The following is a 144,179-nucleotide window of genomic DNA, read 5'->3' as shown; positions in this document are numbered from 1 at the left end:
ATACCTCCTCATTAGTTACGTGATCAACCTATCTACTCTTCAGCATTCTTCTGTAGCTCCACATTTCGAAAGCTTCTATTCTCTTCTTGTCCAAACTATTTATCGCCCATGTTTCACTTCCATACATGGCTACACTCCATACAAATACTTTCAGAAACGACTTCGTAACACTGAAGTCTATACACGATGTTAACAAATTTCTCTTCTTCAGAAACGCTTTCCTTGCCGTTGCTAGTCTACATTTTATATCCTCTCTACTTCGACCATCATCAGTTATCTTGCTCCTCAAATAGCAAAACTCCTTTACTACTTTAAGTATCTCATTTCCTAATCTAATGCCCCCAGCATCACCCGACTTAATTCGACTGCTTTACATATCCTTGTTTTGCTTTTGTTGATGTTCGTCTTATATCCTCCTTTCAAAACACTGTCCATTCCGTTCAACTGCTCTTCCAAGACCTTTGCTGTCTCTGACAGAATTACAATGTCATCGGCGAACCTCAAAGTTTTTATTTCTCCACGGATTTTAATACCTACTCCGAATTTTTCTTTTGTTTCCCTTACTGCTTGCCCAATATACAGATTGAATAACATCGGGGACAGGCCTTAACAACCTTGTCTCACTCCCTTCCCAACCGCTGCTTCCCCTTCATGCCCCTTGACCCTTATAACTGCTATCTGGTTTCTGTACAAATTGTAAGTAGCCTTTGGCTCCCTGTATTTTACCTCTGCCACCTTCTGAATTTGAAAGAGAGTATTCCAGGCAACATTGTCGAAAGCTTTCTCTAAGTCCACAAATGCTATTAACGAAGGTTTCCCTGTCCTTAATCTATTTTCTAAAATACATCGTAGGGTCAGTATTGCCTCACGTGTTCCAACATTTCTGCGGAATCCGAACTGATCTTCCCCGAGGGCGGCTTCTACCAGTTTTTCCATTCGTCTGTAAAGAATTCGCGTTAGTATTTTGCAGCTGTGATTTATTAAACTGATAGTTCGGTAATTTTCACATCTGTCAGCACCTGCTTTCTTTGGGTTTGGAATTATTATATTCATCTTGAAGGCTGAGGGTATTTCACCTGTCTCATACATGTTGCTCACCAGATTGTAGATTTTTCTCAGGACTGGCTCTCCCAAGGCCGTCGGTAGCTCCAATGGAATGTTGTCTATTCCCGGGGCCTTGTTTCGACTCAGTTTTTTCAGTGCTCTGTTAAAGTCTTCACGCAGTATCGTGTCTCCCATTTCATCTTCATCTACATCTTCTTCAATTTCCAGTGTCATGCAAAACAACAAGGGGTGCAAGAACCCTCCATGATAAACACTACCATAGCATAACGCCACCGCCTCCGAATTTTACTGTTGGCACTACACACGCTGGCAGATGACGTTTACCGGGTATTCGCATACCCACACCCTGCCATTGGATCGCCACATCGTGTACTGTGATTCGTCACTCCACACAACCTATTTCTACTGTTCAGTCGTCCAATGTTTACGCTCCTTACACCAAGCGAGGCCTCGTATGACATTTACCGGCGTGATGTGTGGCTTATGAGGAGCCGTTCGACCATGAAACCAAGTTTTCTCTCCTCCCGCCTAACTGTCGTAGTACTTGCAGTGGATCCTGATTCACTTTGGACTCCCTGTGTGATTGTCTGTATAGATGTCTCCGCATTACACATTAGGATCCTCTTCAATTGTCGGCGGTCTCTGTCAGTCATCAGACGAGGTCAGCCTGTACGCTTTTGTGCTGTACGTGTCCCTTCACGTTTCCACTTGACTATCACAATGGAAACAGTGGACCTAGGGAGTGTAGAAATCTCGCATATAGACGTATGACACAAGTGACGCCCCGTCACCTGACAACGTTCGAAGTCCGTGAGTTCTGCGGAAAGCCCCATTCTGCTCTCTCACGATGTCTGACCATTACAGAGGTGGCTGGTATGGAGTACCTGGTAGTAGGTGGCAGTACAACGCAACTAATGAGAAAAACATAAGGTTTTATGGGGATGTCCGGATACTTTTGATCACATAGTGTATGTCCACAACATCTCTGTTCTTTTCATACTTCCAGTGGCTAACTAATCTTACTCGTGAATGTCATTTAGTGTAGCTATTGATACATCTGTGCATTCATCTGACCAGAAATGTTTGTTTCCTTTCCTTTATCTAAATATAATCGAATGTGTCGCGGTTGAGCCATTGTCACTCAGCAATTATCAATTACATTCATGGCAGTGCACATGTGATACGTAGTGAGTCTGAGGTTGCTTAGTTCTTCATTTCTTTTCAGTTCAAAATCAGCCTATCATCAAGATATGGTGAAAATATGGGGAAAATATTGGGATAGGTTTCGACGTCAGTCTTACACGAAGACTTACGAACTGATTTTGATTGGTTCGAATGAGGTTGTAACAGCCTGAAAAAAGTAGTCTGAAATTGAATTTTTAGTCATGTTCTTCAGTCCGGAACCACGCTGCTACTCCGGTCGCAGCTTCGAATCCTGCCTCGGGCATGGGTGTGTGTGATGTTCTTAGGTTAGTTAGGTTTAAGTATCTCTAAGTCTAGAGGACCGATAACCTCAGATGTTGAGTCCAACAGCGCTCAGAGCCACTTTTTTTTTTAGGTGTGTCCAATGTAATACGTCTTTATGCATATTACTTGTTGCTCCAGAGAGAAAACTGGAACTCCTGTCTGAATTATGACTAAGTCGGCATGACATGTTACGATTTTCAACTTACGTTTGCAAAAAGTACAGACTTATGACAGAATCATTAATAAAACCTAAATTCGTTTCAGATTTGATTTACAGAAACTAACGGTTAAATACCAAACGTAAACCACTAGCTTCAGATCTTTCTTTCTTGTTGTGTGTGTCTGAAACAAAATTTTCTACGAATGTGTGGTTTGCCCAGCCGCTGATCCAATTTTACCTTCCGAGGACTAAGCCACGAGGAAATTTGCCAGTACCCCTATCCTTCTTGTACTCTCACCAGGCAAGGTCCTGTACACATCGATGAAATCCAATAAGCACTCATATGTACACTGTGGCAAATCGAAATACCGTTGCGTACGGGGATATTGATTACTACATCCGCAAGATAAGGCCACACAATTCGTTACTAACGCCTGCTGATGGAAAGTGACGAACGACTTACTGTGAACATAAGCAAAAGATTCCTCTTGAAAGTACACTCTGTAAAATTGATATACGTATGCGAATCTTTATCACTTTAACAATTGCCCTAAAATAAATTGGCGTGCTCTGTATGTATACATCTGTGTACACATGTATGCATATAAATAAATCTTTGCTTATCTCACTATCGATCTTTGAGGTAGGATTGTCCTGGTCCTCGGTCCGACCTGGAACATTCTAGTTTCCGTTTGCCGAAAATAGCGGTTAGCGTCGTGACGTCAACTTCCACTCAGCACGAAGCACTCCGTCTTCAGGCCCTAAGTGGCCCAATGGGGCTATCCGACCGCCGTATCATCCTCAGCTGAGTATGCGGATAGGAGGGGCGTGTTGTCAGCACACCGCTCTCCCAGTCGCTATGATAGTTTTCTTTGACCGAAGCCGCTTCTGTTTGGTCGAGTAGTTCCTCAATTGGCATCACGAGGCTGAGTACACTCACAAAAATGGCAACAGCGCATGGCGGCCCAGATGGTTACGCATCCAAGTGGCGGCCACGCCCGACAGCGCTTAAATTCATCTGTGATCTGACGGCAAGCGCAGTATCCAATGCAGAAAGGCCGTTGCCTTCCGCTCAGCTCAGGGTAGGTAAATGCTTTGTTTTGAGACATAAGCGTCAACTGCCAAATTTGTAGGAGAGAAATGTGCTTCACTTGGACGTTTGGAGTCGTATTCTGCAGACTGTGCCATATGGGTGGGAATCTGATAAAAGTTTCGTATCCTTAGCATTGCCGTTGAATGGCATTTATCCTGTTTTTTATTTTTAATTTTGCCGTACGACAGTGTTATTACCTCGGTTACTCTTTATGCTTCCTTGTGACCAATGGTTTTCTGTCCGCACTCCTTCCTGACGAGCGCGTGGGCTTTGTTGAACAGATATATCCGTGTATTATGGAGCAACTACATTTCTTATTCCTACGCAAATTACTGCGAGGAATTAAACGGATAACATGGCAAAATTACTGCTGTGGTTTTTGTGGTGAGGTAGCGATCACTTGCCAAGCTCGTATTGTGAATATTTACGTAACGGTCGATAGAAGGTTCAATTTGTTTACAGGCCTACGTGCACATTCTACAGTCTCCCATTTTTTCTACACTGTCCAATATTTTCTTGTTGCTCCCAGTAATGACCTGATTTTCTTAAGCAATACTTACGTTGTCGTGAGCCCTCGTCTGTTAACCTAGCGTGCTGGAGGTAATGATGTACGTTAGATTAATCTTTTGTACTCAAGCGCCGGACGCTGTGGTCGAGTGGTTGTAGGCGCTTCTGTCCGGAAGCGCGCTGCTGCTACGGTCGCAGGTTCGAATCCTGCCCCGGGCATGGATGTGTGTGATGTCCTTAGTTTAGATAGTTTTAAGTAGTTCTAACTCTAGGGGACTGATGACCTCAGATGTTAAGTCACATAGTGCTTAGAGCCATTCGAACCATTTTTTGTACTCAAGTATCTGTGTTTGATTACACAAAACTGTAAATGATAAAGTGATACGATCTGCCAGTCCTAAAGTAGTAGATCCTCCTTTTTTAGCATATTTTGCCGAATCTATTCTATGCTCAAGATACCTGCTTCTATGCTGAGTTACGACGCCGACAATGCTTACGAGTCACGTAGGAGAAATACAGAGTTTTCATTGCACTAACATTTATAATTATTGCGGTTAGCTGGATGGCGTTAATTGGGTTCGAAGTCTGATGCATTAATACTCATTTTTCGTTGCAATAATAGTGGAGTAGGCATTTCTAGGTAACCATCTAGCATTCATTTTCGCTCATGCTGTTCTTTGATAATTTACAGTCAAGTTTAGTGTGAACAATGGCTTCACTTGTTGATCAAAATTGTGTCTATTTTGAAGGCCATCATTATTTTCAGGTTGCAACTGTTATTCATGAACTATAAGGATCTGTAATTCAGAGCACACGTCTAGAATCCACTATCATGGTGATCATATCGAGTGCACACATGCTCTTGCGCAAACCCAAGGAAATAGACAGACACAGACATCAAAGGCAGCGTTTGTTGTGAAGGGAGAAGTTTCGACTGAAGTTTTGTGTAGGGACTCCGCGCTTGTCAGTAAAATCATAACGGAAAATTTTAGTTCATTGATGAAGACCGCATTTACACGTGCCTGGAATGAACTAGATATTAGTGAAAATCATTGCGGGCCGAAAGCATACTGCAGGACTCCTCAGATATTTCAATTTGTAATACGATTTAGTGATGCTGTGAGGGGAAATAGAAAGAAATACTGCACTGTGCTTAATTTAAATAACGCACGAACCGACAAAGTTATCGGGAAATCAGATTTCAACACCATTATCGATGCCAACTGTGGACTGTTCCTACTGGAGCACTCTGCGACACGCAAACGAACTTTCTACGAGTAAAATTACGTCAAAAGTTACTATGCTTATTACATTAAAGAATTGTAGGTCGTGCTGCCTGTTTTACAATTTATCGCGTTTCAGGAGTAAAACAGACAGACATTCCATGTATAAGATGTGTAATTTCGCACTTGACTATGCTGTGCATTCGTATATTAACCTACAATTCTCTGTTAACTACAATGCACAAATCGTTTCTAGAATGGTGAACATCCCAAGGCAGGTACGTAAAATATAGTTTTATTAGAGACGCCATCGCATGTCGGTCACCAACACGGATGTAAAGAATAGATCATGCTATAAAATTAATAGTTTTTACTGTCATTTAAGTAACAATGAACTAGGGCTGTTCAGAAAGCAACTTCCGATCGGTCGCGAAATGCAAACCACTTTTAAAATCCAATGACGTTTTGCGCAGATGTGTTGGATAGTGTCTCTAGAATGCCCGTGGATCGATGCACGTCTTTACTTTCAATTCTGATCAAGATTCCTAGGAAACAGTGTCTCCCGTCAAGTATGACAGCCTCGTGAGAGATTACGGCTGATGTGTAGCCCATATAATATAACTGTCATGCTTTCGTTCTTCATGAGAATTCTCGGGTGCACTCTGCAGAGGCATTGAAGATACTGCTGCAGCGTTTGTCACCCGAAACACTGCCCTCAATTAGCTCGTTCTGAGTTTCGTCTCTGCTCACGTGAACTGCTGGCTATGAAGACTACATTTTGGCACAGACAGGACAACAAGCTATAGACGAGCGTAGAGAATTGGAGGAAAGCACAGACCGCTGGCTTCTACGATGAGGGCATTGGGAAGTTGGACCAACGCTACGACGAATGTCTAAGTGGGAGCAGCGACTGTATGGAGAAGTAACTGTAGGGCGCGGCTAAACATTGCAAATACAATATTCTTAATTTTCACAATGGTTTCCATGTCGCGACCGATCGGAACTTACTTTGCGAATAGCCCTCGTGTTTCATATTTGCAATTGAACATGATAACAATATTAACCAGTGGACAGTTTCCTTATGTTCTGTATAATATTTGGGAAATGTTTCCCATTCAGTATTGTTTCTACTTTCCGTGTCCGATTCATTGTTGAAACTGGTATAACTTTTGTTGCTGTGTTCATCATCAGACGGACCGATGGGGCAGAAGGGATCGAAATTAGCTAACTGCTAAATTGTGAAATACAGCGATTACGGCAAAATAAAACAATAGCAAACGCAGGAAAATTACTTCCTTCAGGAAACAGCTATGTGACGTTTTCAACTTAAGCGACAGATCGCAGAATTAGATCTGTACCGAGGCGGTTTTACGGCAGCAGCAGGTACATGAAAAAGTTACACATGTGGCGTATTGAATGTACCAAAATATAATAAATTTCAGAAAAGAAAATTTAATCTCTTAATCACTTACGAATTTTTGTCGTAGTATGCATGTTGACGCCTCTGTCAAAGGTTTTAATTACGCCAGACTGTTTCGATGAGCATTGCTAGGGAGACATTTGTTTGTTAATTTTCAATTACAATGTTCTCTCCTTCGTGTAATTTTGTAAATATAACGTATGCTTCTTTTTTCCAATTAGTTAGAGATTTCGCGTAAAGGAAGGCTTGTCAGGAACCCATTGAGTGCGAGGTCGCTAAAGACGAATGATGTTCATGACATTCAACGCACCACGTATTGTCTACCATGCAGCCAAAATATTGGCTGCTAATGGCAACAGGGGGCGGGACTAAAGTTATCCGGAAGTGAACTTAGCATGAAGCGACGGAGCATAGTTTAACTGCTTAGTCGGCGAATAAGTCACAACAGTACTAGTGGTGTTGATACAAAGCAGTGGAATGGCATCGATAAACAAAAGAAACATCACATTATATCTACAACTACAGTTACCGAAGTTGAGATTTTGTCAGAAAGGAACTCAATCAATTTCGTAGAATGGCAAAGAAGTGGGAGATTACGTATTAGCGCTTCTGCAAGAAGAGTCAGTGGAATCCGTGGTGTTGTGTAACTCGACTGTGCGGATAATGTCCATGAGAAGTACAATGATGACAATACGTGCTTAACAAGTGAAAGGGATATTGAAACAGGTGCATCATCCTTGTAAGACGTGGAGTCAAATATCCTGCCTCAAGTGCTACGTAGTAAAGGACAAATGTAGTGCAAGGAACGGTTACTAAACATAATTAGGTTCATGGAAGATCATCTGCGGCATAGCAGATGGTGACCTACTAAGCTATGCACAGCAGAGACGGCGACATCGATTGTAGTGGTTTCAAGGGAAGCAGTTGATGTTTGTACAACTTCAAACAGTGTTACAGAACTGGAAGACGTAATGTAACGGAATTTAAAAAAAAAAGGTAAACTTGACGATGCACAGCGAACAGCGGAATTTGTAGACGAGATAAACTTATCCCCTCGTTCAGTAAGGAATTTGTTTTCAACTCCGACCAATCGGGTTTTGAAAAGGAACCCTGAAAGTTAGAGGTAACAATAGAATTGTACCTTCATAAACTAACAACAATGCCTTAACGCATTTGTGTACAATTATGCCAAGTGTTACTCTGGATGGTGAATTGACTGGAAAGTTATTTATTCTGCAGCGAGAAGTCGCAGGCTCTCCCTTCTACGATTCCTGCTTCCGTCACAGTTAGCAAGAGAGGGATAAAGCTCGTAAGACCACTACAACTATGGTATGAGCACTGCTTATAGCAAATAGCTGGTGAAAAAACTTGATTTTTCTTGATTCCTCGTTTGCGTATAAAAATTGTACTGCTTTAGAGCAAACTATCTCTCCTGAAACGTTTATGACAATGCTATTCATACCGCCTAGAACTACTGCACAAATTCAGCCTCTGGGTACTAATTTTTCTCCTTGGGTATAAAACATGCTATGTCACTATCTGCAGCTACGCCTTAAAGGATACAAAGTTTTCACAGTAACCTCCATGACAGACAGTATCGCATTTGGTTGCATGCCGTCTCATTTCATCAGTTCTCTTCATTCCGTTATACCAATGTGGGTCTCAGAGCATTCTTTAAGATTGGCTAACTGTACGTCTTGCACAATTTGTAACTCCTAAGGAACTTGCCTTCGATCTTTATGGTGCGAACCTTTATGATCCCTTTGGCGCATTATCCTTCATTCGTTGTCCATGATGGAAGTTAATGATTTCTTTTGAATATTTATTGAATGTTGATTACGTCCATTTTGTAAAATACTATACATACAGCGAATAGAAGGTTGATCTGTGGACCTCCCAGACACTGATCTTCTGTCATCCTCCTGATGCACACGGTGAGTCATTAGCCGCTATTATTTTTCCTGTCATAACTCTTAGCACAAAACCTTCAAATGAGCCTCAATAGAGACTGATCTTACGACCTCGAACTGAAGAGGTTCCTTGTTATTTCTGTGTCCTAATGAAAGGTAAGATTCTGGTGTAAGTCAAGATCTGACGTAAATTTATATCCTGAAACAAGATGCTCCATTTTACTATGTTAGGCTTTCACAGCACCCACCACTTTGCAGGCAGTCGACAGCGCAGTAAGTACTGATTACCCGTAACGTTAGGTAATTCCGGTTCCTGTTAACGACAACGAGAACACAATCGTTAAAGCAGCAACAATGCAAGGTAACATCCTCACCGACTGCTTTTGTTGTAAAAAGTATGTAATATGTAGCTCATTACTTATACTTACTTACATCCTACGAATATTTACATATTAGTCGCTTCGAATACAGTAAAAATCTGCCATACTAAAATCTTAGAACACAGTCTCCGTATAATTCTTACTATTGTTATATCAGAAGTTTTCTGCCAAGTAACATTAAACTGAAAACACCTGGTCTTTTGTATTGAGCTTTTTTCCAACCACAATAAAATTTAATGGAATGCTATTACTGGTACCATGAAAGCAACATAACGGAATTCGAATTCGAAACAGTTTCAATATGATGTTCTGCGCCATCTGTTTAGCACTGAAACAAACGCACTGCCACACAGTTACCGCGCAGTCATATTAATTTATGTCTCCTTCTCAGCTCGACGATGAGAGCCCACATCAAAAGTTGTTACATGCTTTTGTTTTGGTAATTTACGAGAGGTGTTCAATAAATAACGCAACACAATTTTTCTCTAGCCAAATTTGGGTTGAAACAATGTAGAAATTTTTTGTGGGGGATACCGGAATACTCTCGCTTTAGCCTCTATAGTTTCATGATATTCCGATAAGTGGCAGCGCTATACATATGCTTAAAAATTATGTCTGAAATGGAGGCACTTTCCAAGCAGAGAGCTGTAATTGGGTCTCTTTTGGAAGGAAACTAGAATACTTCAGATACTCATAACCGCTTGTGGGTCACCTACAGTGACCTAGAAGCGAAGAAACGAATGGTGACCCTTTGGGCGACGCGTCTCTCATCGTAGAAACGCCGCACAAACCTCTGCTGTTTCCCGCGTGCCAATGTACCGCACAGAGCTGAGACTCCTGCGGCGTTGGACCGTGCAAAGACTCTCATTCGAAGTGATAGACGGATAACAGGCGCCTCGCCGTTCAAGTGGACATCTCCGTCGGTAGAGCTGACGCAATCGTCGGCCGCTTTAGGTACTCAAAGGTACGAGGGCAGTTCAATAGGTAATGCAACACATTATTTTTCTGAAACAGGGGTTGTTTTATTCAGCATTGAAATACACCAGGTTATTCCCCAATCTTTTAGCTACACAACACTATTTTTCAACGTAATCTTCATTCAATGCTACGGCCTTACGCCACCTTGAAATGAGGTCTGTATGCCTGCACGGTACCACTCCACTGGTCGATGTCGGAGCCAACGTCGTACTGCATCAATAACTTCTTCATCATCCGCGTAGTGCCTCCCTCGGATTGCGTCCTTCATTGGGCCAAACATATGGAAATCCGACGGTGCGAGATCGGGTTTGTAGGGTGCATGAGGAACAACAGTCCACTGAAGTTTTGTGAACTCCTCTCGGGTGCGAAGACTTGTGTGAGGTCTTGCGTTGTCATGAAGAAGCAGAAGTTCGTTCAGATTTTTGTGCCTACGAACACGCTGAAGTCGTGTCTTCAATTTCTGAAGAGTAGCACAATACACTTCAGAGTTGATCGTTTGACCATGGGGAAGGACATCGAACAGAATAACCCCTTCAGCGTCCCAGAAGACTGTAACCATGACTTTACCGGCTCAGGGTATGGCTTTAAACTTTTTCTTGGTAGGGGAGTGGGTGTGGCGCCACTCCATTGATTGCCGTTTTGTTTCAGGTTCGGAGTGATGAACCCATGTTTCATCGCCTGTAACAATCTTTGACAAGAAATTGTCACCCTCAGCCACATGACGAGCAAGCAATTCCGCACAGATGGTTCACCTTTGCTCTTTATGGTGTTCGGTTAGACAACGAGGGACCCAGCGGGAACAAACCTTTGAATATCCCAACTCGTGAACAATTGTGACAGCACTACCAACAGAGATGTCAAGTTAAGCACTGAGTTGTTTGATGGTGATCCGTCGATCATCTCGAACGAGTGTGTTCGCACGCTCCGCCATTGCAGGAGTCACAGCTGTGCACGGCCGGCCCGCACGCGGGAGATCAGACAGTCTTGCTTGACCTTGCGGCGATGATGACACACGCTTTGCCCAACGACTCACCGTGCTTTTGTCCACTGCCAGATCACCGTAGACATTCTGCAAGCGCCTATGAATATCTGAGATGCCTGGTTTTCCGCCAAAAGAAACTCGATCACTGCCCGTTGTTTGCAACGCACATCCGTTACAGACGCCATTTTAACAGCTCTGTACAGCGCTGCCACCTGTCGGAAGTCAATGAAACTATACGAGACGAAGCGGGAATGTTTGAAAATATTCCACAAGAAATTTCCGGTTTTTTCAACCAAAATTGGCCGAGAAAAAAAAAGTGTTGCATTACTTATTGAACTGCCCTCGTATGTGCCCACAGCGTTCCTCGTCACCTCACTGAAGACCAACAAGAGCAACAAAGCACGATCGGTGCGGAATTGCTTGATCGTTTCGAGGCTCATCGTAATAATTTTTGTCGAACACAGTCACAGGTGATGAAACATGCATTTATTTCTTCCAGTCTGAAACAAAACGGCAATCCAGGGAGTGGCGCCAGACCACCAATCCTCTGATGAATGAGTTCAAGCCGCACCCTCCGCCAGCAAAGTCGTGGAGGCGGTCCTCTGGGACTCCAAGGGAGTATACAGTTTGATCTCCTCCATCATGATGGAACGATCAACTTTGAATCGTAGTTTGCCATCCTCAGGAAACTGAAGATTCAACTTCAGCGTGTTCGTCCCCAAAAAACTCAGACGAAATTCTCTTTCTCCATGACAACGCAAGGCCTCAGACAAGCCTGCTCAACCGAGAGGAGCTCACAAAACTTGTAGGTAGGCTGTTTAGGTTTTTATATTGGTAACGCCACTAGCGCTCTGTGTGAAATTCACTGGCTGTGCTGTGTGCAGACTGTGGCTGGTTAGCATTGTTGTAATATTCGCTGTTGTAGTGTTGGGCAGTTGGCTGTTAACAGCGCGTAGCGTTGCGCAGTTGGAGGTGAGCCGCCAGCAGTGGTGGATGTGGGGAGAGAAATGGCGAAGTTTTGAGAGCGGATGATCTGGACGTGTGTCCATCATTGACAGTAAATTTGTAAGAATGGATGCAATGAACTGCTATACATACTATGGCTTTTGAACACTATTAAGGTAAATACATTATTTTTTCTCTATCAAAATCTTTCATTTGCTAACTATGCCTATCAGTAGTTAGTGCCTTCAGTAGTTTGAATCTTTTATTTAGCTGGCAGTAGTGGCGCTCGCTGTATTGCAGTTGTTCGAGTAACGAAGATTTTTGTGAGGTAAGTGATTCATGAAAGGTATAGTTTAATGTTAGTCAGGGCCATTCTTTTGTAGGGATTATTGAAAGTCAGATTGCATTGCGCTAAAAATATTGTGTGTCAGTTTAGTGATGATCAGAATAAGTAAAGACAGAAATGTCTGAGTACATTCCGTTTTGCTCAGCTGTTTGAAAATCAAATAATGTAAGAGATTTATCAGCACAGTAATTCATTAATTTTTCTAAGGGGATGTTTCAAACTTAACTGGACTGTTCTTTCTAACTTAACCCTACAACCTGTGTACGCATTCTCCGACTTCCATATGTTTGCCCAATAAATGATGCATCGTTTGGGAAGCAGGAGGTGCATGATGGGAAAGTTGCTGATGCAGCAAGACCATCGGTCCGACGACGGCCAGAAGAGTAATACCATGTCGGCATAAAGGCTGTAAGGAAACTTTACTTTTTTTGTGATGAAGGTATAGGATAATTATTCGACTCTCATACCTAAGATTCATTTGAAAAGTATTTAACACTAATGGACGAAAGATGATTTATGTTCTTCGTTTATTAGTTTTATTAATAGTTACCTTTCGTTGCTCTCATGTCCAGGTGATAAGACGTAAAACCAAGTCCTCTGTAATGTCAAGTAAAATTGTGCTAAATAATGAAAGCAACTTCTGAATCGATACGATTTTCTCATTTACGATACCATGAATCCCAGCCCTGTAACTCTGGAAGGTTATTATTATTTTAATTTTATATAGAGGATTTAGAGGGTAGTGATGATCTTCAGGAACGCGCTGCTCAACTTTAGAGGTACGTGAATGTGTTCATCTCTTTCCCTTCGTCGCCGTCAATGTCAATTTCTAATTTTAGGGCATATACGCCGCGACATTCAGAACCTACGATCTTTCTTTTCGTTTAATTACGGAGTCCGATTATTTTCTTTCTCAGATGAATAAATGCATTTCAACCACAATTTTTTTATATATATGAAGACTGAATCTGCTCTTTCGGACATGTCCGAAAGGACAGATGCCATCGGTGACCATGCAGCTTGTTAGAATGAGATTGCAATGAAATGAATACCCCTACCTGCATACAGGCGTTGATATAATAAGTCAACGGGGACACTTGAAAACGTTTGCCCCGACCAGGAGTGGAACCCGTGATCTCCTGCTTACATGGCAGACACACTATCCAACTCAGGCACCGAGGACACAGAGGATGGTGCGACTGCACGGATTTACCTCTGGCACGCCTCCCGTGAGACCCACATCCTCAACTTATTGTACCGCACTCTATTCATAATGCCCCTGCCCATTATACTCATTACTCGCGGCTTTTTTGCCGATTCCCCTAAGAGTTCGGGAACTGTTTGTACATCCGCACAGAAGATGGTATATATATATATATATATATATATATATATATATATATATATATATATATATATATAGTATCTGTTCTTTCGGACATGTCTATAAGAACAGATACCTTCGGTGACCATGCAGCTTGTTAGAATGAAATTACAATGAAATGAATAACCCTAGCTGCAGGAGCACTATGAACACAGTGCGGGACAGTAAGTTGAGAATGTGGGTCTCACGGGAGGCGTGCCAGAGACAAATCCCTGCAGTCGCACTGTGCTCTGTGTCCTCGCAGGCTGACATGGATGGCCCGTCTGCCATGTAAGCAGGAGATCCCGGGTTCGAGTCCCGGTCGGGCACACATTTTCAACTGTCCCTGACCTGATTCGCATGCAACCAGCATAGAGCAGCTGTCTAGCAGGTCCTCTAATTGCTCCGTGGTACAGTCGTTTGACTATTGAAAATGGTTCCAGCAAGTTTCCACTGGAAAACACTGCTCTGTATGGAGTTAACTCAAGATGTAAACTTATACCACGATACAAGAAAAATCAGGGACCACCTTACCGTAGATAAAACTGTCCTTAAGGCTTGTAAGCTCACATTTATTGCAGTTAATGACATACCTGAAATGTTACCACTTCCACTATTACGTCAAATAGGTAACGCACGCAGTAAGTTCGTCGTATTCAAGATTTCCTCTTCAAAGTAACATATCGTACTAGTTATTTAACACAAAATTAGATTAAAGATTTAAGTTATTCACGAGAAGGTAGGTAGGAATATGTATGAACTTCAAATGACGCGACGAACCGTCTCATTTTGCATATGCATTCAAACCCAGGTCATGCAGACTAAGCAAAGATTTCCTGACTGACGGAAACTAACAGTCATTCCTGACTAGATTTACAGAGAGTACAGAGAGTGATATACCTCGATTTTAGAGAGTATCAGTTAGCAAATATCAATTTTAAATTACATATCGTAAACAATTTTAACCAACGCGAGTTCCTACCCAGCATCTATTGTCCCTGTTAACGAACTACGAGAGATGTTAAATATTGCTTATTCACAAGTAGCTTACTTGAAATGCCTTGAGGTAAAGCTTTGTCTTGGATAGGGATTCGAACCCAGAACCTAATTGTATTGTTATCGAAGCACAATCAACCGTGACATATCCGATTTTCTCGACAGTACCTAGATGATTTAACTGAAATGACAAGACGAAACATTAATGTTTTTCTTCCCAGGACTCCAACCCGGCACCTATCGCTGTTATATTCTAGAGAAAACGAACGTTAAATATGGGTTTGTTACACGAGCAGCGACATAAGAGAATGTTTCAACTAGAAATAATATGAAAAAGTGTTGAGTGCTGACTGGGAATCGAACCCCACACATGTTGCTGTTGGCTACACACACAGAGACGTCGACCACCGAATTTTTCTCCGCCAGCAGCTCGGAATAACATCCTTGAACTTACAGTTATCTCTCAAACAGTTTTGTGTCTCACTGGGAGTCAAAAACGTCAGATTTCGTTAGTGTTGACAGGGAATGAAAATGCATTAGAAAAGAAAATTATTATTCACCAGCAGATAAATGTTCTCAAGCTGGAGCTTGATAATACATAACGAAAACAGAAGTGCCGGGCCAGGATTCGAACCCATCACGCGCAATATGTGGAGATGTTGAGGAATCAGCAGATTTGAACAAATAACAAATAATAGTCGAGCTGCATTGTCACGAAGGGATCAAATTCCTCGTTAAGGGCGGTCAGAGCTGCATTCCAAGTTCACAACCAATTTCATCTACATACAGATGCCCAAATAAATGATGGTATAAGTGTCCTGCGACCCTACATAGCGTTTGTTTCGTCACTAGAAATAAATAACTAGTATAAGAAAGGTTACTGGTGACAGAGTTCCCACATTTCGCCACTCCTGACTTTATTGTGGTTCAACCTAACGTCCACTTGTTAGAGAAGGAATATCATGTTTAATGTGAATATCAGACCTCAATGCCATTATGTCTTCTTCACTTGGTGAAGCCAGAAGAGATTAGAATCTATCTCTTCCTATTAAAAGTCATCGGCAGAAGTTCGTATCGAACCCAGACCATATCATCAATCTTTTTTTTTCTCTCTTTGCATTTTGTTCGTTAATGATCGATGTGTTTGGTCGTTGCGGACGTCGCAAGACATCCTGTTCAAGTTCGGTGGTGGAGCCTTCCACTCAGTTTTTTTTATTACAGAGGCCAACCGGCTCTCTGACGGAACACGCTAAGCTACCGTGCCGGCGTCAATCCAACAGAAAACCAACGCCCTACAGTGAGACAAATTTTTCTATCATAACACCGTTGCGGCACACCCGATGAGAAATCCTGATGCAGAGGCTACCTGTAGTGGTTTGCAGCATGTTCCGCACATTCATTTACTTGGTTGACCGAATCACCATGAAGTAGCTGTCTCGGCTACCCAGTGCGACTCAATTTTGTAATCACCGAAATAAAATCACGTAACTGCCACCTACACAGAACTGCCAACAGTGGAAGATCCAGAAATTTAAATAGGAACTGTTCCTTTCCATTTGAGCTACTCTATTGCGCTATCTGTTTGTTGAAAACATCGTGCAGTGCAAAAGAATAGCTGTAACTGCCTGTCTCTCAGAAGTCTAGATTCGGCCATACGAATTATCTTACAGCACAATGGAATGCCTAACTTCTAGACGAACTGTTGTTGACTTCTGGAGCTCATACACGTACGTGATAGGTTGTAGCGTAATGGTAAGAGTCGCGCACCGTGGATAAGACGTCTCGAGTTCTATTAAATTCGCTGCTACATTTTTAAAATGCAATTCTGCTGTCTGTTGAAGTTACCAATTTAATGGAACTTTGAACATAATTACCTTCGTTTCTCAACCCAAAATAGCCCCATGGGGAAAAAGGGCTAACTTTTGCGACATTTTGTTCTTTTCAGGTTTAATAAACGACCAGGCAGCAGATGCACCTCGAAACTTTTGTATTATCTATGGGGTGAGCTCATCATGCCAAAATAGAAAAGTATTTTCTACATTAGCTGTCGTCTGGTAGTGGCATTTTATTCTTCTTCAAACCCTGTTTGACAGCTTTACCGCAGAATAAGTTTTCTACATGGATGTAATCAATGAACTGCATGTGCATCGTCAGACTATTATAGATAACATCAGAGAATTCTCGTATATCATTGATGATTAATATCTCTCTCACGTTTAGTATGGGTTTAACAACACCAAAAGAAACCTTACGAAAATGGTGCACTGTATTATAAGAAATGAAATAAAACTACCCACGATAACCTTACGACGAAAGTCTGTTTTTATAAAACTGAGTATCTGTACACAAGCGTGCCTCAATCAGCACGAATTAGTAAAATACTACTCACTTAGATTTCTATTGGGTCTGTGTTTAATTGGTATGATGTGTCATACTCAACATGTATGCAAATGTGACATTTCATACATAACCGAGCGACCGCTCCGGACGCAGGATCGAATCCTGCCTCGGGCATGGATGTGTGTGATGTCCTTAGGTTAGTTAGGTTTAATTAGCTCCTAGTTCTAGGCCACTGATGACCTCAGAAGTTAAGTCGCATAGTACTCAGAGCCATTTCAACCATTTCATACATAAAGTTATGTATTCCTAGAAACAAAAAATTTGCTAGTCAGCGGCGGAATGAGGCGTCACCAGTTGTGCAGCATTGTAAATTTATCACCATTACATTATGAGCTGGAAGTATTTTCTTGAGATTTCCTCATCGATGTTTGATCTGACTTCTTGTAGCTCTTTCACAGAAGGGATGAAAACGTTACAGTCTCCGAGACTGGAACCTTGAACCATAACAGACGCTTCTTCACAACTCAACACGTCACCACACAGCTCGTAAAAAGGTATGTGTTGTGCTTTCCTCTTACGAGGGCAATGGCGACTAGAGCTCGTAAACCGCTATTTAAAGGACGAGATTAGTTGCAATTTCTACGTGCAACGGCTTTCCTGGGCTGGAAACCGTAAATTTACAATCTTTTGTTACGCCTCAAGCGATAATAAGTCTTATTATTCAATGGAAATGACAGGAAATACAAAGTGGACGTTGAGGCTTAATTCCGTGCACACCAGGAAGTAACTCGTCGATCACAGAGTTGCCAAACATTCCTTGCCCTGTTGCCAGATCTCAGTTACAGTACCTGCAGGAAGAAGACGAACCGAGGTGACCCTACAGCGGTCTGGGAAGTGGCCATAGCTGGCGTCTCAAAGACGCGGCTGTTACAGCGAGGAATACGTAATGCGTCTGATTCGCATTTCTGTAACTGGGTTTAGGGACTGGAACGTAGTTACTATAATGCTCAGAACTGTCTGCAAACTAAGCATCATAAATCAGGAAATCTCATAGTTGTTTTTATACTTCTTTTGTAACTGTATTCAAAACTAAGAAACTCATTCACGGACGTTTTCGTGCCTCGCCGATAGTCGAGCACATCAAACAAATAAAAATAAAAAAAGAATGTGTGTGTGTGTTTGTGTGTAAGAGAGAGAGAGAGAGAAGACGGACAGAGAGAGAGACAGAGACAGAGAGAGACAGAGAGATAAAATTGAAAAAAATTAGAGAGAGAGGGTAAATAATTGTTGTAAAGAAATTGAATACCGGTATGAAAAGAAATCTTTCGTTAAGATGACACGTTCCACATCATTACGAAATGTCGTATTCATGTTCTATGGAGCAAGTATTAATCTAACCTAATCTAATCATATCATATTGCTGTCTAGCCGTGAACAGTCATGAATTACCTAAATTTTCGCCTGCATCAGTAACCAAATCCAAACCTCAAAATAAAAGACGACAGTTTCTGTAATAAACCGGGACTCCTATCAAGACCTTTCCCTCCCTGTTAACTAACCACGAAAGATGTCTGATATGCCTCCATTCAGAAGTAACTAAGAGTGTATGCATTTGAAGATGAATCACATTATGTGAAGTCCTGTGACGGAGATACGAACCCAACAGGTAATCGAATTGTAAACTATGGAAATCAAATGTTATGTATCGGTTTTTCTTAGCAGCTGCTAGGTGTTTGAATCTAAAATAAGGATACAAATTGTTGTGCCTGAGCGACAATCGAAGCGCACTCCAATCGTTCTTCTTCATCGTCTCCAATATAGCTTAAGTATCAATTGCTTACTCACCAACAGTAAGATATGTGAGTGTTTGACCAGAAATTGTTGGCAACACATGAATAGACATTAAAAATGTACGTTAATTTTCACTATCAGGCCGGTGTGCACGTGATAGGACTTGAAATGAAATAATGAAGATTTTTGTACTGGACCCACATACTTACCTTTGCAGGAGACCTAGAGAAGATTGCAGTCTTGGAGAAAAGAACGAAATGATTAAACCATATTATTTCGAGAGATTCAGATCCTCGAAAGACGAGATACGAATTCGAATCATAGCCCAGAACCAAATTTTTTCAACGCCTATAGTTCAATGAAGTACAAGTACAATAAGAGCTCTTATCCTTTAAATGGCAATCGGTTCATGAAATAAAATAAAATTTTCTATTGTAACTAAGTTCTCTGGCGACAGTATTTCTGTTTACCATGACTTACACCTATGTCATTTCCCAAAGCAAAGCGGCTCTGTCCAGTTGGGAATGAAGGAACGTGATGTTTAATGCGGATTCTGGATTATAATGTCTCCGTCTTGAGGTTATCATGGGTAAAGTAAATCTGTTGGTGCCTCTTAAAAGTAAGTGCCTGATCCCAGGAATTGCACTTGTGATAGTTCTTTCCACCAGACTATTGTGGCCACATTTTACAGTCCCAGGAGTGTGCTGTAACGGATGATGTGCTTAGCTTACGAAATTAGTCACGGTGTAAAAATATGCGAGCCTGTGAAACGGTTAAGTAGAAGCAAGCTTCTGGCGCGGAGATTATGCTATTCTCACGTCATCAGGATGTAAATACTCTTCTAGTCATCATAGCCTCGATGTGAAGCCATTTTGAAATTTTCACTAATTATGGAAACTCCTTAGTCCGAGAAATTCCACTATGAAGTCTGAAGATACAGGATAATTCGATTATTTCTGTCATTGTTACTATCAATTGCTTCATACCACTGCTGGAATACAAGTTCTTGAAGATAAATTAAGGCCTTTTTATAGAAGCAGTTGCCCAATAGCAGGTCCTATCCCAGTCTACGGAATCCTTTTATTGTTAATATCAAACATCAGCAATTACTTGTAGATGGCACTAAAACTAAAGTAATTGATGAAGACGTTACTTGATAACAAAAACGCGTTGCCTTTTTTCATTTACTTGCTCCTAGAAATGGCTGTCGAATACTGCCAAACCAAAAGCCAACGGATCTTACTGCCTTCCGATATACGTCGCTGTCAGTTCTCCCATATGATTTGGTCCACGTGACTTGTTTCAAATTGTGTATGACAGGGAATGATTTATGAAATCAATTGATTTCCTTTTCGATAAACAGAGAGGTTTTCGTTCTAAGCTATCCAAGTTGAGAATTTTCGCGACATTAGTTCAAATTTGATATTCGCTTCTATAATGTAGAAAAGTATTTCACAGTTGCAAAACCCGCCTCCGACTCATGGTCCTTACACTTAGTCGTTGACGATAATTTCTAGCTTAGAGTGACAACGGTTTAAGTAACCTATGGTAGCGAAGACAGCTGGCAAGTGCTCTTTCTAACCGGAAAATATACAATTCAATCATATTGCTCCATAAGTACACTGTAACAGTAATTTCTGTGTGTATGGATACGGATTGTAGAATTTAGTGGTGCTCTCTCTTCCACGTCTGTATGCTATATGCCTGATCTAAACGGACCATTTATCATTACAAGTCCTGGGCGGTGCAATATCATACTGACAACAGTAATGAGCTTATACTGACAACCTTACTGTTCGTGCTAATTGATTTAGTAATCATTCAAATAAAACAACATGACTTTCCAGTGGGTGACATTTCGTCCCCCTTTTCCTTCTGTGAAATTTGTCAGTAAGCTTTTTGCCCGTATTTGAAGCTACCCAGAGAAAAAGTAAGTTGTTAGAGCCGCTGTTAGCAAATGTCTGCAGAGAGTTCCTAATTGCTACTGTGGAAATTTAGCATAGAGGCCCTGTTGTAACCAAGAGGTTCCTTTCCTTCATACTTATCACCCTGGCATGTGAGTCTTAACTGAAGAACAATATCGAATTTCGTATCGCTGACGGTCGATTAATATTTCTTCAGAGACGCTTGTATTGTGAAGCAGCTTGGCAGTCAGAAAGCCGAGATCTATGACCATTAACACAACTCACTGTGTTGAGCTACCAAGAGGATTTGATGTGTAAAAGTTATCTCCTGATTTCGTTACAGAATTTTTTCTGGAAATTCACAGCCCCATAAAATAAATCAGAGAAAAAGCTTGCACGTGCTGGCCCCTACCACAATTAGAACTGACGACTCATTGAGCTGTTGCGACACGAGACATGGGAGGTATCACGGGGCTATGGACACACTGCTGCCAGCACGCCACTCTCATCATGGTGTTGGTCGCTCAGCCTCATAATGCATCGTGAAAGGTAATAAAAGTTGTCACTTATGTGAAAAACAGCATTTCTTTAGCCAAAGAATTGAATTTTATGTCTCACAAGGAAACCTCTCCATCGCACCCCCCTCAGATTTAGTTATAAGTTGGCACAGTGGATAGGCCTTGATAAACTGAACACAGACCAATTGAGAAAACAGGAAGAAGTTGTGTGGAACTGTGAAAAGATAAGCAAAAATATACAAACTGAGTAGTCCATGGGCCACATAGGCAACATCATGGACTATATAAGCTCAGGAGCACCGTGATCCTGTGGTAGCGTGAGCAGCTGCAGACTGAGGGGTCCTCGGTTCAAGTCTTCCCTCGAGTGAAAATTTTACTTTCTTTATTTTTGCATAGTTATTATCTGTCCGTTCGTTCATTGACGTCTCTGTTCACTGTAATAAGTTTAGTGTCTGTTTTTTGCGACCGCATCGCAAAACCGTGCGATTATTAGACAAAAGGACGTGCCTCTCCAATGGGAACCGAAAACATTTGATCGCAAGGTCATAGGTCAACCGATTCCTCCACAGGATAACACATGTGATATATTCTATACGACACTGGTGACGGCATGTGCGTCACATGACAGGAATATGTTGTCGACCCACCTAACTTGTACATTTGCCGAATGGGTAAGAAGATTCTTCTACCTTGCCCGATTTAGGTTCTCTTGTGGATGTGATAATCACTCCCAAAAAAGTGTGAAAACATAAGAGTTTGTCACATAAAATGAAATATCAAACTTTTCACTCGATGGAAGATTTGAACCAAGGACCCTTCGTTCCGCAGCTGCTCACGTTACCACGAGACCACGGCGCTCCTGCGTTCCCAGTGTCCTTGACGTTGCTTATCTTCCCATTAACTACTCAGTTTGTATATTTTGCTTATTTTTTCACAGTCCCACACAACTTCTTCCTGTTTTCTCAATTGATCTGTGTTCAGTTTTTCAAGGCCTATCCACTGTGCCAACTTATAACTAAATCTGAGGGGGATGCGATGGGGAGGTTCCCTTGTCAGTGTCTTAGATTACATGAGGATTATATAGCATGAATCATTCAAATGGAAACGGAATATCAAGTAAATTTAGCGAGTCAATTAAGTACCATACGCGGAAGTGATTGCACTGTCACAGTGTTGCCAAATGTTTGTGACGATGTTGCCAATTCTCGGCTGTGCTAGGAACAGCTCTGTAGCGTTATGGGACGAGAATCCCATGCTCGTGTCATAGGAGAATACGGAGAGGAGGAGCGGGGTTCGGTTAATATGCAGCGTTTTCTCCTACCAGTAGCGTCAAACATTCAGGTCTGTAATCTTCCATCACGGTTACAGTTTCCCAGAAAATATATACGAATAAGACATTTACCTTGTTACTATGTGACAAAAGTTTATTTCAGTACAATAGAAAGTCTTTGGAAACCATCTTCGTCCACCTGTCACGAAAAGTAAGATAACAAACACTTTGCACCTCGAAATCGATTGCATCTATGTGCAGTCTTGTCATCTTACAAGTAGAATTTCATGAATTGCACGAGAATGCAGAAAAATGTTCACCGAATGGAAGCTGTAAGAAACACAGTTAACAAATTATTCTGTACCACATAATAATCAATTCATTTGAAAATTCAGAAGAGAAGAAACTAAAAAGACAAAAAATAAAGTGCAGATGAGGGCCCTGTACAGACCAGCGCTTTTTCGTCTTCAGATCTATACAAATAATATATACTAACCAGCGTATTCATTGCTTTCGTAATGTTTCCCTGTTGTTTAGTCTTCTAGTGATGAACTGGATCCACACCCATGAGTCTGACTGTTTCTTTGTATCTTTCCATCTACTATCTTTGTGTGTTATTGCTCGGTGTTCAAAGAGCAGAATATTATGCCTGGTCCCACGGGGTATTAAAACGATGTCGCAAGAAGGCTAACGAACTACACTCCTGGAAATGGAAAAAAGAACACATTGACACCGGTGTGTCAGACCCACCATACTTGCTCCGGACACTGCGAGAGGGCTGTGCAAGCAATGATCACACGCACGGCACAGCGGACACACCAGGAATCGCGGTGTTGGCCGTCGAATGGCGCTAGCTGCGCAGCATTTGTGCACCACCGCCGTCAGTGTCAGCCAGTTTGCCGTGGCATACGGAGCTCCATCGCAGTCTTTAACACTGGTAGCATGCCGCGACAGCGTGGACGTGAACCGTATGTGCAGTTGACGGACTTTGAGCGAGGGCGTATAGTGGGCATGCGGGAGGCCGGGTGGACGTACCGCCGAATTGCTCAACACGTGGGGCGTGAGGTCTCCACAGTACATCGATGTTGTCGCCAGTGGTCGGTGGAAGGTGCACGTGCCCGTCGACCTGGGACCGGACCGCAGCGACGCACGGATGCACGCCAAGACCGTAGGATCCTACGCAGTGCCGTAGGGGACCGCACCGCCACTTCCCAGGGACACTGTTGCTCCTGGGGTATCGGCGAGGACCATTCGCAACCGTCTCCATAAAGCTGGGCTACGGTCCCGCACACCGTTAGGTCGTCTTCCGCTCACGCCCCAACATCGTGCAGCCCGTCTCCAGTGGTGTCGCGACAGGCGTGAATGGGTGGACGAATGGAGACGTGTCGTCTTCAGCGATGAGAGTCGCTTCTGCCTTGGTGCCAATGATGGTCGTATGCGTGTTTGGCGCCGTGCAGGTGAGCGCCACAATCAGGACTGCATACGACCGAGGCACACAGGGCCAACACCCGGCATCATGGTGTGGGGAGCGATCTCCTACACTGGTCGTACACCACTGGTGATCGTCGAGGGGACACTGAATAGCGCACGGTACATCCAAACCGTCATCGAACCCATCGTTCTACCATTCCTAGACCGGCAAGGGAACTTGCTGTTCCAACAGGACAATGCACATCCGCATGTATCCCGTGCCGCACAACGTGCTCTAGAAGGTGTAAGTCAACTACCCTGGCCAGCAAGATCTCCGGATCTGTCCCCCATTGAGCATGTTTGGGACTGGAAGAAGCGTCGTCTCACGCGGTCTGCACGTCCAGCACGAACGCTGGTCCAACTGAGGCGCCAGGTGGAAATGGCATGGCAAGCCGTTCCACAGGACTTCATCCAGCATCTCTACGATCGTCTCCATGGGAGAATAGCAGCCTGCATTGCTGCGAAAGGTGGATATACACTGTACTAGTGCCGACATTGTGCATGCTCTGTTGCCTGTGTCTATGTGCCTGTGGTTCTGTCAGTGTGATCATGTGATGTATCTGACCCCAGGAATGTGTCTATAAAGTTTCCCCTTCCTGGGACAATGAATTCACGGTGTTCTTATTTCAATTTCCAGGAGTGTATAATCAAAATACAGTAAGAGGCCAGTTTGTTTGTCGTCATGGTGTTAAGTCGACAGATATGGTTGGGTCTTATATCCAGCAACACCGGCATCCCGTTGTCGTCTTCTCTTATTGAGGTTTTCATATTACCCTGAACATAAGACGCCGAGATAAATGTGTATAACTCCGTGACGAAACATCCCACACTCCATTCAGCCTGATCCACTCTTTGCGTGCATCGCCAGCAATGGGTGATAGGGAAGCTATTGTGAGACGAATAACAGTGAAAATGGTAGTAATAACAAATCAGTAATCAAGGATGTTTACTGCAGTACAGACGATTAACCAAATAACCAAGAAAGGCTGAGTCTTTAATCGGCTCACTGCATGGGTGTTCTTACCACTTTGTTACTGAATTCTGTTCTGGTTGTTTGCAGAGAGAAAAGAAAGAATTCTGTAGCAATACATGTCGCTAGTACAACGAGATACTAGCTATCAACTATCGTTGCTTTGCATCACGAGACGAACATGGCGTCACCGAGCTGATATTTGAAATACATTTCTGTTTTCTCTCTCTGTCTCTCTCTCTATTTTTCTTTTTGAGGAAAGCATCGAAAAGCGCAAATAATAGGCATGTAGGCATATAACCCGTTTGCAATTATTTTCATTGGGATGTTGTTGGTGTTGTTGTGGTCTTCAGTCATGAGACTGGTGTGACGCAGCACTCCATGCTATTCTATCCTGTGCAAGCTCCTTCATCTCCCAGTACCTACTGCAACCTACATCCTTCTGAATCTGCTTAGTGTATTCATCTCTTGGTCTCCCTCTACGATTTTTACCCTCCACCCTGCCCTCCAACGCTAAATTTGTGATTCCTTGATGCCACAGGACATGTCCTACCAACCGAACCCTTCTTCTAGTCAAGTTGTGCCACAAACTCCTATTCTCCCCAATTCCATTCAATACCTCCTCATTAGTTACGTGATCTACCCATCTAATCTTAAGAATTCTTCTGTAGCACCACAATTCGAAAGCTTCTATTCTCTTCTTGTCCAAACTATTTATTGTCTATGTTTCACTTCCATACATGGCTACACTCCATACAAATACTTTCAGAAACGACTTCCTGATACCTAAATCTATACTCGATGTTAACAAATTTCTCTTCTTTAGATACGCTTTCCTTGCCTTTGCCAGTCTACATTTTATATCCTCTCTACTTCCACCATCATCAGTTATTTTGCTCCGCAAATAGCAAAACTCCGTTACTACATTAAGTGTCTCATTTGCTAATCTAATTCCCTCAGCATCACCCGACTTAATTCAACTACATTCCGTTATCTTCGTTTTACTTTTATTGATGTTTATCTTATTTCCTCCTTTCAAGACACTGTCCATTCCGTTCAAATGCTCTTCCAAGTTCGTTGCTGTCTCTGACAGAATTACAATGTCATCGGCGAACCTCAAAGTTTTTTTTTCTTCTCCCTGGATTTTAATACCTACTCCAAATTGGGATACATAATACAAAATACACCTTTTAAATAAAATCCAACTTCTGTAGAGTTTGGAAGGTAGGAGACGAAGTACTGGCAGAAGTAAAGCTGTCAGTACCGGGCGTGAGTCGTGCTTCGGTAGCCCAGATGGTAGAGCACTTGCCCGCGAAAGGCAAAGTTCCCGAGTTCGAGTCTCGGTCGGGCACACAGTTTTAATCTGCCAGGAAGTTTCATATCAGCGCACACTCCGCTGCAGAGTGAAAATCTCATTCTGGAAACATTCAAGTGTATAATTGCTTAATTCCAGTTATTGACAGTCTATTCGTGAGCTTCCTCGCACTCAGTGAGGTGAAACCTATCACAGATGCAAGCAAAACACAAATATACCTTGCACCTTGCGCAACACACAAACTAAATCTCGCTGCACTGACGTGTTGATCGTTATACTGCACGGAAAACATATATGATTCTTGCTGCTAAATACAGCTCTATCAGATATCAATTTGGATACCTACCAAGTGTATAAATGTATATCTTGAAATACCCAGAAAGTCACATAGAGGTATTCAACTGAAACATAGCCATGACCAAGATTGTAACTGGGGTCGACAGCATCGTCGTCTACCATCTTGACAACTCGAACGGCAACAGTGCTCGGTCGGTTACTTACGTTTACTGGTATCAAAGCTACAGCATGAGAGCACGAAAATGTTAATAACCCGAAGAACATTAACTTTGGAAACCATAGAAAGTAAAGTACTCATCAGTCGGAAGAGTGGCTTAAACACCACTGTGCTTTAACAGGCACGCTCTTGTTGGAGGTGGTATGCCGTTGCTTTCCTCCGACCTCTGAGTTGACTTGCCTAGCCAGTTAATAGGGGAACCAACAGTTTAATGTGGATTTCGGACCACACTCCAACTCGGCATTTTTCACATCAATAAACACTGCCGGAGGGGAAATAAGTGTAAAAAGGCACATAACAAACTGGGGAGTGACGAAGGATTGAACCTGAGAACTTCGTATTTGCATTCTTGCTCTTTATCACTTTGCCACAATTAAGCTACTACTGTCGTTTCTGCTGGGCATTCAAATTAAGAAGCTCTCGTTTGTGCCTGCGTTGACAATTGCGTGTCCCGTAGGAGACCTTACTGTCGTAGTTAATATAATGCAAAGAACTGTTTACAAACTAAGCATCATAAATCAGTAACTCTCATAGTTGTTTTTATTTTTCTTTCGTAACTGTACTCAGAACTAAGAAACTCATTCACAGACGTTTTCGTGCCTCGCCGATAGTCGAGCACATCAAACAAATAAAAATAAAAAAAGAATGTGTGTGTGTTTCTGAGAGAAAGAGAGCGAGAGAGAAGAGAGAGAGAGAGAGAGAGAGAGAGAGAGAGAGAAAGAGAGAGAGAGACCGACAGAGAGATAAAAGTGAAAATAAATGAGAGAGAGAGGGTAAAAAACTGTTGTAAAGAAATTGAATACCGGTATGAAAAGAAATCTTTCATTAAGAAGACACGTTCCACATCATTACGAAATGTCGTATTCATGTTCTATGGAACAAGTATTAAGCTAACCTGATCTAATCATACAATATTGCTGTCTAGCCGTGAACAGTCATGAATTACCTAAATTTTCGCCTGCATCAGTAACCAAATCCAAACCTCAAAATAAAAGACGACAGTTTCTGTAATAAACCGGGACTCCTATCAAGACCTTTCCCTCCCTGTTAACTAACCACGAAAGATGTCTGATATGCCTCCGTTCAGAAGTAACTAAGTGTGTACGCATTTAAAGGTGAATCACATTATGTGAAATTCTGTGACGGAGATACGGACCCAACACGTAATCGGATTGTTAACTGAGGAAAATCAATTGCTATGTATCGGTTTTTCTTAGCAGCTGCTAGGTGTTTCAATCTAAAATAAGGATACAAATTGTTGTGCCTGAGCGACAATCGAAGCGCACTCCAATCGTTCTTCTTTATCGTCTCCAATATAGCTTAATTATCAATTGCTTACTCACCAACAGTAAGATATGTGAGTGTTTGACCAGAAATTGTTGGCAACACATGAATAGACATTAAAAATGTACGTTAATTTTCACTATCAGGCCGGTGTGCACGTGATAGGACTTGAAATGAAATAATGAAGATTTTTGTACTGGTCCCACATACTTACCTTTGCAGGAGACCTAGAGAAGATTGCAGTCTTGGAGAAAAGAACGAAATGATTAAACCATACTATTTCGAGAGATTCAGATCCTCGAAAGACGAGATACGAATTCGAATCATAGCCCAGAACCAAATTTTTCAACGCCTATAGTTCAATGAAGTACAAGTAAAATAAGAGCTCTTATCCTTTAAATGGCAATCGGTTCACGAAATAAAATAAAATTTTCTATTGTAAGTAAGTTCTCTGGCGACAGTATTTCTGTTTACCATGACTTACACCTATGTCATTTCCCAAAGTAAAGCGGCTCTGTCCAGTTGGGAATGAATGAACGTGATGTTTAATGCGGATTCTGGATTATAATGTCTTCGTCTTGAGGTTATCATGGGTAAAGTAAATCAGTTGGTGCCTCTTAAAAGTAAGTGCCTGAACCCACGAATTGCACTTGTGATAGTTCGTTCCACCAGACTATTGTGGCCACATTTTACAGCCCCAAGAGTGTGCTGTAACGGATGATGTGCTTAGCTTACGAAATTAGTCACGGTTTAAAAAAATGCGAGCCTGTGAAATGGTTAAGTAGAAGCAAGCTTCTGGAGCGGAGATTATGCTATTCTCACGTCATCAGGATGTAAATACTCTTCTAGGCATCATAGCCTCGATGTGAAGCCATTTTGAAATTTTCACTAATTATGGAAACTTCTTAGTCCGAGAAATTCCACTATGAAGTCTGAAGTTACAGGATAATTCGATTATTACTGTCATTATTACTATCATTTTCTTCATACCGCTGCTGGAATAAAAGCGCGTGAAGATAATTTGAGAGCTTTTCGTCATTGTAGAAGTAGTTGCCCAATAGCAGGTCCTATCCCTGTCTACGGAATCCTTTTCGTGTTAATATCAAACATCAGCAATTACTTGTAGATGACATTAAAACTAAAGTAATTGATGAAGACGTTACTTGATAACAAAAACGCGTTGCCTTTTTTCATTTACTTGCTCCTAGAAATGGCTGTCGAATACTGCCAAACCAAAAGCCAACGGATCTTACTGCCTTCCGATATACGTCGCTGTCAGTTCTTCCAAATGATGTGGTCCACGTGACTTGTTTCAAATTGTGTATGACAGAGAATGTTTAAGAAAATCAATTGATTTCCGTATACGTACGTGAAAACGTCTTCCGATGCCCACTAAAGGAAGAGAAGGATACAAAGTCTAGCTTCAGTATTATAAATACACCTCAGTTTATGGATGAACTCAGACATAGGTTGATAATCATTTTGAATATTTAGCAGTGCTGTAACCACTGGTGTTAAACTCGTTTTCAACCAATGATTCAAACAGCCACAGGAACACTACTTGTGATAACTCTTAGAACAAAATACTTACGCAGTGCTACCAGACGAAAAGATCAAACTGACACAAACTGTGGGAAGTTTGTTTTTCAACCTTCGTACCTGGATAAAGATCTTTTCCTGTTTGGGATATCTGTGAACGTTGCTGCATAAGACGATTTAAGAAGAAACTAAATTCCTTCAGCTACGCCAATGTTGAAAGAAATCGTCTTAACGGCACTATATCGTGGTTTGTGAATCGTTCACTTGCCGTACTCCGCCGCATTTCGCTGGTTGGAAGGCAAAAAGCTTACTGACAAATTTCACAGAAGGAAAAGGGGGACGAAATGTCTCCCACTGGAAAGTCATGTTGTTTTATTTGAATGATTACTAAATCAATTAGCACGAACAGTAAGGTTGTCAGTATAAGCTCATTACTGTTGTCAGTATGATGTTGCACCGCCCAGGACCTGTAATGATAAATGGCCCGTTTAGATCAGGCATATTGCATACAGACGTGGAAGAGAGAGCACCACTAAATTCTACAATCCGTATCCATACACACAGAAATTACTGTTACAGTGTACTTATGGAGCACTATGATTGAATTGTATATTTTCCGGTTAGAAAGAGCACTGGCAAACAGTCTTCGCTACATTAGGTTACTTAAACTGGTGTCTCTCAGAGCTAGAGTTTATGGTCAACGATTAGGTGTAAGGATATTGACCCGGATGCGTGTTTTGCAACTGTGAAATACTCTCCTAATTAAGAAGCGAATATAAATGTAGAACTAATATTACCATAATTCTCAAATAGGATAGCTTAGAACGAAAACCATTCTGTTCATTGTAAAGGAAATCAATTGATTTTCTAAAACATTCTCTGTCATACACAATTTGAAACAAGTCACGTGGACCATATCATTTGGAAGAACTGACAGCGACGTATATCGGAAGGCAGTAAGATCCGTTGGCTTTTGGTTTGGCAGTATTCGACAGCCATTTCTAGGAGCAAGTAAATGAAAAAAGGCAACGCGTTTTTGTTATCAAGTAACGTCTTCATCAATTACTTTAGTTTTAATGTCATCTACCAGTAATTGCTGATGTTTGATATTAACACGAAAAGGATTCCGTAGACAGGGATAGGACCTGCTATTGGGCAACTACTTCTATAATGACGAAAAGGCCTCAAATTATCTTCAAGCGCTTTTATTCCAGCAGCGGTATGAAGAAAATGATAGTAATAATGACAGTAATAATCGAATTATCCTGTAACTTCAGACTTCATAGTGGAATTTCTCGGACTAAGAAGTTTCCATAATTAGTGAAAATTTCAAAATGGCTTCACATCGAGGCTATGATGCCTAGAAGAGTATTTACATCCTGATGACGTGAGAATAGCATAATCTCCGCGCCAGAAGCTTGCTTCTACTTAACCATTTCACAGGCTCACATTTTTTTAAACCGTGACTAATTTCGTAAGCTAAGCACATCATCCGTTACAGCACACTCCTGGGGCTGTAAAATGTGGCCACAATAGTCTGGTGGAACGAACTATCACAAGTGCAATTCGTGGGTTCAGGCACTTACTTTTAAGAGGCACCAACAGATTTACTTTACCCATGATAACCTCAAGACGAAGACATTATAATCCAGAATCCGCATTAAACATCACGTTCATTCATTCCCAACTGGACAGAGCCGCTTTACTTTGGAAAATGACATAGGTGTAAGTCATGGTAAACAGAAATACTGTCGCCAGAGAACTTACTTACAATAGACAATTTTATTTTATTTCATGAACCGATTGCCATTTAAAGGATAAGAGCTCTTATTTTACTTGTATTTCATTGAACTATAGGCGTTGAAAAAATTTGGTTCTGGGCTATGATTCGAATTCGTATCTCGTCTTTCGAGGATCTGAATCTCTCGAAATAGTATGGTTTAATCATTTCGTTCTTTTCTCCAAGACTGCAATCTTCTCTAGGTCTCCTGCAAAGGTAAGTATGTGGGACCAGTACAAAAATCTTCATTATTTCATTTCAAGTCCTACCACGTCCACACCGGCCTGATAATGAAAATTGACGTACGTTTTTAATGTCTGTTCATGTGTTGCCAACAATTTCTGGTCAAACACTCACATATCTTACTGTTGGTGAGTAAGCAATTGATACTTAAGCTATATTGGAGACGATAAAGAAGAACGATTGGAGTGCGCTTCGATTGTCGCTCAGGCACAACAATTTGTATCCTTATTTTAGATTGAAACACCTAGCAGCTGCTAAGAAAAACCGATACATAGCAATTGATTTTCCTCAGTTAACAATCCGATTACGTGTTGGGTCCGTATCTCCGTCACAGAATTTCACATAATGTGATTCACCTTTAAATGCGTACACACTTAGTTACTTCTGAACGGAGGCATATCAGACATCTTTCGTGGTTAGTTAACAGGGAGGGAAAGGTCTTGATAGGAGTCCCGGTTTATTACAGAAACTGTCGTCTTTTATTTTGAGGTTTGGATTTGGTTACTGATGCAGGCGAAAATTTAGGTAATTCATGACTGTTCACGGCTAGACAGCAATATGATATGATTAGATCAGGTTAGCTTAATACTTGTTCCATAGAACATGAATACGACATTTCGTAATGATGTGGAACGTGTCTTCTTAATGAAAGATTTCTTTTCATACCGGTATTCAATTTCTTTACAACAGTTTTTTACCCTCTCTCTCTCATTTATTTCCACTTTTATCTCTCTGTCGGTCACTCTCTCTCTTTCTCTCTTTCTCTCTCTCTCTCTCTCTCTCTCTCTCTCTCTCTCTCTCTCCCTCTCTCTTCTCCCTCTCTCTCTTTCTCTCAGAAGCACACACACATTCTTTTTTTATTTTTATTTGTTTGATGTGCTCGACTATCGGCGAGGCACGAAAACGTCTGTGAATGAGTTTCTTAGTTTTGAGTACAGCTACGAAAGAATCATAAAAACAACTATGAGAGTTACTGATTTATGATGCTTAGTTTGTAAACAGTTCTGAGCATTATATTAACTACGCTCCAGTCTCTAAAACTAGTTACAGAAATGCGAATCAAACGCATTACGTATTCCACGCTGTAGCAGCCGCGTCATTGAGACGCCTCCTATGGTCACTTTCCAGACCGCTGTAGGGTCAGCTCGGTTCGTCTTCTTCCTGTAGGTACTGTAACTGAGATTTGGCAAGAGGGCAAGGCATGATTTGCAACCCTGTGATCGACGAGTTCCTTCCTGGTGTACATGGAATTAAGCCTCAAAGTTCACTTGATATTTCCTGTCATTTCCATTGAATAATAAGACATATTATCGTTTGAGGAGTAACGAAAGATTGTATATTTACGGTTTCCAGCCGAGGTAACCATTTCACGTAGAAATCGCAACTAATCTCGTCCTTTAAATAGCGGTTTACGAGCTGTAGCCGCTATTGCCCTCGTAAGAGGAAGGCACAGCACAAATCTTGTCGCTACCTGTGTGGTGACGCGTTGAGCTGTGAAGAAGCGTCTGTTATGGTTAGAGGTTCCAGTCTCGCGGACTGTACCGTTTTCATCTCTTCTGTGAAAGAGCTACAATGAGTCAGATCAAACATCGTTAAGGAAATCACAAGAAAATACTTCCAGCTCATAGTGCAATGGTGATAAACTAACAATGCTGCACAACAGGTGACGCCTCATTCCGCTGCTGACTAGCTAATTTTTTGTTTCTACGAATACATAACTTTATTTATGAAAAGTCACATTTGCATACATGTTGAGTATGACACATCATACCAGTTAAACACAGACCCAATAGATATCTAAGTGAGTAGTATTTTACTAATTCGTGCCGATTGAGGCACGTATGTGTACAGATACCCAGTTTTATTAAAACAGACTTTCGTCGTAAGGTTATCGTGGGTAGTTTTATTTCATTTCTTATAATAAAGTGCACCATTTTCGTGAGGTTTCTTTTGGTGTTGTTAAACCCGTACTAAACATGAGAGAGAAATTAATCATCAACGTTATATGCGAATTCTCCGATGTTATCTATAAGAGTCTGACAATGCACATGCAGTTTATAGATTGCATCCACGTAGAAAACTTGTTCTAAGGTAAAACTGTGAAACAAGGTTTGAAGAAGAATAAAATGCCACTACCAGACGACAGCTAATGTAGAAAATACTTTTCTATTTTGGCATGATGCGCTCAGCCCATAGATAATACAAAAGTTTCGAGATGCATCTGCTGGCTGGTCGTTTATTAAACCTGAAAAGAACAAAATGTCGCAAAAGTTAGCCCTTTTTCCCCATGGGGCTATTTTGGGTTGTGAAACGAAGGTAATTCTGTTCAAAGTTCCGTTAAATTGGTAACTTCAGCAGACAGCAGAATTGCGTTTTAAAAATGTAGCAGCGAATTTAATAGATCTCGAGACGTCTTATCCACGGTGCGCGACTCTTACCATTACGCTACAACCTGTCACGTACGTGTATGAGCTCCAGAAGTCAACAACAGTTCGTCTAGAAGTTAGGCATTCCATTGTGCTGTAAGATAATTCGTATGGCCGAATCTAGACTTCTGAGAGACAGGCAGTTACAGCTATTCTTTTGCACTGCACGATGTTTTCAACAAACAGATAGCGCAATAGAGTAGCTCAAATGGAAAGGAACAGTTCCTATTTAAATTTCTGGATCTTCCACTGTTGGCAGTTCTGTGTAGGTGGCAGTTACGTGATTTTATTTCGGTGATTACAAAATTGAGTCGCACTGGGTAGCCGAGACAGCTACTTCATGGTGATTCGGTCAACCAAGTAAATGAATGTACGGAACATGCTGCAAACCACTACAGGTAGCCTGTGCATCAGGATTTCTCATCGGGTGTGCCGCAACGGTGTTATGACAGAAAAATTTGTCGCAGTTTGCAGCGTTTGTTTGTCTGTAAGATTGATGATAGATTGCTATGCTGATGGTCTGGGCTAGATTCCAGTTTGTGCCTATGATTTTTAACAAGAAGAGACAGTTTCTATTCTCTTCTGGCTACACCAAGTGAAGAAGGCATGATGGCATTGAGGTATGATATTCACATTAAACATGATATTCCTTCTCCAACAAGTAGACGTTGGGTTGAACCACAATAAAGTCAGGAGTGGCGAAATGTAGGAACTCTGTCACCAGTAACTTTTCTTATATTAGTTATTTATTTATTGAGACGAAACAAACGCTACGTATGGTCGCAAGACAGTTATACCATCTTTTATTTGAGCTTCTGTATGTCGATGAAATTGGTTCTGAACTTGGAATGCAACTCAGACCGCCCTTATTGAGGAATTTGATCCCTTCGTGAAAATGCAGCTCTACTACTATTTGTTGTTTGTTCAAAATTGCAAATTCCTCAACATCTCCACATATTGCGCGTGAATGGGTTCGAATCCTGACCCGGCACTTAATTTTTCATTATGAATTATCAAGCACTAGCATGAGAACACTTATCTGCTGGTGGATAACTATTTTCATTTTTAAAGCAATTTCATTCGCTGTCAACACTAACGAAATCTGATTTTTTTTACTCCCAGTGAGACACAAAACTGTTTGAGAGATCACTGTAAGTTCAAGGATGTTGTTCCTAGCTGCTGGCGGAGAAAAATTCGGTGGCTGACGTCTCTGTGTGTGTAATCAACAACAATGTGAGTGGGGTTCGATTCCCAGTCAGCACTCAACTCTTCTTCATATTATTTCTACTTGAGACATGCTCACATGTCGCTGCTCGTGTAACAAACCCATACTTAACGTTCGTTTTCTCTAGAATATAACAGCGATAGGTGTCGGGTTGGAGTCCTGGAAAGGAAAACGTTAATGTTTCGTCTCGTCATTTCAGTTAAAACAACTAGCTACTGTCGAGAAAATCGGATATGTCACAGTTGATTGTGCTTCCATAACAATCCGATTAGGTTCTGGGTTCGAATCCCTCTCCAACACAAAGCTTTACCTCAAGGAATTTCAAGTTAGTTACTTGTCAATAAGCAATATCTAACATCTCTCGTAGTTCGTCAACCGGGACAGTAGACCTGGGTAGGAATTCGCGTCCATTAAAATTGTTTACGTTATGTAATTTAAAGTTGATATTTGCTACCTGATACTCTCTAAAATCGAGGTATATCACTCTCTGTAAGTCTAGTCAGGAATGCCTGTTAAGTTTCCGTCAGTCACGAAATCTTTGCAGAGTCTGCATGACCTGGGTTTGAATCCATATGCAGAACGAGACGATTCGTTGTGTCATTTGATATTCACACATATTCTCACCTACCTGCTCGTGAATAACTTAAATCTTTAATCTAATTTTGTGTTAAATAACAAGTACGAAATGTTACTTTGAAGAGGAAATCTTGAATACGACGATCTTACTACGTGCGCTACCTATCTGACGTAATAATGAGAGTAGTAACATTTGAGGTATGTCTTTTATTGCAATGAATGTGAGCTTACAGGCCTTAAGGACAGTCTTATCTCTGATAAGGTGTTCCCTGATATTTTTAGTACCGTGGTATTACTTTACATCTTGAGTTATTGCGATACAGAGCAGTATTTCCTAGTGGTGACTTATTGGAACCATTTTCAATAGTCAAACGACTGTACCAAGGAGCAATTAGAGGACCTGCTAGACAGCTGCGTTATGCGGGTTGCATGAGAATCAGGCGCAATGAAATTCAGGTCGTTCGGATACTTTTGAGCATGACTGTACCTCAATCCCGATCGTACGTTCGCATACAACTGTGTACCGACGTCACCATACACTCGCGAATGTTATTGCCCTCTTATTTCGTGTAGTCAGTCGGGTGTATTGCTTAATAACGTTACTTTTAATATTCAGTTGCTTGGTTTCCACAATTAAGCATTGCCTCTGTCGCAACGGTACTTCAAGCGAAACATTGGTTACGTGACATTCATACTAACTCTCGTTTCAAAGTTACGACACCGGCTGACGAAGTTTTTAACAATTTATCAGGGCGGTTGCAATGGCAACTGAGTGCTATGATATTTGTTTCAGAAAAAATTAGTCGGGTGTATTGCTTAATAACGTTACTTTTAATATTCAGTTGCTTGGTTTCCACAATTAAGCATTGCCTCTGTCGCAACGGTACTTCAAGCGATACATTGATTACGTGACGTTCATACTAACTCTCGTTTCAAAGTTACGACACCGGCTGACGAAGTTTTTAACAATTTATCAGGGCGGTTGCAATGGCAACTGAGTGCTATGATATTTGTTTCAGAAAAAATTTGTACTTAATTTAAGTTGAAATATTCAAGTAATTTTCTTCCATCCGTTATTGTGACTATAACCAACTGTTTCTTTTACACGTTACGCCCACTGCATACCAGACAAGAAAATTACTACCGAAATCAGTCCACAACCGACATATATTCATCACAAAATTTGGAAAAGGAGAAAGTTTTGGAAAATTAAACTTACTACCAAGAAAAACGCCCTGGGAAAAAAAAACGTAAGGCAAGATCAACAGTATTACTACCCGTTTGGTTGATCGTAAATGTGGGAGGGAATTGCATCTTTGTGAATCCTACTGCGTAGCACGCATTTTTTAAAATTTATTTTTAAAGTATTTGTAGATTTTTGTGAGTATATTATACAGTAAAGTATCACAAGATGTCAGAAAATTTTTTGTAGTAGCGCGCGGGATTCTGGATCGTCAGTCTACTGTTTGAGCGGAGAGATATAATAATGCATTAATTAAACCAACAACGCTAAATCATCTGTTATTTGTTTACGTGTGAAACGAATTACAGTTGATGGTATCCGTTCTTTCGGACACGTCCGCCTTTAATTAATCTGAGGTATAAAATGTACACGAAGCGATACCACTGTCGCAACGACTACTGGCACAGTGTCGCAAGCGGCAGGCGATAATACGTCTACGCCAGAAACCATAACAGACTCTGCACTCTCAGTACCAATGTTTAATGTGTATTCACCTAACAGCGAGGGGTATGGCAATCAACGACACCAGATTGTGAATAGGAATGAGACAACAGTTGAACCAACTTTGTCGACTGTATTGCTTTAAGATAGCCTTATAAGAAACATGGGCAGTTTTGATTGTTTATCCACGAACGCAAATCAGTACATCCTGCTGTTTTTATCAAATCATTCAGGAATGTGTTGACCAACGCGGGGTCCGAACACCAAAGGATTCAGTATGTTACCAGATACATTCAAGGCGATGGTGCGCTGTAGGCGTCCGAGATGTCTGCAACACGCCAAACACTACAGCAGTTCGAAATTACTTTCCTTTCTAAGTACTGGTTGCGATTAGTGCAGGAACGATTGAGGGAATAGTTTTTCGCTCCTGTAGAACACAACGCAAAGTTTGAATTTTTACGAAAATACTAGGAAAAGTATCTAAACAAAACGCATTTCTGGGATGAACCAGCTTCACATACTGATGTTATACAGGTTTTGAAAGCCAAACTGCCCATTAACGTGAGAGAAAAACTTGTACAGGTACTGAAAGTATTTGGAGTGCTTCTTATAGATCTTAGATTCCATAGATTTGATTTATGAATACTTGAGGCAGAGCGCTAACGGCCAATATGCTTATCATAACGGTGGCGGAAATCAGTCTCCGCCGCACCCAGCGCAATACGGCGTCAACAATGGCGAGCGCGCGGCTGAGCCACGACCGGCTTTTGTCGATCCAGCCTCTGCAGCGCAAATGCAAAACCCGAATTTTGGAGGCAATTTTAATTAAAATTCAAACTACAACCAAGGCTTTATTGGAAAGAGGGAGAATGGTGATAGGAATTACTCTGGAAGCGGAAATCGAAACTGGAATTGGGAGAATGGTAGAAATCACTGGGGAAACGCTTATAACAAGTGTCAACCAGACACCACAGCACAGTAGAAACAACAATTTAGCCGATCCCAGAAATACGCAGTGGCAGTATGCTGAAACGAACCAACCGTTCCTGTGGACTCAGGACCAAACACAGACCAAGATATGCAGAATATAAATAACGCACCGGCCGTAAACATTACCGAAGTGACGAATGATATACCAGTCGACAAAAATGTTGCGTTAAACTAAACGTGGCCATATTATGCCATCCAATGTTTGCCATGTATAGTCGTGGGGGTGATCCATGCAGTCAGCATAACAACTTACTGAGATACCAAGATGAAGCTGACAGACCCGATGTGTTGACAAGCGATGAAATACCCTAATTGTGCAAGGAGGATTACATAGTTCAAGCAAGTATACAGGCGCTAATAGGAAAACTACCGACCAATATCTTCTTACTGGACACTGGGTCCCAGATTGGTGTGATACCGAAAGCACTTTTCAAACAGGTTGACAGTCACAAGGTCCTACCAGCCTGCCCAGTATAAAACTGTGGGCTACTGGGTGCTGTAGTTGGCAAATCGAAGCTAATTAAAGTGCAAACCATGAACGAAGTTGAGATTCAGGAGATCGTATTACAGTCGATTTTCCGGGTGGTCTAAGGGTTTACAGAATGATGTATTTTCGGACTAGGTTTCCTGAGGGAAAAGCGTACTAAAATTAATTTAGAATCTGCGGAATGACATCTGTTTCCCAATGGTCAAAACTGTGTAATAGATTTAATTAAAATTAAAGGTAGGATTGGTAAGCCTTATAAAAACATTCAAATTTTGAAAATCAACGCGTTTCAGTGCCATGACTCGACAGAACAGTCATACCAACAGATGGAACGTGATGAATTTGAAAATGAGGTAGAAGAGCGCACAGAGATTACTCCGCAACAAAAAGAAGAACTTCGAAGTTTATTGTTTGAATGTGCACTTGTGTTTGATAAAAGAAAAGGAGTTATTAGAACGTATCAGTACCACATGGATATTGGGCCAACGACACGTTTTGCAAGAAGATATATTCCGTGGTCGAGAAGAGAGGCCGTAGTTCAGGAGATAAAAAGGATGTTGTCGTGGAATATTATTGAGACATCGCTACCGACATACTACAGCCTGCTACTCGCGCTAAATAAGGCAGATAACACAGTGAAGATCGTTCTCGACGCCGGGGAAATTAAGAAAATTATTGTCCCAGTAACTACCCGGCCTAAAAATTTAGAGGAAGAATTACAACGGTTACCAGGAGAAAGTACCTGGATTCGGTTAAGAATGATTTTGAAGTAACAGGCATAACATCAGAAGAGGCACTAATTTTAGCACTGAATAGGGGATCATGGAGAAATTTTATAAGTGGGACTATGCTCCAGACTGAACGCATATAGGCATGTTATTGTTGTTGTTGTGGTCTTCAGTCCTGAGACTGGTTTGATGCTGCTCTCCATGATGCTCTATCCTGTGCAAGCTCCTTCATCTCCCAGTACCTACTGCAACCTACATCCTTCTGAATCTGCTTAGTGTATTCATCTCTTGGTCTCCCTCTACGATTTTTACCCTCCTACCAACCGATCCCTTCTTCTAGTCAAGTTGTGCCACAAACTTCTCTTCTCCCCAACTCTATTCAATACCTCCTCATTAGATACGTGACCTACCCACCTAATCTTCAACATTCTTCTGTAGCACCACATTTCGAAAGCTTCTATTCTCTTCTTCTCTAAACTATTTATTGTCCATGTTTCACTTCCATAAGTGGCTACACTACATACAAATACTTTCAGAAACGACTTCCTGACACTTTAATCTATACTCGATGTTCACAAATTTCTCTTCTTCAGAAACGCGTTCCTTGTCATTGCCAGTCTATATTTTATATCCTCTCTACTTCTACCATCATCAGTTATTTTGCTCCCCAAATAGCAAAACTCCTTTACAACTTTAAGTGTCTCATTTCTTAATCTAATTCCCTCAGCATCACCCGACTTATTTCGACTACATTCCTTTATCCTCGTTTTGCTTCTGTTGATGCTCATCTTATATCCTCCTTTCAAGACACTGTCTATTCCGTACAACTGCTCTTCCAAGTCCTTTGCTGTCTCTGACTGAGTTACAATGTCATCGGAGAACCTCGAAGTTTTTATTTCTTCTCTCTGGATTTTAATACCTACTCCGAATTTTTCTTTCTTTCCTTTACTGCTTGCTCAATATACAGATTGAATAGCATCGGGGAGAGGCTACAACCCCGTCTCACTCCCTTCCCAACCACTGCTTCCCTTTTACGTCCCTTGACTCTTATAACTGCCATCTGCTTTCTGTACAAATTGTAAATAGCCCTACGCTCTCTGTGTTTTACCCCCGCCACATTCAGAATTTGAAAGAGAGTATTCCAATCAACATTGTCGAACGCTTTCTCTAAGTCTACAGTTGCTAGAAACGTAGGTTTGCCTTTCCTTAATCTTTCTTCTAAGATAAGTCGTAGGGTCAGTATTACCTAACGTATTCCAACATTTCTACGGAATCCAAACACATCTTCCCCGAGGTCGGCTTCTACCAGTTTTTCCATTCGCCTATAAAGAATTCGAGTTAGTATTTTGCAGCCGTGACTTATTAAACTGATAGTTTGGTAATTTTCACATCTGTCAACACCTTCTTTCTTTGGGATTGGAATTATTATATTCTTATTGAAGTCTGAGGGTATTTCGCCTGTCTCGTACATCTTGCTCACCAGATGGTAGAGTTCTGTCAGGACTGGCTCTCCCAAGGGCGTCACTAGTTGTAATGGAATGTTGTCTACTCCCGGGGCCTTGTTTCGACTCAGGTCTTGCAGTGCTCTGTCAAACTCTTCACGCAGTATCGTATCTCCCATTTCATCTTCATCTACATTCTTTTCCATTTCCATAATATTGTCCTCAAGTACATCGCCCTTGTATAGACCCTCTATATACTCCTTCCACCTTTCTGCTTTCCCTTCTTTGCTTAGAACTAGGTTTCCGTCTGAGCTCTTGATATTCATACATGTGGCCCTCTTTTCTCCAAAGGTCACTTTAACTTTCCTGTCGGCTGTATCTATCTTACCCCTCGTGAGATAAACCTCTACATCCTTACATTTGTCCTCTAGCCATGCCTGCTTAGCCATTTTGCACTTCCTGGCGATCTCATTTTTGAGACGTTTGTATTCCTTTCTGCCTGCTTCAGTTACTGCATTTTTATAATTTGTCCTTTCATCAATAAAATTCAATATTTCGTCTTTTACCCAAGCTTTTCTACTAGCCCTCGTCATCCTCTGCTGCCATCACTACTTCATCCCTCAGAGCTACGCATCCTTCTTCTGCTGTATTTCTTTCCCCCATTCCTGTCAATTGCTCCCTTATGCTTTCCCTGAAACTCTGTACAACCTCTGGTTTAGTCAGTTTATCCAGGTCCCATCTGCTTAAATTCCCCCCTTATTGCAATTTCATAAGTTTTAATCTACAGCTCAAAACCAATAGATTGTGGTCAGAGTCCACATCTGCCCCTGGATATGTCTTACAATTTAAAACCTGGTTCCTCAATCTCTGTCTTACCATTATATAATCTATCTGATACCTTTCAGTATCTCCAGGGTTCTTCCATCTGTACAACCCTCTTTTATGATTCTTGAACCAAGTGTTAGCTATGATTAAGTTATTCACTGTGCAAAATTCTAGCAGACGGCTTCCTCTTTCATTTCTTACCCCCAATCCATATTCACCAACTATGTTTCCTTCTCTCTCTTTTCCTACTCTCGAATTCCAGTCACCCATGACTATTAAATTTTCGTTTCCCTTCACTACCTGAATGATTTCTTTTATCTCATCATATATTTCTTCAATTTCATCGCCATCTGCAGAGCTAGTTAGCATATAAACTTGTACTACTGTAGTAGGCGTGGGCTTCGTGTCTAACTTGGCCACTATAATACGTTCACTATGCTGTTTGTAGTAGCTTTTCCGCACTCCTATTTTTTATTCATTATTAAACCTACTCCTGCATTACCCCTGTTTTATTTTGTATTTATAACCCTGATAGGCATAATCGGTCTTAAATGATGATGATGATGTTCCTGTTCGTCACTCTTGATGAGGCAGTGGAGGTGTACAGTCATGTTGTCTGTGGCAGGATGTGTTTGCCAGTATTCAGTATTTAAAAAATGCACTCCGGTAGTCATGAGGCACGGACACGGGCCACAAGTAGTGTAAAGATACATTTTCGTAAACATTGTGTTTTATCATGTACTTTGCTGTATCAGAAGGTGTTGTATTAAGATCATGTAGTCTTCTCGTGTGGCTATATTAAAATACACGAGTGGCATCCCAAAGAAATGATACATTATTTCAGTACAGAACCTCGCTATAAGTCAGTTTCAGCCTCAAGATACAGAACCTACGACCTGCGTGCTGTTTTCTGTACTGGGGACTTCGGCTTGAAGACAGCCTGTTATTGAAATAAAACAGAACCTTCGTGTTCCACACAGTGCAGTGGAAACAACTATGCACCTCACGTGTACTGTATGCACAGAACAGATACGCTCAGTAACACGTCAGCTGCAGCAATGCAGAGGAGGTTAAATAGTATGATCGTTATAAACACCAACAATCAATTTATTCTTACTTTCTTGCCGTAATGTTTCTCTTGCTTATGATGAGACGACTATAAAACCCAGAAAGGAGATATACTGGGACGTTATCAAATAGATCCTGGTATAAAAGAGGTAGGCAGTGGAGAGTATAAGCAACTATAAGGAAGAATTTATCACACTTAATACTCCAGATACCCTTGCAAATCGTACAGATGGATCGACACACCAAAACGTTCTACGTTCTTGTGAACCGTTTTTTCTTTATTTTTAGGAAAAATGTAATTGTAGAATCATAGAAAGATTTGTCAAATGTAATTTTATTGTCAACGTGCAACTCAAAAATTTATTTGTAGGAAGAACAATTACTCTACAAAAGAACCTTAAAGATCTGAACTACAGACTTGTATAAAACGTTATGTACTATTCATGTATTTGGTGCAATGGACGATGCAGTAATATTTGTACGTAGTATGTAAGTTAATGTATATTTTGTGTACCCTTGTGTATATATTTTCATTGCTAAGAAAGTCATAAATGTTCAGTATAAGAGAAAACTAATGTAAAAAGTGATTAGCTAAGTGCCAGGGCCGACACCAGAACTATATAAGCAAAGTGATGATGAGAAAACCCTTAAAAGACACGAATCGTGCAAATCAAGTACGCGTGTAAAGGAGTGAATGAACTACAAGCGTGTAAAGTGGTTGGGCTGATTTCCCGTACTTTGACATTTCTTCGGACGATTCGCCCGAAGGGCAATGTAAAGAAACTTAATAACTTTTTCTTATTGATAAATGTGTAGATAATTATTCGGCTCTCATACCAAAGAGTCATCTGAAAAGTATTTGACACTAACGGACATAAGAATATTTACGCTCTTCGTTTATTGGTTTTAGTGATAGTGACCTTTCGTTGTTCTCGTGTCCTGGTGATACGATGTATAGACGAAGTGCTCTGTAGTTTCAAGTGAAATTGGGCTAAGTTATGAAAGCAGCTTCTGAACCATTACGATTTCCTCATTTACGATTCCACGGATCCCAGTCTTGTAACTCTGGAAGATTATTAATACTTTAATTTTGTATAGAGGATTTAGATGAAGGTGACTATCATCAGGACCACGCTCCTCAACAGTAGAGGTACGTGAATGTGTTTACCTCTTTCCCTTCGTCACCGTCAATGTCAGCTTCAATAATTGGGTCATACCTGCCGCAACAGTCAGAACCTGCAATCTCTCTCTTCATTTAATTACGAATGCAGATTATTTTCTTTCTCAGAAGAATAATTGCATTTTAACCATAGTTCCTTTTACACAGGCCACGGGGAATGATACCACTTAGATCGTACGTCCCTCTATCCCGATCGTACATTCACATACAACTGAAGAGTCCAGTGAAAAAACCTGATAAGTCCAAAACACCAAAATTTCTGCTTTTTTCATAATTTAATAGACCAGCCAGTGTAGTTTTAGCTGGTTTTACAGAACTAGTCAAAAACCTGATGAGTCGAGAGATATTCTGATATCTTGTTAGCATGTGCAGGAGAAAAATATTATAAGTCCACTCAAATCAGGGGAATATCCTGACAAGTCCTGAGAATGCAACAATAAAATTTTATGACTTAATGATTTCCAGGCCCCGCAGGTCAGTTTTCGCCAATGTTATCGTTGTTTTATCATTGATACCACAGTCATTGTTTTGTATAAGTTGACCATTGCTGTTAGTTTCCTGGAGTTTGTGAAGGAAGTTAGATCTTGCATTGTATTCTGTAAGTGTAAAATGAATAAAGCAGATATTGACTCATCTACTTGCGGAGAAAACTATTGAATGTCATCAAGGAAGCTGACAAAGGGAAGGAAGAAGTATGGTCGCGTTACAGATGCCTCCAAACGTTTAAGATTGCAGTCACATGAAACAGGAGAACAATGTAAGTGCAAAAACAATTGTTTTGATATTGTCAGTGATGAAAATAAAACGAATATTATTAATAACATGAACCACTTTCAAAATCATGATGAAATAAACCTCTAATTAAGTGGTTTAATCACAGTGGTTCTAAAATGGTTCAAATGGCTCTGAGCACTATGGAACGCAACATCTGTGGTCATCAGTCCCCTAGAACTTAGAACTACTTAAACCTAATTAACCTAAGGACATCACACACATCCATGCCCGAGACTGACGCGCCTAGAACCGCACGGCTACACCGGCCGGCCCTCACAGTGGTTCCTGTACAGCATAGGTGTCCTAGAAGAGAAGAGCGGGAATCGTAGTTTCGTGATGCATCATGTGAATTCAGTGTTTGTATTACCATTAATGGAAGTGTCCAAGAAGTACATGAGTGCAAGCAAGCATTTATGTCGTTACATGGAATAAAGAAGGGCAAGGTAGATCATTTACAGAAGGAACTTAAATCTGGAGACCACCCTCTACGAGACGGCCGAGGGAAACACAGATCCCGCCCACAGGCTTTGAAAGATGGAACACGTACAATAATAAGAGGGCACATAAAACCATTTAAAGGTCGCAACAGCCACTACAATTTGATGAAGTCAGAAGAAATTTACCTACCAGAGTCTTTGAATATTAAAAAAAATTTCCATACTTCTAAGGAGAAGTTTCACGATCAGAACGTGTCGTATGAAACATACCACACTATATTCTAATCATATTTCAATATGAGTTTTGGATATCCACGATCTGATACTGGCTTGTGTGATATCTATCCAAGAAGAAAAATATGGAGAAGGAACGGACATTAACATCATGTGCTGAAAATAAAGAAAGGCTTGATTCCGAACTTGGATAGAATGATATAACCCATAAATTGCATCTCAGAAAACAAAAAGTGTTCTATGACAGGAAAAAATGGCAAAGATGAAATGTCAAAGAAACCATCAAAGGTGGCAATTACGATGGACTACAGCAAAAACTTTCCTTGTCCAAATATAGAGACAGATAAAGTTTATTATAAATGACAGATTTCTGTATTTATATTCAGTGTTCATGTTTTGGCAACAGGGGAAGGTTATTTTTACATGTATCCAGAGAGCACTGGCCGAAAAGGAACAGATGAAGTTTCATCGTTCCTTAATCATTTTGTGCACAATTTTCTAAATCCAGAAGTCAGACATCAGGCGATCTCCTGTGACTCCTGCGGAAGGCAAAACAAGAATGCCACTGTGTTCAGATTCCTTCACCATCTGGCCCATACAGAAAAACGAATGGACTATTTAAAGATGACACTCCCCATAAGAGGTCATTCGTACCTTGAATGTGATAAAAATATTGGTATGGTGGGCCAAACTCAGGAATGTAAAATTCCAAAGGACTGGTGTCAGGTTTCTCAGAATTCACGCACACACTCTGTGCCTTTTGTCATCATTGATGTTGTGGAACAACCAGAGATAATCATATCCAGTACAGGCCAATAAGAGAATAGGAAGTCACACGACACCTTCCAGCACTGGTTCGGTATAGAGGAAGCTACAATGGAGCATATGAGCAAGCTTGATGACTTTTTCGTGGAAAGAAAGGGTAAGATTCCAGCCTGAAAGAAGGCGAGTTCATCCTACCCTCTGCTAAATATGAAGGTATGGTAATACTTGTACAACAATATGATTTGAAAGTTTTTATTTATTTATTGAAAAAAGTATTTTTTTAGTATTAGGCGTATAGCTATTTAAATTAAGGGATTCTGATTTTTTGCAGGTGATCTAAAAATGTCTGCTGAGAAATATCGATATTTACAAGACTTGAAAAGATTTTTCCGTAGTGAAGTGCAAGTGTATTTTGATCATCTTTTGCATTAATCCACCATCGAAATAGCACAGGACCTTTTATAGAAGATTATTAAATGATTATATGGGGTAATTTGTTTTAACCTGAATTTGAAATTTTGTGGTGACGTGCAATATGTTATGGACTTGTCATATGTTTCCTCGTACGACCAACCTTCGTAATAAAAATGCATCATATTATTGTAAATCCTATTCAGATATGTATAATTTCAGCAGTACTTTTTCTATAAAAGATACAGTAAGGTGTAATACAAAAATGAAGAATATATCTAGAGAAACTAAATTTTATGAGTTTTGGAATTTTAAATTTCGTCTCCTGAAAAAAATAAGAATTGTGACTTACCAAATTTTCCCCTGGACTCTTCAACTGTGTAACTACAGGAATAATTATGACCCATTACCTTTACAGTATTAATTCTTATTCTGAACCACTCTATAGCGAATATACGTGCCCTCTTAGTTTGTGCTGTCAGTCGAGTGAATTCCTCAATAACGTTGCTTTTAATAATCGGTGGCTTAGTTTCCACAATCCACCTTAGCCTCTATCGCAACAGCGCCTTACGTGAAACATTTAGTACGCGACATTCATACTAACGCTCATTTGAAAATTACGGCACCGGCTGACTAAGTTTTTACCTATTTAAGTGTGGTAACACGTCCCAGTAAGATGACGTATGGATGTCGCATTGAATGAAGAAAATGGTGCAAATGGTTCTGAGCACTATGGGACTTAACTGCTGAGGTCATGAGTCCCCTAGAACTTAGAACTACTTAAACCTGACTAACCTAAGGACTTCACACACATCCATGCCCAAGGCAGGATTCGAACCTGCGACTGTACCGGTCCCGTGGTTACAGACTGAAGCGCCTAGAACAGCTCGGCCACTACGAGCGGCATTGAACGGAGAGTGGGGAATAATGTGGCGTATGGGAGTTGTGAATGAAACAAAACGGATTAAAAATAAATGTGGTGTATAACTTTCTGAGCACCCCTAGTGAACTGTAATATTTTTCAGGCTGTTAGTATGTAGGTAGGTAGGAAGCAGCGAAAACCCTATCATCATTTTACTCGTTCTATGTAATACATAAATTATGCAAAACCTTTTCTCCTTAACATCTGTTGTAACTGTGATTGCGGTGTCACCGCCAGACACCACACTTGCTAGGTGGTAGCCTTTAAATCGGCCGTGGTCCTTTGGTATACGTCGGACCCGCGTGTCGCGCCACTATCAGTGATTGCAGACCGAGCGCCGCCACACGGCAGGTCTGGAGAGACTTCCTAACACTCGCCCGGTTGTACAGCCGACTTTTCTAGCGATGGTTCACTCACAAAATACGCTCTCATTTGCCGAGACGATGGTTACCATAGCGTTCAGCTACATCATTTGCTATGACCTAGCAAGGCGCCATTACCAGTTACTATTGAGATTATGAATAATGTACCGTCAAGAACGATGTTCACGATTTATGGATTAAAGTTAAGTATTCCACCAACTACGTCGTTTTTTGCTAAAGTCTAATTTCCTTTACCTGTTCCAGACCTCATGCCAGCAGGCGTGAGCTAAAACGCGTGCCATTCGGCATCCTCTAATATTACGGTGTTGGCTCTCCTGCCAACCCACAACATTTGGCGACGAGGTCCCACTGCATTCATAACTATACTGCCCTGATTTACTTGTGTAATGGCTTCGCCACCATCTCCAGATGTACTGTCCGAATTTTATCGCTTACAGATTCAGCAGACGCAGGCCTTACTGGATGCCCTTGCACAGCTCGTCCAGGGTCAACGTGCAATGTAGAACGACGCGGCAGCCGCCGCTCCACCGCTAACGCAGCCACAACACGCAGTTGCACCAACCTTTCGTCCTTTGGATGCTGCGCTGGAAAGCTGGACGGAATGGTAACGTCAATTTGGATTACGTCTCGCCGCCTACGGAATTCAAGGCCCTTTGCTTCGCGCCGGAATCGGAATCGAACCAAGGATACTCAAGCCCGCGACACTTTGCCCATGGAAATTCATATAGTTCATGCCACTCTGCCCAGTGCCACTCTCTCTAACAGTGACTGTGTTCGTCCCACAAATAGTGTGCGTCGACATCGCAGGCACTCCCGTCAAGTCGCAAGTGATTTTGTACCAGTGTCAGTTCACGTTGCACGAGACAGTCGCTCTTGTCGTCAGCAGGACAATAAACTTTTCATGGACTTGGACATTAACTTCAAAGTGATACCATTCCAGCTCGATACCAGGGCTGCAGTTTCCCTGATCAATCAAGACACTTACAAACTGCTGGGCACACCTCCATTGCTTGCTGCAACTGTTAACTAGCTATTCGGCTCACAAGATCCCTGTGTTAGGACAGTGCAGCCTTCTTGCAACATACAAGGGACAAACAAAACTTGTGTCATTTTACGTCCTTCGTTCTTCTTCTGCAGTGAACTTGTTTGGTATAGATTTATTTCAGTTGTTTAACTTGTCTATAGTAAATCAGGTCCTATGAGTGAACCAGACTGTACCTTCCGACAGTGTTTCTCATCTATGTGAAGAATTTGCAGACATTTTTGCACCGGGCCTCGGTTGCGCTAAGAACTATGAAGCACATTTGGAACTGAAAGTAAACGCGCAACCGAAATTTCTCACAGCGCGCAATGTTCCCCACGCATTGCGTGATGAGGTCGCAAAAATATTACACGATTTGGAATCACAAGGTGTGATTGAACGTGTGCAGGCTTCTCTCTGGGCATCACCCTTAGTAATTTTGCCAAAACATTCTGGAAAATTGAGACTTTGTGTGGTAGAAGAATGGGGAGATTTTAAGAGGCAGCTGAGACTGTGTACGGATGAAGTAGCACAAAGAGGAGAAGTAGGGAAACCCCATGGTGGAACAACATATGTAAAGAGGCAGTACTTCGAAAGAACAAAGCCTTCAGAGAATGGTTCCAGACCCGAACAGAGGAAGCTAGGGTAAAATATAAGGAAAGCAAGAAAGCGGCACAGACCATAGTAAGGGCGGAGAAGAAGAAGTGGATGGAAAAATGGACAAGAATGTTAGAACAGGACAGTGAAGGGAACAAAAAAGTACTTTACACCATGGTAAGAAATAAGAGGAACGACAGAAGCGAGTGCTTGAGGATCATGGATAATAATGGAAGAGTTGTGGAGGAAATTCATGAACTCAAAAAGATTTCAAAGGAGTACTTTGAAGATCTGTTGAATGCCGCCAAGCGGGTAACTAACAGCGATGGAGAGCCCAAGGCAGCAGATGATTATAATAGTGGGAAATTGATGATCCAACTTGGAATGAAGTGGAAGAAGCCATAAAGAGGATGAAAGGGGGCAAGGCACCAGGTTGGGACGAAGTAACAGTGGATATGTTACGAGCAGCAGGAGATGTAGGAACCCAGTGGCTATACAGAGTGCTGAGGGTGGTGTGGAAGGAGAACAGAATTCCTGAGGATTGGAAGAAAGGAATTATAGTCCCGATCTTCAAGAAAGGGGATAAAAGGAGATGTGAGAACTACAGAGGAATCACCCTGCTATGCCACTGTGGAAAAATCTATGAAAAGATCCTGGAGAAGAGAATAAGAAGCAGTATTGAAAGTAGACTGCAAGAGGAGCAGTACGGTTTCAGACCGGGAAGATCAACAACGGGCATCATATTTGCGGTAAGGCAACTGCAGGAAAGGCACTATGATTACAGGAAGGACTTAATCATGGCCTTTTTAGATATTGAGAAGGCGTATGACAGTATCTGTAGGGACAAGCTCTGGGATGTGCTGAACGCAAAAGGGATCGATGAAGAGAGAACACGAAAAGTCGGAAAAATGTATGAGGGATGTGAGAGTTGTGTGAAAGTGGGGAGGAAACGTACTGCATGGTTCAAGCTGGAAAATGGGCTGCGACAGGGAAGTGCACTTTCGCCTTTATTGTTTATTATTGTTATGGATGAAATCCTACAGCAAGTATCAGATGCAATTGGAGATCATAAAATGAAAGCAGTGCTTTTTGCCGATGACCTGATGTTATGGGGAAATTGCTAGAAGGAGGTGCAAGAGCAGTTAGATGCATGGGAGGCAATGCCAGCACAATATGGAATGCATTTCTCTGTAAAGAAAAGTGAAATAATTGTCACAACAAGGAAGAAGAATAGGCCAAATGTGGATATAACTTGTGGAGGGGAAAAACTACAAGTCGTAGAGAACTTCAAGTACCTGGGAAGCGTGATTGAAAGTAAGGGGGGAAACGCAATGGAAATAAATGAAAGGCGCAGAAAAGCAGGGCAGTTCTATAAATGCATTAGGGGGCTTATTTGGAGCAAGGAGGTGCCACAGATATCCAAGGGAATTATATACCGAACCTACTTTGTCCCCATATTGGCATACGGAAGTGAGACATGGGTAATGCACAAAAGCGACAAAAGTTGAATACAGGCTAGTGAAATGAAGTTCCAGAGGAGCAGATTGGGTGTAACAAGACGAGACAGATTGCGAAATGTGTATGTGAGGGAAAGACTAAGGGAGGAACCAGTACAGGACAGGATAGAAAAATCAAGATTGCAGTGGTATGGACACATGAGGAGAATGGATGAGGGAAGAATTCCAAAGAGGATGTTTGATCTGCAACTGGAGGGGAAGAGGCCCAGAGGAAGACCAAGAGATAGATGGGTGAAGGGAGTGAAGGAATGTGTGATGAGAAGAGGAGAGAACTGGACGAAGGTGGAAGAGGGTGAATGGTGGAAAGACAGAACACGATGGAGAGGCTTGTGTTCCCGACAGACCCAGGGGCAGGGGTGGGATAGGGGGGGAAGGGGGGAAGTCAGCACTCCCATGAGGCAAAGAAATTCACACCTTTAGGAAATTCCCACCAAAATCCAAAATCTCCACCAAAATTCGAAATTGCCGCCAATGAGGTAATAGGGGGTGTGATGTTGTGGGGATGGAGAAGAGAGAGGGAGCGGGGGACCCTCATGTCGGCTGAGCAAAACACATTACCGCATCTTGGTGTCGGCGAGGGTGTTAGGAGGTGTGCAGTTGACTAATTTAATTAACTTTCATATCAATTTGATATCAAAATTGCGCTCAGAGCCCATCCCCTTACTACTACTGCAGTACTTTTAAGAGACATGCTGTGTTAAGTAAAAGCGGTCTTTCATTAAGAGATACACCATTAAATCTTTCCTTTTATTGTGGTTGAAGGTAGGCATAACGCCTCTTACGCAAATGAACTCCACATGCTGTCAAGCTTCAAAGACGGTTTCTTATCTTGTGATGTTTCTCGGATAGAAGTTACGATTCAATGCAGCGCGATCGTCGTACAACTCGTATAGATGAACTTACTATTCTAGCTTTTGTTGCAGCGAATCTACACAACATTTTCAACATAAATTTGGCATTCCTACAAACAGTTTATAGCGCATTCTAACACGTTACCAGCTGCATCCTTATCATGTACCTGCACTTATACATAGTATTGCATGAGAATGATATCCAGAATGGTGTATGGTTGTGGCCACAACTACTAATCCTCGTCAACAAGACTTTGTTCTCGATTTTTTTTTTTGTTAACCGATGAATATTTGTTCTCAGACAAACTGTATGTAAATACTAGGAAGGTGCATTGTTGGTCCTTTGGTAACCTGCGGTGACTTAGATACGTGGAACATCAGCGTCAATGGAGAGTTAATGTCTGGTATGCGATGCTCAGTTCTACAATTCGTCTCCTTTTGCCTTTTCCAGTTTATTCAGGGGTCGTCATCGTTATATAGATTTCGGCAAGGTTTGTGGTAGTTGGTGATCGGTAACCCATCACAATGCCACATCCTTCCTATCCCCTACCCCATACTCCCCCCCCCCACACCCCTCCCCTCCCCCTCCCATCCCCAAGCATGGAATTCGTGTTGTCCACTGGTCTACGTCTGGAGTCATGTTCAAGTGTGAGAAAGTTTCTCTAACTGGCTGCTCCGCATTTAGCTAACTAAAGGTTGAAAACAGCCTAAATGACATGAAGGCTGGGCGGATCACAAGCCTTCACCATACATTAGCGATGCCTATTCAGATGACGCAGACTTATATCCCAGTGTCTCAAAAGCCACGCGAAAACGCCCTCGTTTATACCACCTCGTATGCTTGGACCTTATTTCAGCAAATGTAATCTAACCTTCAGGGAGTATGCCAACTGTCTTTTCTGTTATTCGTTCATACTCACAGTATGTACAGGCAACTTAGGCAAAGGCCTGAGTATTTAGCCCCTACAAGATCTACAATGCTGGTGAGTCGACACTGCACCGTCATATAGTAAGTAATTCAGTTACAAGATACTATCTCTATATCATATTCATTATTAAATAATAACTTGCAGAATAACAGTTATTATTGAACGACGAAGAATTCAATACTGCAAGTCTTTTATTTGAATTAATTTAAGCTGGCAATTAATTATGCTCATCGTAGGCGACAACTTGCTAACGATCGACTCTTGAAAGTGTATTAATTCAAAGAAAAGACGATTCTTGGTTAGCTCGCTGAGTAACATTAGACTTAAAGCATACTTCTACTTGTTATTCCTAGTTATATATTAATGGTGTTATGCAAATATGGAGTGTTTTGGAACAAACGTTAATTTACAGATCTTCCTAATTTGGATGTATTAGTTAGTCCAAAGCCTCGAGGGATACAAGGGAAATCAAATTTCCATTTTACCACGGTTAGTGAAGGACTGAGTGTTCAAACCAACCTTTGTTTCAACTTTAGGTATACAGTATACTTCCGTTAACGTATTGTGTTGAAATTAGCATAAGAGCACATGATAACCCCAGCATTAACAACTTACGTGAATAATTTGGACGCAAGAGAAAATGTAGACTTAGAAAGTTCTGAAACGGTTACAGCAACAGATGCAATCTCCGGTTCAGTATTTAGATTATGTTTCCATAAATAACTTCAGGCGAATGAAGTAATGGTTTCATTGGACAGACAGTGGGCTACTTCATCAGTTCTCAGCTTAGCACGTGCTTCGTCGTCAGTGAACTCACCGTCGATGAGATGTTAAACTCCAGTCTTTCATCTGTTTCGCAGTGGATCAGGGAACGCAAGTGACGTGGCTCCGATAAGTAACGGAACGTAATGCGTGCATTAGAGTAAGAACATGTTCGCGTTGTTGTGATCAGAGGACCATGGATTCGAGGACCGTGGACATAGAATGCGATGGAGAAACTAAAAAGTACCGTAAAGTTAAATGTACAAAGCAGGACTCGGAAACGAGACACAGGTGTCAGTAACTCAAGGATACGCAAGTGTACTTCTGTGATGTTGAAAAATTAGTGGTGAGTTCTGGAGTATTTACTTAAAAAGAGAGACCACATATGAATAAAGTGTCATAATAGAGCTTCGTCCAATCTTTGATTAATACATATGCGAGGCTGATTGTTTAGTATTGACGATTTTATTTTCTCTGTATCGAAAAACTCACTGGACTTTGGAAACAATCAGATGTCCAAATTGAACAAAGGTCATGAGTCACCCATTTAAAAGAACTACAAAATGTGCTATCTCAGCAGTGTTTACTTTCCACAGAGTAAACAGAATATCTTCCTAAACTCGTCTTGAAATAAGAAAATGGAGTGGTGAAACGTAACATATGTGATGCAGTAGCTGTGGTAACAAATATGTACAGTAAAAGGTAGTGTTACAGAACACACTACAGAAAGCACGAATGTGAATTGCGTGAAACTAATTATGACTGGTATTAACATCGCAAAGAAGCGCTGACCATGCAAAGGTAATGGAAAGATATTGTGCAGGTTAAAGGCTTTTAAGAAATGACTGGTGAAGAAAAGGTACATAACTAATGATGATTTGAACATCTCAGGGAAAGAAAGTTTGGCGAAGGAGACCTCATTAAGGAATATCAACAAATGGTAGACCGGTAAGAGTGTGTTGTAGCCGTAAGATAGCATAGTGACATGACTGTAGAACTTTATTACGGGAGTGTTTATAGTAACTGAAGGCTGCCGAAATCTAAGGACTGAGAAATCGGTGCCATAGGTTAACTGACTTGATACGCGTCCTACAAACTCGCTTTTTGCCACTTAAACTGAGTGGAGAATACCATAGTGTAACAGATACCTTTTAGCTTATATCACCACACGGTCTCCTCATCTGCATCATACATATGAGAAATACTTTTTCATTGCCAACACCTGAAATATAATGATTTTCAAACATTCATCCGCTATAATTAGCAGGTAAAGAATACCTCTACTTTCAACAATATGCCGCAGGAATTTTTTTGGGTATTGTTTCTCACTTTATGTGAGTTAACAGGTTGTCGTGGCCCATAGTCAGGAAACTCGTTCGCAAGGTCACAAACAACATTCTTTTTGTCTAACATTTATGTAGAGAATTACATACACAAACGTACTGGCATCCGATGTTCAATAACCACGACTCGTTTTTTAGTAGAAAATGTTCTTGAATGTTTTTCGCTTTCGTATCAAGTCTTCGGAATTTCCATTTAACGGAGAAAGCCCAAGATGACTTCAGAGTTTCAAATTCTGCGGAAGAACAAGAAAACCAAGTCGAACGACTGTGTCCGCTATGTTCCTTCAGCCAATCTCGCTCTCGGACATACACTCCCGGATATTGCGGGCGCTGCTCGCCCAGCAGCGGCGTGGGGACGTGGGTGGGAGGAGAACGGAACACAGCGCTCTGATATACCCCTCCGTGCTATCTTCGCACTTGGGCAACCACATTCTACGCAGGGTACGATTTCGAAAAGACGGCGCCTGTTTCCAAAGCTATCACGATCTGTGAATATACTAGGTGAAAACGAAATCCACCGGCAAAATTTAGTGTGTTTTACAGGGATATTTCTTCAGTACTTTTGCATGTACGGGACATCTTCACAACAGTGAGACAGTCTGTCATAATCTGTCCTGAAAAAAAAAAACTATATGAAATAGAGAATACTGTATCAACAAAGGTGATTTGATGTAATTGCCTTCGCTGAAGGAAAAGTTCATATTTGTGTTGTTATGCCCCTCTTCCATGGATTCAGTGAACCCATACAAAACTTGTATATCTTGCAACTAGTCGTCAGTACGCCTGCCCGTATATACGACACCGAATCCCTTTTATCGCACAGCTAACACTTCCAGAAAAACAAACTCGAGAGGCAACAGAGCATTATTGAATGCAAGAACGAAGAGTGAGTAGGCCGTTTCTATTGTCCAACGCAAGTACCGCAAGTGAATAAAATAAGTCTACCTCGAAACCAGACACACATCTTATATCGCCGATAAAAGCACTACAGATCAGATATCTCCAGTGGAAAACAAATAGACGAATATACTGGACCTAATTTACAGCCCAAACATAGTTACGAATGAACTATATGCTAAATTTAAGATGTAAAGGGCCATCAAAAAGTTTCCGCTCGAAGACCGTACTATACAGACTAGGTATGTCAGTCTGGCCAAATCGCCGTGAACATTCAGGCAAGTACCCACTGACGCCCCAGGCTGAAAACAGGCGCTTGGTAAAACATCGTAACCCGCTGCGTGAAGAAGTCGGTAACTGAAGCTATTTTCGAGGGACCAAAGGCAAGAAAATCGCATTTGGAGAGATCAAGACGGTAGTCCGTGTGCCCGATTGCCTCCCACTGTAATTGGCGTATCTTCTATATGATATGGGGACGCGCGTTATCATGAAGCAGCAGTAGCCCTTGTCGCACTGCTCCACAACTATGTTTTCCAGAGACATGCTGCTCCACACGTAATCACCGTTGTCTACCGGTGTTTCCCCTTCACCAGCCAACAAAAGAATGGAGCACGTTGGCATTGTCTAGACAAATTTGGTAATGAATTCACACAGTTCATGTTTACAGACTTTTCTGCACACACGTCGGAAAGACACGAATGTGTTGAATGGCGGGTTAATAATAATAATAATAATAATAATAAATCAGTCATAAATAGTAGGTAATCATAAGTAGGAAATTGGAATATTGTTCGCTGTCTTTTACGAGAGCCCGGAAACCATCACTCTGCTCAGTCAGATAGCCATGGAGAACATACTGATCATAGATCCCAGTCTGCAAGTCCATTTTCTTGTGGAGCCCGCTGAAAGAAGTCTTTCTATTGTTTATTTGGTTAGCGGGATCAGGAATATGACTATAAATGAAGATTTTGAGTTCTAATAGATAGATATATTTGGTAAAGCTTCACACGCACAACATTGTTATATTTATGTTAATACTAATAATAAATCTCTGTATCCTAAACAGCACTACGAGCAGTTCAGAGGCGCCCTCTACGGTAAGTTCGTATTAATTTTTACATACATCTACACATTATGATCAATTTTTGGGTTCTCAGCTTTATTATTCAGCGACACTTATTCTTTTCTTGAAACGATGCATTTAGGGAAAATATTCGTTTGACCCGTCTGAGGTTTGACAGTTTAAACATTAATATATTAAAGCACATTCTGACAAAGTTTAGAAAAGCAACTTTAACTTTTAATTCCATTCTTAAACTATAGTGCAACACTTGTGTGGTATGCACGGACGCTTTGTGGAGACGTGGCGCTACTAGCTGTGAAGTCCCGGAACACTCGCTCATCTCTGTATCTCTTAAATGATACAGAACAAGTTTCGCCACCAATGTCACACTAATCCCTTGCCTACAAATCGGTGCTAATACACTGAAGAGCCAAATAAACCGGTACACCGGCCTAATATCGAGTAGGGCCCCCGGAGCACGCGTCAGTATTCCAACACTACATGGCATGGGCCCGCCTAATGTCTGAAGTAGTGCTGGAAGGAACTGACACCTTGAATCCTGCAGGACTGTCCACAGTAAGAGTACCAGGAGGTGTAAATCTCTTCTGAACAGCGCGTTGCAAGGCATCCCCGATATGCTCAATAATGTTCATGTCTAGAAAGTCTGGTGGGTAGCGGAAGTGATTAAACTCAGAAGAGTGTTCCTGTTGCCACTCTCTAGCAATTCTGGACATGTGAGGTGTCGCATTGTACTGCTGGATTTGCCCTAGTCCGTCGGAATGCTCAATGGATATGAATCGATGCAGGCGATCGGACGGGATGCTTACGTACGTGTCTACTGCCAGAGTCGTATCTAGACCTATCATGTGTCCCATATCAAACTGCACACGTGCCAAACCAGGACAAAACCTCCTTCAACTTGAACATTCCCCTGCTGACATGTAGGGTCCATGGATTTATGAGGTTGTCTACATACCTGTACGCGTCCATCCGCTCGATACAAACTGAAAAGGGACTCGCCCGACCTGGCAACACGTTTCCAGTCAGCAACAGTCCACTGTCGGTGCTAACGGGCCCAGGTGAGGCGTAAAGCTTTGAGTTGTACAGTCATCAAGGGTAGTCTATACGAGTGGGCCTTCAGCTCCGAAAGCCGATATCGATGATATTTCATCAAATTGTTCGCACGCTGACACTTTATAGCCGAGCATCGAAATCTGCAGCAATTTGTGGAAGGGCTACACTTCTGTGACGTTGATAGATTCTCTACAGTCGTCGTTGGTCAATTCTTGCAAGATCTTTTTCGGCCGCAGCGATGTCGGAGATTTGATGTTTTACCGGATTCCTGATACTGACAGTACACTCGCGAAATGGTCGTACGGAAAAATTCCCACTTCATCGCTACCTCGGAGTTTCTGTGCCCCATTGCTAGTGCGCCGACTATAACACCACTTTCAATTTCACTTAAATCTTGGTAACCTGCCATTGCAGCAGCAACAACCGAGTAAACAATCGTGCAAGACATTTGTTGTCGTATATGCATGCAGACCGCAGCGCTGTTTTCTCCACGTTTCCATGTCTCTGTATTTCCTATACCAGTTACTCTGAAGCTTCAGTATATATGGGGTCGCGCTCCTTCGCTTATACTCTGCAGAAACAACCTCAAACGAAAACTTGTTGGTCGATCCCTTTTAGAACTTGGTTGGTTATATGTGAATTTACTTTTCTGCGTTGGAATTTCCCTTTGCAATACGTTGCAGAGAAAAGAGGGCTGAAAACGGTGCGGATGAATGCGGTGACAAATAGAAACGTACGCAGAAGTTCCATGCTGCCAAGGAATAAGCGAACCAAAGCTGGCCCCAGAGAAAAGGAGAAATTATCAATTTTTACAATATGGATATTGCTCAAGTACTAATAACTGTTCGTTTGTCATATTTGAATGGTTCTCTTTCGTGGTTCAACATGGGTCGAATGGGCAATGCATATTTGAGGTCCGAGAGAAACAGATCAAAGAAGAGGTATTTAGGCAGTGGCGGTGAGTCGTTCAATCGAGTGGACATGTGTTGGTTAATCCTGACATTTAATGAATTCGGTCCACAGTTAATAATTGTTACTGTGTATTTTGTGACACTATCATTCAAAGAAGAAGATTTGTATTTATAGAAACATTCCGAACCCATGCGCTCACCGCCACTAGAGGCCTCTGACACTTTTACCCTGTAACTTTTGGTTACTTCGTGCGTCAATCAGCTCTCAGCTGATATACATTTACAGAGGGACCAGTCAAGTGTTCATCTTTTTCTGAGTTTTCACGAAGTATATTTATTAAATTTCCTGCATGTTTTTCTGTTAAGAGTTTAAATCTCGCGTTTTTGTCGGTGCAAATTTACTCAATCTGTAGCACAATAGTTGTTCACTGAACAGCCAGCTACACAGGCCACTGACGCATCAGCGTCCATTGCTGACAATTAGGAGGATAGGAAGTTGCATATCTAGGACTCTGCCTGATTTTACTGTTTACCTCTTCAGTTAGTCTAACTAGGATGGTTAGGATGTGTGCATGCTGTGTGCGGACGCATTGTGGCTGGCCGCAGTTCGGGTCGGCTGAATGCGCTGTTGCCTCGGGATGTGGCTGTGGCGGGGAATCTGGCTCGTCGCGTAGGGCAACTTAGATGTCTCTTGTCTTGTCCAAGAGCTCTGCCTCCGAGGCACCTAGTTGAATACCAGTCGCGGTGGATCCACCCTCTCAGCAGGGTGGGTGGCGGGTGGTAGCGCTCGTGGCGGAAGGCCAATTTGGAGACTAGCCGCCTGGCCTCCGCCATTCACCTTGTGATTGGACAAGTGACTGCTTCTATAGCATAGTCCGAGGAGGCACACAGACTGAGGGTTTGCTGGTTATTGGGAGCTCCAACGTTAGGCACGTTGTGGGGTCCTTAGGCAGATTGCGTTCAGGGCTTGAAAGAAAGCCAATGTGCACTCGGTATGTCTGCTAGGAGGCCTTATCCGAGGTGTGGAGGCGGCCTTGCTTGCAGCCATCGAGCGTACTAGGTGAAGTCGACTGCAAGTTGCGGCTCACGTCGGCTGCAATGACGCCTGTCGAATGGGTGCTGAGACCATCCTCCGTTCATGCAGGTGGCTGGCGGAGGTGGTGAAGGCTGCTGGCCTCACACGCGGTGTGCAAGCAGAGCTCGCCAGTTTGCAGCAGACATACGTTCCCAGAGTTGAAAGGGGTCCTTTAGTTTGGAGCCGAGTGCCGGATCTCAACAAAATTCTTCGTCGACTGTTTTGACGGCAGTGGATTTATACACTGCTTTATTATGTGGGAATTTGTAGGATTCCCCTTGATAGGTCACTTTGTTCAACGAAATGGAAGCAGTAGCAGAGTACTTGCGGAGTGCACATTAGGGTTTTATAGGCTAGACCATACTTTAAAGTTCCCTGATGAGCACGCGCCAGTCGAAAATCAGCAAGGGAATTCATACTGAATTCAGAGTAGAGGCACTTCGACTGTCCAAATTTTATCAGTAAATTGTCGTAATAAAGTTCGCGAATTGACTGCCGTCCAGGAAAGTTCTCGCGTTCAAATCATTCTTGACACCGAAAGGTGGTTCAGACCCGTAGTGGACAACTCTGAGATAATTAACGAGTCGTGGAATGTACATCGGAAAGACGGATTAGAGACCATGGGAGAAGGAGTCTTCATTGCAGTTGACAAAATTATTGTCTCTATCGAAGTCGAAGTTGAATGTGACAGTGAAGTTATCTGGTCGTGTATGGCTAACCAAGTTAATTGTGGAATGTTCTTACCGGGCGCCCGATTTTGCTGTGTCTGTTCTAGAGTCATTCAAAGGTAGTCTACGGTCAGTAGTGGGAGTATACCCAAATCTTGCAATCCTAGCTGGAGACGACTATAATATACCGAGTATAGACTGGGATGTCTATGGATTCACTGCGGGAGCTCAGACAGACAGTCGTGCGAAACACTTTTGAACACGTTTCCTCAAAACGGTGCTGAGTAGGTAGCTCGGCAACCCAAAAGCAATGAGAATATCTTATACCTTGTGGCTACGAATAGGTCGGACCCTATCGACAGTGTCACTATAGAAATGTGGATTAGCCTTCATTATGTGATTATAGCAACTATGGTTACGTAAGTTAATAAATCAGTCAAGAAGGCTAGGAGAGTGTTTGTGCTAGACAGAGCAGATAAGCAGTTGTTAGCATCTCACTTAGACATTGAAATGACATCGCTTAGTTCCAACAATATGGAAGTAGAGGAATTATGAGAAAAGCTTAAGCAGATTGTAAATAGTGGTCTGGATAGTTATGTGCCTGGTACATGGACAACCATGGGTTTAATAGCGAAATTCGGAGGGTGCTCAGGTAGCAGAGGCTGTTGCACTCAAGGCTCTGAATACAACCCACAGATAACTGCAAGCAAAGGTTAGTAGAGCTTCACCGTCTGTGAAAAGATCTACGCGTGAAGCAAAAAACAGCGAGAACCATCATACTATAGTAAAAGATCTGGCAAAGAACCCGAAAATTCATGTCATATTCAAAATCGCTAAGCGAATCTAAGGCTTCCATTCAGTCCCTCGTTGACCTGTCTGTTGAGGCAGTTCAACACAGCAAAACGAAAACCGAAGTTTTAAATTTCACGTTCAAGTGAGCGTTCACACAGGAGAATCATTCAGTCGTACCCACATTTGACCATAGATTCTCGCACAGAAAGCATACTACTAATCATCCCTGACATAGAGGAACAGCTGAAATACTTGAAACCAAATAAATCACCACATCCGGATGGAATCCCAGTTCGGTTTTACAAAGAGTACTCTACGGCACTGGCCCCTTATTTAGTTTGCATTTATCGTGAATCTCTTGCTCAGTACAAAGTTTCAGGTGACTGGGGAAAAGTGCAGGTGACTCATGTACATAATAGGGGTAACAGGAAAGACCCGCAAAATTACAGACCAATGTTCCTAACTTTATTTTTCTGCGGAATCCTTAAACCTATTCTCAGTTCGCATACAATAAACTTTCTTGAGATTGAAAAGCTTGTGTCCACGTATCAGCGTGGTTTTAAAAAGCATCCCTCAAGTGATACTCAGCTTGTCCTTTTCACACATAGTATAATGACCACTGTGGATGAAAGGTAACCGGCTGATTCCATATTTCTACATTTCCTGAAAGCATTTGACATGGTGTCCCACTGCAGGCTATTAACGAAGGTACTAGAAAGTCGAGTAAGTTCACAGGTATGTGAGTGGTTCGAAGACTAATTAAGTAATAAAGCCCAGCGTGTTGTTGGCAACGGTCAGTGTTCATCATTGTTAGGAGAGCCGCAGGGAAGTGTGATAGGAATCCTGTTGTTCTTGTGTTACAAAAAGGCACGGCCAAGCTTTCAGGAAACATTCCTCCCATACAAAGAAAGAAAATATGTTATGTGGACATGTGTCCAGAAACGCTTACTTTCCATGTTAGAGCTCATTTTACTACTTCTCTTCAAATCACATTAATCACGGAATGGAAACACACAGCAACAGAACGTACCAGCGTGACTTCAAACACTTTCTTACAGGAAATGTCCAAATTGTCCTCCGTTAGCGAGGATACATGCATCCACCCTCCGTCGCATGGAATCCCTGATACGCTGATGCAGCCCTGGAGAATGGCGTATTGTATCACAGCCGTCCACAATACGAGCACGAAGAGTCTCTACAATTGGTACCGGGGTTGCGTAGACAAGAGCTTTCGAATGCCCCCATAAATGAAAGTCAAGAGGGTTGAGGTCAGGAGAGCGTGGAGGCCATGGAATTGGTCCGCCTCTACCCCATCGGTCACCGAATCTGTTGCTGAGAAGGGTACGAACACTTCGACTGAAATGTGCAGGAGCTCCATCATGCATGAACCACATGTTGTGTCGTACTTGTAAAGGCACATGTTCTAGAAGCACATGTAGAGTTGTTGTTGTTGTTGTCTTCAGTCCTGAGACTGGTTTGATGCAGCTCTCCATGCTACTCTTTCTTCTGCAAGCTTCTTCATCTCCCAGTGCCTCAGAACATGTCCTACCAACCGGTCCCTTCTTCTTGTCAAGTTGTGCCACAAACTCCTCTTCTCCCCAATTCTGTTCAATACCTCCTCATTAGTTATGTGATCTACCCATCTAATCTTCAGCATTCTTCTTTAGCACCACATTTCGAAAGTTTATATTTTCTTCTTGTCCAAACTATTTATCGTCCATGTTTCACTTCCATACATGGCTACACTCCATAAAAATACTTTCAGAAACAACTTCCTGACAATTAAATCTATACTCGATCTTAACAAATTTCTCTTCTTCAGAGCCGTTTTCCTTGCCATTGCCAGTCTACGTTTTACATCCTCTCTACTTCGACCATCATCAGTTATTTTGCTCCCCAAATAACAAAACTCCTTTACTACTTTAAGTGTCTCAATTCCTAATCTAATTCCCTCAGCAACACCCGACTTAATTCAACTACATTCCACCATCCTCGATTTGCTTTTGTTGGTGTTCATCTTATATCCTCCTTTCTAGACACTATCCATTCCGTTCAACTGCTCGTCCAATTCCTTTGCTGTCTCAGACAGAATTACAATGTCATCGGTGAACCTCAAATTTTTTATTTCTTCACCTTGAGTTTTAATACCTACTCCGAATTTTTATTTTGTTTCCTTTACTGCTTACTCAATATACAGATTGAATAAAATCGGAGAGAGGCTACAACCCCGTCTCACTCACTTCCCAACCACTGCCTCTCTTTCATGCCCCTCGACTCTTATAACTGCCATCTAGTTTGTGTACAAATTGTAAATGGCCTTTCGCTCCCTGTATTTTACCCCTGCCACCTTCAGATTTTGAAAGAGAGTATTCCAGTTAACATTGTCAAAAGCTTTCTCTAAGTCTACAAATGCTAGAAACGTAGAATTGCCTTTTCTTAATCTTTCTTCTAAGATAAGTAGTAAGGTTAGCATTGCCTCACGTGTTCCAACATTTCTACGGAATCCAAACTGATCTTCCCCGAGGTCCACTTCTACCAGTTTTTCCATTCGTCTGTAAAGAATTCGCGTTAGTATTTTGCAGCTGTGACTTATTAAACTGATCGTTCGGTAATTTTCACATCTGTCAACACCTGCTTTCTTTGGGATTGGAATTATTACATTCTTCTTGAAGTCTGAGGGTATTTCGCCTGTCTCATACATCTTTCTCACCGGATGGTAGAATGTTGTCATGACTGGCTCTCCCAAAGCCGTGAGTAGCTCCAATGGAATGTTGTCTACTCCGGAGGCCTTGTTTCGACTCAGGTCTTTCAGTACTCTGTCAAACTCTTCACGCAGTATCGTATCTCCAATTTCATCTTCATCTACATCCTCTTCCATTTCCATAATATTGTCCTCAAGTACATCGCCCTGGTATAGACCCTCTATATACTACTTCCACCTTTCTGCCTTGCCTTCTTTGCTTAGAACTGGGTTGCCATCTGAGCTCTTGATATTCATACAAGTGGCTCTCTATTCTCCAAAGGTCTCTTTAATTTTCCTGTAGGCAGTATCTATCTTACCCCTATTGAGATAAGTCTCTACATCCTTACATTTGTCCTCTAGCCATCCGTGTCGATCTCATTTTTGAGACGTTTATATTCCTTTTTGCCTGCTTCATTTACTGCGTTTTTATGTTTTCTCCTTTCGTCAATTAAATTCAATATTTCTTCTGTTACCCAAGGATTTCTACTAGCCCTCGTCTTTTAACCTACTTGATCCTCTGCTGCCTCCACTACTTCATCCCTTAGAGCTACCCATTCTTCTTCTGCTGTATTTCGTTCTTGCATTCCTGTCAATTGTTCCCTTATGCTCTCCCTGAAACTCTGTACAACCTCTGGTTTAGTCAGTTTATCCAGGCCCCATCTCCTTAAATTCCCACCTTTTTGCAGTTTCTTCAGTTGTAATCTACAGTTCATAACCAATAGATTGTGGTCAGAGTCCACGTCTGCCCCTGGAAATGTCTTACAATTTAAAACCTGGTACCTAAATCTCTGTCTTACCATTATATAATTTATCTTATACCTTCTATAATCTCCCGGATTCTTCCATGTATGCAACCTTCTTTTATGATTCTTGTTATGCTCTGTGGTAAATTCTACCAGGCGGCTTCCTCTTTCATTTCTCTCCCCCAATCGATATTCACCCACTATGTTTCCTTCTCTCCCTTTTCCTACTCTCGAATTCCAGTCACCCATGACTATTAAATTTTCGTCTCCCTTCACTACCTGAATTATTTCTTTTATCTCATCATACATTTCATCAGTTTCCCCATCATCTGCAGAGCTAGTTGGCATATAAACTTGTACTACTGTAGTAGGCATGGGCTTCGTGTCTGTCTTGGCCACAATAATGCGTTCACTATGCTGTTTGTAGCAGCTTACCCGCACGCCTATTTTTTTATTCATTATTAAACCTACTCCTGCTTACCCCTGTTTGATTTTGTATTTATAACCCTGTATTCACCTGACCAGAAGTCTTGTTCCTCCTGCCACCGAACTTTACTAATTTCCACTATATCTAACTTCAACCTATCAATTTCCCTTTTTAAATTTTCTAGCCTACCTGCCCGATTAAGGGATCTGACATTCCACGCTCTGATCCGTAGAACGCCAGTTTTCTTTCTGCTGATAACGACGTCCTCTTGAGTAGTCCCTGCCAGGAGTACCGAATGGGGGACTATTTTACCTCCGGAATTTTTTACCCAAGAGGACACCATCATCATTTAACCATACAGTAAGTCTGCATGCCCTCAGCAAAAATTACGGCTGTAGTTTCCCTTTGCTTTCAGCCGTTTGCAGTACCAGCATAGCAAGGTCGTTTTGGTTAGTGTTACACGGCCAGATCAGTCAATCATCCAGACTGTTGCCTCTGCAACTACTGAAAAGGCTGCTGCCCCTCTTCAGGAACCACACGTTTGTCTGGCCTCTCAACAGATACGCCTCCGTTGTGGTTGCACCTACGGTACGGCCATCTGTATCGCTGAGGCACACAAGCCTCCCCACCAACAGCAAGGTCCATGGTTCATGGGGGTAGTTAGAGTATCCCGTATGAAATCATGATAACGTGCTCCATTGAGCGTAGGTGGAAGGACATGGGACCCAATCAAGACATCACCAGCAATGCCTGTCCAAACGTTCACAGAAAATCTGTGTGGATGACGTGATTGCACAATTCCGTGCCGATTCTCGTCAGCCCACACATGTTGATTTTGAAAATTTACAATGAGATCACGTTGGAATGTAGCCTCATCCGTAAAGAGAACATTTGCACTGAAATGAGGATTGACACATTGTTGGATGAGCCAATCGCAGAAGTGCACCCGTGGAGGCCAATCAGCTGCTGATAGTGCCTGCACACGCTGTAGATTGTACGGAAACAACTGGTTCTCCCGTAGCACTCTCCATGCAGTGACGTGGTCAACGTTACCTTGTACAGCAGCAACTTCTCTGACGCTGACATTAGGGTTATCGTCAACTGCACGAAGAATTGCCTCATCCTATGGGCCGCTAAGATAAGATACAAGAAATTAGGGCTCATATAACAGCATGTAGATAGTCATGTTGCCGCTGCTCTGTTTGCGAGAAGAACAGGTGAGGGAATGACTTGTAGTAGTACATGGTACTCTGCACTACGTCCGGTACGGTGGATATAGGTGCAGAATTCCCTCTGTACAGATCAGCATAGTTTCTTTATTGTGGCTAAACTACCTCTGTTGCCATTCTGGATTGTCCTCTTTGGCGATTTACAAGCACGATCATTTGATTGTATTTTTATAACTTGAGAAGCAGTATGTAAGATTCATATAAAAGGAACTAATACCTGTACTCGTGTCTCTCCTGTATACTTACTATAACATCTGCCGTAACTTTGTTTTTATAGGATGACTTGAAATTGGACATAACGTCCACAACTAGTCAACATGAATACAAGAAGGACATTTCTTAATGCGGATTTCGAAGGAAATCGATCATTCATTGTAACAGTTATGTTGCCTAACAGTTACAAAAATCACATGGAAAATAAATTTCCATAATTACTACAGCTCTAACCACTGATAGCCATTCCCTCTCTTTTCACATTCCGAAGTGGAGATCATGGAGGATCTCCGTAATATGCGTGTGTTGATCGAACTTACAAATCTAGCACCACGTCCCTGAGCTGATTCGATGTCTTTCGTTAACCTGACCTCGTGGGAAATACAAACTCTAGAGCCGTGCTCAAGAATATCTCCTAATAACGTTCTATTCGTGGGCTTTATATATGAGTTACACTTTCCTGGAATCATTCCAATAAACTGATGTTAACCACTCACTTTTCCTAGAACCCATCTTATGTGCTCATTCCATTTCATACCGGTTTGCATCATTACGCCTAGATACATAATCGACAAGACCGTATCAAGCAGCATACCATTTAAACTGCACTGGAAAATTACAGCATTGTCCTCCCTATAAACCTGCATTAATTTACATTTTTTCCACATTTAGAGCAAGCTGCCATTTATCACACCGAACATAAATTCTGTCCAACCTGTACTGTAATCTCCTACAGTCGCTCAATGACGAAACATCCCCATATTCTACAATGCTATAATGTCGTCAGCAAACAGTCGCAGACTATTGTGACTGTTCGTATATATCCTGCACTCGGCTGGAGTTTACGACTAGATTAGATTAGATTAGATTAGTTCTTCGTTCCATAGATCCATGCTGAGGAGATCCTCGTGGATGTGCAACATGTCAACTTTTTTTTTAAGCTGAAATAACAATACTAATTGTATGAATATATTCAACACATCATTTGTTTCTATTAAAAAATTCGACAATGGAGTAGAAGAAGTCGGCCACTAGTAAGTCTTCCAGGCTCTTTTTAAACTGATCATTATTTGTAACTAAATTTTTTTATGTTTGCTGGCAAATTATTGAAGATGAGTGGTCCTGAGTAGTGGACCCCTTTTTGAACTAAGGTAAGTGCTTTTAAGTCCTTGTGCAGATCATTTTGGTTCCTGGTATTGTATGTATGAACTGAGCTGTTTGTTGGAAAAAGAGATATATTATTTAGGACAAATTTCATTAAGGAGTAAATATACTGAGCGGCAGTGGTTAGTATACCCAGTTCTTTGAAGAGGTTTCTACATGACGTCCGTGAATTTACTCCACAAATAATACGTATTACACGCTTTTGGACTCTGGACACTTTTGTTTGACTTGAAGAGTTACCCCAAAATATTATACCATATGACATTATGGAATGAAAGTAGGTAAAGTATGCAAGCTTTTCCGTTTTTATGTCGCCTATGTCTGGTAACACTCGAATTGCAAATACAAATTTGTTAAGGCGTTTCTGTAGTTCTGTGGTGTGCTCCTACCAACTGAATTTATTATCAAGTTGTAATCCCAGGAATTTAAGACTGTCAACCTCTTCTATCTGCTCTTCTTCATATTTAATGCATATGCTGGTTGGAAACCTCTCACAGGTTCTGAATTGCATGTAGTGAGTCTTTTCAAAGTTTAATGTCAATGAGTTGGCTTTAACCCATTTATTAATATCCATGAAAATATCATTAGCAGATCTTTCTAGAACTACACTCGACATACTATTTATTGCAATACTTGTGTCATCTGCAAACAAAATGAACTCTGCTTCTGGCAGTGTAACTGATGAGAGATCATTAATGTACACAAGAAAAAGCAATGGCACTAAGATGGATCCTTGTGGGACACCACATGTAATTTCTTCCCATTCTGATGAAGACTGATGACTTAATTCACTAGTCCCTTGTACTGACACCCTTTGTTTTCTGTTAGCTGGGTATGACTTGAACCATTTTGCAGCACTGCCCGTGACACCATAGAATTTTAATTTATTTTACAGGTGTGACGACGGCGCTGATCACACAGACTTCCTATCAGGGACTGGTCTGGAGATCAGACTGACCACAGATGTACCACACTATCACGCAACCACTTCACAGAGACACGCGCCTTGTGGGTGTGAGCACTGTTCAGTTACAGAAAATGGCATCACGATCCTGTAGTGTAAGAGGTAGAACATGACGACACCAGATGTTCGTGACGTACCCATTGTGCCTACAGAGATCCTAAGTCACTACCAGCCGTGATCTGAAGGCGTACCCTACGGTAAGACGACCATACGTCGCGTTTTTCACGGGACTGTCATATTTTTCTTCTGTGCTGTGTCTAAACGCACGGGATACATACGCCCTTACTAGTGCTGAGTGTCCTATGCGATAACTTCATAATAACACCTGGTGGTTCACGTAAATATACGTGTACGATGTGTTAAGAAAAAAAAATATGTTGTAGATTATCTGAGAGCGTCAACGAAAGAAAAAAATGAAATAAGAAAAGTTACAGGTGGTGAGAGTGTGCGACGTCAGCGATGCACCAACTCGCCATAGCTGGGCCCATAGATGATGCCTCAGCGACGCGCAGCAGCCGGCTGCTGTCTTGATTGACGGACAGCATCACTGAATAACTAATTAATTGTCAAAAGTTGCGTGGCGCTCCGTGTTTCTCCTCAAAAATGGTTCCTATTGTTTGACGTAAAGAGTTAGTTCCGAAGTAGACCTCTCACCGACTCAGTGGATATATCGGTGTGTGTCTAGGTCTGATAGTAGAGCGACCCGTTGCATGGTGTATAGAGGCACCTCAGTTGGCGGTAAAGGATTGGGAGAACCAAAGAAGTTTTCATTGGTAGAACCAGTATTTTAATTTGTTACAGCTCACGGAGGCTGCGTGGCTATTTAGTCTGTTAGGCCCCTGTTCATTTACGTTGCTGTGACGGTTGTCTCCTCCCAACGCTGAGCAACAGAATATATAGAGATTCTGTGTGAATTTATGAATAGTCGATAGTGTTCACTGGTTTTGGCGAATTTAGGAGCTCGGGCTATCAATTGATTGTCGTCTTGTGGACAGTTTCAGTCGTAAGAAATAGTTTGTTGTGGTAAAGCCAGCGCGAGCCTGGTTAGAGAGAGAGGTAGATTTGTAGGTGCTGAGTTTTTGGGGATCGATGAAACCGATATCTGGTCCGTGGTGTATGATCAGTGGTCGCAGCTCGCCCAGAGGTAATTGGCTTTTTAGCTGTTTATTTGGAGTGGTGTGTGTGTCGAGAAGATAAAACTTCGAACACATTTTTGTTGATGTTTAAGTACCATAATCCTACAGCGGACCTAGCATGGGTTCGTACAGACTCGATCTACTTCTCCGTAGTGCAATAGATCGCACCAGTAGTGGAGCTGATAAGCAGCGAAAATAAAGGAACCATATTACAAGCAACACGCAGCCAAACTAAAACCTGATTAGCCAAAGTGACGAGTGACCGAATTCAAGTAAGGGAACTCTGCGGGTCGCGTATTGTCAACGCCTGAAGAGGTTCAGGTTTGTGTAAAATAGTTATTTAAGGTTAGATTTAAAGTGGCGGTGGCACCTAGGGATTTTGTTTCTTTCTTCTTTTTTTTTTATTACTGATTTCCGTTTTGTGGGGTGTGGTAGCCTTGGCCCTCGCACATTTACATGAATAAAAGTGTACTGAAATACCTAAAGACTATAAATTCAAGATTTCGTGGGTTAACAGGAACCTTACGTGTATTCACTTAGTAGCTGATATGTGTGCATGTATATTTTGTGAGAAAAGCAATCTTAGTAACGCTTTACAGGACACGAGTATATATATGGTTTTTGGAAGTGTTGCCTGATCAAAAAGGTCCATCAATCGAGTCGATCTACGGTAAACATACAGAGTTCAGATACGTTAAACAGTTAAAACGATTTCATTGACGGAAAGAGTGTCCTAAGTAACCTTAGTTTGAATGGAAGTTGTCGAAATTTATTACGGAAAAGGCAACGACTACACCGATAACTGAGAATAGTGCATCTGTGGAGAACGTGACGTTGTGTTATTTACGTAGCAATGCTGGGCTATTCGGAAAGAGATTTAGTGGCAGCATAAACTATTTTATTTGTTATCGATGTTAGGATAAGAGTCTTAATACAAACTGGTCATAACAAGACGGTATATGGAATAAAAATTTTGTAAGTAATTGAAAGGTTACGGGGCTTTTCCAGAGATAATATACTGCGTTGTGAGAATTTCGTTGTTTGCGGAGAACAATTGCAAGCTAGATGTGACATTTATCCCGACATAATAAAAACAGGTACTGCATTTAAAGAGGTTTAATGCTTTGATTCGACCCGTAGTACAATAACGAGAGTTGTTAGGTTCAAATGGCTGTGAGCACTATGCGACTTAACAGCTATGGTCATCAGTCCCCTAGAACTTAGAACTACTTAAACCTAGCTAACCTAAGGACATCACACAACACCCAGTCATCACGAGACAGAGAAAATCCTTGACCCCGCCGGGAATCGAACCCGGGAACCCGGGCGCGGGAAGCGAGAACGCTACCGAACGACCACGAGCTGCGGACGGGGTTGTTAGGGAAATTGGCCTATCTCGTGAGTACTGCTTGATATTGGTGGCCATTGTCATTAGACTGTTTGGATGTGTTTATTCGTAGTGTGTATAGTAAGGGTGTTGACTATCATTATTAGATATACGAGCCGGCTGTACAGTCAGTGGTTGAGGTTGCTGCAGCAGTAATTACACTAAGGTTGATCTATCTTCAATTTGTCCATTGAGAGCGTGATTACGGTACGTGCTAGACTTCGAGTAGTTGCCAGGCGCTACGCTACGTCTGGAATCTTCTGAAATCTGATAGCGTTCCACAGTCCTAACATCGACTGTAAAATTAAAACTGTACCAAATTAAAACTGTAGTGGTCGATTGGTTCGCCCAAGTACCTTGCGCAGCAGGTAGCCATACATCAACGGCATAGCGTCGTTGGTACAGTACGATCCGTTGTCGTTGTGAGTTCTATCATGGATACCGCCAGTCGGCGCGTTACACCCTATGGCAACCCTGGTACAGGATGTGCCTAGTATGAACCCATCCTGAATAGCAATACGTAGTGAGAGGGTGCTGTATGACGAAAGTTTGTTCGTCGCTCGTCGTTGCATTGTTAAAGGTTACTTTGAGGAGGGTTCCGTTGCTAGGAGACGGATTCACTTCTGTACACGTTCCCTAACCAGATTCAGCTGAGTCTAGCGGAAAGCTAATCCCGTCATCACTGCTGCTGAACCATCGCCACGCTGCAGACATCTCTTCAGCCGAGACATCTCTGCAGCCGAGCCGACACTGACGACCAGCCTTTGCTTCAGCCGAGACGTCGATATAGGCGAAGCATCGAGTCGGAGGAGGCAGTAAATACTAGAATTTGAGTACATTTTTATATTGACATTATATTCTTTAGTGGTAGTGATCAGTGTTGTGTGTTCGGAGGAATTATAAGACTTGTAGGACATATTGTTATACGCACGGGAAACTGTGATGTAGAGATTGTTGAGTTTCTTGGAAAGATAATTGTTGACGGATTTTGGTTTTTAAAAGATGGATGAAAACTTAAAGGAATATTTGGAGAAAATTTTAGCTGGACAAAGGACGTTTGGGGAAGAAATGAAAGGTCTTAGGGAGAGAATGCATAAAGACTTGGAAAATACGATTAAAAGTTTAGCAGATTTGAAAATGGATGTTAATGAGGGGCGCGAAATATTAATGAATGAGGTATTCGATTTGAAGCATAAGTATCAGGAATTGTCAGCACTTTCTGGGGAAATGGAAAGGTTGAAAGAGGCTCAGCAAATGTCGATTCGATTATTATTAAAAGATGTATTCGATCAAGTTGCTGAAGGACACAGCAAACTGCAGAAAGAGTTAAAGGAGTATATTAATGGTTTGAGTTAGGACCTTGACGGTCTAAGTAAGTCTGTGGATCACAAAATCAGTAAGACACAGACTTTGGTAGTAAGTAATTTAAAGTCATTATCGGCTTCTGTGTCAGAAGTTAGTATTAGTGATCGAGTGAATCGATCCATGTGTGAGCGTGGCTGTAGTCCGCAGGCAGATGTAACTTCAACTCCGTGTAGTAGTGAGGCAATTCGGTTACAAGATAGTAGTGCATGTAGTAGTGCGATTCCTGAGTCATTAAATTCACAGGTGAACAATGGGTATGCCTTTAGAACCGAAGCAACTAGTAGTAGTAATTTGTTGGAAGAATTACGATTGGGTATTAAAAATGGTAGTGGTAATTTTCCTAAATTTAAATCAAGGGGATCAGTGCATCCAGTAACATTACTGAAGTCATTTCAGGGAGCATTGCCTGTTTCTTGGGGTAGTAAAAGACGTATTCGTTTTATAGCAAGTTACCCGGAGGAGGATGCCTTACATTGGGCTATGTTGAATTTAGATAGTGTTGATACTGTGGAAGAATTTTCTCGAGCTTTTAAAGCTAAATATCAGTCAGAAAATGCTCAGAGGAAGCTGTGGTTAGAATTGTTCGGACCACAGCGGTATACCTATAGTTGGGAGGATACCGTAATTTTGTGGAAAATTATTTGAACCAAGCGCTATGTTTAGACGAGCAGGTAAATGAGATGCAGTTAATCGAAGTATTGATTACACGTTTACCCGATAAAGTTAGAGGACGGTTGGTAGGTGAGCGTTGGACCCAACCACAACCACTATATGAGTTCTTATATCAATTAGACTATTTCCATAAATCAAACGTGTTACTAACTGGGTGGATGTAAGAGGGAGTCCACAAGGACAAGAACGGCCGAAAGATAAGTTTAGGGCTAATGGAGGTTGTAATAATCATAATGGTGGTTCACGTAATTATAACAAGGATAATCTTTGTTATAGAAATAGAGACAGGTGAAATCAGTGGAATGAAAGTGATGTGAACGGGCAAAGAACTGGTCTCTCAAATAATCAGAATAGTGAAAGTAGAGTAGAAAGGGTAAATAATGATAACAATGGTAATAATAATGGCAATAATTTTTAAGATGTTGGCAATCATAGCGGTAGTCATAATCATAATGGAGTATTAATACAGGAAGTCCCCTAGGATAGTCAGCCCATTTCAATGCCTGGTTGTTCTCAGGATCAAACTCAAGGATGCAGGAATGCCTTTTTGAAGTACAGGGATGAACAAGCTTTAAGTAAAGGACTTTTGATACTGGAAAAGGACCCTGCGAGTAATACCTCGACACTGATAGTGTAAGTCCATGTAGAGGGATTGGAGTTTGAGTTTTGTTGGATACGGGAAGTCAGATAAGTTTATTATCCAAAGAAGTGTGGGAAGGGTATAAATACCAGTGGAAGTGCCCCACATATCCGGTAACTACCGTACATGTAGTGGGACTAACCGGGGACAAAGGGAAGAAGGTAGAAGGGGAAGTGTTACTCACATTCACTATTTATGGAGTAACGCTACAGTAATCCATGTTAATCGCGTCTGGAATAAATTTACCTGTATTATTAAGTATGGACTGCTTAGTGGCGAATGTAGCATTATTAGACTTACCTAGAGAGAGAATGAGGATAAATGTTAATAACAGTCTATTGTGGGTTAAGTTGAATAAAAGTTGCTCATGTCTAGAGAGAACGGAGGATTTCAGGAGTAGGAATATAAGATGGTAAGGTGCTGTGAATGTAACTGAGGACGAAGAAGCGTCCGAGTCGGTAGATGAAAGAAGTACTAGTGACTGGGAAAGGATGGTTAAGCAGAAGTGCGCTAAGTCCAGCGGACTGAATGAAGACAAAGAAGGACTATTAGGAGCGGTCTTAGTACGGAATAAAAGAGCTTTTAACGATAAGCCAGGAGTATTTCAGGGGTATGAATGCAAATTAAAAATTAAGGAACATATACCGTTCTTTAAAACTCCGTATCCTATAGCTTTAAGAAAACGAGATGCCGTAAGTAAGGAAATTTGCAAGATGGTAAATTGGAATATTATTGAGCATTCTGACAGCCCGTATAACAATCCAATGGTAACTGTGAAGAAGCCTAATGGAGACATCAGACTTGTCTTAGATGCTAGAACATTGAATCGAATCACAGAGTTTCAACGAGATCAGCCACTTCCTATAGAGGAAATATTAGTTAGGTTCTACAACGCGAAATATTTAAGTTTGCGATTTGTCTGTGTGATATTGGCAGGTCTCCCTTGCGCAGGAGTCACGTAAGTACACTGCATTTTTGTCCAACGGAAGGTCATATCATTCTAAAGTATTCCCTTTTCGCCTTAATGTATCAGCGGCAGAGTTTATTAGAGCACTAGACATGGCAATGAAGGAGGAATTACTTGACAAGGTCTTTGATATGTCAACGATATTCTAATGATTTCGAAGACTTGGGCAGACCATGTCCAACTTACTGACGAATTATTACAAAGGTTGACACAAAGAGGAGTCACTGTTAAGTTTGCGAAGGCACATTTCGGGTGCAGTGAGATTAAGTTTTTTGGCATCTCGTTAGTCATAAGGGCCTTAGGCCTGACCCCAAGAAATTAAAAGCTGTTCGTGAATGCCCCCCGCAGGAACAAGAAACAATTAAAATCGTTCCTTGGGTTAATTGGGTATTATAGTCGTTATATCCCGAGTGATGTCATGAATTCCAGAAATCTAAATGACCTGTTGACACTGAAGGCACAGTGGTCATGGAGTGAAGACTGTCAATGCTAGTGGTTAGCTATTAAGAAGTCCTTATTTGAAGCGCCCATACTTGGGCATTCGAACTTACGTAAGGAGTTTTGTTTAGCAGTAGATGCATCTGGTTATGGTATCGGCTATGAGGTGTTTCAAGGGCAGGATGTAGATGGAATTGTGCAATCAGTGGCCTTAGCATACGCCAGTAGAATGTTAACTGCTTATGAGAAGAATTATTCTACGAAGGAGAAGGAAACTTCAGCCATAGTATGGGCGGTAAAGAAATTTAAATATCTATTTTATGGGTATAAAGTGGTAACCTCTTCGGATCACAAGGCATTAAAATTTCTGATGACAAGTAAATTGTTGCACGACAGATTGATACGTTGGGCATTATTCCTTCAGGAGTAAAATTATGATATTAAGTATGTGAAGGAAACTGACAACAAAGTAACTGATGCCTTGTCACGTTTGCCCGTTGGGATGGCAGGTCATCTGGATTGTGTTGAAGTAGGAAAGTAGGAAAGGGAATTTACGGTACTCAGAGTAAAATTGCTGGAATTCGAGAACGAATTGAAGCAAATAGTTAAGAATTTGCGAAGGGAACAGTTAAACGACAGTTGGTTAAGTCGTGTGAGGCAGAGGATATTGAACAAAAAGGATTCGGTACCGTGGAGGAAATTTTGTAAGTATCATAAGGAAATACTCTTCAACGCCAGTAGCCATGGTTTGTTAAGGTGGCGAGCGTGTATCCCTCAAAAGTATCCTAGCAAGTTGGTATGGTATATTCACAGACAATATGGACATTTAAGGATTAAGAGGTGCTTGTCACATATACAGTGTTACTACTTCTGCAAGGGTATTAGCAGAGTAATTAGGAAAGAACTACCAAACTGCCAACAGAATAAAAGAGATAATGGAAAGGTCAAGGTGTTGAGCTTTCCTATTGTACCATTACATTTCTGGAATTTATTTATTTAGTCCTCTATCTCGTGGAATTGGAGGTGTGGTGTATGTACTAGTTAAATGCTTTTTTATTCCAGTCTCTGATCACAAATGAATTCTTTAGACGATGACCGCTTTCAGTCTGTAATGACCATCTTCAGATCAGAAATATATAAATATATACATCTAGTGATCAGTGTGTCTTTTAACATAAAATACCAAATTTTTTCTAGTTATTTTGGAAGTAAGGTCGATATTAGTGAAGCTTCATTCGCTTAAGTCAGCTACGAGTAAAGCGATAATAAGGGTGTTGCGAGAGGATTACTTCTTCGAAGTATGAAAACCGAGAAGACTTTTTTCCGAAAACGGTGCACAGTTTGTGGCACATGGGTCTAAAGAATTTATGCAAATGCAGGGTGTGCAACATTTGTTAATCGCCCGGTACAGGCCGCAAGCCTGTTAAAGACAACAATGAGAAGTAGGCGACAGTTTCAACACCGACTTCGGCAAGCTTACTTCGGCTGTTGTTTGGTGGGCGTGAAACAATGTCGTGCTCGTTAAGATGCGGAAAACAAAGTGTTCTTTCTCGAAAATGGTTAAAGAAGGGTTCTCATTCTTGAACGAAACCACGAATACGAAGGTAGGAAGTACGGTATGTTGGTTGTGCAAGTTTTTCCATTGAACATGCGTCGAGGATGTGTCCATACAACGCAGCACATCAAGAAAAAGATGCTACCTGTTGGCAGTGGGCAGTTTCTGCAAGAGCTTCTAGTAGCACAGCTTCCTTTGTAAGTACTACAAACAGAAGAAGATAAACGTATCGCCGCGATATGGCGATCCAAGTTTGTGGTGGTAAGACGTTGTCGACCCATACCTCGACGTCGAGTATGCCTGCCCTCACATTCCGATGCAGTCCAGCACTGGGCCACTGTCCAATCTGATAGCTACATAAACCTAGATACCAAACCATTTCACCAGCCGGCCAAATGGAGACTCACAATGAGGCCGCTTTCAAAATATGGCAGGTGCTAACAACTCTGTCACTTAAGAAAATGCTTCACTTCTCTGTTTTTCATAGCGATCACTCAACACGAGTATCTGTTCACGCCCTTTGTACACCTTGCGGGGCCTGATGTATACTCTAAATACGAAAAACCTTATTGGGCTGTGGTAGCCGTCCTCTCTCTCAAGGAGAATTACAGCTTTAATCAATTAGGAACCGCCTCTACTGTGATAGTGTGTATGTATACGAAGTTACACTGCCATCCGACCATGTCCTCTGAATGCTTTCATTTTTGGTGTCAGGGTGTATATATAGAATGTAACAGCGCTCCAGTATTACTTCTTTTGGCTGCACCTATCGATTAGAGTGACCATACGTCCCGATTAACCCGGATAGTCCCGCTTTTTGAGGCTCAAAAATTTTTACCGACTTTTTTTTTAAACAAGCAATTTGTCCCGATTTTCAAGGATTATTTTCAGACATTTACAAAGTGGTTAAATATTTTCTGAGTGTCGATTTTATAAACTATCAATTAAAACTGACATTCCGTACGTTGGTACCCCCTGATAATGTACAGCTTAAGCACTGTGATTGTTGCGTACTCTTATTTTCTTTGCTTTTGCTTGCTATTGTTGTCAGCACTCAGTATCAGTTTCGTGAAGTGCCAGAACGTCGTGGAGATGCCGAAACGAAAATCAAAGTTATCGGAAGAGCTTCAGAGGAAATTTCCTTGCTTCGCTGCTACAGACAATGACAGTTCAGCAAAATGTAACGTATGTAACTGTGCTGTATCCGTGTCTCATGGTGGTGCTGCAGATCTCAAGCATCATATGGAATCAGAGAAACACAGGAAGAATCTTCGATCGGCAGGTTCCTCGCAAAAAATGACGAGATGTTTTGTAACTTCAAATACACAGGAACAGAAAAACGCAGCTGTGGCAGAAGGAACCCTGTCATTCCATGTTGTTAAACACCACAAAAGCTATCGTTCTACTGACTGCACTGTTCAACTAAACAATAAAATTTTTCCTGATTCTAAGATTGCAGAAAATGTTTCGTGTGGAAGAAAAAAGTGTGAAGCAATTATCAACAATGTTATAGCTCCGCATTCCCAGAAACAGGTAATAGCTGCTGTAAACAGTGCAAAATACTTTTCAATATCTACTGATGCTGGTAACCATGGGCATCAGAAAATTGTTCCTGTGATAGTTCAGTATTTTTCTGTAAGTGAGTGTGGACTGCAGACGAAATTGCTTGATCTTGATGAATTGCAGAACGAAAAGTCCGAAACAATTTCCTATTGTCTTTCTCATGTTATACAGACATTCAGTATCATCTCAAAGTGTGTGGCATTTGGTGCAGACAATTCTAACTGTAATTTTGGGGGGTTAATGAAGAAAGATGGTAATAGTGTTTTCACACATCTGAAAGAAAAATTAAAAAAAAACCAACATTGTTGGCATAGGTTGTCCAGCACATGACGTTCATAACACACTTCAAAGCGCTTGTGATGTTTTACCTGTTGATATTGGCTGTATTGTCATGAAGTTGTACAACCATTTTCGTATTTTTTTTCTATTTGTGTTGCAGAACTCACTGAATTCTGTGAATTTGTTGGTGTCACTTACAAAAATTTACTTTCCTTTTCCAAAACAAGGTGGCTTTCATTGTTTCCAGCCATTGAAAGGATCTTGAAAATGTATGAACCTTTGAAATCTTACTTTTTATCACAGTCTAACTCAAGGTGCCTTGCAATCTTAAACAGTTTTTTCAGTGATCCCATAAATGAATGTTATTTACTTTTTGTACAGTGACAAATGAGTGTTTTCCAACAATCCATTCCAAACTTGAAACGAACTTCTTTCCAGTCTTTCCATTCTTTGTTTGGTTTTGTACACACACACACACACACACACACACACACACACACACACACTCACACACACACAGAGAGAGTGAGAGAGAGAGATCAGTGAAGGCTATATTTGCAGAAGAAGAAGAAATGTTACCATTAAAAGTGATATTTAACGAGAAATAAAAATTGTCACACTTTTTGGACAGGAAAATGTATGAAAGTCCCACTTTTATACGAAGAAAATATAGTCACCCTACTATTGATACATTTATCTCTGAACACACTGTGACGTCCTGGACAACGTAGTGAGCTCTGTTTCTACTATTACTTATCACGACTTCAAGCCACTCTCTTATCTGAGAACCTATTCCTAACCACTGGCCACAATCAGTTCATAATTCAATAGCATCGGTGTAGCGAACTAGATGTAATTTTCATTTAATTGTTTGAAACGATTTTTAAGTTACAAGAGGAACGTCTTGGAATTAAGTGTAACAGCATGAATCCTCGGAAATACAGAGTTTTAATGGCACTCGGAACTTATATATCATATAGGTTCCGTCATTTCGCACTTCCAACTCGTGAAACTGCTTTATATTAAAACGTCCGCTGTAGAGAATCTATGTTATTAATGCAACTCGCATAAAAACTGCCATATTAATTTCATCTTGCTGTTTTACAAATAAGGAATCATAAATTCTAAATTACTTACATGCATTAAATATATATCTCAGACCGTCTTTTTCCTTCTTTTTTTCTTTGCGTATTGTTAAAGTTAATATATGCCCCCTAGAAATACTCATCCGCTTCCAAAGTAGCCTATGTAAGCTATCAGGTTGGACATCCCTGATTTATGTGTTTCTTCATTTAAAATTTCCAAAAGAGAGTGCCTGCCAGTATTAATTTTTATGTGTCTGGGATGTTTCTATTTATTGTAACTACGCATTGTCTCAGCGGTCCCTTGCATTAGGTCACTTAAGTGTTTGATTCTCGGTTTATTTGGTAAATTGATTGGAGTTCGTAAGTGTTAAATGGAAAGGGGAAAGAATTCCTTCCTTATTTTAGTTTATATTTTTCATTTAGAACGCTGTTTTATGTATGTTGCCGTTGTTGATTTTCTGTTTTTAAATCTTTAAAACCTAATTGTATTCTACCCAAGTAAAATTGGTGGGACGACTTCTGGCTCCTGTGGCCGAATGTAAATACCGGATTCTGATCCGTTTTTTCAGGTCGAGCCTTTGGCGTTGTTCGCCGTTACATCCCGTGTAGTAATTTAAACTATTTTAGGTTATAGGTGTTCTGAACTTAAACTGTGTTAAGTGGTGTGTCCTGCCTTTCGGCTCATTTAAATAATCCCTTCATATTGTTAAAAGTCAATGCCTTTGTAACACTTTGAGTTTGGGAGCGTTACAGTGCAATAATTGTTTTACGGTATCTTAATAAAGGCATTCAGAATACATGTGTGTGACTGCACATTTATGAAATGAAATTGTTCTTATTTTTCTGCTCATTCTGGGGTCCAGTAGTTTACCACTAGAGTTTGGGCGCATCCTTAACGATTTCAGACAGTAATCTACTACGTTCAGGAAAAAGCAAGTAGAGGAGACACCAGACAAGCATTGGCAACACGTACGATACGATCCACTTTATACAGGGTGTTTCAAAAATGACCGGTATATTTGAAACGGCAATAAAAACTAAACGAGCAGCGATAGAAATACACCGTTTGTTGCAATATGCTTGGGACAACAGTACATTTTCAGGCAGACAAACTTTCGAAATTACAGTAGTTACAATTTTCAACAACAGATGGCGCTGCAGTCTGGGAAACTCTATAGTACGATATTTTCCACATATCCACCATGCGTAGCAATAATATGGCGTAGTCTCTGAATGAAATTACCCGAAACCTTTGACAACGTGTCTGGCGGAATGGCTTCACATGCAGATGAGATGTACTGCTTCAGCTGTTCAATTGTTTCTGGATTCTGGCGGTACACCTGGTCTTTCAAGTGTCCCCACAGAAAGAAGTCACAGGGGTTCATGTCTGGCGAATAGGGAGGCCAATCTACCCCGCCTCCTGTATGTTTCGGATAGCCCAAAGCAATCACACGATCACGAAATATTCATTCAGGAAATTAAAGACGTCGGCCGTACGATGTGGCCAGGCACCATCTTGCATAAACCACGAGGTGTTCGCAGTGTCGTCTAAGGCAGTTTGTACCGCCACAAATTCACGAAGAATGTCCAGATAGCGTGATGCAGTATTCGTTTCGGATCTGAAAAATGGGCCAATGATTCCTTTGGAAGAAATGGCGGCCCAGACCAGTACTTTTAGAGGATGCAGGGACGATGGGACTGCAACATGAGGCTTTTCGGTTCCCCATATGCTCCAGTTCTGTTTATTGACGAAGCCGTCGAGGTAAAAATAAGCTTCGTCAGTAAACCAAATGCTGCCCACATGCATATCGCCGTCATCAATCCTGTGCACTATATCGTTAGCAAATGTCTCTCGTGCAGCAATGGTAGCGGCGCTGAGGGGTTGCCGCGTTTGAATTTTGTATCGATAGAGGTGTAAACTCTGGCGCATGAGACGATACGTGGACGTTGGCGTCATTTGGACCGCAGCTGCAACATGGCGAACGGAAACCCGAGGCCGCTGTTGGATTACCCGCTGCACTAGCTGCGCGTTGCCCTCTGTGGTTGCCGTACGCGGTCGCCCTACCTTTCCAGCACGTTCATCCGTCACGTTCCCAGTCCGTTGAAATTTTTCAAACAGATCCTTTATTGTATCGCTTTTCGGTCCTTTGGTTACATTAAACCTCCGTTGAAAACTTCGTCTTGTTGCATCAACACTGTGTTCTAGGCGGTGGAATTCCAACGCCAGAAAAATCCTCTGTTCTAAGGAATTAACCATGTTGTCTACAGCACACTTGCACGTTGTGAACAGCACACGCTTACAGCAGAAAGACGACGTACAGAATGGCGCACCCACAAACTGCGTTGTCTTCTATATCTTTCACATCACTTGCAGCGCCATCTGTTGTTGAAAATTGTAACTACTGTAATTTCGAAAGTTTGTCCGCCTGAAAATGAACTGTTGTCCCAAGCATATTGCAACAAACGGTGTATTTCTATCGCTGCTCGTTTAGTTTTTATTGCCGTTTCAAATATACCGGTCATTTTTGAAACACCCTGTATGTATGTATGTCAGAAATCAGTTTTTTTGACCTCTCCTAGCAAAACAAGGAACACATTCTGAATGAACCATAAACAGCATTCAAAGCTTTTCAGGTACATTCATACTCTTCCATAAACGTAAACAACCTGCTAATAACTCTATGTTACCCTCAGCGCACGAAATACCTCCCAATAACTAAACGTAACACACCGGTATTTTAATAATCAAACTAATATGTGCTGCATGCGGATTCAGGTGCACTCCCAAATCTTAAATACAGAATATTAACATATAAAATTAAAATCAACAATGAAACTGATACTTGGACAATGAATATTCGGTATTCTGCTGCCCATTCACAAAAACAGTAATGTGTTATGGTGTTGCTTTCGTTAACTCCACCTTGATAAGCTAATTCGTTGTAGTGATTTATTCCTGAGATACACAACAGATGCCACTTTATATGATGATGGATTTACTGCTGCCTTTGTTCCATAGAGATAATGTATGTTACTTCCGTTTAATATCTCTCAAAAACCAACAACAGCTAATAACAGGGTGAAGCATAAGTGCGTAGCTTTTTCTTTAAATAAACACCACAGATACATGTAACAGGAACTTCGGTCATCTATAATATATTCTTCTTTACTATTTACAACAGTCTGTCAAGGCAGGGGTAACCTTTAGAATACGCGACTGTAGAAATCCAGTGGTTTTGAGGCGAAGATATCGTCGAGCCATGTTTGGAGCGCACTTACACCCGGAAAGGGAGTTCCTTGAAGGTTGTTCGATAAAGAGCGGAAAGATGAAATTATGAGGGCACAAGATCAGGTGACAGAGGGGGCTGCGGAATGACTTCCCTACTAAGCTTCTGTATAGTGCTTTTTGTCAGTCTAGCAGGAAACGGGCAGTTGTCATAGTGGATTAGCATCACTTCACACAGTCTTCCTGGTCGTTGTTCTTGGATTGCATCTGTAAGACGTCTCAGTTGTTGACAATAGATGCCATCAGTGATGGTTATATATCGAGGAAGCAATTAATAGTACGCGACGGCGTCGCTGTTCCGTCAGATGCCTAACATTATCTTTTGTGGATGCACATATGTCTTTGTACGGGGACTTGTTTGGGCTCAACGATTCGTTTCTTTTCATTATGTTAGCATAAACATACCACTTCTCGTCACCAGTAATAATGCTGGATAGGAGTGGTCGGTGTTGTTACGAGTCAGCTGATGAAGAGCAAGCAGAGATGCATATACGGCCACCGTCTGATTTTTGTGACTTTGGCTTAGAGCATGCAACTACCCATACAACCGACTTTTGGGCCTTCCCCATTGCCTGCAGATGTTGCACAATAGTTGAATGATCACAGTTCACCACACTGGCCATTTCTAAGGCACACTGACGTGGATCGTAGCGGATTAATGCTTTTAGCAATCTTTATCAAATTCCAAAGGTCTGCCTGGATGTGGAGAGTCACTAATGCCAAAACCACCCTCCTTAAAAAGAGAAAACCATTTTCAAGCCGTAGTCTCTCCAGTACCGTTATCCCCGTACGCTGCACAAATGTTTGTGGCTGCCTATGCTGCTGCCACCTATCTGTTGATCTTAAACAGAAGAATCTGTCAGAATTGTTCCGATTTCTCCACTTGACGCTCTATTTTGTAGCGTCCAGAGCTGCAACCACTATCTCAATATGACAGAATGACGATATGTAAGCAGGAAATAGCAACAGTGAACTACTAATGAAAAATGACAATTGATAAATTAACCGTTAGCAACCGAAATACCAACATACAAAGTCAAAACACTATTGTAGTTACGCACTAGTTACACACAGTTGCATATAGATTGAGTGATAAATGAACAACAGATAGTGGTAGGCCTTTTTCCATTGTTTGACGCACATGCAACATCTAGATTTGTGATATGGGAATCAGCAAGAAACATTTGTGATTATATTTCTACTTTTTATAACGTTTTGTTACAAAAAAACGCTAAAAATGTAAGAATTAATTTCATAATGCTTTTACATCTGGAATTAGACCTTCTGAAGCATACTCTAACGTTTGATGAAGTGAAGACAAACACTGAATTTTTGGCACAGAGTTAAAGGCTTGTCTTCTTCTTAATGTTGTACCCTCTCCTTGTTTAATCTTACTGATGAATGTAGCAGCTGTCATGCAAGTCAGAGACTGAAGTTACTGTTGTAATGGGTTTCATGCATTGTTGCACGCATTCTCGGTGTTACCCGATACTGTCTTGAATTAACCTGGTCCAGCAGATAATAATGCATTTCCGATATTAACCCGGATATTTTTTATAGTGTTGTATTTTTTTCAGATGGTGGCTATGAAATTCTTCATATTTCTTCAATATACCGGCAATGCCTACATTCACTGTTTACCAGAAGGCTTTGAGGGACACTTATATCGCAGTGAATGTCTGATGAGATGATCTGCTCCATGTATTACAATTGTAATTACTTTCAACGTTTGTCAGTTTCATAGTTTCACGTATTATATTTGACGACTGACTGCTTTCAGAATACTGGAAAATGGCCAAGTGTCGAAATTTCAATCGCAATAAATAATATTTTAACAGCCTAAAGCGGCATTATTTGATTTAAAAGTTTCAGGAATGTTGTAGACCCAGTCATCATCTAATATCTAAACAAAACGCTTTTGGTGGACTATGCGTATGAGGTATCAGGGAGTGACAATAAGTATGTTGGTGCAGGTGGGACTAAACCAGATGAAAGTAATAACTTCCACCAGAAGCTGAAGTGACTCATATCACGCATTCCAACAAATTCTAAAGTAGTTCCCTTTCGTTTCCTCTCTACCAATTCATTTGATGGGGTTGCCGATATACTACGCCACACCAAATGAGTTATTTTCTTCAGGTTTCGTCGGTCTTGCCCAAAATTCAATTTTCCCACACTAATAGATACTAGTTAACTATGCGAAACGGCGGAAGGTCGCTTCGCCGTTGCTTCCTATGCAAGCAGTTTGTGACCAGTTACAGACGGAGCGCCGTTGCTGTGGCCAGTGACTGTAGTTCCTTAGGTCCTAGAGATCAAGCACCTTTTGGTGCTGCTGAATGGAAAAGCTTGTAATATAATCTTAGTTAATAGTGTACGAAAAATACACTAAATCGTTTATATGGTTTTAAATATTCTTTTCATATTATGTGTAAAATTTTAACATTAAGTGAATTTTATCCGTAGTGGATGCTGTTGAAATCCGTGACTGTTCCTTTATAGGGTGTAGTCACAGTATCGTGACTGGTAGCGGAAATTATTCAACACCGTATAAGTTAACGTGTTTGATTCATTGGGTAGCTTGATGAAGGAAGTGCTTCATCACTACGGAATAATAATCAAAAGGGTTCTCTTAACCCACCGCACACTATTCTCGAGGGCTATAAAAGAGCGGGCCCTGAACACAGTATCCAGCGTCTGATTGTGAAAGCTGAGAAATGCCCCACCGTCGCTATTCCTTCCTGCATATCCGATCTCTGCCACACTAAATAATACATCGGCATTAAAACATGGCCTTAATACAATAGAGCAGTATGATTTGTAATTGGTGTTGAGCTTCTATTGGGCAGTTGTTCAGGTCTGACGTGCCTGCCAGTCAGTGCTAAAACAGTTCGCAAAATTCCGCAACTGACCAACATTTTAATCAGTCGTCTCCTTTTCGTATGGACGTAATATTACCTTGAGTAAATTTGAAAATATATTTTCCATTCCCACTACCATGCATGCCAAGTGGTTTCGCCTAGTATAAAGTATAATAAAAGGGAGCAGATACGAAGCTCATATCCAAGCAGCTGTGAACGAAAAACTTTGATAAAGATTATAATATTCGCAATTTGCTATATTTTTTCCGTCTTGAGTTCGTTGAAGGGAGGTAATATTTTAGCCTGAATGCAGAGTACTTTTGTTTGGATCAAGAAATCTATATTTTTTTGCTATACGTATACACTAAATGAAGATTTTGTCATCTGAGACCGATTAATGACTTGCTCCGCACAAACGAATCCTCCCATGTTTGTATAATACTGTGTAGTGACAGGTGTAACCAAGTGTGTTATTCTCTATTCAATCTATTAAATACTTTGAATTTCAAATCTGACTGTTGCCACTCCGCCGGCCGGAGTGGCCGTGCGGTTCTAGGCGCTACAGTCTGAAGCCGTGCGACCGGTACGGTCGCAGGTTCGAATCCTGCCTAGGGCATGGAAATGTGTGCTGTCTTTATGTTAGTTAGGTTTAATTAGTTCTAAGTTCTAGGCGACTGATGACCTCAGAAGTTAAGTCGCATAGTGCTCAGAGCCATTTTGTTGCCACTCCTTTGCTGCCACAAATATCTCATATTTCTATGAATTTTGGTCCGTTCCCTCGTTCAACGTGTAACAAAAAAATTCAGAGCATAATAAGATGCATTACAGTTTCTACACCAGGCTCTTACACGTCAACAGCAGTTTCTGTCCTTTCGGAGTAGAGTTGTGTGTTGAACCGCGTTGTCATACAGTCGGTAATCAGCAATGTAGGTAATGTTCCAATTACGTTATTTTCCAGTAGGTCCATGTCGGTATGGCCTCGGAGCATTCCGGAATTTGCCGACATCCTTCAGCACTTGAAACCTCCGTATCCTGTTGGATCGTAAATCTTCTGAGGTGCCGTTGTTCACGCCTGAACCGTCCATTGTGCATTATCGTTTCAGACCTGCAAGGGAAACAGACAATAGCTTGGTGAGGCCCTTCCATTGCGCCATTGTGCAGCAACACGCCTTCTCTTCTGCCGTCAGACCTGCCCGCCCATGTATCGACACACTACACCACGTAGGCTACACAACACAAGAACTGGTTCTCCAACTGCACTGAATAGCACGATAGGCTAGCACACAATATTAAAATCTATACAGACAAATTCTTCAACTTTTGTATCTTTCGGATTCGTATAAAGAATGGCCAACGCAATATGCTGGTCTGAAATATCACTATCAGAGTCAAGAACAACGAACGACTGCCACTGAAAGTCTTCAACAGATGAGTCACAGAAGCTGTCGTAAATAACTCAGCCCATTCTCTCAGTAACTTTTATAATAATCCAGTAGCACTTGGTAAATCAAACATAGGCTGTAATGTAATCCTATTTAGCAACCAGAAGTAGCCCCTACAGCGTTCATAGAAATTAGCAGACATAAAATTCCAAAAACCGAAGGTTATTAGGTGTTGATGGAATTTCAAACAGAACTTGAAACGCCGTTGTAACTGAATAACTAAGTCTTTAGTGATATGTGCAATGCGTTACTGGCACAGATATATTTTACAGAGAGGTTAAAATATGCAGTTGTTAAACTCTTCGTAAGAAAGGTGACAAGACAGAGTTAAACAATGATAGCCCAATTTCCTTAGTACCATCACTTTCGAAAATCTTTTTCGAAAGTATTCGGGAAAGTAATGCACTCAAGAGTGTTCTCACACTTGGGTGCAAGAAATTTACTTAGCATATCACAGGCTGGATTCTGGCAGGGTTGCTCTATTGCGAATGCTGCTTGCAAGTTCATTCATCAAATAGTAGAGCCTTAAATACTAAAATATCGCCATCTGCTATTTTTGTGATCTTTTCCAGGCATTTGACTCTCTAGATAAATTTACTCTCTTGTAGAAAGTCAAGTTTTATGGAAGTGGTGGCTTTATGCACAACTGGTTTTAATCACACATAACAACCAGAATGCAAAAGTTTGTGTTGAAAACTCAAACAATTACCCAAGGGTTGAATATCTTAGTAACTGGTGAGAAGTCACACAGGGAATCCGACAAATTCAATTCTGGGTCTACTCATATTCATTATACCTGTAAATGACCTACGACCTTCCATTTAACATTGGTACTTTTGAAGGCGATATTAGTATTGCAATATACCCCATTACAGAGAAAACACAGAAGAGATGTTAATTAATGTTTTCCGAAGCATTAGAAAATGGTTCTCATGAAATGAACTCTCCCTAAATTTTGAGAAAAAAGGAAGCACAATACCCAGTTCCTTACAACTAACGGAGTCATATCAACAATTGATGTAAATCGACTGCATCAGCAGGAGTCAATCAATACGCTGCTCCAAGGTTTTAGGTGTATACGTATATTGATGAATACTTCTAGAAGCAAATCACTGAGCTTCTTAAACGATGTAGTTCAGCGACTTACGATATTCGTGTCGTACTGGAAGTACCACTTGTACACTGATGACCTCCAGTTGTACCTAAGCGCAAAACCAATAAACCCGAAGACAGATATGAAGAATCTCAACACCAGCCGGTGTGCACTATTAAAATGGACACAGGATAGAAGGTCGAAGCTCATCCCACTCAAAACCCAAGCGGTACAAGTTGGTCATCCTAGGCTCATTGTCCCGAAATATCGGTATCCCTACCATTTTTAACCCTAAATAGGACAAATATCAACCTCTTTCTTTCAGCAAAGAGTCTAGGAGTAAAAACAAATGAACATCTATTGAGCACGCAACTGCAATCTGGAAAAAGGCATCATCATCTCTCCAAGCCCTACAAAAATGTAAAAAGCATTGCTCTTTTCATGAAAAACACTCTTGTAAAAAAATTGCACTTCCATTTATTGATTAGAGCGATGTCATCCTGTAAGACCTTTCTCAGGAAAGCACACGATGACTGCAGCTGTTTATGAATGCCTGTATTTGTTATATCTGAGATGTTCAACTCTTCGATCATATTTCACCACCATATGCACAGCTAACCCGGCTGCGTGCAGACGAGCTCAGAAGTTCCCATACCATGTCTTCTTTACCGTATTATCAGTGAACATTGTCCCTTATTTCTCTGCTCAGCCATAAGGCACTTGTCTGAACAACATGGCAGAAACGACCTGTCCGAACAGGGATAGACGTCTTTTGTCCCGGTCCATCGTTCAGCAACTTCCTCGAAGCTCTTCTCAGTAATAGGTACCCGACACTGGAATAACCTCCCGCATTATATTGGATAACTGTAAAACATCTCCAGTCAATGACATGCCCACCAAAACAATAATTACTATTACCATTGTTCCTGTTCGCTCTGGTTAACCTTGTGTATCCCTCATTCAATCTGATCTTACTGACTTCCAACTGTTCTTAGCCAATGCAGCTTCCCTAAATTTCCTTTCCCAGAAATTATCTATTTTGTACAACTGGAAATACTTCATATATCCGGCATTATAAATATTGTATTATTATTATTACTATTATCACTATTAGTGATATCAGCAGTTGTAGTATAAGTGTTGCCCCAGTAATAACTCTATTAGTTTATAGTCAGCACAGTTAACTGCTAGTCAGACATTCAGATCATTCTAATACTAGTTGTCACATTAAAATTGATATTTCTTCTGTAACTATGACGCAAAAACGATACTGTATTTGTGAAACTCGATGTAAGAGAGGGCTCAATGTCTCTAATCAGACCAGGTGAATTAAATAAACAAATGTGACTTCTATAATTAGGAAAAAACTATTAAACTTTATGATATATTTTGCATGTTTCCACTTAATAATGGCTTATGGAATAATTTTTTGGGGTAAATAATCACCAAGAAAGAAAGTATTGATGACACAAAACGATCAGTAAGAGTAATATCAGGTGTTATCTTACGGGCGTCATGTAGGTAGCACTTCAAGGTGGTCGACATTGTAACTGCGCCATCACAATACATATCCGGTGTATCTGAAAGGAATATAAAATCTCAGAGGGCTCATAGAGTGGGTCGTAACAAGCATATGGCATCATCCCTTAGCATACGGCGCTAGGCATCATTGAGCAGAGTCACGCGCTACCAAGAGGGTGGGCACACAACTGCCCTCCGATCCGTCATGGTAGCAGGTCCGCAGGGCAACATTTTCAATGTATTTGGCCATCAAGGTAATAGAACTACTAAAACCTTTCTTTGAAAACAATTACAAAAAGTGTTCCAAATTACGGCCTCCTGCTAGAATGAACGCCACGCAACGACGCTCGAGTGACTGTCACACTGTTTCGAAGACTTCTGGCGAAGTGGAAATTGCATCAGAGGCAGCCATAATGCGTGCTGTCAGCCCTTCATCAGTCCGGGTGTATAATAGACAACAGGTTTCGGGTGGTCCCAAGAGAAAAATATCATTGTGCGTCAAACGGGAAACGTCCAATCTATGCCACCGCCCCACGGCGCCCTATTCAGTTCTCACCAAAGGTTTCCTCCAAATGCATTCGCACTGCATGTGCGAAGTGCGCAGGTTCACCAAAGTGGTGGTTCCACATTTGCTGCAGTACATTGATTGGAATATGTTCCAACAACCCTAGCAGAGTTTGTCGTAGAAAGATCAGGCATCTGTCTGCCTCTCAGTCGCCGGGGAACATGCGTAGACCGACAGGTTTATCTCCTACAAAACCGGCTCAAATGTTGACGGCGAGGTGATGTCGGTGACCACGAACAAAGGCAGCGTGCGGATTTTCCCGTACCCAAACGTGTTGATTGTGGCTGTGGAACGTAACATTTCCTTAAAAGGATTCCCCATCGATAAAATGTACACAGGTCGTAATCTTCAGTCGAGGCGCAAACACTTGCAAAAACCACTGGCAGAATTCAATTCATTAGGGAAAGTCGTCTAGATCAAGGCCGAGAACCTTCTGAAAGCGGTAGGGGTGCAAATCGTCTCCATGCCACAGTCGCCAAATAGTGTAGTATCTTACACCCTTTTCCCGTGCAACATTCCGCGAGCTTGTCGACGGTATATTTTCCAGCAATGCTAACTCTCATCTTTAATCTCTGGTGGAGGAACTTTGAGTTTGTTGTGGATTGGCAGAAGACCAAACCACTAGATTTAGAGGAAGTCGAAAGGCACGCGTTTTAGCTCACGCAGGCTGGCGTGAGGTCTGGAACAGGACAAGGAAATTCGAACTTAGAAAAACGGACACAGATGGTGGAATACTTAACTTTAATCCATTAATGTTGAACGTAGCTCTTGTCTGTACATTATTTACAATATCAATAGCAACTGATAATGGCGCCTTGCTAGGTCGTAGCAAATGACGTAGCTGAAGGCTATGCTAACTATCGTCTCGGCAAATGAGAGCGTATTTTGTCAGTCGGCTGTACAGCTGGGGCGAGTGCAAGGAAGTCTCTCTAGACCTGCCGTGTGGCGGCGCTCCGTCTGCAATCACTGATAGTGGCGACACGCGGGTCCGACGTATACTAGCGGACCGAGGCCGATTTAAAGACTACCACCTAGCAAGTGTGGTGTCTGGCGGTGACACCACATTCCTCCCCCGCAAATCGGCGTACGGTTGTGTTATAAGGCTTCCGCCCGCCGTGGGGAGGACCCCATGTTGACGTATGCGACTAGGTGGGGAGCCTAACAACAGGCGAGTCTATGCCACCCGCACCCTGCCATTCAGTCCGCGGGGAGCTTGGAAACGCCTGAAAACTTACTCCAGGGTGCACGCCAACATGCGGTGTATGCGCCCGTAGAGAGACAGGAGGGGCCGAAGGGTCGACCTCCATCGGGTCGGGGCACACGACGGGCGAAGACGACATATGGTCCGGAGCGGGCAAAAGTTCCATGTCGGAGGACAGCTGGTCAGGGGAAGCGATCGGCGGCGCGTGACCCAGGGAGGCGCCCGGCGGTTGCAGCGACGCGTCCACTGCGGGCGTAACCGGCGGGAGAACAGGCGGCGGTGGCGGTGGCGGCGCGTCGCCATGGGGCAAAATGGAAGGCAGCGTCGGTAACACCTGGGGCTGAGGCGAGCCAGTAGATGGGTCCCCAAGGCGCTGACCGGACGGCACCGTCGCTGAAAGCAGAAGGGGAGCGGCAGATCCCGTGCGACGACAGAGGCGCAGCTGATTGAGATGCCGACGCACCTCACCAGAGGCCCCCAAAACCAGATACATAGCGCGGCCGAAGCAGCGAAGAATGCGCCCTTCGAGCCAACGCCGTGAACCTCGATAGTGACGATAGTAGACAACGTCGCCTGGAGCAAAAGCAGGTGTCTGCCGCTGCACAGGAACCTGATGCGGCAGATGTAGCAAAGACATCAAAGTGCGATGAGGGCGACCGTGAAGCAACTCAGCCGGCGAGCGACCATCTCGGGGCTGAGAGCGATACGATGACAAAAAGAGCAATAACGCGTCCTCCCGAGAATGCAACGCTTTCAACTTCAACATCTGTGACTTCAAAGTCCTGACCAATCGTTCAGCGGCACCGTTTGACTGCGGCGAAAACGGCGCGGACGTCAGATGTTGAATACCATTGGCCTTGCAGAATGACTGAAATTCTGCGGACATAATTGTGGGCCATTGTCGGAAACAATAGTCCGTGGAAGACCTTCAATGCAAAAAATAGCAGATAACGCTTGGATGGTGGTAGATGACGTCGTGGAAGACATCCGGACAACAAAAGGAAAATTACTGAAAGAATCTACCACAACCAACCATCGAGCATTCCAGAATGGACCAGCAAAATCGATGTGTAAGCGTTGCCAAGGGGAAGTGGCTGTTGGCCATGCAAATAATTTCCGCGTCGGTGCGGATTGTTGGTCGGCACACGTCATGCAAGAAGAGTACATATTCGTAATCGCAGCATCGATTCCGAACCAAGTACAGTGCTCACGAGCAAGTTGTTTCGTTCTCACTATACCCCAATGTCCCTGGTGGAGAAGCTGTAAGACAGAGGACTGTAACGAACGTGGGACCTCGACCCTGGACTGATCATTATCAGAACGCAACTGCAGAACACCATGTCGTACAAAAAGTCTCTACTTGTGAGCAAAAAATAGGCGAACCGACGGATCCCTGATCCATGACTTTGACAAGGGCCATTGCGTAACAACAAAACGCAGAACGGGAGCAAGGACAGGGTCAGCAGCTGTGGCCGTAGCTACACGACGAAAATCAATCGGACACGATTCGACCACGTCATCGGTTTCCACATCAATGAATATGCAGGCAAGTTCGGAGGAATCGAATGCTCTATCCTCAGCAACAACGCATCGGCGTTTCCGTGCTTAGCAGTAGACCGATACAAGTTATTGTAGTGGTACTGCGAGAGGAAAATAGACCAGCGAATGAATTTCTGCGCTGTACGTGGAGGTACAGGCTTGTTCCGATGAAAAAGCGATGTCAAAGGTTTTTGGTCTGTGATGACGGTAAAGTGACGACCATAGAAGAAATCATGAAACTTTGTAACACCAAACACGAGAGCCAATGCTTCTTTCTAGATCTGTGAATAATGTCTTTGCGCAGACGAGAGCAATTTGGACGCAAAGGCAATAGGGCAATCATGCGATCCATCTTTGTGCGCAAGCACAGCACCGATCCCGAAATTCGATGTATCCACCATCAACAAAAGGGGCTTCTGCGGATCGAAAGGCGTAAGGCAAGTAGTGGAAAGCAACGCCGTTTTCAGCTGGCGAAAGGCGCGTTCGCATTCCGTCGTCCAGACGAACGGAACACCTTTACGGCGTAAGCGATGAAGCGGAGCTGAAATGGAAGAGGCATGGGGAACATAGCGATGATAATAATTAATTTTTCCCAGCACACTCTGTAGCTGCTTCAAATTCTGCGGCGAAGGCAAGTCTTGTATGGCACGGAAGTGCTCGGGACTGGGATGTATGCCTTGGGCATTGTTTACATGTCCCAGGTAGCGCAAATCGCGAGCAAAAAACACACATTTGTCCTTTTTAACGAAATCGTCACAATTTCGTTAAAGAAGAATAATAAATTTTATCTTTTGCTTTTAAGTTAATTTTCTTTTATGCGAACTTTGTTGTAGAACCACTCTCTTATTTTCGTGTGGTAATAAAAATTTTTACTTTCTTAAGAATTACGTACATTTAAAGAAAAAATAATATTTACGTGAACTCATATGAACTGGTTAAGAATATTAGGTTGAGAATTGAGTCCTTTAAATCTTTCGGCCTTGGCATACACTTTCCAGATGCAGTGGGTTTTTTGTTAAATATTTTTACTGAATTTTATCCCGGCACTAGCCATAGAACACAAGATTACCTCTATTAGCAGAAAATGTTTTAATTATTGCCAAGCCGACATTTATCACTGATCAAACCTACTTCACTATGCATTTGAGTTATTTTAAAGAACCAAACTGTTTAAATTTCAATATTAACTAACATTAACTATCCGCCTACGAATGCACAAACGTATAATTAATTCAAATTTTATCAGCCACAGGATCACTGAAAAAGAAGAACAATTTCTTAATTCACTATTGATTTTTTTTATGCATCTGTTCCCGATTTACGGGTTTGATAATTTTTTAAATATGCCGCCGCTGCTATTGTTGGTCGCGGCACAGCCCAGCAGCACCGCTAAAAAATGCTGAAAAATTCTTAAAGAAATTTTATAGATGACGTGGGCAAGCTAATTTACATAAATAATTCACACATTTGATAAATTCTGATATATTTAGATCAAACAGTAGTACAACTCACATTAATTCGTAACGCATCGTCTAATGGCGGCTAAGTCCAGACAGAGACAAAAGAAGTCTACACATTCGTAAAAAACTCTTTCACAGTGTCCTACCGCAATGACTTCTGAACAGAGAAGACCATAAAATACATAATGCATTGTGCTTAAATAGTATTGCTGACTATTAACATTTCTTTGCAAATTGACGATATTATTCTCTTCTGACAACATTTTATATCTCTGCTATCGCAAATACTGACACATTTTACAATCACATAATAAATACAGAAAAATTCCTATCCTAAATACAGAGAAATATTACAACAAAAAATATAAGGAGAATAACAAATGTCTTTTACACCACATTCAGTAATATTTTTGTTCAATAATTTCGATATATACAACTTGCTCAGAGCGGCGTATATGGTACAAATAAACTCTTGTTCTTTAATAACGTGAGTTTGCCAGGGAACGTTACATTGCCCCCTGGCAGCATTTGGCAAAGAGTTTTTACACTTTGACACAATGGTGCCAGTAACGTTCTTTACACTTGTATATTTTACGGAATGGCTCTTTTATTTAGTCCCAGGGTTATATAAGTTCATGGCTCCCCCATTTGGGCGTAGGCAAACAGGAAACCTGGGCAAAACTGTGCCGGAGCCCAGCCATCCCAGTTGGTTCATGGTCAATATTGTCTCTTTAGCAGTTATTCATTTGAATTAAATTAGCAGTTCGTCACAAACGGTTACACAATTGCACAATATCACAGTCACATACAGTTCAACGGAAGTTTTTGTGTGTGACACTACTATTCTTGTGATACACTACAAGGTCACTTGTCCTAGGATATATCACTTACGGACATACATAGTAAATGTTCAATGTTTATCGAAATGAAGTCATTGACATGTTATTCAGTTTATGTGAACATTTCAAAAAAAGTCAATAATGCTGTATTTGGTGAGCGGTGCGGAGTGATTGTTGAGCGGCGCTCGGCGCGGCGCGCTGACTCCGTGTAGGTCACCGCCCCCGGCGTTGACAGCTACGGCGCGGAGGGGCGTGGCTGTCTGTCTGGTCTGCTACGGGCTGCTACGGCCGCTGCATAGCTGATGTAGCCGGATGCGCGTTGGATAGCAGCTCGCCCGTGCGACGTCTTCTTGCAGTGCTCCAGGAAACATGCAACAAGTTCACAAACAGTGTACTATCCTTATAGGCATTTTTCCTGCGGTGGGAAAGAACGCACACAGTTAGTGGCAGTTATTACTCAGTAGGCCTTCACTAGTCTGGTTTGCACAATGTTTCGTTGTCACAGTAACACGTTTTATGGGCATACAATATTTTTCACCATGTCATGACTTGTCATTAGTCACACGCAAGTTTTCACCTTAGGACAAAATGTATCTCTGTAGTCAATGCGCTTTCCTAGCGTCCCTTGACACACAAAGAGTTAAAGTTTGACACTAGCTTTATCCACCGTCCGTTATCGGTTCACTGTTCGTGTCGTGCTAGTTCCTTGTCCACTTGCACACACGGCGATGATACAGTTTGTTATTACTTATACTCAACTACTCCGTGACGTATTGCTGAAGGTTTAACAGTCACTGTCTGTCTCTGCCGCACAATACTGCACTTTTGTTAAAGTTCCTTTATTTTTATTTACAATGTCCGCTGTACAAATTATTTTTTTTTTTTTTTTTTTTTTTTTTTGTAACAGCACATTCGTAACTCTTTACCAAGGTGTGATATTTGCGTACATGGTAACAAAATATTAAAATTTGGTATTAGTTTGCCCAAAAGTCATCTATATTCGTGTTCGAGTAGATTTTATTTGTGCATTCCAGCCGGATTCAGGCATATTGTTCAATAACTCCTTTGAACTCATGTCACACTTTACTATCAACGTCCTACGTAACTACAGTGTAGTCTCTGTAGGCAAAAATTGACTTGGACTGTATCTGGCTAGCTCTTTTTTACTGTTTGAATCTGCACATGCTTCAATTGAAGCTTCTTTGTGCGTAACCTTGCATTACATAAATTTGCAACAAGTTTGCCTCCCGTGGTGCCCTCGGGTCACTACTGGGTGCATTATTTTCTCTAATAACATTGGTGAGATAATAAAGTTCTCAGGGCCTCATATTATTGATATTATTCTGGGTTCGAATCTGTCAATCTGACAGCTACACATATATACATACATACACATAATAGAAAAGATTGTGCCAAGAAATATTTCAAATTTGGGCACATAGAAAATTATGTAGTACACTAACTAATCATTACTAAAATGTTCTTTTTGATTGAACTCTGTCACAGCTTAACACTACAAATAATTGCACTAACCAGATTATCTGTGCAAACATTTAGAGCATGTTCTAGATAACACAAATTAAAAGAGTACATAACACAAATATCCATACACATGAGAAAGTCAATCATATTCTTATAACTAAACACTTCTACACTAGTACATTATCTCTAAAGATCACACATCATTAATGTTCATTATTTACAATCGAATGGTGTCCACATATGACTATTAGTCTTTTACTGTAGGAATGCTTTTACATCCTTACACGGATACCGTCCCCGTACTCTCCCTGAGTGGGGATCTGCTGAGAGATAGCTACACTCATGTGGCACACTTACTACTCTAAAAGGTCCATTGTACACCAATTGCCACTTGCTATTCTGTTTCAAGGATGCCGAGGACTTAGGATGATTGCGTAAGAGTACCAAGTCCCCAACACTAAATTTTTGGTTATTCGTCACATGTCGATTATATTTTTCTTCCCTTTTTTAGTGCACCTGGTAAGGTTGCACCCTGCTTTTCTTATCTTGTGTGCTTAAATGCCATGTATAACCTGAACAATTTATTTAACTCTCCAAATGTTCGTAAAAAAACTTTTTCCTTCTTGGGCCAAGGAATGGAGTATGAGGCTCGACAGTAAGTTTTGTGAGGCTTCACCTCGATATTGTAATGATATCCCTTAACAATTCCTGGTCGTTCTGAAAATACATCTGCATAATTAGATAATAACTGTACCAAATCCTGCTGTTGCATAGAGTTCTAATTTTCGGACTGTGATACTTTGTTCACAAGTGCGTCCACATTTGCTTTTAATTGATCACCTTGTACGTCAAGATAATAGAGATTCTGTCCTAGACAATGATTGTCTAAATGTAGTATCGACTGATTCCTACACTTTATGTTAATAGCATTACAATTAGGTACAGGTACCTCTTCAGATCTGAGCATGGACAATTCTATTCTCCTACCAGCATTCATCAAGCTTAATTTTCCCCGAGAAAGGTCGATTATTGCGTCCCTTTCTCTTAAAAAATCTACCCCCAAAATGCAGGCTACCTTTAAACCCTTTACTACCAGGAATGAGCACGCTATGGCTTCATCCCCTAAATACATCTCTACCCGCACTTGGAGTTTAATTATTTGTCGCTGTGCACTTATGGCTCCAGTGACTTTACAATTATTCACGGGAAAAGTCAGCATACACCTTTCCTTCCCCAGTACTTTGAATAAGTCCATACTCATAACACTGACAGTAGCACCTGTATCTATGTCGGCAAATTCCTCACATAGACGAGAAACACTGTTGGAAGGCACAGTCTGGTTAACTGATAGGACCTGATTCACTATAGACAAGTTAAACAACTGAAATAAATCTAAACCAAACAAGTTCACTGCAGAAGAAGAACGAAGGACGTACAATGACACAAGTTTTGTTTGTCCCTTGCATGTTGCAAGAAGGCTGCACTGCCCTGACACAGTGAGCCCGTGACCTGAAATGTAGTTAGCTTAACATATGCGGCACGCAACGGAGGTGTGCCCAGCTGTTTGTACGTGTCATGATTGACCAGTGAAACTGCAGCTCCGGTATCGAGCTGGAATGGTATCACTTTGCCATTAATGTCCAAATCTACAAAAAGTTTATTGTCCTTTTGACGACAAGAGCGACTGTCTCATGCAACGTGAACTGACACTGGTACAAAATCACTTGCGACATGACGGGATTTCTGGCGATGTCGACGCACACTATTTGTGGGACGGACACAGTCACTGTTAGAGAGAGTGGCACTGGGCGGAGTGGAATGAACTACATGAATTTCCATGGGCGAAGTTTCGCGAGCCTGAGTATCCTTGGTTCGATTCCGATTCCGGCGCGAAGCAAAGGGCCTGGAATGGTTGTGAGTGTCCGATCTGAGCTTTTTCTGGCAAACACTCGGAACATGTCCTTTTTTATTACAGAAAAAGCAAATAGCCTGGCGTGACGGGCAATTCCCATGCGAATGTCTAGTAGCACACCGCGGGCATGATTGTAGCACTGCATTTGCTTGCCTGTGCGGCACGCGTGGCTGAGAGCCTGGTGGCAGCTGCACGGCCGGGCACGAGGGCTGTTTGCTGCTCCGTGCAGCTCGCCCAGCGGGCCGGTTACGTGACACACCGCTGGAGAAGTTTCAAATGATGCCTGAGCAAAGTCAAGTGTGTCCTGCCGATCCAATATGTCCATCACTTGTTGAAGGGAGGGATTGACGAGTTTCTAAATCTGTTCCCTTATACGAACATCAGAAACGTTCTGTGCAATTGCATCACGTACCATAGTATGTGAATAAGGGAGTCCACATTTACACTCAAAAGCATAATCCCTAGTAAGGCCTTGCAAGTTTGCAACCCACTCCCGATTAATTTGACCTGCCGTATGTTTTGTACGAAAGAAGGTATACCTTTTTGCAACTACATTGACTGATTCTTTGAAATATGCATCTAATGCAGACAAAATTTCGTCGTAGGTCAGAGTTGCTACGTCGCGTTGGGTAAATTATTTGACTATCACACAGTACGTTTGCACGCCGACGGATGATAACAGAAAAGGCTGGCGCTCGTTACCTTGAATTCAGTAGGCGGCGAGATGGAATCCAAATTGACGTGGCCACTCCGTCCAGCTTTCCAGTGCAGCATCAAAAGATCGAAATGTTGGTGCAGCTGCGTGTTGTGGCTGCGTTAGCAGTGGAGCGGTGGCTGCCGCATCGTTTTGCATTGCACGTTGACCCTGGACGAGCTGTCCAAGGGCATTCAGTAAGGCCTGCGTCTGCTGATTCTGCAAGCGATAAAATTCGGAAAGTACATCTGGAGATTGTGGCGAAGCCATTACACAAGTAAATCAGGGCAGTATAGTTAAGAACGCAGAAAACCTCGTCGCCAAATTGTTGGGGATTGGCAGGAGACCAACCCACTAGATTTAGAGGAAGCCGAAAGGCACGCGTTTTAGCTCACGCAGGCTGGCGTGAAGTCTGGAACTGGACAAGGAAATTAGAACTTAGAAAAACGGACGCAGATGGTGGAAGACTTAACTTTAATCCATTAATGTTGAACGTAGCTCTTGTCTGTACATTATTTACAATATCAATAGCAACTGGTAATGGCGCCTTGCTAGGTCGTAGCAAATGACGTATCTGAAGGCTATGCAAACTATCATCTCGGCAAATGAGAGTGTATTTTGTCAGTGAACCATCGCTAGCAAAGTCGGCTGTACAACTGGGGCGAGTGCTAGGAAGTCTCTCTAGACCTGCCGTGTGGCGGCGCTCGGTCTGCAATCACTGATAGTGGCGACACGCGGGTCCGACGTATACTAACGGACCGCGGCCGATTTAAAAGCTACCACCTAGCGGTGACACCACAGAGTTGACATGCGTCCGTCAGGCCTTCGCACCTGTAACACAAGATGAATAGACCGGGTTTAGAAGTAGGCCTTAAATGCATATGTGCCTATTCATACCTGAAGTGAACCTGTTTCTCGTGGGGACTGACTGTGCATGAATCTAGCACTCGATTAGGAAATCGCCGAAATTACAAATGTTGGGCAGCATGAGCATTTTAATCTGATGCCCCGTCAGTACAGTGCATGTCTGCCGGATCCTCCCAAGAATAATGCTCCATTTCCTGTCCGCTCCACATAGTAACAAACACACGAGTGGCCCTTTTTGATAATAATCCGACGCAGGGTGAAACAAGACTCCACATTGTGCACGGGTGCAGCCCCTAAGCAACACCTACCAAAAAGCCATCTGCACAGCTAAAAGATACGCGTTCACGTGCCTGTAGGAGGCGGAAACGCCGTATTGTTGTCCCGCCTGGAAAATCAACTACAGTGTTTGAAAATAAAGTCATACAACTCAATCCGAATTCTCTTTTACCCTGATGACACAAATGCATTGAAATCGTTGCCCTGCAGACCTGCTACTGTGACGACTCTGATGCCACGTTGTCTGACTACCCAGTTGGCAGCTCGCGATGCTGTTCAGCGACGCCTAGCGCCGTACATGGACATGGGTTGCATGGGTTCTATGCTTGTTATGACCCACTCTAACAAGTCTTTCGTTTCCCACATTCGTTTCAGGTGCACCCTATATACTCGCTAATGAAATCCGTCACTGTTTTAGAGGAGCAGTGATGTTTATATCTACCAAAACAGAGGGACAAAACTTACAATGGCTCAAAAAGGAGTTCGGTATACAACAACCAAAATTTTATCATCTTCCCAACAATATGTGTGACAGATAGCAAAGCAAATTTTAAATCTGATTTAAAATCATTTCTCCTCGATAACGTCTGCTTTTACGTCGACGGATTTCTACGTTGAATCTGAGAGATAGGAAGAAGCAGCAAAATAAAAGCTTGTATTACAGAGATGGTCGTTGTAACATTTCACCCGCTGTCCCGCTTAGCACCAGAAATTATCTATGGCGTTAAATTCGGGTGATTTAGCAGGCTAGTTGAGCTGCAGTAGAGTGGCTGAGGATCTGTCAAACCAGAAACGTGTTTTTGTAGCTCTACGAATGCAGTTTTTTTTATCTTGGAAGAATAGTGTCCATAGCATAGTTATCATGAAGATATAGAAGACAGGATGAATCACGACCATGGAGAATTCTGACGTAATCTCCCTGGTTGATGTTCACACTAAACCTAAATGAAAGTAGCAAAGCTATGGTATGAGGAACATCACCAATATATCATGAATCTACCTTCGACCCGAACTGCAACTCCGCTCATTACGGATGGAACGGGACAAGCGATCGACTGTGCACTCGAGCAACATGTGAAAAGCGGAAAACACGAGGCTTGTTGCACCGTACTCTACTTTTGTCGCCTCTGCAAGTCATGTTACCGTATTGTCTCTATTCAGCCGAATCGCAAATACACGTCACATTTATGACATGGCGTAAGTCAACAGTGGAATGACACGTTACGACATGGTTATACTTATACACCATCGAGAGGACTTCAGAGCATTCAGTACGCTCTTTTCAGAACAGACTAATAAAGTGTCCTGTGGGCTTATTTAGTAAATAGAAGTCTAAAAACATAGTATCAGTGTATCTATTAGATAAGCAATGGTAGAAGTGCTCTGCGTCTTTTCATGAGTACCATGAAATGGTGATGTAGCATTCATTATTTTGTCCAGCATTTCTATGCATTATTTCCACTTTTCCCGATGTTGTATACAAGGTGGTCTATCGAGAGTGACCGGGCCAAATATCTCACGAAACAAGCATCAAACGAAAAAACTACAAAGAACGAAACTCGTCTAGCTTGAAGGGGGAGACCAGATGGCGCTATGGTTGGCCCGCTAGATAGCGCTGCGTTTTTTTTAAAATAGGAACACCCATTATTTTATTACATATTCGTGTAGTACGTAAGGAAATATAAATGTTTTAGTTTGATCACTTTTTTCGCTTTGTGATAGATGGCGCTGTAATAGACACTAACGTGTAAGTACATGGTGTGACGTAACATTAGGCCATTCCCCGGAATTCTTTCTGTGGGGAAAGCTGAAGGATATTTGCTATTGTGATCCACCGACAACGCCTGACAACGTGCGTCAGCGCATTATCAATGCACGTGCCAACATTACGGAAGGCGAACTACTCGCTGTTGAGAGGAATGTCGTCACACGTATTGCCAAATGCAGTGAGGTTGACGGACATCATTTTGAGCATTTATTGCATTATGGAGGTTTTTACAGGTAATCAGGCAGTAACAGCATGCATTCTCAGAAATGATAAGTTCACAAAGGTACATGTATCTCATTGGAACAACTGAAATAAAATGTTCAAACGTACCTACGTTCGGTATTTTAATTTAAAAAACCTACCTGTTACCAACTGTTTGTCTAAAATTGTGAGCCATATGTTTGTGACTATTACAGCGCCATCCATCACAAAGCGAAAAAATGGTCCGTACTGCACGAATATATAATAAAAATTGAGGGTTCCTATTTTTAAAAGAAATGCAGTTGATATCCGTTTGACCTATGGCAACGCCATCTGGCGGGCCAAGCATAGCGCCATCTGGTTTGCCCCTTCAAGCTGGACAAGTTTTGTTCTTTGTAGTTATTTCGTTTGACGCTTATTTCATGAGATATTAGGCCCAGTCGCGATCAATTGACCACCCTGTATGTTTCGGAGTTACATATGTGGGTATGAGATAAGTGTATACCGTGCAAGGATTACAGGTAACCTCTGTAATGGAATCTAAATCAGACAGGAAGCTGTGCCTGGATGAAACTAACTTGAAGGATTCAACTGTATCTTCCAAAACAATGAAATCCTGAACTATTGAAACACTGTACATACGTTAAATAAGCGACGAATGAAGTTCGCACGGTAAGTGCTCTAATTTAGTTTCAGTGAAGCGCCCAGTCAGTACCGACCGTGATGGGTCAAAACAGACTAAGAACAGGCGATTGGCACTCTGTGTATTCTGACGAAGAAAAACGAAGTTGGTGGAGTAAACCGAATGAGACGAACAGCATTACAGTCTCTGTATTAGCAGCCCTGAGAGCACAAGAATCGTTAGATGAAGTGGGCCTCATTCTCGTCGAAAATTTAGCACTTTGAAACGTCCCCTTAGAAAAATTTAAAAATGATTGTGCTGATGAACCTTTTACATTATTTGATTTTCAAAGAGCTGAGCTAAACTGAACGTATTCAGACATTTCTCTCTTTACTTATTCTGATCATCACTAAACTGACACACAATAATTTTAGCGCAACGCAATCTGACTTTCAATATTCCCCACATATAATGGCCCTGACTAACAATAACCTATAGCTTTCATGAATCACTTACCTCACAAAAATCTTCGTTTCTCGAACTACTTCAATACAGTGAGCGCCAATAGTGCCGGCTAAATAAATAATTCTAACTACTGAAGGCACTAACTACTGATAGGCATAGTTAGCAAAGGAAAGGTTTTGATAGAGAACCAACAATGTATTTACCTTAATAATGTTCAAAAGTCATCATATATATATCGATCAATTCATGACATCCAATTTTACAAATTTCCTTTTTCTGGCGCGCACACGTCCAGGTCGTCCGCTTATAGTAACGTCTCAAAACTCTGGCATCTCTCTCTCTCCACATCCACCACTGCCGGCGGCTCACCTCCAACTGCCCAAAGCTACACGTTGTTGTCATCCAACTGCCCAACACTACAATAGCGAATATTCTAACAATGAGTCCAACCAGCCACAGACTGCACACAGCACAGTCAGTGATTTTCATACTGAGCGCTACGTGGCATTACCAACATAAAAAACTAAACAGCCTACTTTCAACTTTAACGAATGTGTTAATTTCCCTCATGACTGTAATGCAAAAATGCCCACATTGAAACACAACCATTGTTCACAGCTTGGATCTTGTTTTTGTAAAGAAATATGGAGCGCTTCGCCTGGTGCGAACAGCGTGAAATACATTTTATTTATGTCGAAGCGGGAGCGAACTGGCTTGCATGGGCAACGGTTCCCGTTACATCACGTTACGTTTGCCGTTCATCGCCGGCGTTCTGGTAGCTAGGATAGTTCCAAGGGATATGAAGCCTTGGTTGGACGCTCACATCCCGATAATTAAAGCTAATTTATTGAAGAGATTCGGCGCAAGTCCATCCACAGCCACCCGATAAGTGCACAGGCATTGTTCGGAAGACACATAGTAGTATTCACTATCATGCATGAGGAGGTCAAGGTTCGTGTTCATTCGAAGGAGGTACAACCGCCTTTCCCCCTTTCATTTCCGTAAAAAATATCGAGTTTGGGTAGATCTGGTACAAGATAAGTATTTTTAAGGATTACGCTGTACATGTTTGTTTTTCACCTTCATCATACATTCCCAAACCATACATCTGCATGGTTAAGAAACTGCATGTCATCTACAAGTGAGGCCATTAAACATATTCTCAATGAATGCAAGGAGTGATATTATACATTACACTGCCTTACAAGTGATAAAAAAGCGAACTTCAAGTGTGGCGGCTCTCAATACTGATGGAGACAGCGGCACTGGCTATCCGCCGGCCGCGGTGGCCGTGCGGTTCTAGGCGCTCCGGTCCGGAGTCGCGCTGCTGCTACGGTCGCAGGTTCGAATCCTGCCTCGGGCATGGGTGTGTGTGATGTCCTTAGGTTGGTTAGGCTTAAGTAGTTCTAAGTTCTAGGGGACTATTGACCACAGCAGTTGAGTCCCATAGTGCTCAGAGCCATTTGAACCATTTGAACTGGCTATCCAGTTACGGGTGTCAAATCTCACTATGACGGAGCGCCCTCGCATTTCAGTCTGGCTGTCAGGAATCAAATCGGAAATTAGTTTGGAAACAGTGGATTGGTGGGAATGGACATGTGGACAGGTCGACTCGAGTAGTTGACCTAGTACTGATACACTTACACATGACCAGATACTTTTGAGTGACTGCGTCAATAAAAGGTATGGTAGATGTGGGAACCACATGTTTTCCATGTTTTGTGGTTTTATTGGATGCCACAACTGGAAGCACACTCAGTAGAACCCCAAAGTTTTTAATTTTTATTTTACATAGAATACTCCGTAGAGATGTGGCAGAGTTTGCGCTGGCGAATAGAATCAGGCTACGGGTAAATAGCTGTTGACTGCAGCTGCATCGTTCAACGTGCTTTATCGAGGTACAACGCCGTATGCAGCAGCACGAACCGTTATCAACATGCCCGTTGTATGAGTTCTCGGTAGGGTCACAAAGCGTCGCTGTATTCTATGACGTCACATTAGGTTGCAGCGGACTGTGTAGTTTGTACACGTGGCTTGCCAGTGCACGCTAGATGTTTGATAAATCGATGCAGTCGGAGTACATGCTTGTTTCAAGAGCGCACAATGTTGCGAAGAGGTAGCGTTCCGCATAATAATCTCGTTTCTGATCAGCTTTCTTGTCCCGTGTTCCAGATGGCTCCTACGAATGAATGAAACTTGTGGATGATAAATTTCTGTATTCGCAAAACACTTTAAATCATTTTAACAACTTGAACCCATTTCATAAATAAGAGAGCAGCTAAGGTGAAGTTTACCCGTACAGAACTTTTGGTATGAACACCGCTGTGTTTTACCAGCCATAGTCCTATTGCTGGTGGCACGCCATTTCTTTCCTTTGTACATTGATCTGACTTGTCCAGTTACTTTTGGGAGACACTACAGTTTGACGTGGCCTCAGAACCACATTTCAACATGACATTCATTACATTAAGTCATTACCGGACGTACAATAGACTGACAAAAAGAATTATGATACTACCGACGTTTGAAACGCGTAGCTTTGGATTTATAATCCAACAAAAAATTACTAAATAGACTCACAAACAACCACTTGCATGACAAGAATTACATTTCCGAATGCAGCAACAATATAAATAAAAACCTAAGCTAGGCCTTTTACATATTTTGTGAAGAATGTTTGACAAGATTTATACCAACAGCCTCTGAGCGTCGTATGATAACAGAATAACAATGACTGCCCTACACATTTTGTGTCGCGCCACATACAGTCTGTTAACGTTCAGTACACTAGGTTAAATACTATCGATAAATTGACAGTAACTTGTCAAGAATAAATATGCGCTCGACATTAGATGTTTTAGGGGAGGGGTGGCCAAGAATTCGGCTCGCCTCCTTGTCTTGACAGGAGTGCCTTGGCGCTCAGTGTGGCTGGCGCAATTTCCCCACCGCCACGCCTCGCTGTTTAGGCGTGACTCGGGGATACTGCGAAAGGTTTCATTTAAATAGCAATGTAGTCGCACTGCGTACGACCTCGTTTTATATTTTATATTGCTCAACAACATAGACAAAAAACAACAACTTTTCAGTATTATTGAATTGTTTTTGGTGCGCTGAAGACATAACTATTACCTGGTACAAACTGTCGGCATACGGACAGACGGAGAGAATTTCAAAGATTTTCGGACTCAGATTGCTACCTAATCGTGTTTTATTTAGTTTCACAGATCGAAAAAACTTTTTTCTCATACATGTTGGTCGAAATATTGTAGCACTACTGCCACCTAATTATGGAGACGCGGAAACTGCCTGAAGAAAGCAATGTAGATGTGCTGGACAGTTTCAATTTTAAGGGGATTTGTCTTTAAAAAGGGAATTACCTTACAGCTCAATCAGTTACGCCTGTACTTGGGTGATGCTATGACGCGAAACGGTAAAGAGCCTCGAAAACATCTCTATTACAACTATAAGATTGGCAGTATCCTCAGAATGCTTAGGGAACAATCCTTGTAACACTTTGAAAACTACAATGAATTCTTGAAACCCATTGTTTTTTTACAATGCGACTTTCTTTTTAAGTTCATCCCCATCAAATCAGAAGAAGTTGTGGTCTTAATTTGGGCAGTGTGCAATCAAGTGTACTTAAAATGCAAGGTCTGTATTCCATTCCAGGCATTCCCATTTTCGTTCCTGCTGCTCTTGTTCCTTCATAAATTTAACAATAGCGAGCTCTAAATCGAAAAATCGCTCCAAATATGCCCCTTCATTTAACAAACTTACTTTTCTGCAATATATACAGCCTTCATACTCTTTGTTCAATACCACTGAAAACTGTTGCAACTGACACCCTACACGCGACATCAGAAACCTTACTATTCGTACCACCAAATTTAGCACAAGGTGATTTTTCATGTTCAGAACCATGAAACTCGACTGTCGATCGTTATACGTTTTTGCTCCTTCATTCCCAGCTAAAACTTTAAATTATGTCTGCATGGTATCGTAATGTCTTTACATAGTAAATTTGGAAATCCCGTCGCTTATGCGACTGCATAACATATATCGAAAGTTCTCACTTCACTCTTCTATCATTCGCATTCATTTTTAAAGGCTTGTGACGATGGATTACCAGACTGCCTCTTCTTGTGCTAACAGCCACTGGACCTGTGAACGTCCTTCATATCACGAACAAATAGCGAAAAGTAAACAGCGCTTACACCAAGGTTCTACCGAACTGCAGAGAGTTCTGTCGACCGAAAAATGCCACACTGCAGTACAAAATGATATGCCGCTCTGTACCGGGTACTTCCGGTAAGCAACAAGCAAAATCTAGGCAGTCCGAGGTTTGGCTCGGCCGCTGCCCACACGGCCCGCACGCGTCAAAGTCTGGCACGCCGTAGACAGCCCTGCTTTAAGCGCACAGCTCAAAAGATAATATGCACCAGTGCTACAGCTTTAATTGCACTTTATAAGGATAGAGAGGAATTGAGTAGGTAAAGTTCTTCGTTCTGACGCTCATGGGCTAATCGAGTCTGAGCGATCACAGTGTCCTCCTCTGCCAATGGCATCATCGGATGTAGCAGGAGGTCAACACACCGCTCTTCCGATCGCTGTCTCGTTTCCTGACTTTTGGAGTCGCTACAAAGCGCTCTAGTAGTATCTCACTTGGCCTCAGAGGATGAGTACACCCCGTACAACCGGATCCCGTGCACATCTGTGCCGACCACTCAGCCACGGAGGCGAACAATACAATGAGGAGTCAGTCAGATTTCCCATCAACAAGTCTATTCTCAGCAGACCTTGGCGATATTTGCTGACTCCGCAAAAGGAAAAAGAGACGAAGGAATACGTATTAATAGAACTTAATATAACTACTTTCGTTATCCTAATGAGTTTGTTCTGGTTGTCGCTACAGTGTGTAAGTTTCAGTGGATGGGACAGCTAACCAAATTTACAGTGCAAATTAGTTTGTTGTCTCGCTAGCTTTCCCCTGGTTTACTTTGCAAGATATATCTTAATGACGTAAAACTCGCCATTTGTAAGAATTTTATCTGCATTTTTATTTAAATATGGTAGCATCCAGCCCATTTACAGATATGTTCACATAATGGCAGAGTTAGTTTAGTTTGATAACACAAGTAAGTACAAAACACTTTTGTTCGAATTAAATTACAAGTTTCTTCATTAAACTTCCTTTAAGGAATAGAAGGAATTACCCAGAAGGAAATTTTTCAGCTCTCTCTCAAATTTAGCTTTGCTGTGTGTCAGTTTTTAATGTAACTGGGTAAGAAATCATTATATTTCTCAGCCGAAGTCAGTTTTAATGAAGTTTTTGAAAGTGATTTTTTTCAACTAATATTGTAATTACTTATACCAGTTTTCTTTACTTACAACATATTTCCTGCTAGATAATACGTGCTGTGATGTAATGTTTGACCCCATTTAAATTCTTTAACAGTTGTTTACAACTTTTGTATTATCCTTATGGAAAGCTTTAGTGCGATGAAAACACGTATCTTAAAAATGTGTTATCCTAGAGTACAGTTTACTATGAGATTACCGAATATGTTTCAGCAAGGTATGTTACATAGCTGATTCGTCTCACTCCAAGTCTGACGATAACACGAAGTACAAAAGTGCCTGAATAGAGACTTTTCGACAGATCTATTTCATTTCATCTTACACTCTCATTAATGTACACCCCAACCGTGTATGAATATTCTGTCTTGCTTATTTGACTCCAGCCCATGCCTTGAAGCTATCACTGGTCTTACACCCTAGGCGTAGAGTATCGTCGACGTACCACTGCACCGTAAGGGTGACTGCTCTAGGTGACAACCGAAGGGCTGCTTGTATGAAAGTAAATGGCACACAAACACTGACGGAAAAGAATTAGTGCACCCTTTTACAGATGTCCAGTTCGCTCAGGATTTATTGTTGCAACAGTACATATTCAGTACATGAAATGATTTAATTTGCGGATCATTAGCACAAGGGGTTTTGGGATACAAGGTATCGACCCATACTGAAACATATTAGTACATAGCGCAGCCTCCACAGGCAGATGGCGAATCCTGATCTTAGATACGTCATTCCACGCCTGATCGACGTATTCACTTAATTCTCTCTGAGACATCGACTGACGAGACACACACGGCACTTCTCGTCCCATAATGTCCCACACTGCTCGACTGGAAAGAAGTCCAGAGATCGTGTTGGCTATATAAGTTGCCGAACGTCTAGCAGAACACGTTAAGTTTCACGGGTAGTGTGTAAGCGAGCATCATTCTGTTGGAAAGAAAAATTCACCCTCCTGTTGCACGAACAGCGAAAGAACTGGTCTAACGACATTTTGCACGTACCAAGTTCTGGTTAGCAACCCTCCAGGAACATCAAAGCTGACCGAGAGTTGTAGCTTTTCGCATCTCAGACCATAAGGTTTGGGGTGGGGCCAGTGCTTCTGGGACGGGTGCCCTCTACGAGGGCTCTTTCTCCGCTCCCAGGATCACTCCTCGCCGGGATTACTCTGAGCTGTCAGTTATACGCAGTCAGTCGATGTATTTGCTGCACAATTGTTCGGCTTATTCTGAGTCTTAAGGTCCTTGAAACAGGAAAGTTTACACTGAGGTGACGAAATACGCCGATGTACAGATTACTGTAATGCCCCGTTCACAAAATATAAAAGGACAGTGCATTGGCGGATCTATCGCTTGCACTCAGGTCGCTCATGAGCAAAGTTTTCGGACGTGATTATGGCCACAAGACGGGAATTAATAGACTCTGAACACGGAATGTTAGAAGGAACTAGACTCATAGGACTTATCATTTCGGAAATTGTTAGGAAATTCAATATTCTGGGATAAACATCGTCAAGACTGTGGCGACAATACCACGTTCCAGGCAATACCCTTCACCACGAACAATGCAGTGCCCGAAGGCCTTCACTTAAAGACCGAGAGCAGCCTCGTTTGCGTAGAGTTGACGGTGCTGATAGAGAAACAATTCTGCGTGATACTACCGAAGAAATCAACGTGAGAAGAACGACGAACGTATCCGTTCGGATAGCACGCCGAGATTTGGCGTTAATGTGCTATGGCAGTAGACGACTGACGTGAGTGCCTTTGCTAACAGCAAATCGCCTGCAGCTCCTCTCCTGCACTGGTGACCATATCGGTTGCACCCTAGACTACTGGAAAATTGTGGCCTGATCAGATGAGTTCCGATATCAGTTGGTAAGAGTTGATGACAGGGTTCGAGTGTGGGGCAGACCCCAGGAATCATCTTCCTACGTTGTTAACAAGGCTATATTACAGTTGATTGTGTGAACTGTGTTTACGTGAAATGGACTGGTTCCTGTGGTTAAACTGAACCTATCATTGACTGGAAATGATTACGTTCGGCTACTTGGAGACCATTTTTCTGCCATTCACGGACTACGTGAGCCCAAAACGATGGAATTGTCACCGTGCACCACCTGTTCGCGACATTTAAGGAACATTCTGCACAATTTGAGCGAAAGATTTGGCCAGCTAGATCGCCCGACATGAATCTCATCGAAAATTTATGTGACGTAATCCAGAGGTCAGTTCGTGCACAAGATCCTGTACCGACAACACTTTCGGATTTACGCATGGCTATTGAGGCGGCATTGCTCAGTATTTCTCCAATGACGTTTCAGCGACTTGTTGAGTCCATGCCACGTCTAGCTGCTGCACTATGCATGTCGGCGTGATATTACAAAGGATTCCATTACATTTGTCACCTCAGAGTATGTCCAAAAAACAACCCGGGTTTAGTAATAATAGCTCGAGTAAAACTCAGATTACCCTTCTCTTGCACGGTATTATGAGAACCACGGATGACAAACTAAAAGCACATTACATGTTCTTAGGTATTCAGATAGCGTTTACACACTTATAGCTCAGAGACGTTTCCAACATTTTTAGAAAATGTGGCGAAGTTGTAAGGTGTCAGGCAGATCCAACACCTTCCATGAAAACCCTGATATGATAAGCAAATCCAGTAGTATGTCACATAGCTCCGAATAAATCATGACATTAAATTAACCAAAGTAATACGAGTAACGAGTGAGCAAATGGAATACCACAGACTAACACAAGAATGACTAAATGCATGTCATACCTTCCCACCGTGAGACAGACGCAGTTCCGAGGGCAGAAACGATAACAGTAGCAGAGAGCAGAACCGTGTTAAGCTGGAAGGCCCTACGATAAGGGGCGGACACCGACGTCGCCAGCTAACCGCTAGGACCGGCCCCCCAGCCCATGTTCAAAGCTAGAACCCTCCAGAAGAACAGTATAGATCTTACGATAACACAAAAAGGGCCACCCCAGTCGCAAGTTTTAGCGTGAGAATTTTTCGCGTCTCTGTTACGTCAGGACCACCCCCCAGCCTATGTTAAAGGACAGAGCCCTCCAGAAGAACAGTATAGATCTTACAATAACACTAAAAGGACCACACCAGCTGCAGGTTTTAGCGTGAGACTTTTTCGCGTCTCTGTTACATTGTAAACTTTAAAAACATTGCCCCACCACGAAAAGTATAACGTTTCTCATTGGATGGACAGAATTTTTGTAGGCGGAGCTTAAGGTTAACATTCAGATCCTGATTGGTCAGAAGAAAACACAGCCAGATAGTTTTTTTAAACCAACTTCGGTAAATTGTAGCAAGGAGAGGTTAGGAGAGAGTTGCTTCCGTGACGGCGAGGTGAGTGGAGCTGTGCTGCCCGCCACCCCCTGACGAACACCGATAAGGGAATGAACGCACGCGACATCACATAGCAGTGCATAATGCTTCACTCAGAACTGCAGAAGTCTCATCTGTTACACCCCCTTTTTGCGTATTACTAGTGTCGATCGTCAATTACAGCTCATCGTGTTCACATTTGCCACTTGAAGTAAAAATCTGAAACGCGATGATTTTTCTGTTATTTAGTTATTGAGAAGCCACATCAGCTACTGTAATTTACGACAAGTTAGATAAGTAATTAAACATAATTGAGGGTCACTGTAGAACATTTTGATAGTTTTCTCTCTTGTGAAACTTCATTTAAACCTAGATTATAGATGTGATATGGCATAGATCATCCTTCAATCCATTGTAGGACTTGGAAACCCACTCAGGGAATATTCGTTCACATTTTTGTTGAACGCAGTTGGTTTTTATCACCCTGAATTAAAACATTTCCTTTTATCAAAAAAATGGTTGAAATGGCTCTGAGCACTATGGGACCCAACTGCTGTGGTCATCAGTCCCCTACAACTTAGAACTACTTAAACCTAACTAACCTAAGGACATCACACACATCCATGTCCGAGGCACGATTCGAGCCTGCGACCGTAGCAGCAGCGCGACTCCGGACTGGGGCGCCTAGAACCGCACGACCACCGCGGCCGGCATTTCCATTTATCAATAGTGCAATTTATAAACAATGTTTTGTGAGGAGAATATAATTTCCAATGTTATTTTACAATCTAACTAAAAATAGGAAAGCTTTGAACCCCTTCCTCTAAATTTCGTTTGTATTAAGATTCTTTTACAGGGAGTGCAGTAGAGCTGACGCTGAAATCAAGAAGTATTTGGTTATATCATCGCTAGTCTCACTGAACTCTTCTGAACTCTACATGTCATGTGTGGTCTGACGTCTCCTTACCAGCAACAGGACCCAGGTACAAACTAGTCAATCCACTAAAAAACACGCTCAGAGCGTCGTTGCGCGGAAGTGGTTGGGAGACACGATATAGAACAAACAGACACCACGCAGAATATTAGAAAATGGCGAGCCTGCCAGGATGATAAAATACCATGATTGAAGGTCGACCACATGCCTAACTAGGTCAGAAAAATATCCCGTTAAAAAATTTTCGTAATAAAATTTTTTTTTTTTTAAGGCATAAATAGTTGAAAACAGTAGCTGCAGATGGTGAGATATCTAGCAGAGACAATAGCATAATTAAGTTATGAATTTTAATATTGTTAGAATTAAATTTTATCTCCAATGCACGTGCACAGGTGGTGGATACGTCGTTGACAAGTTGGTTCTGACCCAACAAGTAAGAGAATGGACTGTCAAGGCGTGTGTGCAAAAAGTTTATGAAACGCGTGAGATCGTATGAGCGCGTGTTGACTCGAAGCAGGGCGCGTGAATTGCTTTTAAAACAGAAAATAAGGGATTCGGAATGATTAGCAATGGCAGATCGAGACCTTGTCCGAATTGAGGTAGAGACCCGGCCCGAATATGGACAGAGAATAGAGGACAGTACAACAGACGATGCAGTATCGCGAGAAATAGGACATATAACGCACCATAACGAGGATAATGTACGTCAAGGCATAGAAAACGTAAGTCACCATACGACGGAGGAGTAGGAAAGTAGAGAGACAGTCGATGAGGATTCTAACTTGCGTCATGAATACGTAGAACCCATAGTATAAGTAATCAGAGCTCCCTCTACACAGAGTACAAGGAATGCGAGCAGAAACGTGTCACAGCACAGTTCAATGCAATCGGTTGCGAACCAACACTTGGGCGAAAACACAGAGCGTAGGACGTCGGAGGAAAACGCAATAGGACCCACCAACCTGGCAGAATTATTACAACATATTACGGAAAACATGACAAGGCAAAATAAAGACATAGCGAACCATATTCAAATTCAGAATGCAGAAACCACGAGACAAATGCGTGCGATTAAAGAACAAAACAAAAAAATTCAGTTACACATAAGTCATATTGAAGACGGGGCAAAAGAATCTCGAGAAGTGATAGGAAACTTAATAACAGGTCACAATCAATCGAGAACAGACATTCACAAGGTACAAGAGGACGTACAAACATTGCGTGATGACATTCAGGACGAGATCAAAACATTACGTAACGACACCCAGGGAGAAGTCAAGAAACTAGAGAAACAGATAAACGAAATTACTAGACAAGCAGCAGGTACAGCGCGTGAAATTGTTGAAAACAGTGTGTTACACAAACGTATCACAAAAGCAGCGCTGAAAAGATATGATAACCGCATAGTCAAAATAGAAGCGCAAACGAAGCGACAATTTCAGAAACTGCAAACAGAGTTGTTGCAAACCATTGAAGAGCGTTGTGAATAGGATCGAACAAGCACAGTGTCTACAACCACATCCGTATCTGTAACAGCACCGGAAAAACAAGCAATTAACGAAGATATTACGCATTTGCGATTCCAATCACAGGCGGAAAGAAACATACGTGAAATCAGACAGCCTGCACAGCAACAAACACGTTTCGAAAATCTTCATGATCAAACGTCATCACAAACACATGCGGAGCCACAAATGTATGTTTCAAGACAGTTTGGATCGTGCAATGAAGCAGCAAGGTTAGCCAGACAAGATACCGAACCAATACCTGACAATGGAAAGCCAGGTCGCGAAGAGTACAGTGCAATGCATTCAGCTACACGTTCACAACCGATGGAAGAAAATTATTGCGTACTACTCCAACGATACTACGCAAGGGTAGGCGAAAGTTATAGTGGACAATATGCTATGGATCTACCACAACCGGAAAGAACGACGGGAGAAATGATCAGAAACCAATGTGGCGAAGAATCGCGAATTTCATATGGAACTATGACGAAGTACGACAACGATCATTTCCTCATAGTCAGAAGATTTCAACACTTTCGAGAAGGAAACTCATTACATCCACGAACTTTTATTGATCAATGCAGAGTAGGATTACCAGAACACTGGACGCTTGCACACAAATTAGACTTTATATGTGCACACATGTCAGGAACAGTTGCAGAAACCATGCAGAATGTTGCAGCGACATACCGATCGTACGAAGATTTCTGAGAGAAGTTTCTCTCACGATATTGGTCCAGCGAAGCACAGAACAGAGTGAAGTACGAATCATTACAGAACCCAAATTTTGAAAATTCTGGAGAGAAGAGTCCCGTGAAATTTTTCGATTTAATGGCATAGAAAAATCAATGCTTAGATGTACCATACAGTGACGGAGAGTTGATTAAACTATGCGCGATGAAGTTACCATTGAAATACCAACAATCATTAGTAGGTCGCGGAGGCAATGACGTCGAAGCATTTAAAGGTATTCTAAGGGAACTAGAGTTCATATTTTCGGAAGATGATGCAAGAAAAAGACGAAGCGCACGTGAAAACGAAAGCAAAGAGCAGTGGAATCCACAAGACACAGTACGAATAAACAATAATTACGAACCATGTGATAACTTCGCACCAAGAAACGACAATAGATTTCAACAAAGAACCGGTTATGGATTTAGAAGGGAATATAGCAATAACTATAATTCACCCAGGAACGGCAACAACTATTACAGAGAGAATAACGACAACCGGATCGGGTACTGGAGAACCAATAGACCGACAAATTATCAACAAGGAAACCTCTATCAACAAGCTGAACAAGAAAAGAGAATACATATAGAAGAGGTGGAGGTAAGACCAGCAAACCCCGATAAACGTTCGAACTGACAGCTAAGCGCCCATGCCAAAGGGAATGATCCACCGACCCAGGACAGTTGCAGCCCCTTGAACACAGAAGTAAAAATCTCACCACGAGAAGAGAAGATGGAAGAAACAAATCCGCAGGGACCAGATGAAAACGAAGACAAGAAAATAACAATATCGTGTTGGGACGAAATTAATTTACAGAATACTGACGAGGAAGATGAATTACCAGAGGCATGCACAACGAATGTAGGAGGAAAAGACGAAGTAATGAGTATTGCAGAGCTATTTGAGATGGAAACCAGGGAAAGCGAATTCAATGATGATAATGCGCAGTCGACAGAAGTTGAAAATAAGTTACGATTGGGCACACAACCCAACGTATATAATGAAGGAAGTTATTAAGCGATAATTAGAGCATTTAGATGTGATTATGTGGAAGTAGCGACGAAGAAGGAGAAGATAAACGAGGATGAGGAAAAAGTAGAGGATGTTGCAGAAAGCGTAAATGAAGGAAAAAATAGAGAAGAGGAAATTAAAGAGAGAGAAGTAGCAGTCGAAGCTTATCCTACAGAAAGTTCGTGTTCACAAGGGAAATTCCTGAAAAGACTCATGTATGATTCAGTGGAGGATTCGTTGATGCAAGAAGAAGAAGAACAGAACCAACCCTTTCAAATTCAACCAATTGTGAAGGCCTTGGTAAAGAATATCCCAGTCAATATTGTAATTGATAGCGGAAGTGAACTGACTGCGATCTCAAAAAATTTATTCATGCAGTGTAATGCCAATGAGGAATTGCCAGTTCTGAAAACACGTAAGATTAAAGTAAGAGGTCCTATTAGAAACAATGCTGCGGAAGTTACGAGACAAACGAGGTTAACTCTTTCGTGCCAAGGTCAAAAGATCGAAGCCAACTTCGTTCAAGTGGTTCAAACGGCTCTGAGCACAATGGGACTTAACTTCTGAGGTCATCAGTCGCCTAGAACTTAAAACTAATTAAACCTAACCAACCTAAGGATATCACACACATCCATGCCCGAGGCAGGATTCGAACCTGCGACCCAGCGGTCGCTCGCCTCCAGACTGTAGCGCCTAGAACCGCTCGGCCACTTCGGCCGGCGCCAACTTCGTGATTATACCTAAACTAACTGTAGATATGATTATAGGTGCAAATTTTTTAAATGAGACACAAGCGATAATACACTCCTGGAAATTGAAATAAGAACACCGTGAATTCATTGTCCCAGGAAGGGGAAACTTTATTGACACATTCCTGGGGTCAGATACATCACATGATCACACTGACAGAACCACAGGCACATAGACACAGGCAACAGAGCATGCACAATGTCGGCACTAGTACAGTGTATATCCACCTTTCGCAACAATGCAGGCTGCTATTCTCCCATGGAGACGATCGTAGAGATGCTGGATGTAGTCCTGTGGAACGGCTTGCCATGCCATTTCCGCCTGGCGCCTCAGTTGGACCAGCGTTCGTGCTGGACGTGCAGACCGCGTGAGACGACGCTTCATCCAGTCCCAAACATGCTCAATGGGGGACAGATCCGGAGATCCTGCTGGCCAGGGTAGTTGACTTACACCTTCTAGAGCACGTTGGGTGGCACGGGATACATGCGGACGTGCATTGTCCTGTTGGAACAGCAAGTTCCCTTGCCGGTCTAGGAATGTTAGAACGATGGGTTCGATGACGGTTTGGATGTACCGTGTACTATTCAGTGTCCCCTCGACGATCACCAGTGGTGTACGGCCAGTGTAGGAGATCGCTCCCCACACCTTGATGCCGGGTGTTGGCCCTGTGTGCCTCGGTTGTATGCAGTCCTGATTGTGGCGCTTACCTGCACGGCGCCAAACACGTATACGACCATCATTGGCACCAAGGCAGAAGCGACTCTCATCGCTGAAGAAGACACGTCTCCATTCGTCCCTCCATTCACGCCTGTCGCGACACCACTGGAGGCGGGCTGCACGATGTTGGGGCGTGAGCGGAAGACGGCCTAACGGTGTGCGGGACCGTAGCCCAGCTTCATGGAGACGGTTGCGAATGGTCCCCGCCGATACCCCAGGAGCAACAGTGTCCCTAATTTGCTGGGAAGTGGCGGTGCGGTCCCCTACGGCACTGCGTGGGATCCTACGGTCTTGGCGTGCATCCGTGCGTCGCTGCGGTCCGGTCCCAGGTCGACGGGCACGTGCACCTTCCGCCGACCACTGGCGACAACATCGATGTACTGTGGAGACCTCACGCCCCACGTGTTGAGCAATTCGGCGGTACGTTTACCCGGCCTCCCGCATGCCCACTATACGCCCTCGCTCAAAGTCCGTCAACTGCACATACGGTTCACGTCCACGCTGTCGCGGCATGCTACCAGTGTTAAAGACTGCGATGAAGCTCCGTATGCCACGGCAAACTGGCTAACACTGACGGCGGCGGTGCACAAATGCTGCGCAGCTAGCGCCATTCGACGGCCAACACCGCGGTTCCTGGTGTGTCCGCTGTGCCGTGTGTGTGATCATTGCTTGTACAGCCCTCTCGCAGTGTCCGGAGCAAGTATGGTGGGTCTGACACACCGGTGTCAATGTGTTCTTTTTTCCATTTCCAGGAGTGTAGATATGGGGAAAGGTAGCGTAACATTCGGGAATGTCACACTTCTCTTTGAGCAAAAGCTAAAATTAGAAGAAATACCAGTCATAAACAAACAATTACGAATGATGCGAGATAAAGAGGATGAAGAATTAGAATGGTACGCTCAAAAGGGGGAATCGCCTCAACTCATGTTAGAAGTCCATAAAGAAATCGACGAAAAATTGCAAGAAGTTTAAGGTATTTCGGAACACAGTAAATGAGAATTAGAGGGTATTTTACGAGATAAAGCAGAGGTATTTTTACCTAAGGCTGGCAGCATTAAACACTTTCAGTACAAGTTTGAAGTAAAACAGCACAAACCATTTAGAGTGCCACCCTATACAATCCCATTAAGCTACAGGAATAAAGTACTCCAGGAGATATCTAAAATGTTAGATGACGATATTATTGAACCAGCTACCTCCACACATAACAGCCTGCTCCATATTGTAGAAAAACGAGATGGGAGCATCAAGTTAGTGCTTGATTCCAGACCGATCAACACAATCATAATCACTGAGACAGACCGCCCAGAAAAATTAGACGAATTGATACAAAACTTCCACGGTGCCAAGATATTTTCATCAATTGATTTACGGAGTAATTTCTGGCAAATAGAATTGGTCCCAGATTGAAGAAAATTTACAGCATTATCGTATTCGGTAGATGTTACCAGTTTAAACGATTGCCATTTGGTTTAAACATATCATCAGCAGCGTTTATTAGGGGATTTAATACTATACTCAGTCCTGAAATTTTACAAAAAAGTGCTTGTTATGTTGATGATGTGTTTATAGCAGAACCCTCTTGGGAACATCACAACAACACATTAAATCAGTTTTTAAAGATCATGAAAGAGCATGGGGTCACAGAAAATATAACAGTATCCAAATTTGGAAGGCGAGACGTCAAATTTCTGGGACACATAATTTCAGAGAAAAGGGTGATGCCCGACCCAGAAAAACTAACGGCAATCAAAGAATTCTGTACTCCATATAATAAGAAAACCCTCAGAGGATTTCTAGGTCCCACCGGATTGTATAAAAAATTTATTTGGATGGACTCTCTCGCAACACCACGCCTATGTGCATTGACTGGAAAAAACACGCCATGGGTATGGGATCAACAAGCAAATGAAGAATTTTTAAAAGTAAAAAACCACCGATTTTAGCACATCCTGATCTAACACAAAATTTTTGTATGGCCACTAATAGCGCGAAAACAGGTTTAGGAGTTGTTTTATTCCAAGAATACGAACAGGCAAGGCTAAGATCATATAGAACAATTGCATTTGCCAGTCAGGTACTCACAAAAAGCGAGAAAAACTATTTAGTCACGGAGCTGCGAGCATTGGCCATTGTATGGGGCTTCCAACGTTTTCGATACTTCCTATTCGGAAGAAAAACAAAAGTATACACTGACCACAAAGCATTAGAATTTCTGTTATCCGCCAAACTAACTCATGGGATGTAAGCCAGATGGATGTTAATACTACAGGAATTTGTCTTCACTATTACATACATACCAGGACCAGCTAATGTATTAGCATACGCTTTATCACGATGTCCACAGGCTGAATTCAATAACATAGGTTTGGAAGCAGCAGAAGACCGGTTTACAATGTAATATATGAAACAAGTACCTTTCTAAAACTACATTACGACAGCATTGAAAAACATAGGCAAAGAACAGGACAAGCATCCCGAAATACTAGGAATCAAACACAAGTGGAGAAGTAAGGATTTTCCAGACATTCGACAGCAGTATCTCGTAAAAAAACAATGCTTAATTTTTTAGACGAAATGTTGCAACGAATGAATGGTTAATTTATATCCCAGATGAACTAATTAATAAGTACATATGGTATACACATTTAAGTAATGGCCACTTTGGACCAAAGAAATGCCTTTTAAAAATAAAACAAACAAGCCATTTTCCTAATATGGAAAGACGAATTAGAACAGTATTAGTCAAATGCAAAAAATGTATGAGGGCTAAGCACGTCACTTTCCAAACCAAACCACCTATGTTTCCAATAATCCCTAAAAGATTTGATGGGGCCCCTCCCACGCACAAAAAATGTCGTTTTTCTAAATATGTTACCTTGACTCCATTAAAATGGGCAACAGGTCTTACTATAAGTAAAGCATTTAAACAAGATATTCTTAGACACGTAGGTCGAGTGGAACGAATAATTTCGGATAATAGCCCACAATACAAATCAGTGCAATGGCAGAACACGTTAAAACAACACAAAATAAAACCCATATACATATCTAAGTACAAACCTAGCGTAAATCCAGCAGAACGATCTATGAAGGACATAAGCACTTTATGCCGATTATATGCAGGCATACGACACAACACTTGGGATATATACCTTAAAGATTTTCAAGAAGTAATAAATGAAATGCCACATAGCACTACACTACTACCTCCAGTTACTGTACTTAAAAATATTGAACACCCAAACATAACCAGAGGATATGTTCGATTTCCTGTTGTACCACGTAGACAGCACAAACAAGTCATAGCAACTGCACTCTACAACATCAGAAAGGCATCCAATAAAAGAAAGGAAAGGGGAGATAGAACAGCAATTTAAAGAACATCCCCGGTAGGCCAGAAAGTATTTGTAAAAACACACCATCTCTCCAGTGAACAGAAACACAAAATATATAAGTTTTATGCTGCATACAAAGGACCTGTCTTAATAAGCCGAACTGCTCATGATAATGCTGTGGAACTAATGTACCAAAAACAGGCAAAACCTTAGGACTTCACCATGTGAGCCATATCAAAAAGTTTGAAGATTAATTTTATTACTGGTAAATAATCAGCACAATATTTAAGATTATGTTGCAGATAAGATCGTCAGGAGAAAGAAAAATGAAGAGAGAGGAAGGTGGGAAAAATAAGTAGTTTCAATAAAAACAAAAACAAAAATAATACCAATAGTTCCATAGATTAAGGTGAAGGGATAAAGCATAGATAGTTTAACAGCATGAAATACTAAAATGCTATATACCACAAGACTACACAAAAATAAAAAACGAATTTGAGGTTTCTTGTAGACGATAAGACTCAAAATATCTTAGAATTGTAACATGGAAAGGGCGCCGAAATTTGTAAAGCTTTTAAGAAGGCGTAAAACAATGTAGGTTCTAAACATATGCTAGATGATTATAAGTAAAACATTTTCTAAGAACCATTGTAAAAACTCCAGCAAGGACGAGATGCAACGACCCACAAGTTGCAAAGTGAGAAGCATCAAGAAAGAAAAGGACATAATTAGCAAGACACGATTCCTACAAGGTAGAAGTGTCGAGAGAAGGGAAAGGACAGCGAGACCAACGGAAGGCCCTTGTATTGGAAGTGGGCCGTAAATCTGCCCACTAAGCGGAACCCTGCTGGGACAGAACACGGAACCACACAGTGGTGCAACCTTGCAGAGACACGACAGGACACCGAATGCCAGAAGGGACCGGTGCAGGGACTGACAAGCAAACACCGGACTTTCACCACTTGTAAACCCCGGGACGCCCCAACTCAGCAGAGCGAGCAAAAAAACAGCCCGACGAGAAGACGGCTTTGGCAAGCCACCACTGGCAAAAAATATGTGTAAAAGTCACACTACCACTATAGAACAGCACGCTGATGCATGAAACTGAAGAAAACGTCCACAAAGTAGAAATGACAAGCCCAAACCATTTATCAAACTCACTAGGAGGAGACCTTCAAAGCGACTAGTTATCTATAAATATTTCCGTATCCTGCCCAGAGAAGAACCAAGAATCAAGTAAGATGCAGAGAAAAAGCAGGAAGACCAGAAGTTGAAGTTTCGCAAGATTGAGACCAAGAAAGAATATGGGTGAAGAATAGACAACATACCTTCCCAAATCCCTATCCTATTGTAAACTAGTCGTCTGCAAAGTATTACAACGAAAGACGACCGCTTTCAGCGACACATAACGATGATTTCGACACATACAAAGCCACTAAACCATGACATTTTGCACTCACAGCTCCATTCCATTATGGGACCTCCACAACAGCAACACACACTTGCAAAGGCTACAAGGAACGACGAACGAAGCTGTACATCAAATACTTGCCCACACCCATCTCGTTCAAGTCCACCACCTTCGTGCAAAAACATTCTCTAACCTCATGCTTAAACATTCATAGGATTGTGTGAATGTGTGAAATCAAATTATGTGATGTAGGAATTGTGCAAAAGAAACGTGTGAAAAACTAAGTAAGTTAAGCACACCATACTATGGACTTCAGTAAAAAATAAACTATCGATAAAAATAAGTCATTAGTTCTGAAATGGACAGTATATAAAGAACAAAAGAAAGGCAAAATAAACACTAAAACTATATGCCACTTATTTTCTCCTCATAAAAATAAAAGAATAACTATATTTTTCTTATTTTCTCCTTATAAAAACAAAGAATAAAAAATTATCTTGTTGGATGTTTCCCCTTTTTTTTAACATTAGTACCATTTGTTAGGATAATATATCAATTCTTATGTATGTATATTTCTTTGTCAAAGCAGTTCTTGGAAAGAATTCTTATTTGTTAATGTAACAATGTTGAAATGAGTGTTTAGAAATAAAAACATTTTACTTGTACATCATATTTAGAAAATGTATTAGGAATAGATTTTACTTAATTACTACATTTATAAAAACAATATTTCTAAGAAAATCGATGTGAAAGACTCCTCACTTTTGATAACAAACTTTTTAAAAAACAAACTTCACAATTAAATAAAGAAAGAAAATAATTAAAAATAATAATTATAATAGAGGAGAAATATTCTTCCCTAGTCAATATAAACATATATTTGATAATAATGTGGAAGAGTATAAAATTATAAATTAGTAATACAAACTATCATAGAACAGAATAACGTGACTGAACAGAAGGCAACAAAATTTAGATAACGGAATAATTTTTGATTGACTTAGACAACGATTCAATCATTGCTAACTTCAGTGCAAAAATTAAGTTCTAAGGATGGTGATATGTAAGGTGTCAGGCAAATCGAACACCTTCCATGAAAACCCAGACATGATAAACAAATCCAGTAGTATGTCACATAGCTCTGAATAAATCGTGACATTAAATTAACCAAATTAATAAGAGTAACGAGTGAGCAAATGGAATACCACAGACTAACACAACAGTGCCTAAATGCATGTCATACCTTCCCACCTTGAGACAGACGCAGTTCCGAGGTCAGAAACGAGAACAGAAGCCGAGAGCAGAACCGTCTTAAGTTGGAAGGCCCTACGATAAGGGATGGACACCCACGTCGCCTGCTAACCGCTAGGACCACCTCCCAGCTCATGTTAAAAGCTAGAGCCCGAAAGAAGTACAGTATAGATCTTACGATAACACAAAAAGGGCCACCCCAGTCGCAAGTTTTAGCGTGAGACATTTTCGCGTCTCTGTTACGTCAGGACCACCATCAACCCATGTTAAAAGACAGAGCCCTCCAGAAGAACAGTATAAATCTTACGATACTATAAAAGGACCACACCAGCTGCAAGTTTTAGCGTGAGACTTTTTCGTGTCTCTGTTACGTTGCAAACTTTAAAAACATTGCCCCACCACGAAAAGTATAATGTTTCTCATTGGATAGACAGCATTTTTGTAGGCAGAGCTTAAGGTTAACATTGAGCCCCAGATTGGACAGATGAAAACACAGCCAGATAGTTTTTTTTAAACCAACTTCGGTAAATTGTAGTAAGGAGAGTTGCTTCTGAGACGGCGAGGTGAGCGGAGCTGTGCTGTCCGCCACCCCCTGACAAACACCGACAAGGTAATGAACGCATGCGATGCCGCATAACAGCGCATAAAGCTTCACTCAGAACTGCAGAAATCGCATCTGTTACACCCCCTTTTTGCGTAATACGAGTGTCGATCGTCAATTAAAGCTCATCATGTTCACATTGGCCACATGAAGTAAAAATCTGTTAACGCGATGATTTTTCTGTTATACAGTTATTGAGAAGCCGCATAGCCACTGTAATTTACGGCAAGTTAGATAAGTAATTAAACATAATTGAGGGTCACTGTAGACCATTTTGATAGTTTTGTCTCTTGTGAAACTTCATTTAAACCTAGATTATAGATGTGATATGGCATAGGTCATCCTTCAATCCATTGTAGTGCTTGGAAACCCACTCAGGGAATATTCGTTCACATTTTTGTCGAATGCAGTTGGTTTTTATCATCCTGTATTAAAACATTCCCTTTTATCAGTAGTGGAATTTATAAACAATGTTTTGTGAGTAGATTAAAATTTCCAATGATAAACTGAACTGCTTTTTCGACGTTATTTTACCAGCTAACTAAAAATAGGAAGCCTTGAACCCCTTCCACTAAATTTAGTTTGTATTAAGATTCTTTTACAGGGAGTGCAGTGGAGCTGATGCTGAAATCATTAAGTATTTGGTTATATCATCGCTAGTCTCACTGAAGTCTTCTGAACTCTACATGTCGTGTGTGGTCTGACGTCTCCTTACCAGCAACAGGTCCCAGGTTGAAACTAGTCAATTCCCTAAAAAACACGCTCAGAGCGTCGTTGCGCGAAAGTGGTAGGGAGACACGATATAGAACAGACAGACACCACGCAGAATGTTAGAAAGTCTTGGAAGCTGTCCAGGCCTGTTATAAACACAGAGAGTAAAATAGTGTTATAACTGCATTTTCAGTCACATATTTGGGCAGCATGGTCGTTACTAGTTAAGAGGTAGTAGGCTCTGAGTTGTACACCAGTTAACTAAAAATTCGGCGAATTTAATTTGCTTATATATATGTAATCAGTACTTTCCAAGCAAACTGTAGAGGCATGTACATCACTCATTTAATTCGTAAAATACTCAAGGTTGTGTAAATCTGCATAAATACGAATATCACAAGCGACTAGTTTCCAATCTCTAGACAAGGAAATGACTGCAGAGACACTAGCCATTCCCACAGTAAGAGAGAATTTACACTACTGGCCATTAAAAGTGCTACACCAAGAAGAAATGCACATGATAAACGGGTATTCATTGGACAAATATATAACACTAGAACTGACATTTGATTACATTTTCACGCAATTCGGGTGCATAGATCCTGAGTAATCCACAACTACCACCTCTGGCCGTAATAACGGCCTTGATACGCCTGGGCATTGAGTCAAACAGAGCTTGAATGGCGTGTACAAGTACAGCTGCGCATGCAGCTTCAACACGATACCACAGTTCAGCAAGAGTAGTGAGTGGTGTATTGTGACGAGCCAGCTGGTCGGCAACCGTTGACCAGACGTTTTCAATTGGTGAGAAATCTGGAGAATGTGGCGGCCCGTACAGGACCTGCAACATGCAGTAGTGCTTTACCCTACTGAAATGTGTTGTTTCGCAGGCATCGAATGAAGGTTAGGGCCATGGGTCATAACACATCTGAAATGTAACGTCCACTGTTCAAAGTGCCGTCAATGCGAACAAGAGGTGACCGATAGGTGTAACCAATGGCACCCCATAACACCACACCGGGTGATACGCCAGTATGGCGATGACGAATACACGCTTCCAACGTGCGTTCACCGTGATGTCGCCAAACACGGATGCGACCATCAGGATGCTGTAAACACAACCTGGATTCATAAAAGAAATGTCGTTTTGCCATTCGTGCACCCAGGATCATCGTTGAGTACACCATCGCAGGCTCTCCTGTCTGTGATGCAGCGTCAAGAGTAACCGTAGCCATGGTCTCCGAGCTGATAGGCCATGCTCATGCAAACTTCGTCGAACTGTTCGTGCGGATGGTTGCTGTCTAGGTAACGTCCCCATCTGTTGAATCAGGGATCGAGACGTGGCTGCACCATCCGTTACAGCCATGCGGATAAGATGCCTGTCGTTTCGACTGCTAGTGATACGAAGCCGTTGGGATCCAGCACGGCATTCCGTATTACCCTCCTGAACCCACCGATTCCATTATCTGCTAACACTCATTGGATCACGACTAACGCGAGCAGCAATGTCTCGATACGATAAACCACAATAGTGAAAGGCTACAACCCGACCTTTATCAAAGTCGGAAACGTGATGGTACGCATCTCTCCTCCCTACAAGAGGCATCACAAAACGTTGCACCAGGCAACGCCGGTCAACTGCTGTTTGTGTATGAGAAATCGGTTGGAAACTTTCCTCATGACAGTACGTTGTAGGTGTCGCCACAGCCAACCTTGTGTGAATGCTCTGAAAAGCTAATCATTCGCATACCACAGCATCTTCTTCCTATCGGTTAAATTTCGCGTCATGTAGCACGTCATCTTCTTGGTGCAGCAATTTTAATGACCAGTAAAATATATATATATATATATATATATATATATATATATATATATATATATATATCTGTGTGTGTGTGTGTGTGTGTGTGTCGGAGAGAACAGATAGCATCGGTGACCATGCAGCTTGTTAGAACGAAATGACAATGAAATGAATACCCCTAGCTGCATACGGGCGTTGATATAAGTCAACGGGGACAGTCATGAGTATAATGGACAGGGGCACTATGAATATAATGCAAGACAATAAGCTGAGAATGTGGGTCTCACGGGAGGCACGGCAGAGATAAGTCCCTGCAGTCGCACTATCCTCTGTCCCCTCGGTGCCTCAGATGGATAGAGTATCACGTACACATCGTATGAAAGGGCCGTGTGTGGGTGAAGCTGTCATTTGCACTCAGGTGACTGATGTCAAAAGGTTACCGACTTGATTATGACCGAACAACGAAAATTAACCTCCTCCGAACGCAGAATAGTAGTGGAAGCCAGACGCATGGCACATTTCATTCCGGAAATCATTACGAAATTCCATATTCCGGGATCCACATTGTCAACAATGTGCCGAAAATACCAAATTTCAGGTATTACCATGGTCAACGCAGTTCGATGCTCATCATTTAAGAATAGAGAGTAGCGGAGTCTGCTTTGAGTTGTTAACGTTAAAGTGCAACACTGCATGAAATAACCGCAAATAGCTGTATGGAATGTACGACAGTACGGCGAAGTTTGGCTTTAATGCGCTATGGCAGCAGAAGACTGACGAGAGCAGCTTTGCTAAAGGCATGACATTGCCTGCATAGCCAGTCCTGCGTTCGAAACCATATCGACTGGATCGTAAACAACTGGAAAGACGTGACCTAGTCAAATAAGCCCCGATGTCAGTTGGTACGAGCTGATGGCAGGTTTCGAGAGTACCATAGACCCACGAAGTCATGGGCCCATGTTGTCAACAAGCCACTGCGCAAGCTAGTGGTAGCTCCACAACGCTGTGAGCTGTGCTTACAAGGAATTGACTGGGACCTCTGGTCCAACTGAACAGATCACTGACTGGAAGGGGCTATGTTCCGCAACTTGAAGAGCATTTGCAGCCAGTCATGGATTTCATGCTTCCAAATAACGATAGAATTTTTGTCAATGGCGATGCACCATGTGCCTGGGCCAAAACTCTTAGCCATTGGTTTGAAGAGCATTCTGGACAATTCCACCGTATGATTTCGTCGCTCAGATCGTCCGACATGATTCCACCGAACCCTTATGACACATACGCAGGAGCTCAGTTGGTGCACAGAATTCAGCTCCTGGAACATATTTGCAATTATGGACGGCTATAGAATCAGAAAGGGTCATATTTCTACAGGGAACTTCCAAAGGCTTTTAGAGTCCACGTCATTTCGAGTTGCTGTACGCCGGGCAGTAGGAGGCCCGAACGAAATAAGGAGATATCCCATGACTTTTGTCACCTCAATCTACTCTCCCTAATGACTGTTGTCTTATCGTCGACATTTCACTTGACCCACAGCATTTCTGCAGATGGCCGTATAGTGAAAAGTTAATTGCTGGCAAATTACCACGTCATGAAACTATTCTGTCTCGTACTTCTGTCTTCCATTGCGAGTATATCAGATTTCATTCCCAGTGCCAGTCTGTTACAGTCTGCAGTCTTCCACTGTTTCTTTCATTAACCAATTAACGGATATACCTCAGCAAATGAATCCCGTTCAATAAGAGAATAGATCCGTTGCCTCCACATTCCAGCGAACAGAAAAGTCAGCTAAGATAGAGTTAACCTGATGGTAGGAGAAGCAGTGCAGCCAGAGTATATTTCTTGTAATGCTATTCCAAGTAGTTAAAACATATCCACAGTATCACATAGCCTTCTGTCAACAATAGCATGTGCATAGGAATCGAAACCTCAGATATAAGCGTGCCTCGAAGACATTTTAAGTAATAGAATCCAGTAAGTTGTTATCGTCAAAAGTGTCCCAGACAGTGTGACACGTTTCCACTTGTTCTGTCTTTATACATATATATATATATATATATATATATATATATATATATATATATATATTCGACCCCATTGCCTTATTAAATTTTGAACAAAAATCACCAGGCGCAGTGGCGAAATATTTGCGGCATAAAAGTTAACCGTTGTTGTGGCGTTGTCATGCATGATGGAGGAGCGGGCAGAGGTTTGCGGCATTCTCTTGCCGTAGGAAACTGACCCTAGAAGCGGACGACTCACCAGTATTGAACGGCATGAGGATACAGAAGACAGGGAAAACAACATCATCAAATACTCATAACTTGTATCCACTGGACACATAGCCTGTAACTGACAAACGTGTCATGGTGATCTCTCCGTACGCGAAAGATTACGGGTTAGTCTCCCATTCGAATCTTTGGGAAGTGACTTCCTAGGGGGAGGTGATCACAAGAAATGTATTGGATTACCAACGAAGGATTAACATTCTCCGAGTATGAGCTTGGAACATAAGCACTTACAAAAAAGCATTAAAGCTAAAATATCAGGGAAGGGAAATGCAATGGCTCAATCTAGATGCAAAAGTGGTCAGTGAAGTGTAATGGAAAGAAGATGAGGATTTCTGATTACATAAATACAGGATAATCTCAACAGCAGCAGTTTTACCCTCTATAGCTCTCTCTAGTCTCGTGTCTTAACAAATGTACTACCATCCTGCCCATTCTTTTTGCCAGTGTTTCCATACATTCCTTCTCTCGCCGATTCTACAGAAACCGTCATCATTCCTTACTTATCTCTCCAACTAGCTTTAAACATTCTTCTGTAATATGCTCCGATTCTCTTCTTTTCTAGGTCTCCCGGAGTTCATGTTTTACTACCATACAATACTGTGCTCCAAAGGTAAAATCTCGGAAATTTCTACCTCCAATTTAGGCCCATATTTGATACTAGTAGGCCTTTCTTGGCAACATTGCGCTTTTTGCCTGCGCTAGTCCGCTTGGATGTCCTCCTTCTCCGACCGCCATGGGCTATTTTGTTGCATTCATAACGGAAATCCTAAACTTTATCTACTTCATGATTAACAAGTCTGATGTTCAGTTTCTCCATTTTCGCGTTTCTGTTACTTCTCACTACCTTCGACTTATTCCGATTTACTCACAATCCATATTCTGCACCCATTGGAAAGTTCATTTCATTAATCTGACCCTGTAATTCTTCTTCCCTTTCAATGAGGATAGCAATGTCATCAGCGGATCTTACACTAATATAGTTTCATCTTGAACTCTAATTCCACACTTGATCTTTCATATATTTACGCAATTGCTTCTTCGATGAACAGACTGAACTGTAGGGGCGAAAGACCACATCCCTGTGTTACACCCTTTTTAATCCGAGAACTTCGCAATTGGATTCTTCCCTCTTGGTTCTTTTACATATTGTATATTACTCGTTTTCCCTCTAGCATACCCCCATTTCTCTCAGCATTTCGAACATCTTGCACACACATACATATAAGAAGCAATGACGGAAATAAAAGAAACGTTCAAGTGTCGGATTAAAATTTCAGGGCGACAGGGCGAAAGGGCGAAAGGCGGTTTTTTAGGTTAGAAGGCCTCGGGAAAGTAAGGGTGGGCTGCAATCTCAAAGGGTGCGTGGCAAATACAGGACGTGCTTGGGTCAAGGAACAGTCGGAATTGTGGTTGTAAATTGTTGTAGTTGTGCTGGGAAAGTCCCTGAGCTTCAAGTGCTAATAGAAAGCACATATGCTGAAATCGTTATAGGTACAGAAAGCTGGCTAAAGCCTGAAATTAGTTCTGCAGAAAGATAGAGTAGGCAGAATTGGTGGTGGAGTGTTTGTCTCTGTCAGTAGTTGTTTTCTTGTAGTGAAGTCGAAGTAGATAATCCTTGCGAATTGGTATGGATGGAGGTTATACTTAACAGCCGAAGTAAGTTAATAATTGGCTCCTTCTACCGACCCCCAGACTCCGATGATATAGTTGCTGAACAGTTCAGAGGAAATTTGAGTCTCGTAACAAATAAATACCCCACTTCTACGGTTATAGTTGGTTGAGACTTCAACCTTCCCTCGATATGTTGGCAAAAATACCTGTTCAAAACCGGTGGTAGTCAGAAAACATCTTCCGAGATTGTCCTAAATGCTTTCTCCGAAAATTATTACGAGCAGTTAGTCCACGAACCCACGCGAATTGTAAATGGTTGCGAAAACACACTTGACCTCTTAGCCACAAACAATCCAGAGCTGATAGAGAGCATGATGACTGATACAGGGATTAGTGATCACAAGGTCGTTATAGCTAGGCTCAATACCGTTTCTTCCAAATCCACCAGAAACAAACGCAAAATAATTTTATTTAAAAAAGCGGATAAAGTGTCATTAGAAGCCTTCCTAAGAGACAATCACAGTGACTTCCGAACTGACTATGCAAATGTAGACGAGATGTCGCTCAAATTCAAAGATATAGCAGCAACAGCAATTGAGAGATTCATACCTCATAAATTGGTAAGAGATGGAACTGATCCCCCGTAGTACACAAAACAGGTCCGAACTCTGTTGCAGAGGCAACGGAAAAAACATGCGAAGTTCAGAAGAACGCGAAATCCCGAAGATTGGCTAAAATTTACAGACGCGCGAAATTTGTCACGGACTTCAATGCGAGATGCCTTTAATAGGTTCCACAACGAAACATTGTCTCGAAATTTGGTAGAAAATCCGAAGAAATTCTGGTCGTATGTAAAGTACACAATCGGCAAGACGCAGTCAATACCTTCGCTGCGCAGTGCCGATGGTACTGTTACCGACGACTGTGCCGCTAAAGCGGAGTTATTTTCCGAAATTCCTTCACCAGGAAAGATGAATGGAATATTCCAGAATTTGAAACACGAACAGCTGCTAGCATAAGTTGCTTAGAAGTAGATACTTTAGGGGTTGTGAAGCAACTCAAATCGCTTGATACGGGCAAGTCTTCAGGTCCATATTGTATACCGATTAGGTTCCTTTCAGATTACACTGATACAATAGCTCCCCACTTAGCACTCATATACAACCGCTCGCTCACCGATAGATCTGTACCTACAGATTCGAAAATTGCGCAGGTCGCAGCAGTGTTTAAGAAGGGTAGTAGGAGTAATCCATCTAACTACAGACCTATATCATTGACGTCGGTTTGCAGTAGGATTCTGGAGCTTATACTGTATTCAAACATTATGAATCACCTCTAAGGGAACGATCTATTGATACGTAATCAGCATGGTTTCAGAAAACATCGTTCTTGTGCAATGCAGTTAGCTCTTTATTCGCACGAAGTAATGGCTGCTATCGACAGGGGATCTCAAGTTGATTCCGTATTTCTACATTTCCAGAAAGCTTTTGACACCGTTCCTCATAAGCGACTTACAATCAAGCTGCGGGACTATGGGGTATCGTTTCAGTTGTGCGCCTGGATTCCTGATTTCCTGTCAGGAAGGTCGCAGTTCGTAGTAATAGACGGCAAATCATCGAGTATAACTGAAGTGATATCAGGTGTTCCCCAGGGAAGCGTCCTGGGCTCTCTGCTGTTCCTCATCTATATAAATGACTTGGGTGACCATCTGAGCAGTTCTCTTAGGTTGTTCTCAGATGATGCTGTAATTTACCGTCTAGTAAGGTCATCCGAAGACCTGTATCAGTTGCAAAGCGATTTAGAAAAGATTTCTGTATAGTGTGGCAGGTGGCAGTTGACGCTAAATAACGAAAAGTGTGAGGTGATCCACTTGAGTTCCAAAAGAAATCCGTTGGAATTCGATTACTCGATAAATAGTACAATTCCCAAGGCTGTCTATTCAACTAAGTACCTGGGTGTTAAAATTACGAACAACTTCAGCTGGAAAGACCACATGGATTATATTGTGGGGAAGGCGAGCCAAAGGTTGCGTTTCATTGGCAGGACACTTAAAAGATGCAACAAGTCCACTAAAGAGACAGCTTACACTACACTCGTACGTCCTCTGTTAGAATATTGCTGCGCGGTGTGGGATCCTTACCAGGTGGGATTGACGGAGGACATCGAAAGGGAGCAAAAAAGGCAGCTCGTTTTGAATTATCACGTAGTAGGGGAGAGAGTGTGGCAGATATGATACGCGAATTGGGATGGAAGTCATTACAGCAAAGACGTTTTTCGTTGCGGCGAGATCTATTTACGAAATTTCAGTCACCAACTTTCTCTTCCGAATGTGAAAATATTTTGTTGAGCCCAACCTACATAGTTAGGAATGATCATCAAAATAAAATAAGACAAATCAGAACTCCAACAGAAAGGTTTAGGTGTTCGTTTTTCCCGCGCGCTGTTCGGGATAGGAATGGTAGAGAGATAGTACGATTGTGGTTCGACGAACCCTCTGCCAAGAACTTAAATGTGAATTGCAGTGTAGTCATGTAGATGTAGATGTAGATGTAAATGATATCATACGCTCATGACGTTCCCATAGTCAGCAAAAGTGAAGAGTTACAAGATGTGTTGAATTGCACGGAGTGTTTAATGAACACATAATATCGAATAGATCGCACAAGGACCAAAGTAAGAATAGGTTTCTGAAATGAGAATAACGAGAACTTCAACGTCAAAATTGGTGATCAGGGAGTACATGATGTTAAGGAATGCTGCTGCCTTAGAAGGAAAATTTCACATGAAGGACGAAGCGAGGAGGACATGAAAGAGACACTAGTGCTGATAAAAAGGCCATTTCTGGCCAAGAGAAGTTTATCGGTGTCAGACATAGGGTTTAATTTCAGGACCAACTTTCTGAGAATGCGTACATGGAGCACAACACTGTATGATAGTGAATCATTGACAGTTAGACATAGTATAGGTGTTTGAGATGTGGGGCTACAGGAGAATGTCGAAAATATTGTGGACTGATATTATAAGGAATGAGAAGCTCACCGCGTAATCGGCTAGAAGAGGTACATATGGAAACAATGACAGGAAGAAGGGTAGGAAGGTAGCAGACGTGTTAAAACAGCAGGGAATAACCTACATGGTAGTAGAGGGAGCTGCAGAGGGACAAAACTATAGTGGCAGAAAGAGATTGGAATACAGCCAGCAAATTATTGAGGACATATGCAGCAAATGGTGCTATGAGATAAAAAGATTCACACAGGAGAGTAATTCTTGGCTAGCCACAGCAAAGCAGTCTGTTGCCGTCAGATGGAAGATACTGCAGGTGAGTACTAAACTAACTTTTTAAAGTTCGAATGCAATATAACTGGTGTCCTACTTAACACAGGCATACCGATTACTTATCTAGGCATAACACTGCAGAGTGATATGAAAATGATCTAGTATAAAACTTCTATAATAGGAAACGCGATTGATCAACATAGATTTGTTGGGACAATACTCTGGGAACGTGTTCCTCACCTATAAAGGGTTCCGCGTAAGAAAATAAATAAATCACAGACCCATTCTTGAGCTCTGTTCGAATGATTGGGACCCATCACGTGAGACTGAAGTAAGACATCGGAACAATTTATAGATGTTCTGCTATATTTGATACCGATAAGTTTGATCAATGTGGTAGCATTAAGTGAACGTTCCGTAAACTCAAATAGTTTTCGCTAGAGGGAAAACGATGTTCTTTCTCGAAACGCTGTTGAGAAAATTTAGAGAACCAGCATTTACGACTACCTGTGGAGCAGTGCTAGTGTCTCGAACGCACACAATGCATGAGGACCGCGAAACAAGAGAAATTAGGGCTTGTAGGCATGCACGCACATTCTCCTCCTGCTCCAATTGCGAGTGGAAAAACGAAAGCGAAGACTAGCAGCGGTACAAGTTATACCGTGCCACACGCCGTGAAATGGCCTGTGGTATACGTATGCAGATGTAGATCTGTTTAGGTTCTTCTGTAACTTAAATTCGGACTCATCAAGAAGTCGGAATGAATGGAGATAGAAGATGAATATTTCAGTCCATCTGTGGCTAAGAAACCAGATTATGTGACTGAAAATGAAAGCCAGCGCGGCAAACACTTTCTAACTTCTTATGACCTGTATTAAATACCTTCTGCAACTGGTAGTATATAATGCACAGCAGAAAAAATTGGATACCACATTTCTATGAAACTATGTTTTCGCAATTAATACTATACTGAAATAGCATCAAGTAAGTCATTGTGGAATCTAGAAATATACATTATGTATAGAGTGTGACTTAGCAAAGCTATTGACTTCATATGTAATATACCTAACCGTTCAAGATATAGCAACCGTGTTGTCACTCAGATGAATTACGGAAAAGTGCTCATTAATGAAAATGACATACAGTTTTACAGAAATATCGGCATCAACTTGTCTTTTCAGATTAAATTTTAGTAATTTCTCCTGCAACTATCATGGCTTTAAAAGATATGACTTCAACGGCCTTTCACTCTTAAAAATGTGAAGTATGGTATCGAAGAAGTTATAATATTTTCACAAAACTTACGTGGTTTCAATGATTTTGATTACTATCTAATGAGGAGGTTCATGATTCTAGGCCTAACTGTCCTTCATTGTGATACGGCACTCCAGTTTGGTGGAGCTAAAAGATTCTGCTCACAAAAACGGAAGACTGGAGAAAATCGTCGTGTGACAACAAATCAGGCAAACGTAAAGGCCAACATGAAGGATAAATCACGCCTTCACGAGACTTCTAGCGAACGGGAAACAGCATGTCGAGGAATTTTCTATTAAAGGCGAGTAGTGAGCAAGACTTCCACCATGCTGAGAGCACACGCACATACTTGTATCACGTGGTAGTTCATCTAGAGGATCTGGAGCACTTCGGTAAGAAACTGTGAATACATTGTATCTGCAACGAAGCAACGACCAACCACGTATGCACCAACAGAGCAAACCAGACGTTCACACGATACCCATCATTTGTTAAGGTAGTTTCATTGGCAAAAGAATTTCGTGGAGAATAAACCTAATATCTGATACCGCATCATAACCGAGTAACGGAATTCCATCCATCTTCGGCAGAACTACCAGTTAATGGACCGGTGAAATGGCAAGCGGTATTGATGAAAGCTGTTGGCACGCGAAACGCAAACAACACTGAGCTTATTCCAACAGCACTCGTAATTTCTCTTGATCTGATATATAGATTATGAGCAACATTTTCCAGAGTATCTATTTCGTTTGCTTCTCATTAAATCGATGCTCCTTAACGTAGTATTCTAGCGCCCTTTCATTTAGAGTTTACTGCAGATTCGCTCGGGATATCTTTGTACGTACATCTTCTATTTTTTCTTCGTGTTCCCATCCGCATTCTTTATAGAGAAGTAGCACCACTAACTTCAGTTGGATTTTGGAAGAAATTTATTTTTGCAACTACCCAGTACTGGAAAAATGTGAACGAGACGGAGAGACCGATGGCTGCATTTCTATGTGCCCATATTATACTGACGTGCGGCGGTGCAACAGTAAGTTGCAACCTTTCCTTATGTGAAGTATTTGCTTATTTGCTTATGAAATCATGACCTTGTGCACAAAATAGCAAGCGATTTAAAACCCTATATTATAAATGTTATAGTTACTCCACATTTGGAAATGCGAAACGCCTTTGAGTATCAGAGAATCAGATCCACGATACTAGCAGAAACTATCAAGTTCTGCTCGAAAAACAAAGCTGTTCTCGGTTTATCCGTAATTAATGTAATTAATTCGTCTGTAAAATGAGATTATACTACGTTTAGTAACAATATCTTCGCCCATTCATTTAGGTGAATAGAAAACTACAACATTTGAAACGGTTCTGGGGTATTTGAGGTGGTAAGCGCAGCAGAATCATCCTTTATATCGAAAACATGGAATCTTACATTTTGAAAGAGCGAAATTATGTCAAGATTGGTTTAAACTGTTGAGAAAATTAGTGAGCGAAGTGATTCATGCCTTCTATAAGCGAAAAGGGGAGGAAGACGGAAGTACGATTTGAAGAGTACTTTACCAGCGAAACACAGATGGTATTATGGGATGTTAACGAGATAAAAATATTATTGCTGAAGCAGAACTAACAATACCTACTAGAGAAACAGGTAACAGGATTCCCTAACAGAATTCTGAACTGCACCAGTCCGATATGAACGGTGTGAGTCAGTACTCAACATCTTAAATCCCTACATCCAGTTAGTTGTACTGTTTATCATGAGGTATATAAAATTAATTCATACTGGAAACGTAAAGCTGTACTTACTACATGCAAGTAAGTTTTGAATGGCTAAAATATACTTATTGCAACCGGTTTTTCTAATCTTTGTAATAACAGTATTTGGTCTGTATATCTACAGTTGGTAATTTCGTTTTATGAAAGGATACCGAGAAGCAAGGAAAATCTTTTAATGGGCTGAGCTATTGTTCAGCAGCCTTTCAAAGACTCACGAAAGCAGGATTGCCGTTACACAATGCTCACTAACAGCTAATGTAATCTTATATTTTCTCTGCAGTTCACTAGCATTTCGCGCAGAGAGAATTTGTGGTGGGGGCCATTATAATGCACAAGAGATCCTTTAAATAGCCTTGTTGATGTAGCTAGCTATTCCGTTGGGAAGCAGACTAGCGGAGTCTTTCAATTTTACTCGTTAGCTTTCTTTGGAGGACAATCACTGCAGAGCCTAGTAGACAGTTATGAGGCCGTTTACCATACACTTATTTTATTTCCTAACGCAATATCAAAGACAGACGAAAATAACTACAGAAAATGAGAGGAAGAAGGTTCTTTGGTAGAAAATGTTATTACCATAGTAGTAATATTCAAAAGACCAGATCTCCTCTCCATTCATTTATCAACCTTGACACATGAAATGCCAGCTGACAGCCCAGTTGTTCATCTAGAGTATTGTTTCCAGGAAAAGCTTCTTAATTCACAAGGACTTCCCCTTAAGGAACCCGTCCGAAGTCACAAAAATATTCATGTTGAGTATGTTGATGACTATATGTTTTTTATAAAATATCAAATATGTACATATTTATGGATAGAAAATTATTAAAATATGTAAGGAAATATCTACTATATGGAAAATATTTTCTTAAATACCTGTCAAATACAATAATTTCAGTGGGAATCAACATCTGATCTAGTCTAGATGATATATTATCGTAACAACTACTTAAACGTATGAGATACCTCGAAAGTACTTTAAGAGAGCATATGTTCATTACTTCACTTTATTTTTACAGTGACAAGTGAGAGAAACTGGGAAAATGAAATGTGTGAGATACCCCAGAAGTACTTCAGGAGAGTATATCTTCATTACTTTTTTTTATTTTTACAATGACAGGTGAGAGAAATTTGGAATATCAAGAAGAGACCATGGTAGACAAAATTAAGATGGAATGGATACGTTAATGAAATGGGAATTGGCAGGATAGCGAGACAGGCTCAAGACATGACTGCAGGAGTCAAGATAATTAGAGGAATATCTGGAGGCGGATGGTTTGTCGGATTGAAATAATGTGTAATGGAGAGAGGAGAAGATAGAGAAAGACGAGGTTGGGAGGAACGAAATGAAGAAGACGCATAATGATCCGAATTTTTCTAACCGGGGCTGAAAACTGTAGAAGATGACGGTGAAAGTCTATACAACGCGATTAAAAAAATGTTTTCCATTACATCCGTTTACCAAAATGTCCATTTAGCCCAATGGAAAGTCAGGTATTTTCCAAATGCTCTGCAGTCACAGAATATCGCCAATTGGAAGGAATATTTCTAAAGGAGGAAAATGATCTCTCCACATCATCGGGCGTTGATGGTGTGAATTTTAAAAGAAAAAATCTTAGGATATCGGATATCGAAGAGACTACAAAAAGTAGCCTGCGTTTCTTGCCAAAACAGCCCCAGTCTCGTTCAATAGCCTCTGCGCAATATTATCTTTAATGTCAGTCAGCTTGTATTTGACGTTGCCAACAATTTCTAACGATTCATGCATAGGCAGCCGTACATATTCTAATAACTTAATGCTGCTGGCTAGGAATCCGTAATTACTGTCGATGGACGCAAGAAAATTTTCTGATTTGAGTACAGAGGATGAATTTTGTTTCTCTCGAACTGCAACTTAGTACTCTCTCAGAAATTAATTCATCAAACATTTCACGGTTTGTAAATGATCATTATAGAAACACATGGCTTCATTCCGTGTACCCCACCTACTTAGGACAAGATTGAGTGGTAACGTTATGTTTGGCAGTAGTTCTACATAGAGCAATGCACGGTGTGGAGCTTCATGAAACATTTTGTTATTGTATGAAATTATTTTACTTACTTCTGGGTATCTGCCGCGCACTTATTCGGTGATGGATTGCAGTGGATGGACCAAACTGATGAAGTTTATTAAAGGAAGATAAAACATGCATAGAGCAGTTACCGCAATCAACAAAGAGCCACAGCATTCCCATTTCTTCTTGAATTCCCTCAGGTCACAGGACTTTAAAGCTGCTATTAGCCAAACGACCTTCTGTTGAAATATTTGTGCGTTAAAACATTTTGCTGGAAAACAGTAAAGGTTTTGACGGATGTTCTTCGACGAGTATACCGACAGTCAGTCTGCCGATGAATCGACCTCATACGTTAGTTGTTCCACCGATGGCTATCTATATTTGATGGTTACATAGAGCTGCACACTTTTATGAGCCTCTTCTAAACAGATTTCCCTTAGCGCTGACTCGTTACGAACGTGTTGCCCCAGTACTTGTAAAAACACGCAATAATCACGCTGTTCAAATTTGTAAAATTTGCAGAGCAAATATCATGGAAATATTTGCTTGTGATGTTTGGATTCTTTCAATTCTGTACCAAAAGCATTTGCTTCTTAGACAGCTGTACTGCTTTTATTTTTATGTACGCGTCACTACGTGTCTGTTGCCGAAATTATGACTTCATAGAGCACGCGATCTGATAATTCTGTCCTGGATGTGAACTCTTAATAAGTACTGTTTGGCGGGTACTACTTACAGGTCATGATGTACCATTGTAGATGTTGAACATATGATGATTTAACTAATACGTAAACCACGAATGTAAATTTAGTATGCGAGTCTTGGGTGTATGTGTGTGTGTGCGTCTGACTAGACATGTCTTTCAATTTTAAATGTACCACGTATCGGAAATTGACTAAAAAGAAATCGTTGTTGTTGCTGTGGTCTACAGTCAGAAGACTGGTTTGGTGCAGCTGCTCATGCTACTCTGTCCTGTGCAAGCTTCTTCACTTCCGAATAACGACTGAAATCAACATCCTTCTGAATTTGCTTGCTGTATTCATCCCTTGGTCCCTCTCTACGATTTTTATCCAACACATATCCTTCCAGTACTAAATTTGTGAACTCTTTGTTCTGTTCTTTTTTCTAAAGGAGCGAGACTCGCTGAAGTGAGACACACACCTCGCAAAAACAAATGTTCATTGCAAGAACTACGTTTAATATAACCTCCGAAAACAATATCGACAAAACTTGAGAACAGCAGTGTATTGAGGAGCTGGGAACATTAACAACGACACAGTACCAAGACGCTGGTAACTCTCAGGCAGTATCCTGATGAGCAGAGTGCGCTCTGACGATATAGTCCTATGAGGCTGAGAGCTCAAAGACAGTCTACTGGTAACAATAAGGTCCCACAACGCGATGAACAGGTGGACAGTCACAACAAATAGTGAGAATTGGTGCCCTCGGAGCTGCTGGTGGAAGCGCGGTGCCGGACTTGGATCAGGACGCGGGCGGCACGGCACCTTGGCGGGCATGCAGTGGCAGCAGCAGGCGGTGCCTCTTTGTTGCTCAGAGCTACGGACGTAACTGGCTCTCCGCGATCTCTGTACTCGATTGCGCAAGGATACATGTGTTTTGTGTCACGGGAACTTGCGGACGTAAATTAGAGCCAGCGGCAGCAGCCCTATGAGCTGTCACTAGCACGCCTTCAGCTACATTCCATTATCATTATTTTGCTTTTGTTGATGTTCGTCTTACATTCTCCTTTCAAGACACTGTCCATTCTGTTCAACTGCTCTTCCATGCCATTTGTTGTCTCTGTCACAATTACAATGTTATCAACAAATAACCTAGTGTTATTTCTTCACCATGGACTTCAGTTAGATTTTTCTTTAGTTTATTTTACTGCTTGCTCAAGTTACAGACTGAATAACATTGGGAACAGGCTATACCTTGTCTCACTGTTCTCAACCACCGCTTACCATTTACGCCCCTCGACTCTTATAACTGCCGTCTGGTTTGTGTACAAATTGTAAATAGTCTTTCACTTCCTCTATTTTATACTTCCACTAACACCAGAATTCCAAAGACGATGTTCTAGTCAACACTTTCGAAAGCTTTCTCTAAGTCTAAAAATTTTATGTACCTAGGTTTACCTTTCCTTAATTGACTTCTAAGATAAGTCATAGGGTCAGAATTTCCATGCGTGGTCCTACATTTCACCAAAATCGAAACTGATCATAAGCTAGGCCGGCTTCATCCAATTTTTTCCATTCAACTAGAAAGAATTCGTGTTAATATTTTGCAGCCACGATATACTAAACTGCTAGTTCGGTCGTTTTCACACCTGCCATCACCAGCATCTTTTGGAAATGGAATTATAACATTCCTCTTGAAGTTGGAGCGAAAATTTTGTCGTGGAGAGGCTATCAGTAATTCTGATGGGATATCGTCTCCTTCGGGCTTATTTCAACTTAAGTCTTTTAGTACTCTGTCAGATTCTTATCTCAGTATCATTTCTCCCACCTCATCTTCAAATCTTCATCTAGGTCCTCTTCCATTTCTATAATATTGCCCTCAAATAGGCCTACATTTACTTTGTACAGGCCCTCTACATACTCCTTCCACCTTTCAGCTTTCCCTTCTATACTTAGGACTAGTTACCCATCTGAGCTTTTTACATTCATATAGTAGTTTCTCCTAATTTTCCCGTACGCGGCATCTGTCATTCAGCTAGTGATAAATGCTTGTAGATCCTTACATCTTTCCTCTAGCGATTCCTGCTTAGCCATTTAGCACTTACTCTCAGTCTCGTTTTTTAGGCATTTTGTGTTACCTTTCTCCTGCTTCATTTATTACATTTTCATTTTTTCTATTGTTAGCAGTTGAATACAATATCTTCCGCGATATTCAAGGATTTATACTACACCCTGTCTTTTTTGGCTGTTCGGTCCCCTACTGTCGTCACTACTTTATCTCTCAAAGCCGCCCATTTGTCTTCTACTGTATTCCTTTGCCCTACTTTTGTCAATCGTAATCTAATACTCCCTCTGAAACTCTTAACAAGCTTTGATTCTTTCAACTTATCCTGACTCATCTTATTAATTTCCTAACGTTTTTGGAGTTTCTTCAATTCAGATCTACAGTTTACAACCAGTAAATTGTGGTCTCAGGCCACATCTGCATCTGTCGATGTCTTACGGTTTAAATTCTCTGTCTTAATACTATATAATCAATCTGAAACCTTTTGGTGTCCTCAGATCTCTTCCTACTGTACAATCTTCTTCCAGGATTCTTAGATCAGGTATTAGATGATTAAATTACGCTCCATCCAGAATTCTACCAGGTGGCTTCCCCTTTCATTCCATTCCCTAAGCCCATATTCACCTTCTATTATTTTTTGTCTTCTTTTCCTAGCAACTGGATTTCAGTTCCCTATCTCTATTTACTTTTAATCTTTCTTAACAATCTCAATAACTTCTTTTATACCATCATACATTTCTTCAATCTCTTCATCATCTGGGAATTAAACTGCCAAATGAACTTGTACTAGTGTGGTGGGTGTGCGCTTGATGTGTTTGCTACAACAATGCTTTCAGTATGCTGTTAGTATTGGCTTATATGTAACTGTATCTTCTCATTCCTCATTAAACCTACTGCTGCATTAACATTATTTGATTTTGTATTTATAGACCTGTATTCACCTGACCAGAAGGCTTGTTCTTCTTGCCATCAACCTTCACATACTTATAATTTATCTAACACTGGCCACTGCACTTTCCTAACAGATCTGCCCTATTATGGGATCAAACATTCCACTCTCCAATACGTAGAACGCCTTTTGTTTCTGCTGCTGACGACATCCTCCTGTGTAGTCCCCACCAGATGGTCTGTATATGAGGGACTATTTTACCTCCAGAATACTGTATTGAAGAGGATGCCATCACAATGTCGTATGGGAAAATGATCGCTGTAATTTTCCTTG

This window comes from Schistocerca piceifrons, chromosome 3, assembly GCF_021461385.2.
Source record: "Schistocerca piceifrons isolate TAMUIC-IGC-003096 chromosome 3, iqSchPice1.1, whole genome shotgun sequence".
Taxonomy (NCBI): domain Eukaryota; kingdom Metazoa; phylum Arthropoda; class Insecta; order Orthoptera; family Acrididae; genus Schistocerca; species Schistocerca piceifrons.
Note: the sequence above shows the minus strand (reverse complement) of the source record.